Raw genomic sequence first — 118,806 nt, 5'->3', positions numbered from 1 at the left:
CTTTTTTCTTGTCAGGAAAGTGGACCCGCGTTTTGATCAGTCAGCACATCATTCTCGATACAGGTTCAACGTTCACAGGAAATTATAACCCGAGGAAATTAAAAAAAAAGCAGGCAACTCTAAGGTTGTGCTACCAAACTGAAAGGTTAATCCGCGTGGCTCTTGAGCTGCCCAACTCGTGTGTGTTCATATGCATTCCATAGAGCTGCTGCTTTCACACATCTAGTAATAGGTAAACTAATTATATATCCTAGTATTAATTCACGGCCCACGCGTATCCTCTATCCATTTCGCACCTCCAGCAGTCTGAAAAGAAATCTGACCCGGAACATACAGAGAACAGGATCGGATCAGCCGCGCCGTTTAAAAACGATCAGCTAGTCCAACGTTTCCTTGGATCTCAATCAATCAACAATCAGAAGAAGAAGCATCCGATAAGGTGCCCGCCCACGCGACGCGCCATGCAACCGTGCGCCCACGCGCGCGCGCGCGCATGCATGCACTTGGGAGCGCCCAGGGCAGGGCAGGTACTGTGCGGACGGTTCGTCCCGTCCAACGGCGGCGAATCCAGCGAAAGATTCCCGTGCGCAGGGCCGGAAAAGAAAAAGGAAGTCGCGTCGCGTCGCGCGCGCGCTCGCCGCGGCGGTCAAACCCCGGCCGGCCGGCCGCGCGCACGCACACCTGTGGAAGGGGGGAAAGAAGAGAAGAGCCGGAAGCGCCGGCCGATCTCTCTGACATGTCGTGGCGAGGCGAGCCGCGGCATGCGCGCCGGCCCGCGCGTGCGCCTCCGAGTTCCAACCCTCCCCGCCACTAATAGGGCACAAGGCTACGCGGGCAGCGGCGGCAGCCTAGGCCTGCCCGCTCTACAATATTCGGGCGGGGCCGTGGCTTTCGAGGTGAATCGCTGGATTGGACTGGTATGACCTGCTTGGACTGACGACCGGCCGGACCCCAAGTTTCGGAAATGGCGCGTCAGTTTCTGGTTTTGGCAGCGGTGTGCCCTTGTCTTGCCTCAAGCCACCAATGCCGGCGTAGTAGCTGAATGTTCTTGTGTTCTTGGACGAGGATCGGAGGACATCGATCGCTTGTGAGTGATAAGTTCATGCTTTTCTTGAGGACGAGTAGAGGTTTTCCAGGGTTAGCTTTTCTGCTAAAAATAAACAGGTTTCATGTTTCAGAGCGTATTCAGTGATGATAGACAAAGACTGAAGGATTCGATGGCTTTTACCTTTACGGCGTATCTCACTAACAGTTATATAAACGGTAGTATAGTACATGGCATATATGCCGGCCCTCCAGTGCGTAGACACGTCAAATCACCTACTTGCATCTCTCGCTATAATCTGAAAATGCAAGACTGGAACTGAAAGTGTCAGTGTAGTGTGAAGCTCACTCCCTCTGGTCATACGCATATTCTAATCCGTCCCACAGTTATCTTTTCTTGATCATTCCTTGGTACCATAATCAAATGATCCAAACCCACGGTCTTTCCCGCATCAGTCGGGCGGGCATCCACCCCTCCTCTCGCCTAATCTCTCTCTCTCTCTCTCTCCGTATCGAGAAGCGCCCATCCAGCCCCAAAGAGCGAGAAAGGTTAACCCTAAAGAAAGGTCACGGTGACTCGGAATAAAGTAGGCGCGCTGGGGTTGCAAGCTGTGCCCTCTACGAGGACACACACCCTTGTCTTCCGGGCACACTAGGGGAGAGGGGGATCGCAGCGTAGCAGTGCTTGCTGCACGCGCTGGAGGAGTGCCCTAAACGTCTCTGCGAACATGCCTAATGCTGCCCTCTGATCCCTCACGGGCCATGCATGTGCAGTAATCCAAGACCAAAACAGGATTGAATGCACGGGGAGGAAGAAATGAAAAACGCCAATGCAGTTAGGTAGCAGGTCGGTGACTAGGGTATAATAGTTTGTACCATGCATGCAGAGAGAGTGAGCTCCGTACTACTGCACATCCACAAGCCTTTGAGTCAAGGTGAAACAAACGCGAATACACCTGTGCATCATACATGTAGTGGATGCATCATGATGATAATCTTCGTAGTCTATTAGCCAAGTAGATCGCATCCAACCCATCATCGAGATACACAGCATTTTTAGTTTTTACTACTGCACAACAGTCGTCGGCACCCAGAACATGCATTGCTGGAAAACTTAACATTCGTTCCGAGACTCAGTACCAGTTGCATTTTGACCAGGTACTAATGTGATTAGTAACGAGCCTAACGGATAGTCCCCGAGGAGACCCCCATGACCCCCTTTAGTACCAGGTGAGAGTTCCACCCGGTACTAAAGGGCCCTAAGGCACGTTAATACCGGGTGGAGCCTCCACTCGGTACTAAAGGTCACCCCCACCCGGTACTAAAACTCCCATCCGCCACCTTATGCACCCCCCGCCTACCCGCACGGCAATCTTATCCCATCCCCCTCCTCTATCTCTCCCCCCTCTCTCTCATGACAATCTTCCTCCCCTCCTCTACCCGCATGGTAGTCTTCCTCTCCTCTTCTGCCTCCCTTCCCCCCTCCACTCGCCCCTCACCGGCAGTGAGGAGCAGCGGTGACGGCGGGCGGGCGGGGGCGGCGAGAGTGGTGGCCGCGGGAGGGAGGGGGCGACGGGAGGGCGGGAGCCGGCGGTGGCCGGGGGGGGGGGGGGAAGGGGGGAGGGAGGCCCTTGAGGGGAGGGGGCGGGCAGGCAGCAGGCAGAGGGTAAGGCTAAGCGGCGGGAGGGGGCGGGCGGTGGGAGCCGGCGGGGGGTTTCTTTTTTTTAATTTTTTAATACCCCTTTCGTACAGGTTGCCAGTACTAAAGGTCCCCCTCTAGTACCGAACTAGTAAGTACCGGTTGCGAAATCGGTACTAAAGGCCATTTCCCTAGCAGTGATGTGTTGCAATTTGCCAATAATCGTTTAGGAATCAGGTTGTACATCTCTTTCCGCGAACCCATGAGTGTAATGGTGTCTACATCTACACGCAAAAACACCTGCACCAAACATGCTTCCACATATATATCTACCCACCAGTGAGGCAGTGAGATTACATTGCAATCCAAATTAATATCCAATCCACCACATGCACACGATCGAGGAACAAGAACAGCTTGTCAGCCCTGGCCTACCCACTCCCGTTCGAAAATGTCGGTCCTCTTCAGCTAGTCTCTGCGCTGCGAGCACTGGCCAGTGCATCGTCCACATGTACACACACACAGGCAGGCAGGCAGCAGGCGGCAGCGTCGTTGGTGTTTTCCACGGTGCACGTGAGGCGCCGCGCGGCTTCCCCATGCACGCACACACATAGGCACGGCAACCACTAGTGACTAGTCTATGGTGTGCATGGGATCCTCCTCGGCCGCGCGCGCGCGCCAGCTCTCGACGCCGCAGTAGCCGTGGTGCAGTACAGAGCGGCCACGAGCGGCGTATTGGTCCTGGGGTAGAATATTGGCGTCCGGACCGGTCCTGCGCTCGGTTCCCGTGCTTCCTGCCCAGGCTTTGACCGTCAAAGCTAGCTACCTAGCCGAGCCGAGCCGCCCGGCCGGGCAGACTGCTTGCTGATCAAAAGGGGGGCGGTGTCGCGCGCGGTGAAAAAGTGAAACACATGCCGTTCAACGGGAGGGTAATCTGCAATCTCTGGCCGGTAGCCGCAGAGCAACGCACACGTTTAACCCCCTCGGGTGACGCCGTGCGTGTACGTACGGGGGTTAAACAATGCGGCCTGCGATCGCCGGCCGGTCAAAAATAGAGAACGGCCGGGGCGCTCCGTCCGTCCAGTCCAGCGGGGTGAGACAAAAAGGTAAAAAGGACCACCACCTCTGCAAGCCCTGTACGCCCTGCAGTGCCTCCTCCTGTTGCTACCGGTTTTCAACTAGTAGCATCTCCTACTAGTCCTAGCCTCTCCGCTCGTCCCCTGCGTAGACTTGCGCCGGCCGCTTCGCACTTGGAAACGCCCGTGCACGCTCGCGTTTCTTCGCGAGAGCCGCGCGTGCACACGTCGCACGTTGGGGTTACTATTTGGTCAGTGGCATGGTTAGTTTAATTGCTGCTGGGTTCGGCTCCGCTCGGCACACGGCAGGTGAATAATCTAGGAAGGCATGGGTGGTGCGGAGATTTGGGTTGAAAATGCGCGCGTCAGGGGGCTCGGAATCGCGATTAACTAATCGCGGGCGCAAACGCGTGTCAGGCGCGGCGAGACCGGCAGGCCGGGCTCCTGCCGGGGCCGCCCGTGCATGGGCTGCAGGTGGCCGCCGCCCCCCGGCCCTGCCGCCGCCGCCGGATGAATCTTTCTCCGGTGGTCGCGTCGTGTGTGCAGCCGATACTCGATAGTGAACGTGTTGCTGTTTTTTTTTCTCTTTCTGATGTTATACCAGTAGATTGATCTCAGAACGGATTACAAGCAAGCTGACACGTTACAACTTAGGGTACCTAGATCACACACACAAGGTTGTTCCACTTAGATCACTAATCACATAAGATTGTTCAACTTTGGGTAGCTAGATCATCACACGCAAGGTTTTCTTGTAAATTACTAAGACAAAACCCCATTAGCACCGACCATTAACATCTCACACTGCTGCAGTGCTGCTACCCTACCCGTCACGTCGATGACCGACACATTCGCGTACGTCCCCTTCTCCCTGCACTGCTTAACGATGTCCCTCTCAAGCTCAATTTGCGTCTGGACGAGGGCAGCGACGGTGGGATCCGCGGAGGGATTAGTAGGGTCCTCTCGAACAGATCGATGACCGCCGGGTGGAAGAACTTCATCTTCACCATCCTGGTCCTCTTGGGGGGCGACAGCGTCACCGTCTTCTTGGCCATGGAGATGCCCCCCTCCTTCGATCCGGCGGCCTCATCAGCCTTGACGCGCTTCTTTTATCAACGGGAGGCCGATGGTGCCGACGGTGCTCATCGCTTCATACGCCTGCGCCAGTGCCGACATGTCGGCATCGAAGGCCGCCAGCACCTTCTCGACCTCGAGGGCATCCATTTCCATCTCGGCGCCGCTCATGTCGACGCTGCCCATCCCTCCGCCGCCCACCGCCGTCTCGGCCACGGGCCTGGCGCGCTTGGTACTGCCGCCGCCGCCCACCGCCGTCTCGGCCACGGGCCTGGCGCGCCGGTTCTGCCGCCGCCGCCCACCGCCGTCTCGGCCACGGGCATGGCGCGCTTGGTACTGCCGCCGCCCGCGGCCGCGAGTTCTCCCTCCGTCAGCACCTGAGCGGGGCGCGTCTCCGTCGCGGCGACCTCGCTCTCCATATAGACCTGGAATTCTAGGTTGCGGCGGCCGTATTGGTGGTTTGGTGGCGGTGCGGATCGGCAACCTTCCTTTCTCTCTAAACATTCATGGGCCTCATTTGTTGACTGGGTTGGGTGGTCTAACCAGCGGTGGGCCGCCACACTAGCAGGTCCGTACAGGCCTTGCGTTTGGTGATGGGCCGCGCGCCTGCCTACCAGCCCGACAGCAGACACGCGTTGCCGACTCTTATCACCGCCGCGGGCAGAAGAGAAGGCGGCCGCCCGGTGGTTCACTGGACGCCGCAACACACCACACGAGACGCGAATTCCATTCCAACCCGACTTCTCTACCCAGGAAGGAACCCAAGCGAATCGAGAGAGACCTTACCTTGAAGCCCCCAATCCCCCATGGCGTCCGCGTGGTGCCTCTCGGCCCCGGCCGCCGCCCCGCCGGTGGCGCCGGCGCCCGGCGCCCTCGGCGTCCCCGCCTCCGCCTCCGGGGGCGCCGCCGCCCTCACGCGGGTGGCGGCCCCCGTCAGGAGGCGGCGCAGGTGGGCCGCGCTCGTCGTCTGCGCGGCCCCCGACGAGGAGAAGATTACGCGGCGGTCGCCCCTCGATTTCCCCATCGTAATTCTCCTGCCCCCGCCTTCTCTTCAGCTCGCTCGTTGTTTGTCGGCTTGTCCCTGTGGGATTGGAGGCTCTGGTTGGGGAAATTTTAGGTATGTTTAGTTGAGCAAGTATGGGACTAGGGGAGGTTAGGGATTGTGTGTAGAGGAAGGAAATCAGTAGAAATGATACATAGGTCGCGTGTTGTGAACAGGTTCTTCTGATTGGGTAGGATAGGATGATGCTCACTAGCTTCCGGCTGTGGATACTGAGGGCTGATTCGTCCTTCATCTATTTTTGAGGGGTTTGCCAGCTCTCATAGATCTCTGAAGAAGATGCCCCCTATAAACAATATGCTTTTAAGTTAACAGAAATGCTTTGTGACTGATTGTGTGTCAAAACTATCTTGGGTTATTTGGATTATGCAGATTATTTTGTAAATGGCCTCCCATACGCTGGAACAGTCCTAGGAATATAGGATAGCCTTTTTCTTGCCATAGACTTGCACAGATTGCTGTGCAGCTAGTAGCTTATTGTGCTAATAAGATTTATCTTCCGCTTCAAAAAAAATGATTTAGCTTCGAATACTAGGTTCATTCACTCCTAAATCCTGGATAGAAATAAGCCCTAATCTGAGAGTTTTCTTTTCTCAGCTATAGTTTCAGTGTCACGAGAATTCCGTGCTGCTGTTAGTTTAATCCATTTTGCCAATCTCGTACCTCGTGGCATCTTACTTGTTTCAAACATGGCATGCGTAGATTCGTTACATAGATACTAGGGTCCTTTGTTCTTCTGTCTTTAAAGTTGTGAAAAGCCGAAAAGTCTCCCATGACAAAAGTGATAGATTGTTGTGGCTTATGAGCAGTTATGAGGTGTCTTTGGTAAACTCTCTGCCTTAATTTTAAGGCCAGACCATGTTCATGGGTTCATGACATTGTCTGTTGCATGTTCTGATCTATGAGCATATTGAGCCTTTCTTGGTGATGTTTGAGTATAACCAAAGTAGTGTGTGCGGACCTCTTGCAATTTGTTCCCCAATGATTATTCTAGTTATTGGTGCGCCCGATATTTCTTCCCTAGCAAAACAATGTCAAGCATGACTGCAGTGATTTAGATATGATGTTCCATCCACCTTTTGCTTTGGTGCCAAGGTTAATGTCTATTGTCTTTTGAATGTTGCTAGGAATGGGAGAGACCAAAGCCTGGGAGGAGACCTGATATCTTCCCAAAGTTCAGCCCAATGAAGACACCATTGCCACATCCATTACCAGCTGATGACCCTCTGGATGATGACGAAGAAGAGGAAGAGGAAGAACAACCACCTCCGGAGGAACCACAGGAGGATGATCCGGACAAGGAAGAACCTGAGGAAGATGACCCGGACAAGCCAACTGAGTAATTTTGGATGGCGTGGGCCGTGGTAGATAGACACTGAGCAAAAATTCGCCGTACCTTTGGAGCACCTAAGGTTCAGTTTGAACTGATAGTTCCACCGGCTTATATAGGCTCTAGACGCATATGTTTGTAATGACCCACTTTGAGCTTTCTAAAAGCTATGAAAGTTTTGTTCGACAGATTACTTGTTACATACAATGCTATATTTATTATATGTATTCACCTCTTGGCTAAGTAGTATGTACATTACAATTATATCTTGCTAGTTAAGACTGCAACTATTATGCGATTGCAAAAGTTGTGTTCAGCAAAATCATCATTTTATTCTAGAGCGTGTTTGTTGGCTTTGTTTTCTGTTATGATGAAAACGAGCGACTGAACGCGTCCGGAGTAATGTAATCGATCACATCGTTATGTGCTATGTGCCTTCTATTTATATGTTCCCCTAAAAGTGGGTCATTATATATTTGTATTCGGCATGGTTATTCTAGATTAAACGAGAAACGATCATACAGCAGCAGTCAAATTATATATTTGTATTCCCCATGGTTACTCTAGCTTAAACGAGAAACGATCATACAGCAGAAGTCAAATCTCGGTATACTCTATTTTCTTGGTCATTCTTGTATTTGTGAATTGAGTTTATACATACAAGAAAACCTACAAAATTGCTCTCCCGTATGCAGGAGCAAACAGCTTGAACAACGCTACTTTGGTTAAAGCACACTGCCTATTTTCACCACCAATACCTACTTCCATTTGACCTCAGATGCCTATTTTCCTTTGATCTTGCAGTAGGCATACAATCCAGAGCCCAGAAAGCCTAGTCCTTGCCCAATAACATTAAGCTGCAATACGAAAAGTTGGGTTCAGTACTCAGGGGGGGAGGGGTTAAAGATTTAATGGCACACAAGAAACAAGCTCAAGACTTACCAGATCAAAAGGAAGCCCACCGAACAGTACCCAACCAATCCCAACAGTGAAGAAATCCTACAGAAATAGCGAATATGAACACCGCTAGAGAATTTTTCTTTTATGTTTGGTAGAGTGGGATGAGAGTAGACCAACCTTCAAGTTACCACACATTGACTGTGTGAGTGCAGAATTCAGGATTGTGTTCCAGAAGATGGTGTAGTTCAGTAGAAATGCTAGGATGCATGAAAATAGCAGCACAGCCTACAAGTTATTGGATTGTTAGTGGCATTCATAGCCTCACAGGACAGGCACTATATGACATGACAAATTACTTGACACTAAATATTTAGTAATAGAATCACACCCAAGATAATACTCAGATGTTATAGTAACATGCACAATCCAAGCTAATTTCTTGGTTTGAGTAATCTTAGAGATAGTGGAAAGAAACAGATCAATGTGTTGGAAGCTAAAATTCCAGGCATAACATGTGTCCAAAGTACTGGCTAGCGGCTGACAAATTGACATGATGTGTGTTTTTGAAGTTTGTGATGTGCATCCACAATCACTGCCTTTAGATGCCTACTAAACCTGATGACAAAAGGAGGGCTACAGATTATCTTTAAATCCATGGTGTTACCTGAAACCCAGGGGAATAAAGGTAGGGAAATTCTATGGCCCTCTTTAGGTCACCCTGAATATATGTCAAGAACAGTACTGAAGGTCCACAGACAAGTCCTGAAAAACAGACAAGACATGATATAAGATTTTAAGGCATATGAAGTTTGATCTGAAGTAAATGGCATCGGCATCCAAAATAATACCATTGCACCACATCAGGCCAAAGCTATTGAGACCACTAGATTTTCCTAGAAAAATAAAACAACATCTGATCAGAAAGATTATGTTAGGTGGAACAACATTATAAGTTGAAAAAGTAAAGTGCTCTACCTATACGGTTTATAGTAGCAAGATAAACAGCAGTTGTAATGTTGGCCACAAAGACAATGGCGTACCCACGGGCATCAAATGACAAGTCTCGAGCTCCAGCAATAAATGCTCCGAATACGATCAAAGCCACACTGATGAAGCCTTGGTTAGTTGGTTAACAACCAGATAATGTAACATTGCAGATTCAAGATGGTAAAAGGTTCTGAGAACGTTCAGCATAACAAAAGCAGAGTAGAGGTACAAGGGTAGGCACGGAAACCTATTACTACTGGATAGAATATACACAATTATATAAATCAAAAGCTTCTAAAAATGATAATGTGTTGAAATCTTGGCACTGCCAAGGACATTAATGCATTAAATGAAATGACACTTATACTAGCTAACTACTGCACAGTGTTCATTTTAGAACATGCTGTGTGCTGACAATGTTAGATTGAAGAAAACAAACAATAGTAATAGCTATACACTTACCTGCCTATTATAGGTGGGGTGTGCTTCTGCTTTGCCAAGAAATATTCCATGGTCATTGTAAATACTACTGTTGTGCGCCGTAGAGTTGTGTACATAGGAACGTTGACTCCACGGACAGATTCCATTGAAGCTAGCTTTTTTTTACCAAGGATGGCAAACACCAGTCAGAATTTAATGCGATCAAGCAGTGCATTTGTCTAACCATTATACAGTTCAATTTTATATGTAAGGGATTCAGCATACCATGTAGAGTAAATAAGCCAAAGAAAGAGGTGTGGTTCGCAACAATATCCTAAACGGCACAAAGAACAGTGAATCAGAAGGCACTGATGGATCACTATTTGTGAAGGAGATGATCTTTAACCGTCTCAGAACATAAAGAAGGCACGTTGAGCACACCATCTGCACAAGGTGAGTGTTATGTTAGGAAAGAAAGAAATACACAAATGATAGAGATGCAAACATATTTAGCCAGACATCTAAAGATACAGAAGGTTTTAGAAAGCTATGTTTCATCAGCAACTAAGATTTGGGAGCCACTATATTCAAAGCAAGATAAAAAGTGAAATTTGTTCAAAGCTTCTCAAACAAGACTTGGATCATTCTCTAAATAAAACTAAAGGGGACATTTGTCCCATCCGGTCCCCACCAGAATACTGCTCATCAGTTCAAATTTAGAACTATCTTGGTATCCAATGGGAACCAGTTATCAGTGGAAACTGAAAACATGGGGCAGACTACCACATAGACCAATATAACATTTAAAACTTGAAAATGATCACTATAAAATCCATCACATACAAGCATGAAAATTTCTGTGCTCTGTTGTGAACTTAAAATTCCTAGGTGAAATATCCATCCAGAAAAGCACAAAAAGTATATGCACCACAGAATTTTACCCAAACACATACAGACCTGAAGGAGGGTGATGACATTTGCGCAAGGGAAATTATATGAAGAAAGAGCTGCTTTGTTAAACATCACTAGCAACACTGCAAATTGAAGAGTCACCAAAATTAGTACAACAAGGTTTGAGGTCTGAAAACGGAAAAGAAACAAAAGCAAAAAATCATTTCTCTATGGACATTCATTATTTGGTTTGTCATGCTTTTGGAGCTAAAAAATTAGGCACCATAGAGTGAATCATTAAGGGACTAAAATGAATGTAATGCATATGTACTGATAACAGATAATTCATGTGGCGCACAATATATCATGAGGAGACCAAGTTTGCATTGGCACACTGCGCATGTTAAGGAGGATAAGAAATCAAATATTTGCTTTGCCATGCCACTGGAAATATTCAAGGTAGGGTAATTACATCTACTCGTACAGTTACAGCAAGCACTAAAACCAATTTATCTTCCCAATCAACAACTGTTGAACAGTCAGCGGCAGCAGCATACTTATTTTTCCATTTTTCCTTGCCCAACTGTGTTTGATGCAGACATGTAATCAATCTAAATCTAAATCTGAAGTAGGTTATACCAGTAAAACTGACTAACATGCATTTTGCACAACCACTTCAACAGGTATTATCAGCAAAAATATCTCATTTCGCCGCAGTTATTGCTTTGGATGAATGATTTTGAATGCAACAGTGGATTCAAGTGCAATTTTGGTCATGAATCCAAAAACGGAAGAATATTATCATGAATCATTCGAACATAACCGGCCCAGTAGCCCATTCACTGTTCTCCAACCTCCATCAAACACAGATAAATGGAAGTTTGGATGAATTGCGCAACTCAAAACCCATTCATCTCTTAACAGTGACTCATAAACCTTCCACACTCATTTTTTCTTAAAAGAGAAAATAGTTTGCTGATTTCTCTTAACAATGACAGATGGGCACCTTTCAGTTCAAAGGCTAGTTAGTTAGTCAGATGATGACAATGGTGTGTCTGTTCTATCAAATAGTTTGTTCTCATCCAATTGTACCACCACCCAAATAGGGTGTTCAAGCAATTTACATCCTATAATCAGCAGCGAATTAACTGGTATACCAGATCATTCTTCTTCCTGACATTCCCTCAGTCCGCTTCCTGTTTGACACAGGTGCCCCACCTAGATATCTCACTAACTTCGCTAAATGGCCAATTGCATTCTCAATTGTAGTCCAACAGGGTTCTACGTATATGTTACTCTACAATGGTGCCCAAGTATAACACGCTTAGACCCACTCATGCAGACAACGGGGGACAGTATTTCACAGATTCAGCATGATGACAGATCCAATTATCTGTATAAAATCATGCCAGTTCCTACTTTTAGAATTTCACAAACATGTACGGAGTATGTACTATTTACGTTGCGTATAAACCGAACTACGAAAAGCTCGGTCGTGTCGTCAAAAGCCCAAAGCACGAGTCAACCATCCTGCACGAACCCCAAAAGGCTAGTAGCTGAATTTAACAGGAGGCGTACGTGACGACTAGCACAAGCAATAAGTCGCCACACGTGATGCAGGTGCTCTCCAGTCTCCCGACCCCGAATTCGCCGAACACGACGAACGAACAAAGCAACCCGGCCCCCAACCGAGACCAGTCCAGGCGGCGGAGCCGAAGGGGAGCAACCAAACCGCGCGGATCGGGCGTGGTACGTACCGGAGCATGCCATGTAGGAGAGCGCGGCGAAGGCGCCGCGGCGGGTCATGGCGGAGCCCTTGAAGAGCGCGGCATCGTCGCCCGCCCCGCCCCCGCCGTTGCCCTTCCCGTCGTCCGCGGAGACCGGCAGCAGCTGCCCCCTCTCCCCGCCGCCCTTCGCCATCTTCCCCCTTCCGCCCGGGATCTCCGCTCCCCCCGATCCGCCGCCTCCCGCTCGCTCGCTCGCCCGCCCGCCGCGAGCACGCCGAAGAAGGACGAGGAGCAGGAGGATATTTCAGTTCTGTCCCCACCCCCACTTGGCCCTGGCCCGATGCAGCACGCGACGGCAGCGGAATAAAACTGGCCGTTTTGTTCGCCGCGCCGCGCTGCGCTGGGTAACAACGGGTGCCTTGCCTCGCTCTCGCCCCGGCGACCGGACCGGGCTCGGCGACGCGGTCACCGGTCAGCGAGTCGCCCTGCCTGCGGAAGCTTCTGCCCGACCGCGCCCGCGCCCGCGCCCGCGCCTGCCAGGCTTGCTTGGGCAGCCAGCGCGGCGGCCGCCTTTTATTGGAGGCGGACGGACCGGGGGTGCTCGCTTTGGCAAGTTGCCTGGGCCGGGGCCTGCCGCCGCCTCTCGCTGTCACGTTTGGTTACTTCGCGCGTGTTGGTCACATCGCGATCGCGTCGGGATCACAGCATCCGGCGCACAGGGGGGGCAGTGGATGGATGGACGAGATCGGGATAGGGGTAAGTGTGCGATGTCACCACAGGGCACTCACTAGCCGGGGGACCTTGATTAAACAAGCAAATCCTCGGGGAGGGGATGAGATCCAGCAATCCACCACCAGGGATACGGTGTTGCTGTGTGTCGTCGATCTGATGGGATCGCGCTAAAAGGAAGAGGGATTCTCGTGCTGCATGCCGCGGGCTGCTGCAGGTTCGACGGATCGAGGTCGAGGATCTAGATTGGCGATAGCGTTCTATCGTCACTCAAATCGGGAGTAATTGGAGGATACTGATATCATTTGCTAATTTTTTTCCACGATTATTGTGGATGGATACTGGGATTGCACATCCCCTGTGCCGTTGTTGTTTCCTAGTAATGCACAAGGATGCAGGCATGCAGCCCCTGATTGTCTCGGTGCGCTTTGTTTGCTGCTTAAAACAAGCATTGAAAATCAAAATCGAGGTTTAATTTCGCCAGTCAAGAAATTTATTCATTTCTTACTTAAAATAGGCACTCAAAAAGGAAAAAGCTGGAAGCAAAATCGAGGTTTAATTTTGCTGCTCAAGAAATTTATTTGTTACTTAAAGTAAGCACTGAAAAATCTTGAAGCAAAATCAAGATTTAATCCTGCCGTTAAAGAACTATATTTGTTGCTTAAAATAAGGACTTAAAATGTTGAAGCAAAATCAAGGTTCAATTTTGTCGCTGGAGAACTTATTTGTTGCTTAAGATAAGCACTAAAAATTCTTCATGAGAAAACATCAAAAGATTTTATTTGGGCAGAATGAAACCCCCCCCCCCCCCCCCCCCCCCCACACACACACACACACAACAATGAGTCACTTCATGTTGCATTTACCACCCTAGATTGCAGAATCCAATGACCCACAATTACGGAGGATGAAGAGACGAGCCTCTAAACCTGTTTCCTATGTGTTGCTGCGTATGAGTTCACTGGCTGTTGGGATGAGTGGAGAAGAAAGAATAGAAGAGCAAATGGGTATGCTGCTTGGTGGGTCTAATTGAATAAATGAATGGGCACATGAAAGAATAGGCCCAAAGTCTCAACATGCAGTGTCTACCCATCTATACAACTCTCGTTGGTTGCCTTTCAGCTTTTGCCCCCGTCAATAACCCGATACAAGAATATAAACCTAGAAGCTTTCAACTTCCAATGCTCCTCAGGGCCAATATCGGAGCAGCAAAATTGGCAAATCAGAGGCGAAGCTGAGCGCTTGTGCGGCTGCGACAAAGGTCAAAAGTGATTTTTCACATAAAAAAATTGGCACAATTTTATGACTATTTGTGCCACTAGGGAATTTAGAGAAGAAAATAGAATGTGTTTTTAGAACAACATACTGGGACGATGAAGACGGTCCAACGGTGGAGGGGGGGCAACCTTGAGCATGTTGTGTGTGATGAAGAAAAAGGAAGCAACGATGCGTATGTAACTCGCCCAACACCACAACGGCATTGGAAAATAGTATTCATGGACTCTTTACTTGCTCCACCAACGAAAGACTTGGTTCTCCGTTGAGTTGTTGTATGCAAATAGCTCCGGCAGAGAAGCTTCCTAAATCCAGCTGATACGAGCCATCTGACGGAGTAGGAGAAAAAAAAAAGTGACCCCCGCGGCTCCTCCCCATCCACTGGGCTAAAGTCCCAAGTTTTCCCCTTGAGTGGCCGGTGGATGGCAACGGCAACGCGGGCTAGGCGAGGGCGGAGGACGATGGCAGTACGGACAAGGCAGGGACACAAGACGATGGCGGCACGGGAAGGCAGAGCGTGACAAGATGCGAAGGACGCACGCGGCACAAGAATGGATGAGAGAGAGGTTATACCTAGCAACCTACCGAGGAGTATCCCGTGGTAATAGATTAGTTGGTCGGGGATCGTCGGACCTGGAACTTGATGGTAAAAGCAAGGACACAAGACACAAATTTATACAAATTCGGATCGCCAAAGTAGCGTAATACCCTACCTCCTGTTTTGGATGTTGTATATTGCACATTGCGCTTGGGTGTTGTTTAGTGTTGACGATTTGGTCATCTGTTGTAGTTGTATGAGGTCTTCACCTACCGATCTAGAAACACCTGCCCTCCTTTATATACTCCAGGGGCGGATTACTAGTCGGTTACAAGGAGTCCTAGTAGAATTACAAGGTATGAGTCCTAGTATTCTTCCTTCCTTGCGAGTATAGGGGATCTATCCCCGACAAGCCCTCGAGCGCTTCATAGTCGAATGCAGCAGTCTTTTAGTACTTTTCAGATCCTCGCTGAGTAGTAATAGTGCTCCTCGAGTACTTTGTCTAGCTGAATCTTCAAAGTTCTTCAAAGCTGCCATGAGGCTATGGTGTGCTCAAGCCCTTGATCATCTTGATTTTATTGTGGCGGATCCACTTCGGATCTACTTGGTTAAACATGATTTAGCCGCCTGATACGCGACACTCATGCCTAAGCCGAGTAAACACGAAATACCGTCGGATTTCCTCCGATTTAACCACTTAAACAGGATCATTTTAGCAGACCCACACGAAGGTGAGCGGTTCCAGAGAATACAACCAGTCCACCGGGTTAACAACTTAACCACTTATTTTGGTTAGAAAAAAAAATAAACATCAGAGTTTTACAATGGTTTCAAAGGGAAAACAACAGAAGGTAAAACTACTAGCGGAAGCAAGCGTCGGGGTCGGACATCCCTGGCGAGGCCAGCCGGGACCTCACTGATCCCTCTCCTCGCTGTCCGAGGAGGGATCCCACTCGACCGTCCAACCCGAGGGAACAGGAGCGGCCAAGTGCCAGCGGGAGAAGGGTCGGGAGCAATAACTTCACCTGAAAAACAGGAGCCACAACAAGGCTGAGCTACTAAGCTTAACAAGACTTAACCGACAGGAGTAAAGCTACTCCACAAAACTAGACATGCAAGGCTTTATGGCCGAGGGGTTTGTTTGCCAAAAGCACTAAGTAAAACCTTATCTTCAAGTTTTAGCTCCGGTTCTAAGTTCATTATCCGGTCTGAGTTTTGCAACCTATTCTAAGCAATCATAGAACCAACCAAAAGGGATATATAAACATCAACAAGACCATGTCATCATCAGATTCCTCATTTACTCAGGGTGACATAGCGATCAAGCAGTCTCAAACTGTGAGAGGCAGACGAATCGATTCGAGTTTCTTAACCATGCATGGCGAACCTAATCTCACGACATCCGCGCACCACACGACCGCTTCCTGTGTCGGCCATCCCCATCGATCCCCAGGCGCGTGTCAGGTCCAAACTTCCCTTGCCATGCAATGCTCCACAGTCCCGGCCTCTACCGTACTGTGACCGCACTTGCACCCACATGATGCACCATGGGAACCTTGTTCCAGGGACAGCAGGGGTATAAACCACACCCTAGTTCAATCAGATACTAGGCTTTCCCATCACATACTAGGTATGAGATTAGTACCTTCAAACACTTGATCACGAACACCACCACTATCGGGCCTTAACAAGTTTCATAGACAGACGGGGCGACCATCCATCCACCAAAGAGTTACCTCAACCCTGCCCCGTCCATCGTCCTTACAGTTATATCAGGAGGTAGACATCCAATTCCTACAACTCGCGAGTGACAGGAAATCACTCGGCTTTTACCGTTTTCCTATTTAAGCAAAGCATCTACTCGGTCCAACAGCTAGTGTTCAGATCATGGGAGCTAGCTCGTGTATCTAGGGTTCCAACCAACTCCTATACGTAAATGCACAAGCATGATTAAGGAGGGCATACGCAAGTTTGGTAAAACAACGCAGGGTTTTCATGCAACCGGGGCTTGCCTTCGAGCAAGGAGGGAGGGAACTGCTCGACTTCTGGAGCGGCTTCGGCTTCGGAGGGCAGGGGCTCAGCTACACCGTCATCTTCTGGCGCTGGGTGCAGCTCGTAGAAGCCGTCGGCGAGGCGCAGCTCTACACGAATGCAATGCATTGGTTAGTATAGACGGTTATTTCAACAGCAACACTTGCAAGTCTGAGCCCAGAAACTCGCGACAAAAAGCAGGAGGGTGGGAAGGTTCAAGGGAGTTGGTGGAGATCAAGAGGTAAGGGTCGGAGGAAAGGAACTTATGATCTGACCCTTAAACTAGAGGGTTGGGTGTGCTAGGGATCCTCAGACTCAATGTTGAAGGGTCCCCAAGTTTTACACATACACCCTTGGTTTGAAAAAAGATTCAGCCGAGCCCTCGGGCGAGGCGGAGAAGGGTCGGCGGAACAGACAGGGTCGGGTGAGACGGAACCGGGGTCGGGCGGATAAGAGGGGTCGGGCGAAGCGGACAGGGGTTGGACGAGGCGGACCAGGGGTCGGCAGCTTACCTTCTTCCTATAAGGAAAGCTTAGGGTCGGGAAGAAACAGGCTTGGGCGGAGGGGCTAAGGCTTTGAACAACGGCTAGGTCCGGCAGTACTCTGGCGGCGGCGGTGCTTCTTGTGGATCACAAGTAAGCTCTTACACGGCGCGGAGGAGCAAGCGGCTGGATGGCTTGGGGAAAACGGAGTGGAGCGGAGAGGAGAGTTCCTCAGGATCTTAATGTGTGGCGCTGGGAGCTCGAGCAGGGAGCAAGAGAAATGACGGAAAGGCAGCGATGGCGGAGGGAACTCCGGCGGGGCTCGCGCATTCCCTTTTATAGCCGCTGGGAAGAGAGAAGGGAAGCGGTGCGGGAGTGAGAAGGGGAGCGGCGCGAAGGCCGGGGAAGAAGCAATGGAGTGCTCTGCCTGGGCGGCGATTGAGCGACGAGGGCGGTGGTGCAGGACTTCAGGGATGACGCCAGCGGTCATTGGGCTCTGGTGTCAGGGCGGCGCAGGAGCGGGTATGCTGGTGGTTGAGATTTGGCGGAGGCGGGCGTCGTCGTGCGGTAGAGTTGATGGAAGTGACCGGTTTAACGGCGCTAGAATCGAGGGCGCACAGGTGAGAAGACAGGCGGCCGCGGGCGCGCGGGCGAGCGCGGAGCAACAGATTGTCGGGCGACTTCTGACAGGGCGGGGAAAGGAGCTGTCGCTGCCGTGGTCAGGGTTGGCGGAGGAGGAATCGTCGGTTAGCGAAGACCAGGCGGCGCGACTGTGTCGAAGTGACGGAAAAGACGGGCGACATCGGGCTCTGCGGTCGGGATCTGGCGATGTGATGATGGGCGCGGGAGACGAGGTGTTGCAGAAAGGTTGCAGAGGGGCTTCCGCTGCAATTGGGGAAGGGGGCGTGAGAATCCATTCGGTCGCGGGCCAGAGACGAGGCGGAGCGGCGGGCGTCGGAGAAGTTGAGCCACGCGGCGGGAAAACTCTGAAGCGGGCATGCAACTCGAGTGCGCCTGTCGCGGAAGATCTGGGGGAAAAGATCTCGGGGGTCCATCGGTCAGATAGAACGGACGTTTTGGGAAGGACTTAGAAGGATCCGACGGTGAGCTGGGGTTTGCGGGGTCAGAACTGGAGACAAGCGGGGAGGGGTCGGGTCTCAGGGGTCGGGACCGGTCGGAAGGTTGAGCACTTAGGCTTGGAAAGCTAAGACAGGTGATCAGGGGCTCGGATTAAGATTAACTTGAAAGATTTGGGGCCGGTCGTCACATTTATAATATTCATCTTTGCTGATATGGAGGGCGGCAAAAGTCACACTTCATATGGAGTAGCCCCCGAGCTTTAGGTTGAATCGAAAAATCAGGTTGGGGTCAATAAAATCTTGAATCTTCTTTTCTTTGTCTTGAAAAAAATAACTACTTGGTATAGCTAATCAGCTTCCGAGCCTTGGAACCATATTTCTCCCGAGTAGTTAGCCTATTACGTTTAGGCTCTCAGTCCCTATTTAGCCATTGCCACTACGTGTGAGATCTTTATCTTATGTACGCGTACTGGCACTGCTGCTACGGAGATCATTGTCTCGCGTCCTAGCGTTTAGGCATGACAGAAGATTCGAGGCTTTCACGGATTAAGGCATGTTCTGCTCGAGGAGATTAGTGACCGCTAAGAGAAGATATTTAAAATAAGTAGTCGGCATTGCGACAAAAAGACTCTGCGATGCGCGTAAAGTAGTCTTTGAGACTTCTTTGCCTTTTGACGAGGAGAGCGCGTATTTGCCGCACATAGGATTTGTGCCTTACTAGGGCGTAGCCGTTGTGAGCCTCCAACACTCGATGCAACAAACTTTGTGGCAGAGCCTCCTAATTCAGTGTACGAAGCTTGTGACGGAGCTTTCAAAACTCAGTGCACCAAACCAATAGCGATAGCCTCCGTAATTCGATATACCAAGCCCATCGCTGTCGGTCAACATGCCCAAGAATAGTCGGCAAAGTGTAGCTCTGGAGGGTAATTACCGTCAAGAGGTATACACAAATCACTGGTGGAAACGCGCCTTTAGTCCTAGTTGGATAGAGCCATAGATCCCAAAAATCCAACTGGGACTAAGTTTTCGAGACAAAAGGGGGTCCTTTAGTCTCGAGTGGTAAAACCGGTTGGTAAAACCAACCGGGACTAAAAAGGTTCAAAAAAATAAAAAAAAAGGACCACCTGCCGCCCTCCGCCGCTACCGCCCGCCTGCGCCCACCGCCGCCCGCTCGCTCGCTCCCGCCCGCCTGGAAGAGGAAGAGGAGGAGGAGGAGGAGGGAGAGGAGCGCGCTGCATGCCTGCGGTAGATAAGAAAGGGGAGAGAGAGATAAGAAAGGGGTGATAAAGAAGGTAAGGTGGAGGGAGACTGCGTGAAAAGGTTCCGGTTGGGCGTTTAGTCCCGGTTGGTGTTACCAACGGGGACTAAAGGCCCCCCTTTAGTCCCGGTTGGACTTACCAACCGGGGCTAAATCTTTAGTCCCGATTAGAATTACCAACCGGGGCTAAATCTTTAGTCCTGGTTGGTAGTTCCAACTGGGACTAGGGGGGTCTTTAGTCCCGGTTGGTGTTTTCAACCGGGACTAAACACCCCACCAGATTTCCTCCATTACAACCGGAACTAAAGGGGGCTCTTTGGTCCGGTTGATATTACCAATCGGGACTAAAGAGCCCATTGGAGGTGGCCTTCGGTGGCTCATTTTTGACCCGGGACTAAAGACGCTTTAGTTTTGGGTTCAAAGTCAACCGGGACAAAAGCTCCTATGAAAGATCAGTTCTCTACTAGTAAATAAGTACTCGACGCATTGGTCAATCATGCTGAAAACAAGCTAAAGAAAAAATTAATTATTAAAAAAGGGACTTAGCTTGATTTGTGGACGATTGTCGACGAAGCCGTGGCGTTCGTCGATGAAACCACGACTGTTGTTGATGAAGCCAACTAGTCGGAGTTGATTCCGACTAGTTTTCGACGGCATGAGGCCCTCCCTTGACTAGTTTTCTAGTTGAGACAAGTAGTTGAAGTAGTCGTTAGCGAGCCGGCGTAGACATCTTGCTCTTGCAGAAGTAGCCGATCGCATCGTTGGAGATTTGTTGGTGTTGCCACGCAAGCTGGTCCTTCTGGTAGCTTTTTTGATGTGCGCATAGCTGAATACACCATTGATTTTCAGCGCCAAAGAGAACTGCGGTAGCTGTTTCTTTATTTTGATGCTTGACGTGCTTTTTCATCTCCGATTAACAAAGCCGGTCTCCGCTTCTGACTCAACTAAGGAAATCGATTCCCTGTAGGATTCCGTCTTGACGCCGTCAAATTCTATTCCATCTCGATCTTGATGCTTGGAGACGATCAGCTGCAAGTGAATTGCTCCATTCCGCACTCTGTTTCGAATTCCAATTCAGCGAGAACAGATGCTAGCTCGAAATTAGCCTGTCCGGCGACTTCACCTTGGACTCCGACGCAGATGCACACCGAGTCATCGATTGGATGGGAGAACAACATTCTTGTCTTGTAGAGTAGATTGATCGTGATGAGGTCCTTCAAGCTCGCCCGATGATCTCGACGATCACCCATACCTAGCGCGCCAGATGTTGATGTTTTATACCCGACAACCTACCGAGGAGTAACCCGATGTAGTAGATTGGTTGGTGGGGGATCGCCGGACTTGGAACTTGATGGTAAAAGTGAGGACACAAGACACAAATTTATACAGGTTCGGACCGCCAGAGTAGCGTAATACCCTATGTCTTGCTTGGGGTGTTGTATATTGCACCCTACGCTTGGGTGTTGTTCGGTGTTGAGGATTTAGTCCTCTGTTGTAGTTCTATGAGGTCCTCGCCAACCGATCTAGGAACCCCTGCCCTTCTTTATATACTCTGGGGGCGGGATTACTAGTCAGTTACAAGAAGAAGTCCTAGTAGGATTACAAGATATGAGTCCTAGTACGATTACAGTGGAATCCTAGTGGAATCCGTCTTCTTCCTTCCTTGCGGGTACTGGGATCTATCTCCGACAAGGCGGGGGGAAGAATATGAAGAAAAAAATGAGGGAATTATGGATATTTCACATTTTTAATCTATTTTAAACAACTAAGAGAAGCTATTTTACTAAACATTTTTCCAATCAGACAAATGAAACAATAAAATAATAAAATGCTCCACTATAGATGCCATAACTAGAGCTACCTACCAAAGGAGCCATAAAATTGGAAAACAGTTGTATCCACTAGCGGGGATAGGTGGGTTGCTCGGTGTGCAGTGGCGGACCTAGAAATTTGTCAAGACTAGGGCCAAATTTCATTAGCAAAACTACCCCATATATCATATGTCAAATAGCAAAAGTAGAGAGAAGGGTTCATATTTGATAAGATGCTTGAAATTATAATTCCCAGCTCTATATGCCTATACCACAAGAAGATCCATTTCCGCCTCATACTAGTTCAAGGTGAATAATTTCTGTCACACAGCGACAAGCAGTACATACCAATAGGGCACGTGCACCGCAAGCGACTCATCGAACATTTGCAGCAAGCCATGATCTCTCGCACCGACCAGGAGAGCACGATGTTTCTCCAAATCGCTCTCCTCCGCCATCTCACGGTCGCGCGCGGTGCTCGTTCATCTCTCTCGCTGGCTCTTAACTCGCTCGCGCGTAGAGGAGCCGAGGAGGAACGAATCACCAAGCTGAACCGCCGATGGACGAGTGTGAGCAATCGACGAGGGCTCCGGGCATACGGCAAACGCGGCGCACCAGGCAGCTGCAGCGGCACCAGCAGGCAGCTGGTCGCGAATTGTCGTCGTGACACCGACCGAGGCAACTAGGCAAGGAAGTGTGTAAGCAGAAGCGTGTGGATTATCGACTTGCTGTGTCTTACTTGGTGGACTATGCCTATTATTTTTCTCCAAAACTAATGGCGATACCACATGTTCCTGCGCCACGACTAGGGCCATTGCCTGGGTGGCCCTAGGCGTGGGTCCGCCCCTGTCGGTGTGCACAGCAGCACAGGCACACCCAAACTTTGCAATTGTCATTAATCATTAGTTCTCGCATGTGAGCTAAATTATGCCATATTTATGCACGGAGTACTATTGATTCCCGAAGGCCGAAGCCCACATGACAGGTACTAGAGGCAGTGTAGCCTTACCCTCCTACAAGCACTTGAGCAATGAGCATAGCATTGTGCGAACCAATGAGCACTTGAGCATAGCATATTGCTGACCAATTTGGGATGCACACGTTAAATATTAATTTTTTTTCTTGCCAATATGTGAGTACATAGTATAGAATTCGTTCTGATGACACACGTTAGATATATACAGCAGTCTTCTAATTAGTGACTCCAAAGAATGCGGTATTGGGAGAGGCCAAATACCATTCTTAAAATTATTAGAAAATGTGAAGTAGCAGTAACACATAATACATCCAGCCCAATGACAAAAGTAGGGAGGGATTGAGATGGGCTACTGGGGGAGGAGGCTGGTTTTGGCTGAAATGTGAAGAGGTGCGGCGCCGGACGGTCGACACGTCGCCCCGACAGGTACGGTACGTGCGGCAGTCCCCCAACCTGGCCGCCGCAGCGCGCGAGAGATACCGCATGGCACTGTGCCACTGTGCCACTGTGTGCCTCCGCCCCCTCCTGCCGCCCGTCGTCCGATTTGGCGCCGGAAAGGTCAGCATCCGCGCAGCGGGGGCACGCCACGGCGCCCGGCGCCTGGCGAGCCGGCAGCACCTCGCGGCGCGCGCCGCGCGTAGGCCTACACGCGCACGTACGCTGGGCCCCTCGTCCCCGCGTGGTGTGCCTGCCTGGCTGCATGCCCCTGCGGTACACAGTATCCGCTCCGCCTCCGCTCGGGCGAGGCGGGACACGGGCTCTACGCGTAGGCGTAGGCCTGCGGCCCCCTGCCGGCCGATGTGACAACACGTCGCCTGGGGATCCCCAACGAGGTTCGCTGCTGATGCTAGCGCCAGTGCCGCTGCCGCATGCATGGAGGATCTGAGGTGACATGCACGTAGCCCTCGGCATTCATTCGGGCGTAGCCGTTCCTCGCAATCAATGCCTGTCGCGGGATTTCCATCGATGGCGTCATCGGTGAGCACGGGCTGGGCCGTGCCGCCTGTCAGACGACAGGGCTGGGGAGGAGGAAGCAGACGTGCACGCCGTGGGCGCAGGGAAACTACTAGAGCTGTACAGCACTCGGAAAAAAAAAACATAGTTCTCCACGTAGCGGTGGAAAATTTTGTTTCCCTTGACGTTTAATTTTTTTGTTTTTTTCCTTGATACTTCCGTGGCATCTGTTAGATCATTTCGTTAAAATACACCGTTGAACACGTTTTATGGATCAAAGTACCCCTAACCTCCCATGACGTCCCGAGGCGACGGGCACGCCGTGCCCGAGGCCAGCGTAGGGGCAGGGGCAGCCTTGCCTCTGGGTACCCTAGGTTCCTGCCTGCAGCTTTGATTTGATTTCCTATTGTGGTCGGTCTGTTCTTCAGCTCCCGTTCATTTTCTTATGGCTCTTCCATGAGAGGTATCCTACATACTGCTTTTCTCCTTGGTGTATGGATACCTTAGGTGTTTGCAAGATAAGCTTTTATTATCTCCAATATGCGCTGACACTGGTGTATGGATACCCTGTATGCGTGGACGCCGGTGAGGACGATGCTGTGAAAACTTGGCAAACATGCCCAGCACTCTGCTCCATATCCTATTATTATCTCCTTGATGAAACTAGCATATGCATATGAACACAGGTTTTTGAGTTTGTTTTGTTTGATTTCATAAAATTTGTTTCAGTATTTGAGTTCAAAATCACGAGCAAAGTGTCACATTGCACCCCTCTGCCAATACTGCTTCAGTTAGATACCCATATAGTCATTCTTTTAGTCCTCAAACATTAGATTACTCCAATTGTGTTTTGTTCAGTCGATGATCTCATGTAGAGAGCCTAGGTGCATGGATACCCTAGGTGTTTGCAAGACAAGCTTTTTACATTCACACAATTAAATTTGTTCCAATTTTGTATGTTCACTATTTAATTTCTTATCGCTCGTGTAGAGGGCCACCAAAGAAGAAGAGAAAGACCACCAAATCATCTGAGACAAGCATTGTGCCTTTTCAAGGTGATGAACTACTAGCATCATCCATGTATTTTCCACCTAGGTTAGTAGTGATGAACACTTATGCTCATGCTTACATAATAACCCGCCATGAATTATTCTAAGTACCTTCTCATTGTAGCCAAAGCCTGGAATCTGCAACTGTGAGAAAGGGAAAATCTGCCAACTCAGCATCTATAGGCTCCAAAAGGTAATGTCCAGCTGTTTTTATTACTGAATTTTTAGTGCCACTGTTATTTCTGAATATTATTTCTGCATGTTTGTAGGTCAAGAAGTGGCTCAAATCAGCTTGAGCCCATTCCTGTGTCTAGTGAGCAAACATCTCAGCAAACAATTGCACCTGTGAAGGCAAAGGCCAAAAGGAAAAGTAAGCAACCAACTAAAAAACAAGGAAAGAATCTGGTGCTATCATTTGACAGTCCAGCAATGTGCACAAGACCCGGCTAGTCCTACAATGGGCACAAGAAGTAAACGAAGGCTTAGCTTATGATTTGCATATGCCTTTCTTTTGAATCAAATGTGGTGCATGTGAACCTATTGTAATGTTGGCTTGGTTATGTGTGTATGTGAACTTGATTGTAAGGTATGCATGTGAACCTTTCTGTAGGTTTGAATTGCTCATGTGAACCTAATGTATTGTTTGAAATTATCACCTTTTGTGCATTGTTGATGTTGGATTTTGGAATGAGAGGATCAACTTTTTATTTCTATTTAATATTTATGGATGGTTCATGTTCAAATCTAAGAAAAATTAAACAAGAAAATTATGTGCACATGTATACTTACTAGAACTTAATGCGGCTGCTTGATGAGCAAAAATGTCTTTTTAGGTTAGAATGTGCAACTGTATGGATCATATTTTACTAGAAAAGATGAGGGGCAAAAATATCTTTTTAGGTTAGACTTAACAGCAGATCTGATGGAAGTGCTATGAAAGGAACGAAAGAAAAATTTAGATGTCAAATAAGGACGACAAAATTTTTCAGTGCCACAGGGAACTCGATTTTTTTCGAGTGGAACAAGTAGAGAGTACTATCGATTGAAAATCCTGCTCAGTGCTCACGGATGAGGGATCACCGGATCAGCCAGCCATTTTAGCGAAATTCTGTCACTAGCTTACGAGTTCAGATATACGAATCGTTAGAGGACGAAACCTGCGGACAGACTCTGGCCCCTAACTGAGCCACGTCATCAGTTTCTCCTAACCGTTGGATCTCAAGCATCCTTTAGACCAACCGGTTATATACGTCAGGCAGAGGCGCTAGGTCTGGATCCTTCGCGTGGGCTCGATGTGCTTCCTTCACGCGAGCAAACACATGAACCGCGCGTTGGCCGCCCCATTCCCACCATTACCCCGTGCGAGCGCTTTCGCGGCCGATGCAGCACACCCTCGGGTGCGGCAGATTCGCACTGGCGGCGCCCGCGCCGTCTTATGCACATGATATTGTGGAACCTTTGGACCACTAACGGGCGACGGGGCCGGGAAGGGTCTCCGGCACGATTCTTCCGAGTTGGCACGCCATGGCTGCACTGCCTGTGGTCACATCACCACGGCGGTCGTGCCGGTGCCTTCCCGTGCAGGGCGCCCACGGCCACGACCGTATCATCAGCCCTTGCCGAAGTCGTGATCGCCGGTGAAACCTTGCCAGAGGCGAGGAAGAAAACACGGAACCGAACGCTTTGAACACAAGCAATAGGTGCCGCTCAAAACCGCAGCATTTTGTGACTCGATATTGCAATACAAAGGAACTCAACAAACTTGGCCGTGGGCCATGATCACCACGACGGCGCGCACGCCACGCACCCGAAATAGCAGCGTCATCCCACGACTCGGATATGTCGGCACTGCCGCGCCCTCCATCCCCATCAAAGCGCATGCCTCGCCCGCCATGCACAGCCAGCGCAACTATGACGACCTGCAGGCGCTATAGCAGCCTCTTTGGGCGGAGCAGGAGGTCCGAGGCACCAGCTGATAGAGGAAACCACCATTCACTACATCAGCTACGGCCGAGAATGAACACGGGTTCGTGACCATCAAGTGGTTCTCAAGATGCTCACCGTGTTGTTGTAGCCTTGTAGGTGAGAATAAAAGTTGGCAATACGGGTCGACGGTGAGGTCCAATCGTCCGAGGCGGCGGCAATGGAGGATGCTCTCCGAGTTTCCTTTGCTATTTCCACGAAGAACAAGAGAGAGAAAGAGCAACAGAGATGAACGGAGAGCTCGAGCTTAAGCCGAGGCCCAGGTACTCGACAGGAGTTTATTGTGTGTCTACGAGAGAGAGGATTGGCACTCTGCAGGTCGATGCCGGCTCCTGCCTACGTGTCGCCACCGTCCGAAGCGGTGCACTAAGGCCCCCGTTGGTACGGCTACAGCAACACGCATTATTTAGCACTCTGCGTTACTGTAGCACGAACTCGGAACGGATACTGAGGTCTTAAAATAAACTGGGAAGGAGGTGAAGCTCAAAAAAGTGACTCCCCGCAGCTTCGGCTCCACCTGTTACAGTACTGCTACAGTTGCGAAGTCGAAGCCCCATAAACCATACCAAACGAGCCTGAGAACGAAACAGAGAAGACACTTAAAGCGACAAAATAGAGCTCGACCACCTGTCCTAATTAAGTCTGGAAATTTCAGATCAACTAGCTATTTACGTACTGTTAATTTAATTAGTAGATGGTCACTATTTTCTCTTAAATTCTGTCAGTACATAGAAGAATATGTATATACTACTTGGTAATCATATGCAGATATGCCCTTCAGGTGTCTTAGTAGCATTTGTTTATGGAACTTCAAACTATACTATGACTGTCACACTGTAAAACATTGTGTTCACTTAGATATTTTGGGGAAAGATTAAAATAAGAAAATGACATCTTTTTGGGTTAAAACTTGGCAAACCTATTCAATGCTGTATGCCTGTATACACATCCAAATGATTCTGAACATATTTTAAAATCTGTTTGAGAAATTAAGCATATTAGGAGGTTGTTTTAAAATAAGTTAATAACAAATGAAGTCCAAAAATAGTTGAAACTTTGGATGTGTAGCAACCAATGTAGAAATCTCCCGTTTCAACTCTAAACTATTTGCTTTCTAAATGAGGTCACGTATTATCAATGATACATCATCAATTTTCCCTGTCCGATCTGAAACATCGTTTAGATCAACCGTTTACACCAGGGCACAATACTATGATGATGTTTTGCAGGAAAAGGCATTTCAATTATCATTATGGACCGAAGAGTTTTTTGAATTAAACTAGCAAAATGCCCGTGCGTTGCTAGGTAAAAGATTAATTGTGTTTTTCAAACTAATGATATTTTTTATTTTCATCACTAAACTTTTATTCCACTTATTGGATGTCTACACATATAATAGAAAACCACTTCCTTCAACTCAAATACCCATTAAATTAAAATATTTTTTTATTCAAGCGTTAAATCAGCCTCCGATGGCCACCGACGGGGGCTCTTTAGTCCCATTGGGTAATATCAATCGGGACTAAAGAATCCCTTTAGTCCCGTTTGTAAAGGCCAATCACCCTCGGGAATCTGATGGGGTATTTTGTCCCAGTTACAACTACCAACCGGGACTAAAGGGGGTCTTTATTCCCAATTGGTGTTTCCAACCTGGACAAAATGCCCCCCACCCCCCATCACCACACACTGTGCGCGCCCCACTTTCTCTCCTCCCTCTCCTTAATTCCAGCACCCAGGCTTCCTCTTCTTAATTCCAACACCCGCATGCCTCCTCTCCTCCTCCCTCCAGCCCCCACCTCCTCTCCTCCCTCTCCTTCTCCTCCGCCGGATCTGACCAGCCCCCACTCCCTCTCCCCCGGCTCCTCCTCCCTCTCCCCCAGCCGACTCCTCCGCCGGATCTGACCAGCCCCCACTCCCTCACCCCCGGCTGAGGCAGGCGGCACGAGCGAACGGGGCCGGGGAGGCGGCTCTGGCACCGTCAAGGCGGCTTAGGCGCGGCAGCGTGGCGGGCGGATGGCCGGGGCCGAGGCTGGGACACCTTGCAACTAAAGCCCTCGGGCGGACGAAAAAGAGGAAGAAGCCTTACTTGCTTTAATATTTTGAATTGAATTGATAGAGAATAGTACGTATAATTCATCATAAAAATAGTGTACTAATACTATGCACAAGTTGTCCAGGCCAGGCCAGCTCAAGTTGGCGCGGCAACGCCGCGCCCCCATGTTTTCTAGTAACAAGCTAACGGTAACAGGTTCCTAGACGTTAACCATGCTGTCATGCTGCCGAAGTTCTTCTCTGAAGCTCCATCTATATCCTGATTGCTGACATTTTCAAATTAAAACCGCACAATTCAACAACAATGGAACAGCAGCAACCTTGTTTCAGCTAATAACAATGTTCCCGGAAGAACTACAAGCGCCATTACTCTGAAAAAAAAACTACTCAACCTACAAGACTACACTCTCAACACTCTAACCTCTCCCCTTGCCAAGACTTAGCAGCTAGTCTTAGTAATGTACCGCATAGTTGTCGATGCCCGTCCACCTCTCAATTGCAGCAGCAAGGAATGAACACACCAGCATTCCTGGAAAACAAGAGGTGAAGGAAATGAGCACATGCGGTGAACCGGCTACGCTTAAGAACACACAGAAACGAATGTAGCCAAGCACTTATGAATAGGATAGCATGCCGGAAGGTTACAAGCACTGAGGGAGCAAGACAATATCGCTCACCTGACCATCACTTCTTATTTATCAGATTCACGGGACTCCACCAGTACATAGACAGGCTTTCCATTGAGCTTGTAGAAATTCTGCAGGGAAGTTGCTACCTCGGTTAACCAGTTTGAATCCGCTTTCTAGATCAATGAGTTTGAAATTTGAAGCAACAAAAATGCATGTTCTATTGCAAATTACTAATGTCGCCAGTTACTGAAATAGAATTAGATCAACTGACAAGCAGAAGTGAGTGGCTGCTGCTGCTAGCCTGCTACTCGTTGCAAATGTCTCAGCTTTTATTTATCCTGAAACCCTACAGGATCGCTATCCTGAAACCATGGTACAAGATGCAGGATTGCAGGCAGTAATAGCATCCTTCACCCACAACTTGTACCACAACAGAGGGGTGTGCCCCCATGCTATAAACCTATAACAAAGTAATATGGCCGAATGAAACGGGTGCAATGCAAGTAGTACCTTCTACAGTTTTTATTTAGACAATCACAGACAATGCACATCCAAATCTTAACTAGTCATGTCTATGGTATATGGATGCCCTGCTGGTACAGATATTGAGTATCTTAGATGTCAGGAACAGAGCAGAAATGGTCATGTTGATCGTACTTATATAACAGTTAATAACAAGGCAAGTTGTTCCTGGACGCTGGACATAACAAAACCATTGGCTGCACAATCTATAAAGCTACAATAACACTTAACAGCTAGTAGTATCAAGCCTATGCTGCAAACAGTATCTAAATAGTGTACTGCTCCCTTCATCCCAAATTACTTTCATTTTGACTTAGATACATATCTAGGTGCATAATAAAGGCTACGCATCTAGAAAACCCAAAACGAATAGTAATTTGGGTCGGAGGGAATACATTACAGTGCCACTGACTGAAACGTTTCATAAGCAAAATACTGCAGTAAACAGGTGATTTTGCCTGTCTGTACTCCAGATAGTTGTGAGTCCAACAATAATACCTTAAATTTTGGAAGCCCAATGAGACATGCGCACTCGACCACCTCAGCTCCAGCACGTTCTGGAAAGCAAATTGTGTTAACGCTGAGAATTATAAGCTAAAATGTAGATTTTCTTTTTTTGCCTCAAGATGTAAGCTATACAGAAAAGTAAACCTACGCCAGTCTTGTACAAGATAAAATCGATCTATATAAAATGTCATGAGAAAGCACGTTTGATGGCAAGACTAAAACAACATAACTAACTACAGATAGTTATCAGCTGGGTGTAGTTGATTCTGTGAATAGGACAATAGGAGTAGTCATACATGTATTGTCAAAATTCAATTTCTGACTGGAAATGTACTACCAAAATAAAATGTTTGTAATGATTCAGATATAAAGAATGTCTTAAAAAACATTTTTCAATATTAAAGGCTAAAAGTAAAAGAAACAAATCTTAAATGCTCTACCCTTATCCCTAGTTGGTGCAGGCTACTGACATTAGCACATTAAAAGCCCAGCATTACTAAGTCACGGTACTGACATTGGCAAAGTTCGAAGACAAGCAGTACTGGATAATTTGATGCTGTGCGGAACTGACATGCACTGATGCTGTGATTCAGAAGAGGCTGCTATGATGTCACAGGTGCATGATGCACAATTGAAAAGCTTAACTGTTACAACTGGACCATGAATAATGTGACGTGAATGAGCAAACAGAAACATACAATTTAAGTTTCAGACAAAAAAATGTATTAATTGCAAGATATAGGAGTACTTTACTATGGATTTCTTACATTACTCTATACTCTGTAACTTCTATTGGCTACTAATTAACCATCATGTATACTTTGCATGCATGGAAGCATTGGTCAAAAAATGTTCCAATGCATAAATTGGATTTCTTACATTACTCTATACTCTATAACCTCTATTGGCTACTAATTAACCATCATGTATACTTTGCAATTTTGCATGCAAGCATTGGTCAAAAAAGTTGTTTCAATGCATAAACTTGAGTTAGTAGATTAGATACGTACCAAGAAGCCTAATCGCGGCACACAGTGTCCCACCGGTAGCAACCAAGTCATCAACGATGATCACATGCTCTGCAGGTTCGATGGCTCCAACGTGCATCTCTAAACAATCAGTCCCGTACTCAAGCACATATTTCTCGGATATCACCTCGCCTTCCATGTTTGCAAAAGCGAATGTCAGCACATGTTGATTACTGTATAACAAACTTTGTTTAACTAGCAAGCCATTTAGAACCACACTTTGGGTAAGTAGTGGCTCTGCGCAGCATCTCTTGGAGTAATAGAACATGTGAAAAGAGCAGAAAGATCTCGTTTAAAAGTCCGATGCATTTTTAATACCCTATCATGGGCTGCATGCACAAAAGGAGCAGGCGAGAGCAACAACTTTGGTGTCAGAGATTATGGGCAACTGCCGTACTTTTACTGCCTGCTAACCAAATCTGCAAACTAAACTTACTTAACTAGGGTGTCACCACCACAAGCTAGCCATTATAAAAGCAACAACTGGCTATAAAGTATGAAAAATGAATCCAGAAAGCAGGATCTTCAAGAAATCTCACCTGGGAGCTTCCTAGGCTTGCGCAGCGGTATGAACTTGGCGCCTATGGCCAACGCAATTGCCGGGCCAAATATGAAGCCCCTGGCCTCAATCCCTGGGGGATGCAAAGTAAACATGCACAACACCATGTCAGAAAGAAAGAGTGCAAAACCTGAATGCGAGCATGAATGGCCAGACACTGCCAAGTAATTTGACTGACAAAGACAGGAGCAAAAGATGGTGTGCCACATAAGCAGCAGCAGCACCACATTAATCCATAAAAGTGTAGCATACTTTTAATATTTTTTAGTGTGTAAAAAGGAAAAAGAAAGGCCGGAAGGAAACAAAATGAAATTCAGGGAAACAAAGGCCGCAGAAGCGGCCAGAGTATCCAACAAGCAACAGAGCGAAATCCCACAAGCAGTACTTTGCAGCGAAAACGACAGCGGATCGAGCACATGCCGCGTGACATCAGGGCGCGCCACCACCAGCAGAGCCAATGACGGGTCGTACCCCACGCCCTCCGCGCCCCCACCACCGCCCGATCCCGTGCCCCGGCGCCCGCGCCCGTCCGATTCACCGCGGTCCCCTCACCCCCGGGGCCGCGCCACACCCGGCCCGGCCGGACGCTGCCGCCCCGCTTGGCCATGGCCCCTGCCGCGAGACGTGATCCGGCCGTGGCAGGCGAGAGGCAGGCAGGGGGCCTGGCTGGCCTCCTCGTCCTCGGCTCCGCCTACGTGCCGTGCGCCACCCCCGATACGCTATTGAATGCGGCAGATTCCGGGCAAGGCCGCGCGGCGGAAAAGCCTGGAAAGGCGCGCCCGCGTCATGTGCCCGGCCCGGGGACGGGCGGGGAGTACGCTGCATGCCTGCGCCAAACATTCTGCCACGCACGCCCGCCGCGCGGACTCGACTACTCGCCGGCTCAGGCCTCCTCCAATGGTAGGAGGAGCACCTAGCTCACGCATCATCCTCACGTATTCCTGAAGTACGTTAGATCAAGATAGCTATTCTCTCCTATTAAAATATATTTTTTTTATGAGCTAGCAAGACAGGAGGATGCCTCATGCATGCACGCTGGCTGGCAGCGCCAAGCGTACACTCAACCTACTCCACCACTACACCGGCAAGCAAGTAGTCAAGAAGAGGAGGTGCTCCACGACCATGGCCCATGCACGCGCGAAGGGCCGGCATGGCAGGGACAGGGCACGGCGATCTCCCTCGCTCGCACGCGCACGGCCGTGTGGAGGAGACAGGGGCACAGCGCGGCACATTTATTATCGGGTTCCGGCTTTAGCAGTGGAGCTTTGCACCTGACCTTGACGGACGGATGGATAATTACCGGCAGCCGAGCTGGTCGCGACGCAAATCCAGCGAAACAGTAGCGTGGGGGGAGGATTATTGCGGGCGATTATGATATTGTTATCGTCTCGAGGAAAGCCGAGTTGCGACGGGCTTGTGAGCGAGAAAAAGGCGCAGCAGGGAGCAGGCGCGAGGGGGCGCCAGACGGACCCGGTGGCGGGTGAGGTTGCGGGTTCGCGCGGCGACAAAAGCGCGGGGGAGCAAAAGGACCAGGGGAGATCTCCCCCCGAGATTTTACGGAATCTCAGAACTCTGCCCACAGCTCAGCTCCCCGCCCGCCCGCGGCTGCACCTGCACGCGCGCAGGACAGCGACGTGCCGACTCCACCCTGGCCTGGCGCGGCCGCCGGAGACTAGTCGACGCCGATGTCGGCAGAGTCGCAGAGAGGAGGGGAGGGGGGTATCGTGGATTACCGGCGACGGCGTCGATGCCCATCCCGCGGTAGCGCTCGACGAAGAGGTCGACGGCGTCCTTGAACACGCCGGGGCGCAGCAGCAGCGTGGTGATGTCGTTGAACATGATGCCTGCACCACACGGCGCATGCATGCACGCAGAAGAGGGAGCAGATGGATCAGCGTTGCAAGCAAGCAAGGAGCGGAATTTATCGGCCGGGGGAGGAGGCGAAGCAGAGGAACGGGCGCGGACCTTCCTTGGGGAAGTGGGGCACGACGCGGATGGCGTCGGAGATACCCTGCAGCCGGGGGTCGGCCGCCGCCTCGGCCACAGGCGCCGTCGCCTCGGCCGCGACGGCGGCGGCAGCGGCGCGGCCGTTCTCCTTGGGCTGCTGCGGCTGCGGCTTGGCGTTGGTGGCGGCCTCCATCACGCTGACGGTGTTGCAGCTGGCCTCCTCACCCATTAGTTCCTCTCCCTCTCGCTCGGCCCTCCTCTCTCGCTGGCTCTCAGCTCGTTCGGTCCAACCAAGCAGCTCCTCCCCCTCCTCCTCCTCGACCCAGCCTTTATTGTTGCTCGCTGGACTGGTGCGCCCGCGTGTATATATATCCCGAGCAGAGCAGAGCAGAGCAGCCGAGCAGGGGAGGCGAGTGGCGGGCGGGGCGAAGTGAGCTGGGCAGCGTTTATTATCCTTGGAAACAAGCGCCGGGGGGCTCTCCTTTCTCGCTCGCTCGCCTCGGCCTCGCCTACCCTCCTCTGTTTATAAAGAGGGCGGAGCCGGAGGGCAGCGCTGCCACGCCAGGCTACTGCGCCACGCTCGTGTAGGTCTCTACTGCGTGACTAGCGCCACAGGCGCACACGATCTCTCACACCCTCTCTGTGTGCCCCGCCCTACTCGCACAGTTGTACGCGACAACGTGAGCGAGGCCAGCCGGGGGAGCGTCCCCTCTTTCTCTTTTGGTGAAAAGCTGCCCCTCCTAGCCCTGCCTTTCGCTCCTGTAGATGACAGAGCCTAGCCGTTTCGAGCGAGGAAAGGGAAAGAAAACGGGGCGCGCGCGGCCGTATAGCCCGTAGCGCTAGCCAAGTGGCGTAGGCGCTGCTCCACTTGGCAGGCATGCTAGCCACCTCGCTAGGCGCTAGCCACCGGACCGCACCGCGCTCCGGATTTCGCTTGTGGGTACAGTGGGCACGGCACGGAACAGCATCCATCCTTTTTTTTTTTTTACCCTCGCCCACGCCCACGCTTCCGGCGTCCGTTTCCTCCGGGATTTCGCTGGCGGGTACAGGTCCGGCCAGCCGGCCACCGCGCCGCGTCGGAACTCGCGGCGGCAGAGCCGGGGTGAGGATCCGATGCCTCTGCCTGCCTGCCTGCTGGCTGGCTGCCGCTGCCGTGCCGCGCGGCGGTGGTGACCGTACTGCGGCGTCGCTTGGCTGCTGCACTAATGGCACCCACCCCCCGCGCGTTGCTCCGTCCAGGTCTCCGGGCATCACCGTACCGGTTGTTGGTTGGGATGCTGGCGCCGCGCGGCCTACGCGCTCACGGCTCACGCTGATCACAAGCGATCAGCACCGTCTTGGCACTACGCCAAGTCGCCAACACAGGTTACGCCAAGGCGAGGAGGTCGATTGGTCGATCGCCGTGTCCGCCGCTCGTTGGCCGCGTAGTAACGTCTCTGACTCGGGCTTCTCCCGTCCCATCCTAGCGGGTGCGGGAAATATTTGCGATTCCGACGGAGCAAGACGCGCCGGGGGGAAAGATGATCCGTCGTCGCAGCCAAACTGGTCCCGATTTGGACATGGGCTTGTTTCGAACAGAATCCCCGGATCGAATCGTTTAAGAAATTTACTTGTTACGCAGAGTCACGGTTATGGCCGCGGCGTAAAAGGTCACGCTTCTTAGAGCGACGGACGGGAGTGATTTTACGGGCGCCGGAGATCTTACCGGGGAGTAACAGCCAGGCACCGGATACATGCCACCGTACTGCATTTCTGTCGTGGTACTCTGTCGATCTCTACCGTGTAACTGTAGCGGGCAATGTGTGTGTGCCAGATCGAGTCAGTACCAAGCGGTGACTGCGAGCGGCAGCTACAGTATCAATGGAGGTAGACGCTAGCCAGGGGGCCGGCCGGGGACGGGGAGCGCCAGAGCGGGGGTGCGGCGGACCCAGTGTGGTCGCAGCGCCGCTGCCACGGGGATTGCACGAGGACAGGATCGCGTCAGCGATTCAGGAGAGCAGCCCGGTTTGTACGTCTCCAATTCCACATGGTTTCAGCGTCCTTCGATGAAAAGACCTGTAGTGTAGCGGTTGGTACTGCTCCGGACTCTTAATGCATGTAAATGTTAAATATTGAGATGGGTTAGTCAACATGAAACGGAAAAAGTTCATTTTACTCCCTCCAGCCTATTTACTTTGTCCACCTCACCCCTTAACCTATATGTTGGCTCAATTATCTCTTCACCTATTAATTCTGGATCAAATTACCCCCTAAGCAATATTTCCATCATAATTTGCCTATGTGGCATTGTTATGATCGAGTCAATTCACGTCTGAGGTCACTAAGCAGTATGATAAGGACCGCAAGAGCTGAGTCACCGGATTAAGCCGATCTATCAGTCGTGTCCTAAGCTATAGCCACCCGGACGACCGCGACGCCCTTCCTGGCAGCGCAGCCTTGCCACACGAGCGTGCGGAGGTTGCCGGCCATGGCCTCCACCTCATCCTTTGATATCCTCTGGAACGACAGCGTCGGGAGGGGTACGAACTGGCGATCCTTGAGCTGCTCGTGTCGCTGCTGAAGGTAGCCTGCTTTGCTCACCCTGTCCATCACCACTTCACCACCACCTCTGCAGCGGCGGCGCTCTCGACGACGACAACCATGCACCGCTTGCTCTCGCTCGCCCTGCAGTCCAGCACGCGCATGGCGCTGTCGGCGGTGTTGGCTGCGTTGATCGGAATCTAGTGGAGAGCTCGTCACCACGTGGCTGGGCATCTTTTTTGGATGATGTGCCGGCGACGATGGCCTTCTTAACGTTTGGCTTGACTTGGGAGCTAGAGAAGCTGGTCTCGAACGCGGCTGACGCTGGGGTCATCTGAGGATGGAAATGATGAGTTGCTCGATCTCGACCTTGGCAGCGGCGGCGAGCTCCGACTGCGACTGCGGCAATGGTTGGCCGCCTTCGAGGGCGCCCCGGCACTAGTGCACCTGCGCTCGCTTGAACATGGCGACAAGAGCGTTGGACAGCACGGGCACTGTCTAAAACATACGGTGGCATTTTATCTGTGCAAACTGAACTGATGAAACAAAACATCAGCAACGTTTTGGAAGATCGGTTTCAGGCTCTAGTGGGCGATGGACTTTGCGGCTTGGCGTGCGCTAAGGTGGGCGCGGACGGATAGGCGTCAGTGCGTACTTCATTTGAAGACATGCAGCTCGGCTCATTTTTTCTGGCTCGATGGCGTTGCACTTGTCCATGTCAGACTGTTTAGTTTGGTCTCAAACGTGAATTGACTCGGTCAAAACCATGCCACATAAGTTGCTTATGATGAAAATCCTTCTTAGGGAATTTGATCCAATATTAATAGGTGAAGGGATTAAATTGAGCCAATATATAGGTTAGGGGATGGGGTGGACAAAGTAAATAGGTGGAGGGAGTAAAATGGATTTTTTTCCAAACAAAACCTCTCCAGAACACATCAAAACGTGAACAAAACAAAGGTGCAATTGCTTTAGCCTATGTTTCCGTTGTATGACGACAGCTCTCTTTGGTGCAACCATTGCTACATTTCGTACAGCTGTTATTGCACGGGTTGACAGGCACAACATCTCCAAAGATCCGAAGAACATGTTAGAGAGAGTAAGAGCTCGTTTGGTGGGGCTCCAGCTCCGGCTCCAATCGCGACTTCTGCTGGAGCCCTACCAAAGGGCAGCATCACAAACGGCTCCGCGAGTGGAGCACCCACGGAGCCGGAGCCCTTTTTGTACTGCCGAGGAGGAGCCAAAAATAGTGGCTCCTCCTCCTCTTCCTTGGGGAGAGCCTACAGGAAGAGCCGTTTTGCCAAACATTTTTTTAAAAGGAGGAGCCAGAGCTGAAGAAACCGCTCCACTGGAGGAAGCAAAGCCGGAGCCGTTTTCAGAGGAGCCGGAGCCCTACCAAACTAGCCCTAAAGCTAGCGCTGTTCATGGATGGAGCACGTACGCACACGATCACCACCGTCGTCCTGGCCGCGCGCAAACCTCATCCATGCATCTGCACCCGCCTTTCCCGATCCACGGACGTGAACGGCGCCGAATCGCCCCGACACCCCGTGCAAATCTTTTGCGGCAGATGCGTATGTGTTCATCGGCAACTAGTAAGAAAAGCGCCGGCGTCACTTTTCCGGAGAGGGCCAGGGTCATAGCATGGACATGGAAAAAAGCTGCAGCCAGGCCCCGTTTCTGCTATGGATCGCTACAGTGCAAGGTTATGCTCGTCGTCGTCGAAAGTGAGCGGTAGAGGAATCGTGTTGTCTTTGTACATGTGCACCGTGTACGCACCGGGACGTAAGTGACATGTGGAATGTGTGACGACTGACGAGTCTTTGTTGGCATCGTCTCCCCGCCGCTCCGATCCGTCACTGGCACGGGACGGATGCTAGTTGATTTTGTTGAGATAAAATGGAAGAGTGAATTCTGCTTTTTATCTGGTAGCCTAATCACACATGCATGAGTGAGGGGGGTTTGCTCTAGACGCTTACAGTACGTTTTGTGAACCACAAATAAATGCTGTAAATCACACCAAGGCCTATGTAGTCTAACTTGATTTTGTGACATGTTACGTGTACTTACATCCGCTGCCAAGCCATGCGAATGCATACACGCCTCGTGGTTTGCGAGTGAGAACGAATCTTTGTGTCGATCCCGGTTGGGTGCGTGGGTCGATCTCGTCATCTAGATGACATGAGTGTGTCTTTAGACCCCAGAAGAAACCGCACCGGGGATCTCATCCGCCACTTCCAACCTAATCGCGGATAACATGCATGCCCTCTAGACCGCATGGTGCGTGAGGCCAACGGCCTAGCCGGCCGCCTAGATACAACTCGAGAACGTCAGGCTCACCGGATCCGAAACGGCTTTCAACGCCGCCATCGAGCGCGCCGGATTTGAACGACGACGACGCCCGCGCTCCGTGTCGTCGTCCCCACGATGACGCGCCATGCCGCCAGAGACGACGACGCTTCCCGGGCTCGTCTAGGCGCGGGCCAGAAGAGGCAGCCGGGGCGCAGCTAGCCCGGCCGTGCACGACGGGCACGAGCACGAGGCCGTCCAGGGATCCGCCGCAATCGCTCGGCCCCGCGCGGATCGCCGTGTTCGGAGACCGCGAAAGGAGGCGCCGGGTCCTTTAGCAGGTCTCCGTCTCGCCACGCGACAACTTGACGCTGCGTGACGCGCAAAAAGGGCGTTCAGCTTCAACAATGGAGAGGATTGCTTGCGCCTGTAGAATGGGCCGCTCGGACAACGGCGACGGGGAGGAAAACTGAAAAAAGGTTCGTCAGGGGGCTCTTTTCTTTCCTTGAGTATCTTCCGCGATCCTGGATCACCTCTGTGTGGCGGGAGGGCCTGCTGGTGACTTGCTGCTAGCTCCGATCCGAAGTGGGCATCATTGCCAACTTTTTGTAGTATCATAGATGCAGCTTTTGACCGCGCTGGGCACTGGATTTCGCGGCGTCGTAGATCCTATCCTAGAGACTAGTACCGAGTGGCAAAAGTGGCAACTCTCCGGGGAAATGAGAATAACAAATGGAGGCGAATGATGGCCCCTAAGTATTTCCACATGATCACGTCTATGAGATTATCTCTGCTTCGTGGTGGAGCCAGAGAATCGTTCGTTCACAAATCGGCAATGTGCTACCAGTTCTAGCCAAAGCTCCTCTGGAGATGGGAGGTGCTCGAGAATCTACCGGTCTAGTTGGGCAGCCTTTCAACCCAAAAAAGGGCGGAGCTTTTCGTTAGGCCATTTTTTTCTCCGTCTCGGCAACTGCTTAACAGCACGAGAGAGAGGGAGGGACGAGAGAGAGAGAGCCAGAGAGGGAGGGAGAGAGAGAGAGGGGGAGAGGGAGGGAGGGAGAGGGAGAGGGAGAGAGCGAGACACTGAACAGTGTACACCTGACTTTTCTCAAGGACCCCTTTCACGCTTTCAGTCCCTCTGCTCACAAAAGTGAATCCTCATACCACTGTTACAATCGCGACCAGGCGTACGATCGCAAACAATGCTGAGCTTTCCAGTGGGATAGTCCTCGGATGCCGGCTATGTTCACAATCGATACATGTGTTTTCTAGCACTGTTCCGCCACTCGCGACCATTCAAACCCGTCACGCAGGCACAGACGCACAGTGCACGTCTTCCTTTTCCCCAGCGACTGCTGACGAGAAAATTACTGAGATGGACGTGCGAGCGCTCTTTACCCAGCGGACAAGCTTTTCACCATCACCGGCTCGCCGCCCCGGCCCGCATCGTCAAAAGCAGACGATCTCGTCGGTGTCAATCTTCTCGCGATCCTACCCGCCCGCCAGGTCAGACTCCAGCTTCCGTCTGCAAAAGAGCCTCTGCCGCCGCCGCCGCCGCCCGCTCGATCGCCATTGTGGAGTTACTCCCACTGCGGTCTACTCCCGAGATTTGGAGGACCGAATCGCCCGCGATGCTTCTGCTGTCAGGTGGTGGTGTTCCACGGCCACCTTGACGAGGGGTCTTTTCCGGTGATCCTGGCATGGAAAACGCTAAGATCTTGTTGTGACAACATGCCTCTCCCCGGGTCGCCCCGCGCGGCCTATCTTCCCCGCCCGTCAAAAGCCAGCATCATTTGCTCGATCGGCGAGGGACAAGACGAGGTGTCGCCCTCGGGTTTCAGCTGGCGTCAGTCACAGTCGGTGGTGGCAAGTAGCATCTGTGAAAATCCCAGCGGCAGACCCTTTCGGAGAGCTTCTGCTCGGCTGCTTTCATACCGACGTCAGTGGAGGCGAGTTTTGGCGCTTGTGCTGGAGCATGTGAATTTCGTTGGAGCTCAGTGTCGTTTTTGTTTTCAAGCCACACACCATTCTAGAGAGCTTTGAACCCAAGAAAGATGAGATGAAGTACAAGTGAATTGTGCTCACCTTACCGGACGGCTTAGGTATTTGGGTTCAGAGTTTCTTTTTTCATCATAAGATAATATGATCATGGATGATAGGGAACTGATCCTTGGATCTTCTATTCTTTATTCCAGGCATCTCATGAAGAAAGAATCTCGTCCGTACCGAGTAGCATCACTAATTGACATTCCGAAAACACATATTTTGTTCAAAAGAAATCCAGGTGCTGCAACTTGCAAACCCGGACTTTTTTTAATGAAAAATCCGCTTTGAGAAGTGGTAATAAAATTTAAAACGCACCGAATGTGCCAATCTATCGCGAGTATTTTCTTCCGATGCTATTAAATCCCCTGACGTGACCCGCTAATCTAGCCATTGGCGAGGTAGTGCCCGTACTTATCGCGGGAGATAACGATCTCCCCGATCTCCCCCCGACAGTAGCGATATCCCACCCGCACAGACGCCCCCAACACCCCATGCTTCGCCGAACTGCGACTTGGATTCTGATGGGATCGGAGCTTGACGTCCCCCCGCCCCTCTTTCTCGTGACGCCATGTTTTGTCACCCGTCACACGAATCTTCCACGGCCCCGCTTTGCATCCGCCTCACCCAATCCTGAGCTGCAACCCAGCCCTGCCCGTGCCGGAGTGATCTCACCCCAGCATCTCAAAGGAGATCAGCCGGTGATCTCGTCACAGCATCTCAAAGGCGAGGCCACTCGCTACTGTTCCCTTTTCTTTGCTCAATGGATGAGATGAGCCTGAACTGAACTTTTTGGCTGCTCCCATGTTTCTCTTCCGGATCAGGAATGGTGGTGGCTCGTGAGGTGGCGATGTGGTTGGGACTGGGTTCTGATGTGCCTGGCGAACGTGATGTGTTGCCGCCCTCAAATCCCCAGTGAAATCTCGCCGGGGATCCGGTGCCGATCTGATAAGCTAGCCCGGGCTGCCCGCGGATTGAGCGAGATCGGCCGCGCCCAGGACAGGTCGGCCAAGCGCATTACTGTCGCACGGCGCACCTGTCGATGGGTGGTTGATGGGCTCGGCGAGTACGGCCGCACGGTTGCCGGGGTTGGGAGAGCAGTTCGATCGCTGCCGCAAGAAGTGCAGGCTCACATCCTGAACAGGCTCCACGTCCGTGTGCGGTAAGAGCAGTCTCAGTGGAGGTAACACGTCATAATATTATTATGAGAAAAGAGGTGAGGGAATTTCATCATATGTAAAAGGAATTTCATCGTCATAAAACATAACAGGTAGAGTTACTGGGCCTAAGTGGCAGTGTGAATCGGCGAGATCTCGACGTTGGTGCAGAGATTGTAAAAGCTGTGCAAGTGACTAATGGAGGTTTTAATTACAAGTGATCTTATCTGCCGTGCGGAAATTATTCGACTGGCAGCTGAAATTGATGGCACGACGCAGGGCTGCAAGGCGCCACCGCCACCATTTCTGCCGTAGATATATCATGCTGACGTGAATAGTCCACAGTGGGCAAGGTTCACAGGGCTGGGAGGGTTTCAGCGAGACCACAGTCCAGACTGAAATAGACATTTCAACGGACTTGGTGTGAGAGCAACATTGGTCTGCGTATAATGCATTTTTGGGTATATCAGTCCTTGTCCTGGACAAAGGAGAAGAGCTAAAATATAAGAATTGTTGTGTACAATGCTCTACATTAAATATATCCGAGGGAAAAAATGTCTAGAGCGACATTGTTTTGGTATAGTGGAATACAGAATTTCAGCATATATCGGTCTGTGACTAACAAGCTTGGCTATGCAAAAAAAGAAAAAAAGGTGCCATCACAATTCACAACAGGTCTTCACCGGAGTGTATGCTACAGGTATTTCCTTGCAAGAGCCCTGACCTTGGTATCAAAATGGGAGGACGCTATACGAGAACCTGGCAAGTAGAGCGGGTTGAGGAATATCTGCACACAAAAACATTTACAAAAGAGAACTCCATTATAGCACAAGGACGAGATGAAGAATACTGGATTGCAAAAAAAGTTTTCGAATGATGCAGCTGGAAAAAAATGTGATATTTATAATCTGCACATTCATCAAAATGTTGATTCTGAAAAAGATGCCACTAGATAATCAAAGCTAATGAAAACATAATAACAAATAACTGTGAATATAACTAACTGATTGTTTACCTTGATGTAAAGTTCATGAACCTCCTGAAAGAAACTTTTTATTCCATCATCGCTCCGTGAGTCATGAAGCAACATAAATCTAGTATGTGCCACAATGTTCGTCAAGGAAGCAAAAAACACATCGAAAGAAAGATTGAAATGGATGTCACCATGGTCACGCACTGACTATAAATAAAGTATGAGAGGCAAATGTTCCCTGCTCTGCCAGTATTCAATGATTTGCAACAAGGGGTAATGTTGATTTTGATCGCAACTGTGCAAATAGAATAACTGCTATCTAACTTGGGTTGCTAGTTTGTTTTATGAATTTTAATTGATAAGGTTTCTATTAAACAGATGTATGGTACTGGAAGGATATGACCAGCAGTTACATAAACAGACACAACAAGGTCATTGAATCTATCAACTGACTTCAGAAACCTGAAAAGGTGCACAAAATGAATATCAGGTGAAGACAAAAACAAAGAAGAACCGTAAAAGTAACCCAATGGCAGACCAAGACCATCTACCACTCACATTGCATTGGTAGTCCATGCAAGGTCCTGAACAACATCCAGCGCAGCATGCAAAATGAACTGATGATGATAAGCTAAATCTTCTTTCTGCAAGAGGGATGTAAACTAAGCAGTAAGCAAGCATCTCAAATAATGTTTACAATTATCATAGCAAACATGACAAGAATAACTAAATGTAAAAGTGAATGGGATAAAGGCACGCCTGTCCTCTCATACACAGCACTCACAGTAGATTTTTTTTCTCTAAGAAAAACAATGATTCAATAGAGTTCCAGTGTATGGCTAGAGATAAATAATAACATCATATAAAGGAATCTCAACAGATATGAAACTAATAGTAGAGGGAATGAATTGAAAGAACCATACTTTTGGAGCAGATCCAACTTCAGCCTCATATATTGGGATGTCATTCTTACTAACAATCACGAAGCATGCTGTGCTTGCCATTTCAACTAATGCTCTGAAAGTGGTTTTAAAGACTTGTGAACAATAAAATTGCAACCGAGCAGGACAAAATCACTGTAGAAAAATTGAAACTTACTTAAATATAAGGCACAGGGGACAGAATCTAAAATGATAGCATGATATATTAGCATGCATTTTTTTTTAAAAAAAACATAAACATAAGGCAAAAGGGACAGAACCTAACAAGTTAGCATCATATTCTAACGTGTTGCACCTACATGACAGAACCCAACAAGATAACACCATATTTTAACGTGTTGAACCTACATGCACCTTCTGCACAAGGAAGCGTTGTACTTGTATGTAACTTGTCATCCATATTAAAGATGATGGACATAAATAACCAATCCATATGGTTACACAGATGATTCTAGTTTGTAATCTTGTTCACTTATCAATGGTGGTCGTAAACATTTTCTCCAACCTCAAAACAGCAACGCCCAATGGCTCATGACTGCAAACATAATTCACAACACGCAAAATGAAGGAACAGATGAGGCCATCCACTACAGGCTAGCAAGCTTAATTGACAGGACCATGAAAACATACTCTAAAGGTCCTTGGTCTAAGATTAACATAATTCATGGATACACTTGTTTGAGATATCTAAGTGCTGTCATCAAAACGAAGAACATTCACTCAACTGAATGTTTGTTAGAAATCTTGAAAATGATTTAACCACACAGGAAACCAAACACTAGTGCTAAAGTTAGACAATGACATTGCCAGGTAGGACTATTTTCCAGGACCTCATATAGGCTTTCCGACCAGATGCTGAGATTCCATTGGAGCGTGATATTTCCAACCACATCACTCCACAAAGGTCCTCGGTACCTTTCAGAGTCTATTATGCCATCAAAATAAGACCGCTGCTACAGCTTTTTATCTAAATGCTGATACACCAAGCCCTCAAGCATGGTCCTTCAAAGTGTATGACTACATCTTTATTCACAATTCTCGGAGGCGGATTTTAACGTGGGGGCATGGCTGAAGAAGAACCCGGTCGAATTAGGATGGACTGGACTGAATTCGATTGGTTAATAACAGGGAACCACGCAAGACTCAGATCCACGCAGGACACCAACAAAAGATTCGATAGGGAACAAGCAAACCATTAAAACAATCCCTCCAAGTAAGTAGGTTCTTACCAGCAAATCAAGAAATCAACCTAGTGGGATCTCCACCCGACGTCAGTCCAGCGCCAGGGGTTGGGCGGGTGGCGATGAGATCCCGACGGCGACGAAATCGGGCTGCCGCGGGAAGAAGGGGAGGGACGAGGGAGAGAGCGGGCCAGGCAGAGGGCAGTGTCCCTTCATTCTGCGGGTCCTGGACAAAAACCTCCGAACGGTTTACGTCTTCCTGGCGGAATTACGGGTTCCCACAAAACGCCTGGTGGAGGCGGGTTTTGTTTAATGTTTCGTCTGAATTTCTGAACCCCGAAATGCCTAGGCAATTCAGGTTTGTTCCGGTTCAGTTACTCTTGCACTATTTTACTCTATGTTTCATAGCATGTTACTTCCCGCTTGTTGATTCAATCATCTTCGTCAAAGTTTTGTGAGCCACTTGCTCAATACTTTTTTTATTTTTTTTAACAAATTTTTTTTAAAAAAATCGAACATAATTCTTTTTTATTGGTGGACAAATAGTAGTTTCGTACGTCCAATGTGTAAACGAAGGAAAAAAATTCGAACAAAATATTTTATTATTGGTGTACAAATAGTAGTTTAGTTTCATACGTGCAACGCGTAAAATGAAGGAAAAAAATTCATTTTAGTTTGTTCCTTTGGTTCTCTTAGCAAAGTTTTGCTTCGGTTTACTCCTGAGACTATTTCAATTGATCCACTCTACCTTCTAATACCTTCTTTTCATTTCTCCATATATATATGTTGAATTTGAAGTTTAGTTTGTGTGAAGTGATAAATGACATGCTGTTCCAATGTTAGAAAAATAGGATTTTACCATTATTTTTTCACGCAGATTTGTATATCCAAAGTTAATTTAATATTAGATGCTCTAACTGACAAAACTAATTATAAAAAATCCTTAATGTGTTTATATTGTCCACTAAAGTTGGACTTAAAAACTCAATTGGTACATTGAGATAGTAAAGGACAATTCTCATTAGAAGGTAGATTGAGTCCATTGAAATATCTTAGAGAAGTAGATTGAGTTAAAAATTTGTCTAGTAGAGGACTAACTAGAAAAACTGGATTGTTGGATGTATTAAATGGACTTCTTCCCGAAAGAAATGATATGTGACTATTTAAGCTATTTTTCATCAAGAAAAAAGTATTTGATATATGTTCATTTGGTAATTTCTCTCAATTTAAAAGCACATCGACAAATAACTGTCAGATATTTTTCCTCTCTCCAGCTTTATGATCCTGATTTTATTCTTCATTGTCTCCATCTTTGGTGACTAAATCATGGCTATGTTCATTCCCATAGTAGGGTTTTAGCTTCTTGTATTTTCGTCTTTTGCTTTGGAAAGGGCATGTCAAAAGTTATGTGCCTATATGGCCTAATAAGATTTTAAAGATTCACGATATATGACATGATTGCATAATGTGCACTAGTTGCTTATATTTTATTACACTCAAATAAATTATAAACCCAAAGCTCATATTATTTTTTCAACTTGGCATTTATTCCTTAGACTTGGACTAAGTTGGTATACACAAGTGTGTCTTCAATGTGGATAATGCATCGCTCCTAGATTCATCGAATATCATGGCAATGTATTACTTACCTTAGAAAACAATTATTGACAAAAAGAATATTAATTGGTTGGTTTTCGAACCCGTAATAACCCTATCACAAAGACAAGCCATCACTGTAACCATTTATCCTAACAAAGACCCTAATTGCGACTGGACTGACTTATGGGCATGGAAATTACTAGAGCTTGTTTGTTTTGATTTCTACCAAATTCTTCTCGCTTCCTAGCACAATAGAAAGCAATTGAAGAAGGCTATTTCAAAACTAGTAGCTTAGTTACTAGCCTAAACAAATATAATCTTGGTTCAGGATAGTTTAGTATCACTCTAGGCTACTCGATACACTTTCCTGTTCTTTTTTTTTACTACCTAGTGATCCTTTTTTTTCCTATAGCGACACATATTGTTGGCTTTTCTACGATGACGTTCTGGATTTATTTGGGGCAGCCACGTGCTTTTAGATATTTAAAAAACACATGGCAAAACAAAATTGTTGACAGTGTGACATATGGCTGTTGGTTAGAAGTTTTTTTTCCATATGGAGTGCCATGTGAAGTGAATTGAATGCATGCAATATCTAACTTCAAAAATTGTTTATCAATCGGTTTGTTGTTTTTCATTTGTATGATGCATAGGTGCCAAATTTACTTATAGTCTGGGATTAAAAATTGCTCATCAAATTATATTGAAATTTTTATTATGAAAATTTATAATATTTAGATATGTTATATTAAAAATGCAAAACCATTCGTCCTAGTAAATCATAAATATGAACTATTAACATAGACATTTAGAAAAAGAGGCTTGACCCGCACTCGCCACTTTGCCAGACTTGTGTCACCGTAGTTTTAACTTATAGACATCAAAGTAAACTAATCTTGTAAGTTCTCCAAATATATTTCAACTTGCAGCTAAAAGCATTGCTATGTTATTAATATTCATATAAAAGGTAAGGAGGAAAAAATGTGAAAAGTGAATTCCAGTAAACAAGACATTCCATCCACAGGTGGCATTTTGTTGATTAACAAGAATAAAGAAATGGAAGGGATGGAAATGAAAAGAAAATAAATAATAAACCGCACGCCAACCCTCTTCGCCTCCCCAACCAAGCCTTGCTCCTGCCTGCCCAAGACCAAGGAAAAAAGGGGGAGAAAACCCACCCCTGAAAACAAACCAAAAATCCCCAATCCATGAAGCCCACCACTTCCGCCGCCGCCGCCGCCGCCGCGGCGGTCACCACCGATGACCCATCCCCTTCTCCGTCTGATTCCACGTCCGCGACTTTCACCGTCGACCGCCGCGGGGATGCCTCCGCCTCCTGCCGGTGGACCCTCCCGGACTTCCCCCGCACCCGCGCCCGCACCTTCTACAGCCGCTACTTCGAGGTCGGCGGCTTCGACTGCCGCCTCCTCCTCTACCCGCGCGGCGACTCGCAGGCGCTGCCGGGGTACCTTTCCCTCTACCTCCAGGTCCTCGACCCCAAAACCCCGGTGTCGTCGTCGTCCTCCACCACGACCACCACCTCCTCCAAATGGGATTGCTTCCTTAGCTATCGCCTCTCCGTCGTCCATCCCTCCGATCCCGCCAAGTCGTTGGGGCGCGATTCCTGGCACCGATTCTCCTCCAAGAAGCGCTCCCACGGCTGGTGCGACTTTGCGCCCTCCTCGGCCGCCGCCTTCCTCTTCCAGCCCCATGACGCGCTCGTCATTACCGCCGACATATCGGTCCTCTCCGAGACGGCCTCCTTTGCCGATGCTGACGGCCGGTTCACCTGGAAGGTACTCAATTTCAGCATCTTCCGGGAGATGATCCGCACGCAGAAGATCATGAGCCCTGCATTCTTCCCTGCCGCTGCCTCCGCTGGTGGGAGTGACTGCGGGCTCCGGATTAGTATCTACCAGAGCAATGTCTCTGGCGCAGACCATTTGTCAGTTTGTCTGGAAAGCAAGGAGCCTGTTGTGCAGGTTGCATCTGGGTCATCGGCATCGGCATTGCCACAAAGTGGTGCAGGGAGTGGCGTGCCAGATGGTGATCGTGGCTGCTGGTGTCTTTTCCGCATTTCGATCCTTAATCAGAAGTCTGGTGGGAGCCATATCCACAAGGATTCATATGGTCGGTTCGGGGCGGACAATGCCAGCCTTGGGTGGGGTGATTACATCAAAATGGATGAGTTTTTGGCTGCTGATAGTGGATACCTGGTTGATGGAGCTGTGGTGTTCAGTGCCTCAGTGCACGTGATAAAGGAGTCAAACTCATTCACTCGTAGCTTGCCGTTGGTTCTGGGAATGGGTGGTGCTGGTGGTGGGCGTGCTGGAGCTAGGAAGTCAGATGGACACTTTGGGAAGTTTGTGTGGAGGATTGAGAGTTTCACAAGACTGAAGGAGCTTCTCAAGAAGCGCAAGGTCACAGGTCTTTGTATCAAAAGCAGACGGTTTCAAGTTGGGAATCGAGATTGCCGTCTTATTGTTTATCCACGGGGTAAGCACTAGCACATACGCTTCTCCGGATTCATATGGTAGCTTTGAAGTCAATTTTATGGATTTTATTCTGACATACACTGAACTGCGTACAAAGTAAACTTGGTAAACTGGCATAGACAACTAGGCATGTGTACACCTGAATGGTTTGCACAAAACTTCTAGATATACTTAAATGATTGAAAAATTGTGAATCATTTGTCAGATGTGCTTGATTAAATTGGGACTTGAATTGTAAGGGTGAAATCCAGACACATACACCTGTAGTTTTGCCATTTGTTGGAATTTACGGAATTTCACCATAAAAATAAATACTTGTAGTTTATACCAAGAAACAATAGCTAATAGTTAGTGTACCAATCAGGCAATCAATGGATACATCGGCAATAACTTCATCCAATCCTTTTGACAAGGAAATCCTCTGATATAAACACCACATTACAGATTATCCTTTTTATTCTACAAATTGTTATCCCCTTAGATACCAACGATTACATTGGCAAGAATTTGTCATGCCATTCTAGAATAAAAAAAAATCCATTGTAATATTACAGCTATCTTCTTTCTTCTTGCACAGATTCTGTCAATTCTCCACCTTAGTTGTCCTCAAAATCTGGCCGTCTGTACTTGTGGATGACAGACACACTTTTTATCCTTGTAGCTGTGGCCTCTTCCAAAACAATATATCATGTCCATTTCTCATTTTGTCCATCCTCTATCCCTGTTAATAAAGTCTTATTCATGTGGCCTAAAACCAATGGATGTCACTAACTAGTGTCATTCACATTTTCCCTCATGTAGCTGTAGCCATAGTCCATAGAGCACTGAAGTGAATGTTGTTTTTTCCTTTTGTTTTCTTAAATCCCCTACTTTGCTCAAGATTGTAAAACTCATGATTACACTATACTAAACTAGCAAATTGATCTTAAATTCGTCTTTTCAAGTAGAGTTACAGTTTTCAAATGCAGCCGCAACTTAAACTTCCTGGCGCTCCTTCCCTCCATATTGAAATTACTGTTGTAGACATAGTATGTAATTTTGTTTGGGGATGTTAACTGCTACTGCTGACACATTTCTATGGCAGCCCCAATTTTTTCAGTCCATTTGAAGTTTGAATTTGGTTTCGCTACAAATTGCGGCCATTCTTTTTAGTAGCCTTTGAATATGTTTACTTGTTAACGTTTCATATGTGGGCATTCTTATAATTTGGGTACTGATTCTTTCAGTTGGTTTTGTTTATGTTGCTGCAACCAGGGCAGTCTCAACCACCATGCCACCTATCAGTATTTCTGGAAGTGACAGATCCCCGAAATACAACTACTGAATGGAGCTGCTTTGTGAGCCATCGTCTCTCTGTCATCAACCAGAAAGTGGAGGAGAAGTCGATCATGAAAGAGTCTCAGAATCGTTACTCTAAGTCAGCAAAGGATTGGGGCTGGCGCGAATTTGTGACACTAACTAGCCTCTTTGATCAGGATGCAGGTTTTCTTGTACAGGATACCGTTGTGTTTTCAGCAGAGGTTCTCATTCTGAAGGAAACAGCAACTATGCAAGAGCTAATTGATGAAGATTCTGAAATATGCAATTCAACTTCTGGATGTCAGATTGAAGCTTTACCAAAGCGGCCATCATTTACATGGAAAGTGGAAAATTTCTTGTCCTTTAAGGAGATTATGGAGACCAGAAAGATTTTTAGCAAGTTTTTTCAGGCTGGGGGTTGTGAGCTGCGGATAGGTAAAGTAGATTTAGTTACTTTCATAACTTACAGCTGTACCAAACCCATACTTTGTGTTTACCTCGTCGCAACTTGCAGGTGTATATGAGTCGTTTGATACGATATGCATATACTTGGAGAGTGACCAGTCATCTGGGTATGATCCTGATAAGAACTTCTGGGTGCACTATAAGATGGCTATAGTTAACCAGAAGAATTCTGCAAAAACTGTGTGCAAGGAATCTTCAATCTGCACGAAAACATGGAACAATTCAGTTCTCCAGTTTATGAAGATTTCAGACATGCTTGATACTGATGCTGGCTTCCTTGTTCGGGACACTGTTATTTTTACTTGTGAAATCATAGATTGTTGCCCATGGTTTGATTTCTCTGATCTTGAGGTGAGATTTCATTTACTTTTTCTTCGCGTCTTGTCTATTTTCTCTTGTTAATGCATCGATGGAGGGAAGTTTAGTGAAGCAGTTGATTAAGAATTTTATTGGTTCTATACATCATATGCCAATGAAAATAGTTTGAGCATTGTAACTGTACATTGGTCAGATTGCAGTTTAAGATATCATGTTCACCGTTGTTAAGAGTCCTATGAACCCATCAAATTTTTTTAATCATGGGAATGAATGAACTGCATTGTTTAATGAGATTCCTGTGGACAGCAGCCATCTATGTTGAAACATGCATCCCTTGGCCCTTTTGTTAGTGTTTTAGTTACACATTTTGTGCTTGTTGCTACTGAGGGCTACGCTGGCCTAGCTATGGCCGATAGGTAACATTTCTGGTTGATTATTGCAATGATGCCTGCATTTATCTGGTAGTTCACTGAAAGCGATGGTATGTCCTATGACCCTTTCTTTCGAACGGATGCCCTAGGGTTTTCTTCAGAAGATGACCATATGTGCAGGATTAGTTAATTATTGTTGAGTAAATAGACTTTATCTTCTGACCGTTGAAGGATTTATGGTTGATAGCATGATATTTGTATGTAAGTTGTAGCTGTTCATGAGTTATAGTCCTTACTATGTGACACGTTGACAGCGAAATCATTTTTGTTCATGGCACATTTTTGGAAGTGATATGGTGATGTGCTCATATGGTAGACAGTGCTCTTTTTTATTGGGCTTATAATTAACTTGTCTAGCAGGTTTGGGCTTCAGATGACGATCAGGATGAATTGTCGACAGATCCTGATGAACTCATTGATTCTGAAGATAGCGAAGATATGAGTGGTGATGAGGAAGATATGTTCCGGAACCTCCTCTTAAGAGCTGGATTTTCTCTTACATACGGAGATAACTATACTCAACCGCAGGTTACTTTAAAGGAGAAAATTCTAACAGATGCTAGTGCGATTGCTGGGTTCCTTACTGGCCTGCGTGTTTATCTGGATAACCCAGCAAAAGTTAAGCGTATGCTTCTTCCGACCAAAGTATCCACCAAGAATGGTGGAAAGAAAGATGCTTCGAAGTGTGATTCAAGCTCCACAAGTCTCATTAGTCTGCTGATGGGGGTTAGTGCCTTGAAGCAGGCTATCATAGATTTGCTTCTAGATATAATGGTTGAGTGTTGCCAGCCTTCAGAAGAAAGTGGTTCATCAGCAAGCTCTCCACCAGAGCTTAGTGTTGAAGGTGAACTAACAGAAAGTGCATGTAGTAATGTCTGTGCGATTACGGAACCTAATAGTGATAATATTCGAGATAGTCCTACAGTACGAGATGCAGATTTGGCTACAAATGAGATTACTGCAAATAATCAAGAACATTCTTGTTTTCCTCCGGAAACATCCGCTACAGATTTGCCAGCAGATGAAGGCCCCGAGCAGGCTTCCAGGGTAAGATTTAAGGTTTCTTATTTTTAACCTTATCATCACATTTCCTTTAATTAATGTACTATCCTTCCAAAAAAATTTCTCAGTCAAAATGGCCAGAGCAATCAGAGGAACTTTTAGGGTTGATTGTTAATTCATTGAGGGCATTGGACAACGCGGTACCACATGGATGCCCTGAACCACGAAGGCGGCCTCAAGCTGTCCAGAAGATTGCACTTGTCCTAGAGAAAGCTCCAAAACAGCTCCAGCAAGACTTGATTGCCCTTGTACCAAAGTTGGTGGATGGTTCAGAACACTCCCTTGCAGCTTGTGCACTGTTAGATCATCTTCAAAAGTCAGATGCGGAGCCTTCATTGAGATTACCAGTAAGTTTGCCTCGTAAGATTTGAGTGGGTGTCTCTCTGTAAGGGTTTCGTACCCTTTTCTTCTTTTTTAATATAATGATACACAGCTCATCTGGTGTTACGAGAAAAAAAAAAGACTTGCTATAAGAGCAGCTCCAGCGTACATGTCTAAGGGGGTCCTACGAGATGCCAGGGAAAGATTCCCTAGTGCTTCATGCTGGAGGGGGGGGGGGGGGGGGGCGGGGCTGGGAAGCACCATCTTAACTTTGAACCTTGTTTTGGCACCCAGTGCTTCGAAAAGTAGTATTTATTTATCCATTGATCATGGCAATCCCTGCAGGAAGGAAACAGCAGGGGGCAAGGAAAGTTAGGTAGGAATGATCGCTTTTTGTGGGTTAGGACTCAACTTGCTTGCTATATGCTGGAGTGTTTTGTTCCACGTGTTCACCTTCACAGATTTTGGGAAGAGTATACGCTGGAGCTCCTCTAATGCTTCTACCTCCTTATCAAGATGTAGGGTATGGTTTGACCTGAGGTGGTCTCCAAGTCTACACTTTGACCGTTGACATCTCTTATGTAGTTATGTTAAACTGTTAATGACCATGAAATTGACATTGTTTGAAAGCCCTTTCAAATATATCCAATGATACTAAATTTATGTGGTATAATTTACAAAACATTAGAGTAATCCTCCAAAATAAATTGTTTCCACTATTTTTGGAATGAGTAGCTGATGTATATACATTTATTCCACTGTATCGTGAGCTTGTGACTTAAATATGATTGTATTGGTGGATAGCTATCATGCCCGTTAGCTTATGTAAAATACATGCGAACAACTCATCCCTGATATGATTATGTTTTATTTTAATTATTGCAGGTTTTTGGTGCCCTTTCTGAGTTAGAATTCGAAAGTGATATCTGGAAACAAGCATCTGTTCATGCACTTGAATTATTGTCTGACTCTAACGATGAGCCTCTTGTAACTGCCATTACTTATGTTCTTAAGGCGGCATCACATTGTCAGCATCTTTCTCTAGCGGTATGTTTAGCAGTCATGCTTCATGACTTTCTGTTTCTTCAGCATCTTCTTCTTACTTTTCATATTAGTAACTTCTTTGTTTTTATTTTCCTAAGGTTAGAGCTGTTCGATGGAGATTGAAAGATCTGGGAACTGAAGTTCCAGATTGTGTGCTTGACTTTTTGTCTAAAACAATTCAAAGCCAACCAGATGTAGCTGAAGCTATATTGAAAGATATCGATTCTGATCGTGAGCCTGAAAACAATTGTCTATCATCAACATCATCGTGTAGTACTTGTTCTACAGATGGGCTTTCAGCTGAAGGGATGTATTCTTGGCAAGAGCAAGCTGTGCATGGAAGAAATCATCTATCAGATGTTTTTGCATTGATAGAAATGTTATCAATACCTGGATTATTTGTTGAAGTCGCACAGGTTTTTGAGAGGGCTTTATTGCGAGGGGCCTTTGGCCTACAATTAGTAGCCATGGTGCTGGAAAGAAGACACTCTTACAGATCAAGTTCAAAGTCTGGGTCTGTTGTGAATGATTCACAGAACAAACAAGTTCTGTTAGATGGGCAGTTTGAACCTTTGTCTGTCCAAGAAAATGATTTCACTTCAGTCCTTGCGCTTGGTGAGGTATTATCTCTATCTACAGAAACGAAGGTTCAAGACTTTGTGCGGATGCTTTACGCTATCATATTTAAGATCTATTCTGAGGATCATTATAGATATAGAATTCTTAAGGGCCTTGTTGAACGAGCAACAAATACATCAGATAACTGCCGAGCAGTTGACATCGATATGGATGTCTTGGTATTTCTTGTTAAAGAGGAGTATGGGATTGCAAGACCTGTTTTGAACATGTTGCGTGAAGTTGCTGAAGTTGCTCAGGCTGACCGTTCAAATCTTTGGCACCAAATATGTACTACTGAAGATGAAAATATTCGTCTTCGTGAGGACATGGAAATGGAGCAAACAAATTTCACCAATGAAAAGATTGCACTAAACCAACGGCTAACTGAATCGGAGGCAACTATTGGCCATCTAAGGGTATTTATCTGGTGTGATCCAATTGTTAATCCTGTTGTTCGTGTTTGTTTGTTAGCCTAACAATTATTGATTTCCTCATTTGCTGTAGTCTGAGCTAAAAGCTGAGAGGGATCGTTTCACTCGCGAGAAGAAGACGCTGTCCGATCAGATGCGAGAGATTGAGAGTCAATTGGAATGGGTGCGATCAGAGAAAGATGAGCAAATTGCTAAGCTCTCTGCTGAAAAGAAGAATCTTCAAGTTCGTCTTAATGATGCAGAGTCACAACTCTCCATGGTGAAAGCACAGAAACGTGAAGAATTAAAGGTAGAAGTTCTAGTAACCCTAAGCAATATTTGTGTGCCAAAATGTGTTTATGCTGATCAAAACAAACTGTTTGTCTGTGGTGTTTATTGTCATTAATTGATAGGTTGATTATGATACAAATTCTCGAAATAAATGCTTTTAATCGCCTCCTTGCCGTAAGTACGTCTTATGTTGTTGCTTAATGCCTTTTCTCTTTGGGCTTTGGTTACCATTGTAGTTTGATACTGTAGATATGTGCTATTCAGTTATGCTAATATGTCTGTACACCTCGACCTGGAGTCTTGTATCTAATATGCGAAGCTTTTACCAAGGTCAAGATGTAGGATAAAAGTGCACTCGCTGTTTTAAGAAAATGTAGAAGTACATCTGTACCTTTTTGTTGGTTACTTACCATCTGCTTTCTGAGTTTCCAGAAGCAATGTTGGAAAGTCACCCTTAGCTGGTTGATATGCAGCTATCCTGGGTAGGAACTTGCGCACTTTAGCTCTCGATTTTCAGAATAAAGCTATTTTCAATGGAAATTCATTGCTGAGTGTTGTGGAAAAATGATAAACGAAAGAAAATGCTTGTTTGTTGGTTTTGGGTTGGGATTTAGGGGTGGGGTAGTGTGTGCGCGCGCGCGAGCATGCGTGTGTGAGCGAGTGTGCGTGTGCGCGCGAGGTGGTTTTGGAATTTATCACTCCTACATAAATTGTTGCATGTATGTGTCCGATATCATAAAGATGCATATCTTGATAATGATACATTATTTGCCTTGAGGAGCTCCTTTTTGGTCACATTGGTCATCTGTTGCGCAAAGATAATTGAGGTGATTGTGTTTATATAACTATCAATGGAATTGTGAATAATGCATGATGTGTTGTAGCAAGCCATTTGGTAGTAGTTCTTCCTTTCATATTCGCTCCTCTTCGATCTTGGTTCATGTTGAGAGGACCAATGACAATTTGGTTCAATATCCATATATCATGTTGCATATGCTAACGCTGAGGCATTGTTTGCTGGAGTAATTGGTTTTCTACTCTCTTTCAAGTATCCTAAAATGTGTGCCATGGAATCTATCTGTATTGATGTTTACTTCAGACTTGCCCTGTGATCTTCTAGACCTATGATGGTTAGTGGTTGTACTCTGCTCGACTGCGGATTTTTGCCGTTCTTAAAGAAGAATTACAATTTTGTGTTAAGTCAACTTCTATGTGTTGGTGTCTGTACATAATTTGGTACAAGCTGTTTTACTGATTTATTCTAGAGGTTTATTGCAGATTCTTTATGTTGCTAAAAGCTAATCATGACGATTATAGATATTTTATGGATTTATCATTTATGAGAAGCATTTTTTTACTTTCTTTCCTATTATATATTATAGCTATCATTACCTTCATGTAATTGTTTACATTTCAAATGATACCAATATTATTTGCTACACATTTCCAAACAACTAATGTGTTATGTGCTCCAGAAAGTGACAAAGGAGAAAATCACATTAGCAGAACGGCTGAAGAATGCTGAAGCTTCAAGGAAAAGGTTTGACGATGAATTAAAACGTTATGCAGCTGAAACACAGACTCGTGAAGAGATTCGGAAATCACTTGAGAATGAAGTGAGAAGGCTGACACAGACAGTTGGGCAAACTGAGGGAGAAAAAAAGGAAAAAGAAGAGCAAATTAGTCGATGTGAAGCTTACATTGATGGGATGCAGTCGAAACTGGAAGTTTGCCACGTTTTCCACCTTGCTATTTTCTAATGTTTGCACAATTGTTTGTTCTATACTTATATCTACATTGACTATTGTCTCAAATGCCTTGTTAAAAAATGGAGATTATTTCCTTAGGATATTTTGTTGTCACAAAAGATGTAGTCAACGGCATCATACATTTGGGGGACTTGTCCACCAACTATTTGATATACATGGAATGGTGTTACCTGTATTCAGCACATTGATTTTTAGATATGTACGCCAAATAGTATGCCAGTTGTTTTTGAAAATGAATCTTGCATTGTTTTAATTGATGTAATTAAATACTCAGCAGAACTCAGTGGACATAACTGACCACAACATTGTTGACCTGTAATTTTGTGGTGGTTTTGAAATCTCTGACCTGTTTTGGTATCTATGTCATAGACACATGTTCCTTCCGCCACTATGTGCTACTTACAAAACTTGGAAACTCTGTAAGGGTCCATGCTATGCATTGTGATGAACAAATTCATCATATTTTTCTTGTTTTTTTCCTTAATACTACTGCTGCTGCACCATGTTTACTGATCTGTCACCATTTTTTTCAGCAATACATTCGGACACTTGAAACTTCACTCCAAGAAGAGATGGCTCGGCATGCTCCACTCTACGGTGTTGGTGTCGAATCATTGTCATTCGATGAGCTCGAGGCGCTCGCAAACATCCACGAGCATAGTTTAAGACAGATCAAAGCGATCCAGCAAAGGAAAGGTGGCAGCCATCTCTTGGGTGGCCCCTCTCTCTCGCACATCCCTGGCTTATTCTCCTCGCCCCCGCCTCCTTCAATGGCAGTTGGCCTGCCGTCCCCGCGCATCCCCGCATCCCCGATCGCACCCAACGGTGCAGGAATCCACGGGAATGGGCACGCGAACGGTGCCGGGGGCCGCTGGTTCAATCCGACCTGAGCGAGAAGCAGACTCGGTTGGAAGTGGGAAAAGGTGTCCATTTTGTGCATTTGATCCAACGGGCCACATTTGCCTGGGCGTATTTTGCAGCCGCTGAGCAAGCCAACGCGATAGCCTTTTTGTTCCTGGCCTTCCGTCAGGCTCTCTCCTTGTACTTACTTGGTAGTGCCGTCGGCTTGATGTCGCATGAGCGTAAAGGGCGTCAGCATGAAATAATGTATGTAATAATCAAGGAAACCGATGGAAATATCAGGTGCAAGTGGAGAGCTATGGGAATGGTTGTGCTTGCTCACTACTAAAGGCTTTTGTCCTTTTCCTCTCAAGTAAAGGTGCGATAGATAATGCCGTTCGAGGTTTATTTTCCGTCATTAAGTTCTGCCCACTTTCGTCCTCCACTCTTCTGATTTGTTGCCTAACTTTTTCTGGTAGCGCACTCCTGAGTTGCTGGTGTTCAGGTACGAAAAATCCTTTTGTTTTTACAGTGCAATGATGTGTTGAACTACGGAGCGGACGGATGGAAGCCTGGAAAAGTTTTTATGTTCAAAGGAAATCATATGAAAAAGTTACTTTTTTTTTCTAATACATACTGTGCTAGCGATCAGATAAGTCACCCATTCTCCAGCACAACATATTTTAAAAAACTCATAAGTTTTTTATATGACTTTGTATAGAGATAAAATTATATTAAAATTTAAGGACTAGATATAATCTACAACTTTATTTTTCAAAATGTTTTTATTTGAATCCATTTTTGTGCCCAAATAATCAATACAATGTTCGTATCTAAATTTTAGATCTGAATAATGTATCTATTATTTGGGCATCAAGATGGCTCCAAATGAAAAAGGTTTTGACTATTAAGTTATAGATCTCGTCAAGCTCTATAGTTTTCGTATAAAGTTTATCTTCGTCCGAATTAATATGGAAAATCTATGATTTTTTTTAAAAGATGCGTCGTGTGTCTATGCAGAGAATGGACATAATGCCAATTGAATTATCTGTAAGGTGACGGTTGTAGGTGGGAGTTAGCACGCTAATTTGTGAACGACAAGTGTATGAATTAATTGTAGCTTTTTTCTTAGAGTATTCCATTCAAGATTTATCAATCCGTGGATTGATAGTGAACTAGCTAAGGTTCTGTCTAATGTAGTCCATAAATTGGATATGTAGGGAAACATCAGTATGAGATAAATATAATAATCATATATATTCCCATGACATGAGATAACGGGCGTGCTTGGTTGCTCGCCACCAAAAGCCACGCCAGCCCTGTAGTGTGGTGGTTTGGCTGGGAACCAAGCACACCAACACAACCAAATATAACATGAGTCTAACGACTTCTATTTGCAGTTCAGCCAAATCAGTAACCAATCCATCTACACCTTGATAAAGAGTCATCAACATTATGCAATCTTTAGGCCTTTTTCTTTCCGCATGCTGTCACCACACAAGGGTATTAACACCGATTTCCTTTGCATCACAACGATGCATCCGCAAGACATAGACTAATCACTACAATTAGATCTAATCCTACTAAGAACATATGCTAGCTAAACATATGAATGAATTAACATGTATCGAAGTAGATCAATGTGGATATCATAATAGATTGCTATCACCATTGAATAAACATATGCCTTGATCAATCCAAGGTTTGGCTGTGGAATTCCACCATGGCTTCACTATGGAGGGACGATCATGACGGCTAGGGTCTAGCCTAAGCCATCTCCTAGGCAACCTCGATGACCTGTAGCAATCCTCAGCTTCCTATAGTGCATGTCCCTCTATTTCCTCGACTTCTTATGAATGGATTTCACATGCGGATAAAGAATGGGGGCATTTATAGCCCAAGGGTACCGTGGGATGAAAGGCACGTCGAATGGAGAGGAAAGGGCCAGGCCAATCGTCGTGCGTGATTTCTCCACCTTGCCGACCTCAAACGCCCAAACCTTCCATACGAAAATTGTAGATCTTTTTGAGCCATGTAGTTTAGATACTAAATTGGCCCCAATAGGAGTGCGGATGACGAAGATATAACCTATACAAGATCTGCTGCTTCTACGGGATATTCCAATCTTGAGCTTCCTTTTCTTAACCATGAGATTAACTTGCAAAATCATAACGTGCTTTGCCCTTAAGTCATTTGTAATGATGGATCATCAAGTGTGGATGCATTTGGGCACAAAAATAGCCTAAGACAATCGGCGTAGGGTTCTTGCGCCGATCAGGCCATGAGGTCTTTAGACCCTCTGGTGCTCTTCTTTCTCGTGCGGGTTCCTTGTATCATCCAAACTCCAGATCCAAACTAAGCTCATGCAAAAAACACCTATTTATTTCGCATTTCTTGCCATTTTGCCATATAGTTCAAAACACAACACATGTGAATATGAGGTTATTTCAGGTGCCAAGTGACAGGTTAGTATAAAAATTAGTTCAATAATACCACTAAAACGGTATTGAAAATGTCTCATTAACGAGCACAACATCGGCAAGGGACATTCTGTTAGTTAAAATGGCTATAGCCATTTTAAATATCTATATAGGTGTAGATTGACAATTTTTCAAATATATTTGCAAAACACAAATATTAAAATATATTAATTAAAAAGTTGTTGTGGGCTCTTGAGAGCACCTATGCAGGTTGGGCCACCGATGCAGGGTCGGGTTGCCCATGTTAATTCAGCCCAGAGTACCTATTCGGGCCGCGCGCCATGCTCCCACGACATTCCTCTTCCTTTTAGCACGAGAAAGAGCTTTGCGGGTTAGACAAAGTTATCTTTCAGACACAGACTACTATGATAGTTAGAAGAACATTTGCACTACTTCTTTCCTCTTGGCACCAAGTGGGATGAGTGCAAGACGATCTCTTTAGTCTCTTCAATGCAATTTTTATCAGCAGGAATCTAGGTTTTGTTTTCAAGAAGTTTATGATTGCTGCATTTATCTCAAAAGAAAGATGTAATTCTATGACAATATGTGAGGTTGCATGTAGGTTGGCTCCAATCTTTTATTTGATCACTATTTCACACTCTTAAAATGTTTTTTTTGAGGGTCACACTCTTAAAATGTTGACTAAGTGTTCTTGAGATTGATTCTTCTTGTAATTGTAACTCTTTCAGTATGAATGTTTTTTCTATTAGACTACCATTACTCCATGCCAATATCAGTATAATCAACTCTGAATCTGATGACGGTAGTGTTATCCCTAATCTCACAAATTCTAATGCCAATTTGCAAGGACAAAAATATGAAACTGACAAATTAGAATTTCTCAATCTAACAACAGAACCATTTGAAGTAAAACAATCTCATTGATGCATTTTTCATTGAATTGCATATGCAGACAATTTTAATGTCTAAATTTTCTACGCGAGAAGAATTTATTTGGCTATATTTTGTCCCTTCCTCCCTCGGTGCGACCAGATGTTGGCTCCAACAACCTTGCCATCCTCGGTCTTGGTGGCATTGGTCAACCCAGCCTCATCCATAACACGTACATTGGTCTCCTCGGTGCTAGTGCTGCCGCTTCATACTTCATCAGCACGATTTCAACTGGATAATGATCTCCTCGTCGAGGGTGCAGGGGTTCACGAAGTTCACCAGCTTGTCGTAGATGTCAGAGTACTTTTCTGCTTGTTGATTCTGGGCTTGCTGGAGTTGTTGCCATTTTCCGGTCCCGGGCATTCTTCATCACCAACGCCTGCTTCGGTTGCAAAAAGCATGGCATAGTAACTATATATGTTCACTCCCTTGTCATGGATAGGGATGAAGGTATAGTAAAAATAATCAACCACCTCATCACAGAAATAGCAACATATACAATTTTCAAGACATATTATATAAAATATTTATATCTAGTAATAATTTTTAATTATCAACAAAATATAAATATAAAATATAATCAATGATGCACATATATATATATATATATATATATATATTATGTAGTTCAACCTAAATGAAATATCATACTAGTAATATTATGTAGTTATTTGTCATTGGCATTATCATTTGTCATTTGTAAAACCGCAATATTCCATCACTAACCCCATAATAGTAAATATAAATAAAATCATTAATGATCCCTTAATTAAAAGTTATTTGGACATAATTAGTAATGCAATGACTACTATCCTTTTACATCGACAAATAAGTTTTTTAACAACAAAGTTATCCAATGTTTATATTGTCGAATTTATTTGAGGAATAGTTTAATTTATGTATGGATATTACCAATCATCTAAAGGTATAGCAAATATATTTGGGAACTAGCTTCAAATTGAGCTTTGGGACCCTAAGTTTGTATTGGGGACAAGCACTTAATGTTAGGTTTTTTTTGGCTCATCACAAAAGCTTTATTGAATAGGTAGACTTAGAATTTCAATCTTTGTTGATTTCACTTAGCCACTCAGGAGTATAATCAACCAAGGTACACACACTTAATGTTGGGCTATTTGATAATGTATAAATATAATGATATTTTCTTATAAGGCAATAACACACTCATATATGCATGTCATCTTATGAATGGCTTCGATTCTAGATCTGTCATACATGTGGATATTTATTAATAACTTTTGTGATTTTACTTTTAGTGAACCTTTTGCTATTTGTTGGCATTCTATAGCCATTGACTGAGAACTACAACAATGAATGGATCACTGCATGCCACTATTCTTTCATTTCTTTTTAAACGAGTATCTACAGTAAGTACGCATTGAACGAGTATCTACAATCTTAATTGAAATTTACAGAAAAATTCAAGCTCCTAAAACTTTTCCTACTCAAAATAACAGACCTAAACAAAAAGCACTAGGCATATACAAATCAAATTTCCTACTCAGTAACTACGGCGACATAAGGTAATTCTACTGAGCCCATATGCAGCTTGCCACCTTCCATCTCCATCACCTCGGTCGGCCTTACGCTCTTTGGTCCTCTCATCACTTGGACTATCTTCCCGTCGGCGTTGATCCTCACGGCTAGCATGTGACTGTCCGGACCAAAAGGTAGTTTCCATCTTCTCCCGATGTAGTGCCACCCAAAATCCACCTTTACCATCGGCTCTTACGTTGTCAGGATAGCCCGGTAGATCGGCAAGCGGCTCAGACATGCCCGCCTTGGGACCCTTGATCCAGTATCTGAGCAACTTACACGGTCCAGTCAATGCGACCACGAGGTGCGTCCGATCGGGGCTGATGGCGAGGCCATTGGGGTAAGTGATCCCAGATTGCAACACGGTTCGTCTTCGGGTCATACTTCAAGAGGCGGCCCGTCGAGTCTCCGGTGGCCGTGACTCTCTCGTGCTGCGAACGCGGGTAGTTCATGCTATACTATCTGTAAAGAAAACTTCTCCCGTGACCTGATCGACATCGACTCCATTGGTGAAGCGGAGCGGCACGCCGTCGGCCTTCGTGGCCTCGCCGCCGCCCGGCCCGACGCGCATCAGCCCCTTGTAAGCGTCGGCGATGTAGAGGTTCCCGGACCCGTAGTGGAAGCGCAGGCCCAACGGCCGGCCGCACATTCTCTCCGTGACCTCCGCCGGCCGAGTCCTGGACGCGGTGCAGGCCTTGGCGTTGTAACCCGGGCCGTACGCGCGCTTGCCCGTTCCACTTGAGGACGCGGCCGTCGGAGACGCCGCTGTAGGGACCCGCGCCGTTGCCGTCGAACGCGCGACGCTCTACGGGCCACGCAGCAGCGGCCCGCCGCGAAGCGGGAGGTGCTGGCTCCGGCTGCCGTCGATGGTAGCCGTTCCGGAAATAACGGGGCCAGGGCGTGCGGCGGCGCACGGCAGGAGCAGCAGCAGGGCGGCGAGCAGCTTGATCGCCAGCGTCAGAAGCTTCTTCCCCGTGATGATCCCCATGATTGGCTTCACGCGCGCTGCCTTGCAGACACGACAGGGTTCGTGGACGTGGACCTTGCGTTGGTTTGGTTGGCTGAATGTTTGGCCTTTGCAAACGCAGTTCTGGTTTGGTTGACAGAAGCGCAGGGTGCGCCTCTGCCTTTTTTGGCGGCGTGGCGTAGCCGGCTCCGGCTACTAGCTTTCCGAGCAGGTGGTGGTGGTGGGATCTCAGCATTGGACTCGGCGGACTCCGTGGTTTTTCAGAGTTCAGACCTTCCGGATTCCGGTTCAGACGGACTAGGAGGACACACTCGCTCGACACTGCCTCGCGCCTGATGTGGATGGCGGTCGGCGGTGGCCTCCGCGGCTCCGCCTCCGAGTAAACGGGCCAAGGCTAACGTTGCTTGGGCCTCCGGTGCTGAGCCGGGTTGTCCGCCCAGAATTTACAAGTTAATTCAGCCCAGAGCAAGCAACCCATTCTTCACTTTTAGCATGAAGATGGGTCGGCCTCTCGTGATCAAGATTCAAGAGCATGGAGGACCCTACTACACGACACGGTGTGCTTGTCTGCTACGTACAACACCCCAGGGATTCAGGAACTCAAGTTGAAGCGTGGGACTTTCAGCCATTCTCCTTTCGCCATGTGAACAACTCCTACGTGGATGTTGATGCTCATAATCTTGGTATACATGCTTATTATACAGTTTGTACTACTGACTTCTTGAGGTAGACGCCATGCTTGGGTGATGTCAACCCCGGGAGTCGCTGATGCAGACCCGAAAATCGTTACCCCTGCTTTCTCTGGAGGAAAGAAAGAGCAAATGAACCAGGTGGTGGACAGCAGCGTGGGCAGGGACGATGAGTCATCGATCCGTCCCCAACACGTGTCCAGAAACACGCTAAACTAATCAGCACGCACGCACGCGTGTCCCTGAGTCATCATCTCGGCGACGCGTCGAAGACAACAACGAGCGATGGCTACAGCCTTACGGATGGATCAGTCAGGACTCGCGAGAATTCAGTCAAGATCGCGGAGAGCAAGACCGATTCACCGAGCGCAGCCCACACACCCCACGCACCCGCGCCGGTCGTCCTCGCGCCCGCCGTCCTTCCCTGCTGGGCGATGCCGTGCGTCATGGCCCAAACCAACATGCGTCCAGCCAGCGTCCCTTCCGTCCAACCGGAGAAAAACCTCGATTCGTATCGTATCATATCACATATATGCATCTATAGCGTCCCTTGCCAAGCTCACCGACGGCCGGCCGTGTCGTGTCCTCCGCCCAAGCCAAAGGCATCTGTGATGGCGCGCTACAGCGAAAGCAGATGCGAGAACGACCGGTTCCACGCACCGGACGAGTGACACTTGCTCCAGCGCTCCAACGAAAAAGGTGGAAACGAATGGTTCCGTTCGGAGCACAAAGGGTCGACGAGACCCTTGGATTTTGGACGGCTTGGCCGGACGGCAAGCGCATCGGGCAAAAAGGTCGGGAAAGCAGTTAAACCGCCGGTCCGCTTTCGCATCATCTCGTCGCTCGCCGAAAATGCGATCGGTGATCGATGAGAGAATCCCGCCGTCCCTTTCGGGGCAAGCATGGGTCATGGGTGGCGCGCCGCGCTTTGCTGCTCCGGCCAAAGCGCGACCCCGTGCCGTGCCGGCCTCCTCTTGGCCGGATCGAAGCTTCTAAAACGCTCCGACGACTCGCGGGCGCCAGAGCCGGGGGCACGAACGGCAGCGTTTCATCCGTGACGCCACGAGGCCCATTACTAGTATAGTACAGTACTAGTAGTAGTAGATGGCTAGATCCAGATGCTTCCTTCGACAGGCGTCCGTGGCCGTGTGTGTGACCTGTTTTATTCCAGTGTGTGCCGTCCGTACAGGCTGCGTACTACTGTGTCGCGTGTCGATGGTCCTCTGGGCAGGGATCTTCTGCGACCGCGTAGGCGCGGCTCCACTAGTGTCAGTGGAGTGGACGGGTTGCGCACTTGCGCTCACTGTTCACCCCGGCGCCGGGTCAAGGTGCACCGCCAATTGCAGAAGCATCTGCCGGGTGGGTCGCGCCAACAACGGAAAAGGGAAGCTTGCGGCCGAATATACATAACTAGTTTTCCAGCTATAAACAACAGCAATTGTTAAATATTACTCCTTCGCAAATTGTTGTTAAATATTCCTCCATCCGTTCTAAATTGTACGTTGTTTTAATTTTATAATATTCATAGATATTATTTATGCACCTAGACATACACTATATTGGAAAAAAAGAAAAAAATTAAAATAAACCTGCAATTTGAAATATTTTCTAATGTCAATAAACAAAGTTTCATTCCACGCTCAAACCATATTTTCATGCTACTTTGCCCCGTAGAAGAAATTAGAAAACATTGATAACAAAAAGAATCACTGTGGAACCCACATGTCCTTCGATGCCCGGCCAACAGTAAAAGGACCACACATCCGGCCGCACAATCAGCGGGCTAGCAGCGCCGCGCGGCCGATCGCTTGCGTGCCCCCGCATTCGCCTTATCCCCTCCGCTCCACGGGCCCACCCCCACACCCCTTCCCCGACCCACAAGCCGCTCTCGGCCTCCCGCACCAGGCCCACCCATCAGCGGAACCGATCCGTCGGCCCGCGGGACACGTGGAGCTCACACGCTGCGCCGGCTCGGCTCTCCTGCGTAACAGTTTCTCCCCCACTGGCATTTCCTCCCACCCTTTTTCCTTTCGCCTTCCCCCTCCGCTCCTCCGCGAGAACTCGTCAGATATTTATCAGCGCAGCAGCGGGCTAACCATCCCTCTCCGCTCTCGTGCTCGTGCTCGCAGTCGCAAGCGGTGGAGCTGAGCCGTGCGGGGGGATAAACCCAAGCCGGGGGCGCGGCCGGGTTGGTTGGCTTCGGCGGCGGCGGCACGCTGGTCTCCGGTTAGGTGAGAATTCGGCGACTGGTGTGACTGTGTGGTGCTGACTCTGATGTTTGTGCGGGACTTGCTGGGTGAGGGGGTGGTTGGGCACTGTGACTTTCCCCTCAATTAGGTTCTAACCTTTTGCACTTTTGGTGTGACTATCCATCCTCGGATTGTTTGGGATTTTTTTTCTTTTTACCTCCGAAGGACTGACCGATTGATCGTGATCGGTGAGGTTTCGGGAGGTTCCTTCCATCCGATCTCTGTTCGGTGGGATTTGAGCAGGATTGCTTCGGTGTTTTGTTTTATGTCTTCAGGTTTTCTGGTGATGCTACTCGGCCGGGGCTTCTGTATTTGGGGGTGTGCGGGAGCAGGACTGTTCGATCCGTAGACGATAGTTGCCAATATATACTATCGTAAAATCGTGATGTTTTTTTTTGGGTAATTTCTCCCTGTTTCGATTTGTTTGTGGCTGTCTGTTTTGGTCTGTTAGGATAAGGTTGCATGCTTGGCCGACAAATTTTTATCTACTCGTTTGGTTAGTGTTATCTGGAAGCAGAGCACTCAAAGTTAAAAACAGCACAGCACTGAAATGTTAATGTTGCGTCTGGTGGGAGGTGGGTTTTGAGCCACCGTTGATTCCTCTAATGATGCTCATGTTGCAGAATGGAGTGGGAGGTGACGGAGGCTGGCTTTGAATATACCATAATTGGGTGATAAGATAGTGGCGGTGCAGCTACCAGTTTCTTATAGAACCAAAATTGTTGATACCAAGAGAAGTGACTGGATTTGGTTCGATTTTGTGCCTCAATCATGGGTGGCGTCTGCTCTAGGAAGAGAAGCCAATTGGTGGATGAGGGAGACTCTTTGCAGACATCCCCAAGGTTCTCAAAAACCAGCAGCTTGAAATGGTTGCTGCTCTCGCTGCCCCGGACCAATTCTGATGTCTCCCGCAAGGGGCAAGGGGAAGGTCCTGGGCGATGCCCATCCCTCATGGATCTTTGTGTGGCTAGAGTCTGCAAGGTAGTACTGTGGCTAAATGTGTTTGAATTCTGAAGTGGAATGTCTTCCCCCTTTTTTTAACCCAGCAATATTTGCAGGATATAGACAAGTATTCTACTTTCACGATGCTGCCGAGGGATCTCAGCCAGCAGATTTTCAATAAGCTAGTAGAATCAAACTGTCTTACGGAGGCATCGCTTCAAACTTTTAGGGATTGTGCGCTGCAGGTAATGTTTCTGTTCTGATATGTATAGCATTCCAGTAGGAGCATGCTCGTACTGTTTACCACAAAAATACATAATGTTTGGCTTGCTAGCAAGTATAGCACATAGCTTGGTCCCGTAAGATACATGCCAAACTTTGAAGGTGGTATTTAATAATAAGAATAAGCAAGTACTGTTTAGCAAGTGGCAAGTGTAACTGTTTCCATGAAAGTCAGATTTATGTTCTATTAAGTTGCTTAAATGCTCTTTCCTCATTTGGAAATCACGTAAATAATTAAGCACACATAATAGATAATAACTTGGTATTGAGAATTTCACCTGAAACTAGGTTGCTGTTGACAATGTATATTTCCAGAACAATACTTGTAGCATATGAAAATATGAGGACAGTTCACATGTGTGCTAATTGTTCTTTTTTATGTCTCACTATTAGGACATTTGCTTAGGGGAGTACCCTGGAGTGAAGGATGCTTGGATGGAAGTAGTGGCATCTCAAAGAAAATCATTGTTGTCGGTTGATGTTTCTTGCTCTGAAGTAACTGATAGTGGGATAGATCTTCTTAGAGATTGCTCAAGCATACAAAGCTTGGCATGTAATTACTGTGATCAAATCTCTGAACATAGCCTGGGAATGTTGTCAGGTCAGTCACACATTTCTTACTGTTTTTTTTATTTATTGAATGACATAAAACTGTTGTTTAAGCAGCCATTTCCCGGAACGATGGGATCGGGAACGTGGAACATGGAACGTGGTACCGCACTTATTAAAGCCTTTTACACTAACGGTTCCAGTTCCCGGAACATAATAGTTCCTGGAACGACGTTCGCGGAACGAGGAACATGGCCATGTTCCACGTTCCCAGCTGCTAACTTTATTCTGCAAGATTAGTGCACTACTGTCAAGTTGGTTCTTTGAACGGCTTGTTATCTTTTTTTTTCCTCGAATACAAATGGCTTGTTATCAAACTCAATTATGCTGACCTTGACTCATTGGTGCACTTCCAATACAAAGCTCTTTTTATTAAGTTTGTGTTATAACCTATTAGGCAATTAACTTGCTATCTGCCAGAACTTGTGTTTTGTTACGCTAAATCTTAATGCCTCTATGCCTGCAGGACTTTCAAACCTGACTTCTTTAAGTTTCAAGAGAAGTAACGGTGTTACTGCTGAAGGAATGAGAGCCTTCACAAATTTAATTAACTTAGTAAAACTCGACCTTGAAGGTTGCCTAAAGATTCATGGTGGCCTTATTCATCTAAAAGGTCTCCTCTGGTCCTCATGAACTTCCACTACTTTCTGAGTTGTTGGCTTGAAATGTCAGTTCAATTGTCTTCTTTTCAGATCTGACAAAGCTGGAGTCACTGAATTTGAGGTATTGCAATTATATTGCGGATTCAGATATCAAATATTTAACAGGTACCAGCATATTTGTTTGTTTGTGTCTTTTCTTCAGATATAGCATATGATATGAGTCTGTCAGACACAAACGGATTGCTGTAACAGAAATTAATCTATTTTCATTTGCGACTTAGTAAATTTTATAAGATGTTCTATCCAGTTCCCCCATCTTTGCAAAGCTGACAATCATCTTTACTTTGTAGATCTTACCAATTTGAAGGACCTTCAATTGTCATGTTGTAGGATCACAGATCTGGGTGTATCTTATCTTAGAGGTAAACAGGATCTCAAATTTCTTTATTAACTTGGAGGTGGATCATTTTTGCTGTTGAGTGCATGTACCGATGTATGTTCCAAGCCTTATTTACCTTTGTACTGTATATTGATAACATGTGTTTAACTGTTTCTGCAAGTGCATATTTAAGTGTTTTATCTGTAAGTCGGTCCATATAACTGTGTATCTTTAACCGATCAAAAGCTTCATAAGTTTTATTTTTACCATTTCTTTCCTGTAGGCTTGTCGAAGCTCACCCACTTGAACCTAGAGGGCTGCACAGTGACTGCTGCTTGTTTGGAAGCTATTTCAGGTCTTGCATCTTTCCTAAGTATCTCGTGTTGTGCCACCTAGTCTTCATTGTGTTTGACCTCAAGTTCCATATATTTTTCTGGTGCTTGCTTGGTTCATCTGTGGTTAGACTTTACGGAATTATAATCTACTGATTTACTATGAATATCTTTGTCTTTTCCCAAATTATGTGCAATAAAGTGTCCTGAAGAAACTCTTGATTTACTGTAAAAGAGCGCTCAATCATTGGATAAATGTTGATAAGAAAATGACAAGTTCTCAGAACAATGGTAGATCAGGCATTTCTCACATATGTAGGAAATATAGTTAGCTTGCCGTTTAAGTATGTTTATTTTAAATGAGCTCTCATGATAGTGCAGATTTAAATAGTTTTCCTCAGGAGTTAGGACTCCGCTCTTGCAGATGAGGCCTGACTACTGCTTGATTATATACTCTTTTGCACTTATCACTGTTCACTGATTTATATGTGTCATGTATCCAGTATTCCTGTACATTTTTCAATCTTGTGTTTCTTTTCTTGGATGGGAGTTGTAGGTGTTAAATGCATCTTCAAAGCAGTTGCTGATTTTGTTCATTTTGGAAGATTTCTTAACTTCATGGTCGCTTTTGTAGGATTGGCTTCATTGATATCATTGAATTTGAATCGTTGTGGTATATATGATGATGGATGTGAAAACTTTGAAGGTAAATGTAATGCTTCTTGCTGACTCAAAAAAAAAATGCTTCTGTTTCCAACTCAGAAAAGTATTATAGAAGGTTTTACCTGCTTTTATGCACAGTAGATGATAGATGCATTGCTGTGTTGAATCAAGCTTGCTTAGTTAGCCGCTGAGCATGTGTTGCCATGATAGCTACTCTAAACAATTCTTCTGCATGTTTATGTCATGCTTAGCAATCTAATTCATTGCTTACCACTGCTTTCCAGGTCTTAGAAAATTGAAGGTTCTAAACTTGGGATTTAACTGTATTACAGATGCTTGTTTGGTGCATCTCAAAGGTAGGACTACCTCTGTAATGTGGTTGAAAAATCTTGTCTTAATTTTTTAGATTGGAGTTATACATGAAAGTCACAAATAATGCATATATCAAATTCACATGTTCTTGATTATTTCAATAGTTTCTATTTGTTTTGAGGTCTTGATTTTGCATATGGTATCACCTCATTAGATTATCCTAGTGATTGTTTCTTCAAGAATTTAAAAGAACAGGTTCTTTCAAGGGATTGGCTAGATACTATTCACTGATAAAATGGCCTGGTGACTTTTTTTATTTCCTTTTCCTTGGTGCTCAGATAACCAAGAAACATGAATTGTGGCACTAAATATAGTTGATCATAAAATAGTGCAAATAACAAAATATATTCATCAGACATAAAAAAATATGTCAAAACCAAAATTTTAAAATTAAGGAATGTGATTTCCTCTGGGTGCTAATGCATTTTTATATGCCATGCACATGCTTATTTCTGCCAAATGATGATCCCCCTCTCATGCTTTATTTCTTTGAAAGATATTTAAAAACAAAAATAATTGTAGAGCAGAACTTCAATTTGGTAAAGTTAAATTCTTGTGTTCCTTTGTTGCTTCTAGAATTAATCAATTTGGAGTCCTTGAACTTGGATTCGTGCAAGATTGGAGATGAAGGTCTACAGTATCTGAAAGGTGAGTTGCATATTTACCTGTCTTTGAGTATCATCTCTGAAATTTGTTTATCCATTCCATTCCCTGCTTATATCCTGGAGGTTTAGCATCAACCATGTGTAAAAAAACTCTAATTATTTGACTAGGATTTCATGCAGCTTGTATGTGTGAATAATTGTTCCTTCTTTACACTCAAGAGCTTTTAAGAATATTTGTATTTGTGACAGTATGGGTCTATGTTAATGCAGGCCTTGTGCTACTACAAAGCTTGGAGCTTTCTGATACTGAAGTTGGAAACAATGGACTCCATCATCTATCTGGTTTGTCAGAAACTTTTTAGTTCTCATCATTTTTAGCAGCTAATCTAATCAAACCCTATACATAGTAGAACTCTTGATAAAATTTTTAGACAATGGTGCTTGCAGTTATTAAATCTTTTTAATGAAGTTAAAACCTGAGAAACATGCTGATTAGGGGTTTCTGTTATTCCGTTCCTGCAGGCCTTCGTAATCTGCAGAATATCAATATCTCATTTACTTTGGTTACGGACATTGGTATGAAGAAGATCTCCATGTTGAGTTCCCTGAAGGCGGTTAATCTTGACAACCGCCAAATTACTGATGTTGGCTTGGCAGCACTTACGAGTATGTATCATACTGGGATTGTTTCTGCATGGTCCTTATTTTATTCAATTTGTGGTGTACAGCTATTTCCAAAACTATTAGCTCGGATAAAAGTTTACCACATTCTGAGTTTTGCGTTGCCTGTTCTTGTTATTTATTAATTTTGTGAAATCTTGCTGCATGTTCTCTTCTGGGCTAAAATTTGGATCATTGGTTGTTGCCTCAACTATGAGTTATCATACGACACTGTTATGTAATATGACCAATATTTGGCTTGATCAATTTGCGTGGTTGCAAATTAGGTGCTCTGAGTTGTCACGACCTAGATTTCAGACTTTCAGTACCACTTGGTATTAACCGAAATTTGATGCATGTGGTTGATAACGCAGGTCTCACTGGGCTGACTCATCTTGACCTTTTTGGAGCTCGCATAACTGACTATGGCGCAAACTGCTTCAGATGTAAGAGCATACTTCAGAATATATTTAAGCTAGAATTTTTTTCATGTGTTCTATCTAGACCTACCAATCATAGCTAATTTCAACTCTTCAGTTTGTCCGGAAGCTTACACAAGTGCGGTAATATAATATGTGGGAAAACCAGCCTTATTTGTGAAGCCAGTTTCATGAAATGATACACTATCACACAGCACACACAACACAAATTGGATAATTTTGTCAATTAACACAGGCACTTTTAACAAACACGTTTGTCTGCTATAACTTGGTTGAGGTCATATATATAGAAAGACTGAGCTATTGCACTGTACAGCAATAGCTTTTGCTGGGTCCTGTTGTGTTAGCCAATTTGTTTGGTGTCATTTAGGCATCCCCATTTCCAATTTAAAGATCATTTTGGAGAGACATGTTTGAAGCTGGTGACCTCATCTGTAGTTAAGCACTACATCACTTGACATAATTTACACTACTGCAGGTTTTAAGAATCTTAAGTCTCTTGAGGTCTGTGGCGGGTTCATCACTGATGCTGGAGTGAAGAACATCAAGGATCTGAAAGCTCTGACGCAGCTGAACCTTTCTCAAAACATTAACCTGACGGACAAAACCTTGGAGCTGATTTCTGGTACTGCTCTTACATATGGAAATAAATTCCTTGCTTTTATTTCTTCGCGGGCGCTTGCCTGCATATATGCTCCCAGTCCCAGCTCCCTTTGATACCACTGAAATCTCATGGCCATCCGTGTGTTACAGGCTTGACCGCTTTGGTCAACTTGAACGTCTCAAACTCCCGGGTGTCCAACGCCGGTCTCAAACACCTGAAGGACATGCAGAACCTGCGCTCGCTATCCCTGGATTCCACCAGGGTCACGGCAAATGAGATGAAGAAGCTCCGGGCCACGACGCTGCCTAATCTGATCAGCATGCGGCCTGAGTAGCTTGCCAGTTGCCATCCGATGCCTGCTGTAAATAATCACCAGGCTGTAGCAGGCTGTTCTGTAGATAGGTATAGTCTTGGAAGAGCCTGAGGTGAAGGCAGGCATATAAGTTAATAATACTGTTAGTGTGTGGCAAATCTAGTGCTCGGTGTCAGCGTGCTCCGTGCTCGTCTTTTTCGGGACGCTGTAGAACTGGGTACTTGCTTTGCACCGTGCGTGCACCCTCCAAGGCGCGACGGGAAGAAACAGAATTGTAAATAGCCCGCTTCCTCGCCATCTGAGATGCTTGTGTGGAGTATGTGCGATTATGTGTCGAACATGTTGTTTCCGTGTTAATCGGAGCTGAACGTTTTGTGGTTATGCTCCGTTGATTTCTGAATGCTTTGTTTCCCGGTTTTTTTACATCCCTTAGAGCAACTCCAAGAGTATCCTAAAAAATTCTTCCCCAAAACTATGTATTGGGGATTCTCCTAAAAAAAATTTCCCTCAAAAACATATCAGTCCACAGCAGATCGCTAATAAATAGCCCCTAATATTTCAAACACAGGCCAAGTTATCATATTGGGCCCATCGGAAGGGACGCGCGGGCGTGCGGGAATCAGGATTGGGGGAGGAACGCCAACGCTAAAATATACACGGTGGCAGGCTGTTTTTTAGCGTCGCTAAAAAATTGGGGAAGGTTTAGGTGGATTGTTGGAGTTCATTTTTTCTCTCTTTTTTCCTAAAAAAAGTATTGGGGGTAAGATTAGCAGTCTCTTGGAGTTGCTCTTATTATTTTGCCCGGTTGCCCTCACTGTCTGGTGTCTACATAATCTTTTTGAACTGAATGCCATACTAGCTTCCAAGTTCCTGCAGGGTTTCTTGAAAGAATGCAGAGTTTCCGTTGGCAGTTTAGTCGCTCCCAGCCCTGATTTGCTAATGTTAACATGATCGACCCACCTGATCCGGCTCAACGGCATCCGCGCAACACGAAGGACGCCAAGCTTGTTTCGTGCTAGCGGTGTCCTATGCGGGGACTCTTCTTCTCGATAAAATGGCGAACCTTCCGTTGGCAGTTTAGTCGCTACCAAATCCTGAGTTGCCAAACATGATCAATCCACCTGATCCGGATCAACGGCATCTAAGCAGCACGGTGCTGAGCACGCCAAACTTTTTCCCGTGCCAACAAGCAGAGTTTTGCACGTACGTACATGTCGCGTGCCTCAACCCAACTTCAACCAAACTTGCCAAACCAAACCTCACCTGCCGTGGCACACGGTGTCGCGGCCCCGCGGGTGCACACGCCACACGCCCTCGTCGTTGGGCGCGCTGCCGGCCGGTTCGAGCGCGGCCGGGGCAGCAGCTCCTCTCTCTTCTCTTGCGCCCAGGTGACACGGTGCGGTGCAGCAGGAGATCTCGAGCTCCTGATCGCCCTGTTGTGCCGAGAAAAACGGCCGCCGCCGTTGCAACGAACTCGATTACTCGATAAACTTCCCTTTCGGATCGCAACACAAGACGGCAGGTTTGTTCGGGCTGTCAGTTCGGGAGTCAACAAGAGAGGGTGCAACATGCGCGGGCGGTCGTTGGAGCAGTAGCCGATTCGGCGAGCGGGGAGCGACCGCCGCGGAGCAGCTCAGGGCCGGCACGCACGCCCGGTTCCTGCAATGGAGAACGGCGGCGGCGGCGGCCATCGCGTGGCTGCGATCGCCGTGCCGCTACTGGCCTTCGCGCTCCTCGCCGCCGCCTTCCTGGGCGGCGGCGGCGGCGCCGCCGAGTCGCCCGCCAGCCGTGAGCGCCGCCGCGAGCACTTCCTGCGGCACGTCCCGCATGAGCCCCAGAAGGCGTCGGAGGCGTCGCGGACGATGTCGGCGGGCACGCAGCACGCAGCCGGGAAGGTACGTACGTGACACGCGCGCCGCCCATGCTCCAATGCGCCATGCATGTGCCGCGACTCTGCGGAAATCCGCGTCGTGTTTGATTGATCATCAGCGGCGTGCGTGTCTCTTTAGGTGAGCGTCGGGCCGATCGAGGAATCCCTGGCCTGGTCTCGGGCGGCCATCCGCCGCGCCGCTCGCGAGGCCCCGGCGACGGCGGCCGACAGCGCCCGGCGGAGTTTCAAGGACGTCGGCGATGCCTTCGTGCCGCGCGGCGCCATCTACCGGAACCCCAGGGCTTTCCACAGGTACTGTGATCATCACGCACGTCTCTGTAGCTCTCCCGGATCTTGGACACTTTTTTCATCATGGAAAGAATGTCGTGCACAAATGGAGTAACTCGATCTTGAAACGGGATGATCAACAGGAGCTACCTGGAGATGGAGAGGAAGTTCAAGATATGGACGTACAGGGAGGGCGAGCCGCCTCTGGCGCACCTCGGCCCGAGCGCCGACATCTACTCCATCGAGGGCCAGTTCCTGGAGGAGATGGAGGACCCCCGGAACCCCTTCGCCGCGCGCCACCCCGGCGAGGCCCACGCCTTCCTGCTCCCCGTCAGCGTCTGCAACCTCGTGCGGTACATCTACAGGCTCAACACCACGGCCTACGTCGCGCCCATGCGCCGCATGCTCGCCGACTACATCGACGTCGTCGCCGACAGGTACCCCTACTGGAACAGGTCCCGCGGCGCCGACCACGTCATCGTCTCGTGCCACGACTGGGCACCGCTGGTCTCCGAAGGTAACCGGGAGCTCTACACCAACGCGATCCGGGTTCTGTGCAACGCCAACACCTCGGAGGGGTTCATCCCGCGCAAGGACGCCACGCTGCCGGAGGTGAACCTTGCCGACGGCATCCTCCGGGGCCCCACCTTCGGGCTCCCGCCGGAGAACCGCACCACGCTCGCCTTCTTCGCCGGCGGGATGCACGGGCACATCCGCAAGGCCCTGCTGGGGTACTGGCTCGGGAAAAAGGACCCGGACATGGACGTCCACGAGTACCTCCCCGCGGGGCAGGACTACCACGCGCTCATGGCCAGGGCAAGGTTCTGCCTCTGCCCCAGCGGCTTCGAGGTGGCGAGCCCGAGGGTGGTGGAGTCCGTGTTCTCCGGCTGCGTGCCCGTGATCATCTCGGACGGCTACCCGCCGCCGTTCGGCGACGTGCTGGACTGGAGCAAGATGTCGGTGGCCGTGCCGTCGGCGAGGATACCGGAGCTCAAGGACATCCTCAGGGGAGTGTCGGAGCGGAGGTACCGGGTGCTGCGCGCCAGGGTGCTGCAGGCGCAGCGCCACTTCGTGATGCACCGGCCGGCGAGGAGGTTTGACATGATCCACATGGTGCTGCACTCGATCTGGCTCAGGAGGCTTAACGTTAGGCTCCCGTACTGATGCAGCTTCCGGTCAGGTCCATGGGCTCCTGTTTAATTGTACAATGTATGTGTTCGGTTTAATGTAGGATGGGTAGAGTATGGTATTGATGATAGAGCAGTAGATTTTTTTTCCCCTCGTGTCAACAAGGAATGTAAGGATTAACGATGAGGGTTGAAGATCGTACAATTTCAACTATGTATTTTATTGAGATCATGGAGTAGCACATTCACATGCCAAAGTTGTTTTTTTGTCTGCCCATCGGGGCCTTTTCTCTATATTAAAATATAGCTGCAGCTCTTATGCAGGTTCGTTTTAAAAAAAAATTTTGTTTTTTTCCCACTCCTTACATGCAAGTTACAACTGATTGTTGGGGACATTTACTTTTGCAATCTTTACTATGGTGATGATCACTCGCATCGGCCTGTGTGTTGATGTCAACACGACAAGTCTCACCAGTGTTTTTATTTTCCGATCCCTCCGTTTTATTTATAAGGCGCACACGCATATCAAGATTCAAACTTTGCAATCTTTGATCAATAATTTGGCAATTAATTTTTTATTTTTATAATATAAATTTTATATGGTTGTATTCGTAATCAAATATACTCTCCCATGATTATAAGTTCATAATCATAAGTAATATAATATAAGATAAATGAATAGTCGAGGTGTTATTTGGAAGATCGTGCCAAGTCATACTATATTTTATAAAAATAGATATGGAGGGAGTATTCTCCAATCATATTGGATCCAACGAAAGGTTGCTTTTCACATGCCCAAACAAAAACCTTATAGTCAATCACAAAGGAATACTTCATAAATTGGAACGGTGAAAAAAGTTATTATATGCAATTTAACCTGAAATCAAAAGGTTGAATTGAAATCTCGCTATTTCGCTACAGGTTTGAGAATTTATGGTGGACTGGTGGATGTCATACTGTGCATTCAACATGATAGAGCTTGAAGTTTATAATTTCAGAAATTGCAAATTCAAACTACAAAATCTACTTGCTCCAGCCTGAAATATAAATTTGAGGAAGTATATATCAACTTGGTTGAGCTCCTTTGTAGTTTTATTTATAGCGCTCGTGTTGATATTTACTTCCTTACCAAAGATATGAAAGAAATCCTCTGGCATCAAGATGATCAAATTATCAATCGAGTACAGGACAAGATAAGTGAATAGCTGTTTTGCCATCCAAATATCATTTATACCGAGATACAAAGCCTCTAGTTCACCACCAGAAATTAGAATAGCCTCAATAGCCATGAATCCTCGTGATTTGTAAGTTAGAATTCCAATAGTAATGTGCATTATCCTGATATATTTGCAAAACCATCACTGTAATACAAATTATCTTGAAGTATTTGCACAATTATCATAATAATTTTAACTATTATGACTTAGGCACGTCTATCATCATTAAAAAATTTAGCTTCGGGATAAAATGAGTTCACAAATCCTTACAAAATTATTTTATGACAATATTTTACGTGGTGCCTTCAAAATTTTAGCTACTTCCGTTCCCACAAATAGATCTTATTAAATCATATTCACTTTTCAGGTCTGTTTGTTGTTAATTAGTTTCAATGGCAAATCCATAGTAGTTGCTCGTCCATCCGAATATATAGTTGCTACATTGCTCAACTCTACCAACTATTGTATGATAGATAATTTTAAACTAATTCATAATAACATGTGTCTAGAAAGAGGAGGGGGGCACATGCCCCCTTATTCTCATCTAATTCTATACCACACATTCAGCAAATATAAATATTGCAACCAACCAAATAAAATGAGATCCAATATATTTCTTATATTTTTCCTATACTATTAATCTATTTATAATGTTAGTGCAAAATTATATGTGTTCACACATATTCTACTACAAAATACATCATTGAAAATGTAGGCAGATCGAAGTTCCTACTGGCACCCAAACACCAAATCCCCAACTTCAAGCACCAAATCCCACCAGTAGCCACAAACACTAGCTGCCACATCACATGCTCTTTTCTTCTTCATAGCAAGCACAACATCACCACAATCTTCTTCGAGTAACAGTTGTACGACCAATTTGGCAAACATATAGCAACACCACTTTTAATTTAGAAAATATCTAGATATACCTGAGCATTGTTCCTTCCACACTCAATTTTTTTTACCGTTAGATATAAGATGAATGGGTCCTTATCTTCTTCCTACCTACACCTCTTTTCTCCCTCACACCCACAACTTCCACGTGCTTAAAGCACTCCTCCATGTGTCATCGCTCTCGCAGCTGACCCCTCTCCCTCCCTCCTCTATCTACACCCACAGTTCAAGCTCCCTCCGTCGTTTGCCACCGCCTCCGTCGGTGTTCAGCCATCACCACTATCTCAACTACCCTTCCATGCGCAGTTGTTGTCATTGATGGTTGCACTCACCCCTCTGCAGCCCAACGGGAGATCCAGCATCCTACCATTATCTCGACCGCCGCCACCACCCGCTACCCTGCCGCTCGGGAGTTTCCTCTAGGTCCGCTGGACACCGGTAACCCAAAACCGCGAATGCCGAAAAGCTTGCTCGGGAGTTTCTCCTCGCTCACGCGCTCACTCTCTGTCTCTCTCTGTTCTGTTCTCTTCTGCGGAGCAAAACAGAGCAGGCACAAAGCGCCTTCTCCCATCGCTTCCCGAGTGCCATAGCGCTGCACAGCAGACCGCGGACGAGGCTACGGATTCGGTGGCGCTGCAGCGCAGACAGTAGACGCCATGCCGCAGCCCGCAGGGGGCGAACAGTTGGAGCTCCTCGTGCGACATCTCCTCATGTTCTGCTCCCCTGCACGCGGAGTCCGGTCGCGCGCGGTCGGAGTGCGTTCCGAGTAGGGCGGGGTCTAGCCGCCTCGTGCTGTCGGCCGCGGTCCGAGTCCGGGGGCTGGCAGCGGTGCCCGGGCGGCGGCGGAGGCAGCGTGGGCGTGCGGAGAAAAACTGGTGCTCCGCTCCGGCAGTACCACCGTACAACGCCCTCAGCCCAGTCATGTCCGTGGGCACTGGCTGGCTTCATCAAAAGCTCAAAAGGTCATACCCATACGCCATACACAGTGATGATACACCTTCGTGGACCAGTTGCTGAGCTGGTTACCTCCACCTAAATGTTTTTTTACGCGAACTTATACAATCAGGTCGTTCAGGGCATTGTACAGAAAACCGTAGATATTATTACGTCACAATCTTTCTTCCATGATATTACTGCAAACTAATTCTTCCAACGGATCATCATTATCAGTCACTTACAGAAGAAAACATCGACTAGCTATGAGATTATGACAAGTGTGATTGTCCACCCACAGAACATTAGCATCGAGGATATAGAACTAAAAACAAGATAGGTAGCAAAGATCCCAGGGAAGTCGATGGTTGTTTTTAACGTCAGTGGAGACGAGAGACGTCATCTGAGCCCTTGGGCGAGAACGGAAGGTATATATTCCTCACAGCTGCCACGTAGTATGTGTATGACCAACTCTGATTATCATCGCGCAGGGTAGTATTTACAACAAAATCGTGTCCTCGCACGGTCACACTTCCCAACTCTACTGGTCATCGATCAGGTTCTCCAGCTCCTGCACAGAACCAAAGAAAGACGTTAGCGAGTAGTCTAGGTGAAATTATATGAAAACTGAATGATGCAACTAAAGCAAATAACTTCATACAGGGAGATTTTGGCATACCTAGATTAAACATAGAGCAACCAAGGGCAACGGATTTCTAGTATCGCGAGCATCGAAATAATCTACTGCGGCAGCATCTGTTGAAGAGAGCACTTTGTGCAGTTCAGCCAGCAGGCAACCACCCCTAGGAAACCTGAAGTTGTTGGCTGGCGAATGTCACTCTCTCGTCTTTGTAATGACCTCAGGAACTCCTCTGAGCTTAGGTTACCATCTCGGTCAGCATCAAACACATGGAAAATTATGTCCACTACATTGTCAGTCAAGTCCACTCCACAAACCTATAAGGCAAAGATTAGGAAATCAATCAGAAAATAGATCACTTGTGAATAACTGTAGCATGCCAGCAATAAACCAACTGTCCAGCTAGCAGCCTAGGGCAGAGCACTACATAATGAGAGAAATGGTGAGGTCCTGTGCTTCTTCTAAGGAATTTTGGAAGAATATACTTCCATTGGTAATAGATAATTCGAACAACTAGACATGGCATGTGTAGAAAACCTTACATGTGATGCAGCCCGTTTTAGATCTTGCTTCGTCAACAAACCGTTTATTTTACCATAGCTGAAGATAGCCATTGCAAATGGTTCCAACCTTCGCCGAAGATCAGCAAATGCCTTGAACTCCTAAAATTCCAGATAATAATTTGAAAAAGGATTAGATGGTGGAGCCAAGAATTATGATGAAGAGGGTCTCTGGATAGCTAACAGTCCAACCTCAAAGGTAATGCGCAGATCCTTGAGATCAGCATTGTCGTCCAAATCATCAACTCTGTCCAGGAGCTTGTTTATGTGATTCATGTCAGCAGAAGCAACCATGGACAATGCAAAGTCTTTCACAGGTATTGTCTGGGATGATTTCACATCATAGTGACTGAACTCCAAGCGAACAATCTGGAGATGATTCAGGGGGAAAACACCATGAGTTAGAAAGTTCTCTCAGCATGGACTGGAGATAGTAAGAGGGGAAAAGGAATTGATATGGCACTAAGGAAATTTTTCATGCTTTCACTGAATCCTTAGTGTTGATTCTATGATGAAGCATATTTTAGTACCCTAAAGGATCCAAACGCTACTTAAAAGCTAGGATACAATGGAAATAATCACTGGACTGATGCTCTTTTACAGTAAAAAATTGAAACGTTGGCCTTATCAAAGTTTAATGTTTCCAAGACAAACACATTATACAGCCTGAAAACAAGGAAATTCAGGATAAGTTGTGTGTGTTCATAATCTGGAATTTATTAGAAACAGGCTGGCAGCTTCTCCTTTTTCTACGTTTTGGAATTTGCAGCCTCTCCGTGTACATTAATTTGTTCCTATTCTCCACAATATGCTTGTTTATAGAAACTTTATAAATCGAATAAACTCTACATGAATTAATCAGTAAACATATATATATAGCATAGTCATGTTCATCAATACTTTCTAGAACATCTAACTTGTTTCTGTGACACGCACAATATCCATTTCATGAAACAATGGATTATTTGCAGCTGTGCAGAAACACCAGAAGCAAACACACAAAATGGAGTTGATTGATACACAATGCTGACTTGTTTGGCTTTTCATGTCTCTCAAGTATTATATCAAGTTATCAACAGAACATTATCTAGAATCATACTCAAATTAATGAATGAAGAATCACCTCATCATGCAACTGCTTCAAAAAGCTAGAGAACTTGTCATAGTGTAAATGTTCATTCCCATCCTTGCCGAAGAAGTACTCAACCAGTCCACCATTTTCCACCGGCTGGCCAACTTTACGTCCAAAGCGTAAACCATCCCTGTGGGCAGCTCCTTGCCTATTATAGGACCGCATCAGTGTCATCACTTTCTTAAACTCATCTTTGTCAATTTCCCTGAAGACATAGTAGAAAATGATAATGAGGAGAAAATAGATAAAGAGCTTGCCGAATTAATACCCTTACTAACAATGCACATAAAGCCGGTCTTTTCTGAATGACAAATTCAACTGTACGTGAATTGCCAAATGTAAACAATAATGTAACACAAACAAATGTATTCAAAGGCATCCTTTTGTAAAGATCACATCAAAGTTTAGAACAATGCAAAAGACAAACAACTAGTGATGTTGGATATTTCTTTTGCTCTATCTGATTTTCTTCCAAATAAACTCTAAAGCATGGGCAGCTTTGACATTCACAGTTATTAATTCATATACTCACTGTGTAAAGGCTTGCATTGGCTAAACTGTTCTAATGATTATATTTGTTTGCAAGACTGTTAGACCTATAATATACTCTGAGGAGAAAAAGGAAATGATACTTTAACCAGAAAGCAATAATAATTCACATATAACCTGGATTTCTTAATAAAAATGGATGTTAGATTCACTATGCACATGTTGCAATAAAAAAATTTCGGTGAGGTGGGGGTGGAGAGCTATGGTGGTTTGTTGAGATCTGATGTTTGCTTTGAATTCCAGCTTAAAACATGTAGATGCAGTTGTTTTCCAGTGTAGCACATCAGAAATTCTATACAACAAAGTGTGATCAAGTGCCCTCAAAAGAAGAAAAGCGTGGATTTACATTTCTCTCAGATATCATTTGCTATGGACGTACATATAACCATAATCATCTGACACCAGTATTTCCAAACAAGATATAACTATTCAAACATATTTCAAAATAATATTTGTAAGTAAGCATGTTTATAATAATTAAAATGATTAAGAGCTCATTAATATAACATACCCATTGTGGTCAAGGTCAAACATCTTGAAAGCCACATTGAAGCTTGATTCAGGGATGCTGAGTAATGTTACAAAGAAGATATACCTGCGTGGATGGCAACATTACAATTATGTATGTCATACGGCTTACAGAAGTACATAAGTACAGCAAGGCACGCAACACTAATACCATAGTGACACATACTTAGCAAGATGCCTCGATGTTTCATCTCTAAGCATGCAAAGTTTAGAGGACGTTATAACAGCGCCTATATGTGATAATATACCCCTTACAGTAGCTTCTTTTAACTATCTTATTGCATAAAAATAACTAGATAGAACACAAAGAATTGCCAACACGTGAATATTAGATACCAAAGCAAACCGCAAACAGATGTTTTGGCTGAAGTGACAACCCACTTACTCAGAAAAGGAGATGACTCCATCACCATTTGTATCGAATAGCATAAAAAACTCAGACAGAGCACAATGTAGCTCGCCCGGGTGGCGTTCCCCCCTCAACCTCCCTTCTCTTACAATTTTCGACTCGGATGGAGGGAAAACAGGAACAACCGCCCTCATCAAATCGGTAGGTAGCATGTACATCTCACCCTCTGGGCTGTGGACAGACGCAAAGTACTCAAAGATCTAGCAGCAGAAACACAAGAATTAGAATGACAATAATTTATCAGCCCATATGACGCAGAGTGGTTATTCTGAATGTGACATGCCACAGTTACCTTCTCTGGAGGGCTGCGCGTCCTAATCCTCTTCTCGTAGTTGAAGAACACCCTCCTGCGATACGAGTCTACAAACGAGGATCGTAACCAGATTATTAATTTACTATTCCGTTTCTACCAACCATGACAGAATTAACTTGACTAACATACGGCTACAGTCCTACATATTTCCGTGAAATCATAAGAACGCAAATGACGGGAAACTAATAAAACCGTTCGTGCAATGATAATATGATAACCACGAGCCTCAAACAGAAACGGAACAGCCATCCACATGATCCGAGACATCACAATAAATCAATGCCCCTAGTCAAAATAACGCATACAGTATAGCGCCACGTGTCGAGCCAGGGGTGCTCACCTCCAACCAGGAACCTGCGATCCTCCTCCCGCTCCCCCGCGGCTCCGACACCGCCGAAAAACGCGGAGAAGGCCCCCTTGCCTCCGCCGGCTTCGGCGGCGGCGTCCGCCACCTGGCCGGAGTCCGCGAGCGGCTGCGGGCTCGAGGGCAGCAGCCAGATCCCCAGCCCCGACCCGGCGGCCACCGCCGCCGCGGCGAAAGCCCTAGAGTCGCGGCGCGGGCCCGCGGCCTCGGCCTCGGCCTCGGCGGCTGCTGCGGAGAAGGCGCGTGCGCGGGACGGCCCGAGCCGCCCGACGGCGGATCGGAGGCGGGTCAGCGCGGCGGCCATGGCGGTCGCGGGGCTAGCGGCTTCGATTCGCCGAGGACGGAAGGAACAAGGAAGGAAGCGACGACGCGGGGGCGCACGGGCGTTGGGCGAGGCTGCCGGAATGCGAGGGAAGGAATAGGCGAAAGCTGGCCGCGGCTTGGTTGGGCTTCCTTTTTTTGTGGCCGTGAGACAAGGCAACCGGACGAGAGGCCCTGCCCGGTTTTGGAGGCCACGCATGCGAAATAAATGTTTTTCTTCAATTTTCTTTTCACGGAAAGGGAATAATGTGCAAAATATGCTCGATTATGGTTCATATATATGGCAGTCTTATAGAATTTATTGGGTCACGTGACCTTGGTAACCTACTAACCTTTGGTAAAAATAAAAAAAGCCCTACTGACTCTTCCTTATTTACCATAACGGAAATGATTACGCGGTTTACCCCTTGGACTTCTAGATTCACATACGAGATTATAGTGAAAAGGTATTTCAATAATATCTTGAAAAAAATCTAATTTAACTCTTTGATGTTTGTGAGTAGCTATGCTTAAGGTCTTATACTTGGTACCTCCATCGTTTCAAATTATAAATCGTTTGGCATTTTTAGATGCAGATATACGGTATGTCTACATAGAAAAGTAAAAACGAACTACAATTTGGGATTGAGTGAATGCATGGTAGCTAGTTCGCCACCATATGTCGTTAAGGGAACAACAAATTGGTAGAACGGCACAGCTAGCGCCCGGACGTCTGTTGCAACATCAAAATAAAACATCTGCAACATCAAAAATCTATAGTTGCAATATTGAAAAATATGCAAAAAAAATGACTACATCGTTTGACTCCAGGATAGAAAATTTCCGTTGCAACATGAACACTATGTTTCATGCAGCATTCACTGTGAAACATGCGGAAATAATGATTGCAACATCAATGTTTTATTATTGGAACATATGTAGCGTTTGATTTTTTTAGATTTCGGACATCTGTTCTGTAGCATTAGCATTACCGTTGATAGAAAGCTCCTCATTCCGATGCTATATTACGCTATACAATTCTTCTATCATTGTCTGGTGAAGCAACAATTTCATATAAAAATATAGATTTTGGTATTATTTGTGCACTTATTATTTGTCATTGCTAGTCTTCACAAACAAACGGCTCGTTGTAATTACCAATTCACCTTAACCATTTTTCTTTTAATTAATTTTAATATAATCGGAGGACGGCCATAGAGCTGATTGCTGCTACGGGCTTGATTAATCTGACTATTCCAAGCCCATTAAGCCGACGACCTAACCTAGCCCAACATGAAACCAGCAGGCCACAAAAAGGAAAAGCCCATCTGACCTCTCAAAAGAAAAGAAGAAAAGCCCACCTAGCTCTCATACATATAGCCAGCGGGACGGGTAGGGTTTTGGCTTCGGGCACGCCTTCTATCCTCGCGCCGCCGCCGCCGCCATCTACGCCGAGCGCCGCTTCCCCGTCAGTCTCTTGGAGCATCAACCATGGCGGAGCAGGTGAGTTGCGTCCGGTCGTCCACTGCATGGTCTATCCACTTGTTGTATTTCGATAAATTTCAAGCAGGAGGTACAATTACTCCTCTCGCAGCGTTCTGTTGGCCCAAGTTGCTAAGGTGCCTTGCTCGTTTGTCTGGCTGACCCCTTCGGATCTAGTCCTGTATTCTTATTCTGGTAGAGATCGTTGCCTCTTATATAGAAGTGTAATATCTAGAGCAATGGGTGCTCTTAGTAATATTGTTATTTCGTTTAAGTGGCATGGTTTGATTCAATTGCTTCATTGGCACTTAGTGATTAATTCATTATGCTCTGAACTGGATGTAGCCATGTAGCTCAATATTCGAGCACCCGCGTCTGTGGATCAGTCTAACTCTGATTTGCCACAAATGGATTGGTGGCTTTGTAATTAACTTGTCATCATTCTATCCGAAGATGGCCTTGGACTCTCTTGAGCAGTACAATTTAAACATTTTTCTGGTTTTGCAGACTGAGAAGGCTTTTCTTAAGCAGCCGAAGGTGTTCCTCTGGTAAGAGAAAGTGGTGCTATTCTCTGTGACTTGGTTCGTGGTATTCGTTTGGTAACAAACAGCAAACCATGTTTCATTTGTATAATTGCAGCCCGAAGAAGGCCGCCAAGGGGAACAAGCCCGGCAAGGGGGGCAACAGGTTCTGGAAGAGCATTGGCCTTGGTTTCAAGACTCCCAGGGAGGCCATTGAAGGTTTGCCCTATATCCTGTCCAACAGATACTAGCTTAGATGTATTATCTATCTTGCCATTTTGGAACTTATCAGCATGATACAACTATATTTACTCATGGTGCTCGTTCATTGCTTCCTAATGTTGCTGATTTTATTTGAATGGTAAGGAACTAGCATATAGCCTACAACTGAATCAGACTCTCTGAAAATTTGTCTGTTACAAATGTGCCCTATATCGAGCTCACAATTACTTGGTATGTGGTAGAGCAACTATGGATGGTTAAGCTGTCAGCCTGTCATCACTTGACTGTTTGATCTTTTCTACAACATTAGGGGTGAATTAAAATATAAACCCTTAGCACACATGTTGCAAGGTTGTTTATATTTTTTTGCATGCAATTTTGTTTATCACATATAGCAAGGACTGCCTGGTTCACCTATGCCCATTGAGTACAACATTACTATCCTCTGTATCTGACCTGGGTGTGCATGGTAGAATTGATGCGAATGGCTTGACAGTTTGTCTTCCAATTCTTCCTTTGTTTTCTTTATGCACTTGCTTCTTTACATTCCTGGTTCGTTATGAATTGTCTGTTCCCTTAAATTAGTTCTTTGTTATGGAGATTACTTTTTATTTCATCATTCACTTATGGTTGGTTAGCTTCTTCATTATTCATTTTGGAAATTCATTACATGTAAATACTTGAAACCTGATGACCGTTTGTCTGTTCTGTTGTTGCCATTGCATCATAACTCAGTATTGCTTGTGTTTGTGCCATACCCTGTGCGGTGCAGAAAAATTGTAGTTTGTAAAATCTGAGATTTGCCTTGTATTTGCAGGAACATACATTGATAAGAAATGCCCGTTCACTGGCACTGTGTCAATTAGAGGTCGCATCATTGCTGGAACATGCCATAGTGCTAAAATGAACAGGACTATCATTGTTCGCAGGAACTACCTTCACTTTGTCAAGAAATACCAGAGGCAAGTGACATTATTTTACACTTTACAAACTTTTACCGATTTCATTGTACTGACTATTATACTTGTAAATACAGGTATGAGAAGAGGCACTCTAACATCCCTGCCCACATCTCCCCCTGCTTCCGTGTGAAGGAAGGAGACCACGTGATCATTGGCCAGTGCAGGTAAAAGCAGTTGTGATGTTTCCTTGTCAAACTCAGCTTTTCCATGTGGAACTTTATCTTAACACGCGCACAACATTTCCCCAATACCATTACGGCATTCAAACATTTGCTGTGCGTGCCAATGGAGTTGTTAGATGCTGCTTGGAACTATCTAAAACTTGCTGCTGTGCCACACAGGCCACTGTCCAAGACCGTGAGGTTCAATGTGCTGAAGGTGATCCCTGCCGGGTCAAAGAGTGGTGCTGTGAAGAAGGCATTCACTGCTGCCTGAGGAATACATCAAAGATTCTGAAAGCTATGAGATTTTGATGTCCCATTCTGTATTGCAATTCCATCTGTCCTAGGATTTTTACTGAGAAAATATCGTCTGAAGTTAAAGTCAAAGAGCGCTGAAGTTAAGACAAAAAAGGTTAAATGATGCTTTGTTTCAGTCAGTATCATTTTGTTGCTGGCTGTGATTATGCGGGTTTTCAGTTTGGTTTTTTGTATATGCTTGATGCATACAGTCAAAACTATGCACCTGTTTTGCATATACTCGAAACTAGGCACTGTTATGGACACCTTCTTCGGTGCTAAGTTCCATCGCAGGAACGAGAAGCCGGCGTCAGGCTAGTTGGTTAGGGAAATAAGTTAGTTCGGTTTAGATATTCTTTTGCTAGAGTTTGTTAGTTAGCATGTTGCTAATATAAAGCACGGCAGAGTCCTTGTAATCCTCAAGTAGAAAGTAGTTGGACTCAAGTAAAAAGTAGTTGGAACTTCTCAGAGCCTAAAGTAGTTGGACTCAAGTAGAAAGTAGTTGGAACTTCTCAGAGCCTATAGAGGGTGACATCCTATCCACCTGTACTCTCCGTTACCTAGCAATATAGCCATATCATCTTTGGTATTAGCTGGGATCTTCCTTGGAATCGCCTTCCTCCACGCCTGCATCTGCGATCGTTGCCGCTAAACCCACCGCACCTCACGCATCCGCAATCATCATCATCGGTGGCGAGTTCATCACCAAGGATTCCTTCGATGCAGCAATCGATCGGATGGTTAAGGCCATCATTGATCTTGGCTCCAAGCTTGAGTGCGAGGTTGCATTGGTCCGCACGGAGACTGGAACTATGAACACCTCTATCAACAACCTGCACACGCAGATCTTGACGAACAAGGGTCGTTACGACGCTGCCTCCTCCGAAAACAGCTTCGTGTTGCCGCCACACGCCATCCACAAGCTTCGTTTCCCAAGTACGACAGTGTCGAGGACCTGTTGGGCTGGTTGCACAAGTGCGATCGATTCTGTCGCTTGCAAGGACGCTGGAGGATCAGAAAATTTGGATGGCTTCGTTCTACATGGAGGGCGCGGCGCAGCAGTGGTACTACCGCCTGGAGAAGAACACAAGCGTACTGTCTTGGGCCAAGTTTGTGGAGGGTATCAACAAGCGCTTTGGACTGTCGATTCACAGCAATCCACTTGGCAAGTTGACTCATCTCCGGCGCACGGGCTCCGTCGACGAATATCAAGATCAATTCTTGAAGCTATTGACCCATTGTGATGGCGTCACCGAGCAGCAGCAGATGGACATCTTCACGGCTAGCCTGGGCAACCCAATGCGCACCGACGTGGAGATGCTCAAGCCGTAGACGTTCGAGGATGCAATGTCCTTGGCGTAGGAATACGAGCGACGGCTTAAGGTGGAGGACGACGCGTGGCACGGCGAGCGCGACGCCACGGTCGCTGGTGCGTTTCCCTACCTCACCAGCCATACCTAAGCCCTCACCTGCGGCAAGCGCCACCAGCTCTACACCGTCAACGCTAGCAACACCAGTTAAGGTGGTGCCTCACAATCCGCACTTCACGCACTTGTCGCCTGAGGAGATGGCACAGCGGCGGCTCAAGGGCCGTTACTTCAATTGCCCGGAAAAGTTCACCCCCAACCACGACAAGTCGTGCTCAATGCGCGGCATCTATTTGCCGGAGCTTGCCGAGGATGACCCCACGGACGAATTCGACCTCGACAACCTGTGCATCTCCATCCACGCGCTCACCGGCATCGCGATAGGGGATACGATCTAGCTGCACACAGAGAATGCGTGCAGCACCCTCTCCGTCCTCGTGGACTACGGGTCCACTCATTGCTTCGTGTTGACGGCAACTGTGGCATGATTGGGGCTGACTCCAACGCCACGGCCCGGGCTGACCGTGGGTGTCGCCAACGGTAAAAGAGTGCCATCGTCAGGGGTGTGCGGTGCCATCCCGATCCTGATCGGCCAGGAGCGCTTCTACGTGGACATCTTCATGATTGCCCTCAATGGCTACGAGATGGTCTTAGGCTGCCAATGGCTACGCACCCTAGGACCTATCCTCTGGGACTTCACTGTCAAATCCGTGTCCTTCTAGCGTTTTGATCACCGCGTCAAGTGGTTTTGCGTGGGTGCGTCCACAACGTCGAGGCTTTCCCTCATCGCTGCTCGTGACTTGCTGTCCCTGCTCTTAGATGAATTCTGCGACATCTTCGAGCCTCCGACGGGACTATCGCCGTCTCGCCATCTGGATCACAGCATTCACCTCCTGCCTAACACGCCGCCAGTGGTAGTGCGGCCGTACTGCTACCCCCAATTCCTAAAGGATGAAATTAAGCGCCAGTGCGAAGAGATGTTACGCAGATCATTTGACCAAGCATGTCGGCATTCTCCTCCCCGGTGCTGTTGGTGCGTAAGAAGGATGGTTCCTGGCATTTTTGTGTGGACTACCGTGCCCTTAACTCCAAGACAGAGCGGGACGTGTTCCCGATTCCCGTCATCGACAAGCTACTAGATGAACTCCGTGGCGCCAAGTTCTTCACCAAACTCGATTTGCAAAGTGGTTACCATCAAGTCCGAATGCATTCCGATGATATTGCCCAAGACCATGTTCCGCACACACCATGGCCACTTTGAATTCCTAGTGATACCCTTTGGCCTCACCAACGCGTTGTCGACGTTCCAAGGCATTGATGAACGAGGTGCTTCAGCCGTACCTACGTCGGTTTGTGCTCATCTTCTTCGACGACATCCTGATCTACAGCTCCACCTAGGCGGAACACCTCCAGCACATTCGTGCTGTTCTAACCACCCTGCGCGCATGAGATGTTCCTCAAGCAGTTGAAGTGTGTCTTCGGAGACCACTCTGTAGCCTACCTCATCCACGTGATGGGTGAAGACGGGGTGGCCATGGATCAGGAGAATATTACTGTTGCATAGGCGTAAGTTCATTCACAATTACGGTCTTATTGCTGCTCCCCTCATAGCCTTGCTCAAGAAAGAGGCGTTCCATTGGACGGACGCTGCTACAGAGGCGTTCAACGCCTTAAAGACAGCACTCACCATAGCACCGATTCTTCAGTTGCCGGATTTTGATCGGGAATTTGTGGTTGATTGTGATGCGTCTGGTTCGGGATTTGGTGTTGTTCTTCATCAGGGTTAGGGCCATGTAGCCTTATGTCGGTGTTTTATACCCGGCAATCTACCGAGGGGTATCATGAGGTAGTAGATTGGTTGGTGGGGAATCGTCGGACCTGGAACATGAAGGTAAAAGTGAGGACAAGATACGGATTTATACAGGTTCGAGCCGCCGGAGTAGCGTAATACCCTACGTCCTGTTTGGGGTGTTGTATATTGCGTCCTGCGCTTGAGTGTTGTTTGGTGTGATGGTTTGGTCCTCTGTTGTAGTTCTATGAGATCTTCGCTTACCGATTTAAGAACCCTTACCCTCTTTTATTTACTCCATGGGACACCTTCTTCGGTGCTAAGTTCCATCGCGGCGTCAGGCTAGTTGGTTAGGGAAATAAGTTAGTTCGGTTTAGATATTGTTTTTGCTAGAGTTTGTTAGTTAGCCGGCTGCTAATATAAAGCACGGTAGAGTCCTTGTAATCCTTAAGTAGAAAGTAATTGGGACTTCTTAGAGCCTCCGGAAAGAGGGTGAGATCCCATCTACCCTGTACTCTCCGTTACCCAGCAATATAGCTATATCATGCACCGGTTTTGCTTGTTGGAGCTTTGGGTGTCAAGATCTGTGAACGTACAAGAAACCTTTTTCAGCCAAGATGAATACGCTCAAACACTGATGCGCACTTCATTTTTTTCAAAATTATAGATCGTTTTAGCTTTTATAGATTCATAGTATTTTCTATGTATATAGATATAAGCATATGTCTAGGTGCATAGTTAAAACTATACACCTAGAAAAATCAAAACAACCAATAAATTAGGAGAATTGATTTGTATCCAATAGTAACGGAAGCATCTTATTGCCTGTATGCTGCTCTCATGACTTGGTAGTATTGTTCCTTGTCTTTGGCATCGTCAAGAGCCTTTAGCATCTTTTGAGAGAATATATAAGCGTTTAGAATGCTGTAACAGCTTAGAAACGTGCTATAGGTGCTGAGGCCAGTTGCAAGCCATCGCACCAACTCAATTTTAAGGGAAAAAACTAGATCCCGTTTGTTTGAGATTATAATCCATCCATTTATTTGATATTATAATCCATCCAGATTATATAAGTTAGATTATGGATCAAAGGTACTATAGTAAAAGATCATATTGGAATCACAAATAATCTGAAATAAGCTATATCTCATGATGATCTCTTACCCTACTACCTTGGATCATAATCTACCCTGTTTGTTTGAGATTATAATCCACCTAGATTATATAAGCTGAATTATGGATCATGTGTATTATGTTAAAAAATCACCTTATGATCATTTTAGGATTACAAATAATTTGAAATAAGCTAGATGATGATCTTTTATTCTATTCTAGTATCCTTAAACTATAATCCAGCTGGGAAGCCTTATCAGCCGGCACTTGAAGTGTCCTGGGACGCAACTCGTGTGCCGTGACATTGACACAGCAGCACCCGGCGTCGCTGACAGCTACCATGTGAACCCCTCCTCGCAACTGCTGAACTGCATCAGCTCTTCGGCGTCCAGAAGGCCTGAATGCACAAGATACGTGAACTTGCAAGAAACAACCCAGCAAAGATGAATGCGTGACCACACTAGTAAAAAACTTTTTATTCCAGTTGGTAGGAATCAAATCTCCCGAAAAACTATCCGAGATAAAGGATTTTGCAAAAAAAAATATTATAAATTTCCGGGAAGCCCTACACGCGCATATCGCAAGTCATGCGATTCTTCACATGGAATATGCGCGTGCGTGGTGCGTGAATTCGAACCCACAACCTCAAACCTCGCGCGTAGTTTTCTTGCCATCCCACCTACACAACACATCTAACTATATAGAGAATGCAATCCTTTTGTATTAACTCGTGGGGAATCCTTTATTCTTGATTTATGTTACTAACCGGGACTAAATATCCCCTTTAGTCCCGGTTGGTAACACAAATCGAGACTAAAGGGTCCACGAACTTTAGTCTTTTTCAGCCACCCGCGGGGACCCGTTTATTCTGATTGGAAACACCAACCAGGACAGATGACTCCCCTTTTATCCTGGTTGGTGTTACCAACCAAGATTAAGTATGTGTTTGGATGGGAGACAATGTAGGACGGGACGGTTCCGTCCCAGTTTTCCGGGATGGGATGATCCCATTTCATGTTTGGTTGAATGGGATGGGTCTGTCCCAATTTTTTGTTTGGTTGGAGAGATTGCAATAGACGGGACGAGCACAGTTTCCTCCTTCCGTCAAACACTGTTTGTGGGGCCCACCTGTCATACTAAGTATCTTCTTCCTCCTCCTCCTGAGCCACGCCACCCCGCCGCCCCCCGATCCACACGCCGCCGCCCTTGCTCGCCCCACACCGTCCATGGGACCGCCCCTGCTCCACCCACCGCGCCGCCCCTCTCCACCCCGCTGCCGCCCCTGATCCACCCCACCACCGCCCCTGCTCCAACCCCGGCCGCCCGATCCCCCCGCCGCCGCCCCTGCTCACCCCCGCCGGCCATGGAGGGTCGCGGCGGAGGTCCAGCTCGCCCGTGCGCCCGCGGCGGAGCTCGCCCACGCCGGCCATGGAGGGCCGCGGCAGAGCTCGCCCGCTCGCTGTTGCTCCCTCTCGCGTGTCAGACGGGGGACGACGGCGTTGAAGTGGGATGACCCCGTCCGCTCGTTTTTTGCGGACGGGAGCGTCCCGGATATTTGCGATATATTCCCTACTAAGGATGACTCCATCCCGTATGTTTCCCAACCAAACACTAGCAAAAATGAGATCGTCCCATCCCGTTCCGTCCTCGGAACCAAACGCACCCTAAAGGGTCGAGAGCCTTTTATTCCGGTTGGTAACACCAATCGGGATAAAAGAGAGATTTTTTTTCCACTAGCCTTTGCAACCAGGATAAAAATATCCCAGTTGATGAGCCCCCGCCAGTGGCCGAGTTTTAATACCGGTTGGTGAGTCTTTAATCCCAGATCAAATATTAATTGCGACAAAAGGGGTGGAGATGAGTTTTCTACCGGTGCCGAATCGTCCACGGCCCAGGTACCGTCAACAGTGACGCACTTTTGGCCTGGGTTTACGGTGCGCACGTGAAGTCTGAACTCTGAGGTCTGTTCCCTCCATGGACAAGGACATTGCCGGAAAGCTCCCAACGCCAGCAGCACTAGAGTGCAGTGATGTCGCGGTCTCGCCTCCCGGATCAGTTTCTTCGTTTTCTCATTGCGGTCTAGAGTCTCAGCCTTGGAGAACAAGCAAGAAGCAAGAATCTCGCAGGGCCATCGAGTAGTGACATGGATATTCTGGAGTACTCCGGAGTGCTCCAATCATGTGAACCCATCTTCTGGGTCGATCAGCACTGTTTTTTTTAGATCAAATTATTCGGCCTTGTGCTGATCCTATGTGGCCAGACAAGAACGCTCGCTGCACTACTTTCGGCCGCCTGCGGCTGCAGCCGCAGCAGCCCAAACGCTTACTGCCGCTGCTGCAACTAGCACTACCGAACAGGAAAGTAAGAGGAGGACGCTGGAATTCTTGGTGTTTGGAACAGTAGAAGATGCGTTTTCGGAACGAGAACCAAACCAAAAACACAGCCTTTTGTTAACAGAAATGTCTGCATTTCTGTTGTAGACTTGTAGTCCTGGAAGCACGGCAATCCGGCACTACCGCTCGCGCCGCTGATTCCTCGACGAAATCGACCAAAACAACGTGCCAGCGAACGGAAAGCTCAGCTGTCTGGGCGTGCGATGCGAGCACGCGACACGGTGCTAGTGCTGCACGGTGGATGGAGAGATGCACAGTAAAAAGCAGTTACCTTCGCGTACAAGTCTCCACGTACCCTGACCTCCCTGAGCAACGAGACAAACACTTGTTAAGCGTTCCAGAGCCCTCCACGTCGTTCCCCTCGCACCAGCACCTTATCCTGATCTCTTGCTCCCCTCCCCTCTCCGTCCCAGCAAACCACCCCCAAAACCCCTCTCCGATCCTCTTCTATATATCATCCATCATCGGAAGCTCACCGCATCACCTGCAACAACAAAGCGAAATCACCAGATTGTCCCAGGCGAGGAGCACACAGTAACTAGCCCATCGATCGGCAGCAGCAGCAACAATGGCGGCGGCGAAGAAGAGCGGCGGCGGCGAGATGACGGTGGTGCGTGGGCTGGACGTGGCGCGGTACATGGGGCGGTGGTACGAGATCGCGTCGTTCCCATCCTTCTTCCAGCCCCGGGACGGCCGGGACACGCGCGCCACCTACAAGCTGCTGGAGGACGGCGCGACGGTGCACGTGCTGAACGAGACGTGGAGCAAGGGCAAGCGCGACTACATCGAGGGCACGGCGTACAAGGCCGACCCCAGCAGCGACGAGGCCAAGCTCAAGGTCAAGTTCTACCTCCCGCCCTTCCTCCCCATCATCCCCGTCGTCGGCGACTACTGGGTGCTCTACGTCGACGACGACTACCAGTACGCGCTCGTCGGCGAGCCCCGCCGCAAGAACCTCTGGGTAAGCCGATTGTTCTACATACACAAGTACAAGAGCATGCCACACAGTATTCTAGTTTCAATTCCACCGTGTGTTCTCATCGGTCTTTGGGCGTGCAGATCCTGTGCAGGAAGACGAGCATCGAGGAGGAGGTGTACAACCAGCTGGTGGAGAGGGCCAAGGAGGAAGGCTACGACGTGAGCAAGCTGCACAGGACGCCGCAGCAGGACCCGCCGCCGGAGAGCGACGCCGCGCCCACCGACACCAAGGGGGTCTGGTGGTTCAAGTCGCTCTTCGGCAAATGATCCATCTATCATTCACTACACATGCTACGGTGCTTTGCTGCTAGTACTAGTGTTATCTGCTAAGCATAATCTGTGCCGCGTGCGGCGAATAAAATGAATTATTGCCGTAGAAATTAGAATTTGTATCTGCCTGCTGTTACTGTTAGTGTACCTATACGTTCGTGTTGTGTTGTTGTACATGTGCTTGGATGAATCAGTGGAGTTAAGATGTAGTGCTTGATTTTATTTTATGGTGATGCAGTGCTGGGGACATTGTGTCAAGTACTATCATGTAGCTTTGTCGGATGTTAGCTCTGACTCTTAAAATAACTGTCGGGCTTGTGGGAAGCAAAAGCATGTCAAAGACGGTCGAGCTTGTGAAAGGCACCCGGGTAGAACCGACCTGGGACGCTGCGAGGCATTTCGTTTCATGTGGGTTTTCTACTCGAATTGATTCGCTGTTTCCAAAAAAAAGGGCTCCATTTTTTAAAAGTTCACTTGTTCTTAATATTTTAGCTGGTTCATTGCATCTCCAAACTAAAATGTGCAGCTGGCTTTTCAGGGTTTTTTTTTATTATAAAGGCTTTTCAGATTGAACATTTACTGGTAGTATATGCAAATCAATTGTTAGTTTAGGGACATAACATTGCTCATACTGAGAACGCGCGCGCATGTCCTCTTTACTTTGTCCTCTTTGGTCGTGAATCCCAACCTCGTACTAGATTAACCTCGCTCACTTATGCCAAAATGAGTTTAACATTTATCTAAAGAAGAAGCAGATCTTGAAGGCTTCGTTTGGAGCGCTGAAATTATTCCCAATTCCCATGTCAAACTGAACCATCTCCTCTGAAATTCACAGGAGATTTATGCATTTCAATACACTTTTTCCTTCGAACTATTGCCTGCCATTTCAAACGCTAGATCGAAACAAACCCACTGGGCCACATTTTACGGGCCACATCTAGCAGCAACTTGGTGATGGACCAGCCCAGTCTTCGATATCTTCTCATTTTCCGGATGACCACGTCATTCATAATGATGGGCCGCTTGTTTCCTCCATGCTTCCATTTTTTTTAGCCCATTTACTTTCTTTCTTCTTTCTTGTGCTGGCTCTGCTTGCTCACTCGCTAGCAACCGTCGCCGCTTTACACTATCACCGCCACCACCATGTCATCTCCTCTTCAGGCTTCCAGGGTTGACCTTCAAGCTGTCCCGTGCCTCTTTACCACAAGTAGTGATCCATCTGAGTATGAGATCAGCTTTCCCTTCTTTTTTTCGGTGAATGAAGGAGAAGTCGAGGATGAGCCAAAAGATGGAACAATCCATCTTCATGCTTGGAAAATCCATCTTCAAGCTCGGAATAATATTTCATATTGCTAGGATATTTTATTCCTCTGTAAGGATGAGTTTGGGGTCTAGACCATTTTCTTTTTTCATTTACAACTATTTTTCTAGGGATATAAGAATTTTATTTTATTTCAAACAATTTTATATGCTGGTGCATCCTTCTTGATGATGTCTCTAACTTTAAGGTGTGAGGCGCTAAGGAGTACAGGTAAGATAGAAGGTGATCCAGAAGATGGAACAATCAATCTTCAAGCTTGGAATAATATTTCATATAGCTAGGATATTTTCTTCCTCGGTAAGGAAGAGTTTGGGGTATAGAATATTTTCTTCTTTCATTTACAACTTTTTTATAGGGATATAATTATTTTATTTTATTTCATAACTCAATAAGGGAGAAAATTAAATATACAGATATCTTTGTTACGATGCAAAGATCAAATAATGTTGTTCTTTATGGCTCGCTATATTATACCGTGTTAGATAAACATGCAGCTAATTTTTAAACTTACAATTTGAAAATCAGCCACGATGAAAAAGTTTAAATATAAGACTGCCGCAACATGCATTCTATAGTACCAAGTGGCACGACGTTTTCACTCAGGAAGCATAGTAAGACCGAAGCCAAACTTAAGGTATGGACATGAGTTTATTGCGAGGTATTTGAAAGATTTTAACACTTTCTTATGCAAAAGACTTGAAAACTCAAATTATAGCCGTGCAGCCTACATAAGTGTGTAATTTACACCGTTGACACATGATGGTAAAAAAGGAATACTCATTGGATGCTACCTCAGTTAAAAAAGATAGTTTTATTTATTACATGTTCACACAATACGACGCTATGTACTACATGTGCATTGTCGTCATGTTTTAACTTTTCGCGGAGTAACGCATATCCGTTGGATTCCACTAATTTGATGGTCCGTTAGCACCCCCGCCTGTATATATACCCCTTCGTCGGACGGTCTTCTCCTACCTCTCGACGTATCGCCTCAAATCGGTACGCGGTTTATATTGTTCGTCTTCTCCGACGCCGGCGACATGTCTACTTGCCGTCTCCGCTTCAAAGACCACCATCGCAACCACTATTTCATACCAGAAGCACGGTCGTCGCCGCCTCGCCACACTGCAGACATCTTTGACCAGGTAAGCAAAGTCAAAATTCCTTTCTCATCTTACCTCTCCCTCCCTACGCTCACAGCACGAGATCTGCCTGCCGAGATACGTAGAGGGCGTACACAGCCGAAAACCAGCGCGCCGAACTGCCGTTTCTGCCGCAGCGAGCGAGCGAGCCGTGGCAGCCATCGGCCGCGCGGCCCAGGCGAGCGACGGCCGAGATCGCGCGGGGTGAGGTGGCGGTGGCCAGCCAAGCCACAGCAGGCCGCGCCCGCGGGCGGACGCGAGGCCGGCCAGGTGAAGGGGATTCCATGGCCGCCCGACGCGTCCGTCCGTTGGGGCCTGCGGCGTGTGCAATTTTGGCAGGCCGCGCGAAAGCGCGCAGTCCAAACCACCAGCCGCCCGCGCCCGCCCCTCTTCCCCCATAAATCGCCTGCCGATTCTTCCAAGCCTCGCCTCGCCCTCGCCTCGCCTCTCACGCACGCACAGCCCAACCCCACAGGCCACAGCCAGAAGGAGCCATAAGACACACACCAGCCAGGCAGCCCCCGCACCGAAACCTCGTCGCGTCGCGCGGAAGGGAGGGAGGAGAGGGGTGCGCGCGGGTGGGAAGGGAATACAGCTGCGGAATCCTCTCGTCATCCGCCACCGCTCCACCGCGCTAGCTAAACCCTCTCTCCTCCGCGGGCGGCGCGCCGGGCTCCGGCGCCGCCTGCTTCCTTCCCGGCCCCCGCGACACTCCCGCCGCGAGGGGGAAACCCTAGCAGCGGCAGATCTCGCGCGGGCGCTCTCGATCCGGCCGATTCGGCCGGGGAAATGGCGGACGACGGGGCGCCGGACGCGGAGGAGCGGCCGCAGCAGCTGCAGGACCGGCTCAGGGAGGTTGGGGAACGCCTGCAGGCGCCGCCCGACGAAGCGGAGGACCTGCTCAAGCTCCTCATAGTGAGACTACTCTCCTTTCCCAGCGCCTTTACTTGTCTTGTCTGATTATTGCGCATCTGTTAGGGACGCTGTTCTGTGATTTGTCGTGGTTGGCCCTGTGGTTTCGGCTCGGTTTGTCGTAGTATGAGTGGAAACGCGGCTGGATTTTGCGCTCGTACCTGTTTGGATCGTGGATGGAATGCTACTCGGGCTTGTGATTTGCTCTAGGGTTGTTTAGTCTTTGGTGCTCTGGAATTCGTGATTTTTTTTTCCGTTAAGGCTTAGACAGGAAGTGTAGTTTACTGCAGAGTGATGGATTGTTGTTTTACAGAGTTAACCTGGCATAGTTTCGTTGAATGTCAGGAGCTATCATACGACCTGCCTTTCTAGGCTTGGTTTGCTCCTTCGATTCTATCTGGGGGCTTAGCTTACTCCTTCGATTCTATCTGTTAGGGTTCCACTTGTTGGACATGTTGAATTTTAATTTGTATTTTTTTTTTTGGCTGTTTGGTATGGTTGAAAAGCTGGAGGTGTTGGCCCCTTAATTCTTTACTTCTCGGCGAGTATTATTGGATTGGGGATTTGAGGATGGGATTGTATATAAGATTGGAGTTTAACATCAGCCCACTTTAATCTCTACTGCTCCCAAGTTCGTCTTTTTTTTGTCTTATTGCAGAGAGTACTTTTGGGGCTCTGAAATATTTTTTGTCCTGAATAATTTCTGTGAGATTTAGCATATTTTTCGTTTACTGGGTATGACCGTTTGGATCGTGGATGAACTGCTACTAGGGCTGGTGATTTGCTCTAGGGTTGTTTAGTCTTCGGTGCTCTGGAATTCGTAAATCTTTTTTGTTGTGGCTAACATGAAGTGTTTTCAGTTTTCTATGTAGAGTGCTGGATTGTTGTTATACAGAGTTACCCCCTCATGGTTTGGTTGGAATGATTTTTACCTTTTTAGAAATCTGAGTGAATGTCAGGAGCTATCATGCAATCTTCCTTCTAGGCTTGGCTTGCTCCTTTTATTCTTTCTGTTGGGGTTCTACTTATTGCATATGCCAAATTTTATTTTGTATTTTCTATTTGGCTGTTTGGTATGGTTGAAAAGCTGGAGGTGTTGGCCTCTTATTACTTTACTTCTTGGCGATTATTGGTTGGATTGAGGTTGGGATGTGTGTATCAGATTGGAGCTTAACATCAGCCTAATTTATTCTCTACTGCTCCAAAGTTTGTCCTTTTTTTCCCTTGCAGAAAGAGTGCTTTTAATGGTCTGAAATATTTTCTATTAGGAATGATTTCTGTAGGGACATAGCATAGTTTAGTTTACTGGGAAGGCCTATAAATGTTAAGAGTCTGATCATGGCATCTGCCTACCCAGGCTTGCTCCTCTAATTGTATGAAGACATCAAGTTGGTTGTTTGTTTGTTCATGCAGGAAGTTGAGGAGTGTTTACTTAAAGTAGAGCAATCACCTCCTGAAAGCACATCAAATGCTATGCGAGCAGCAACTGAAGCGCTGGTCAAGAAAGAGCTGGTGGGCCATACTGACCCAGATGTCAGGCTTGCTGTGGCATCATGTATCTCTGAGATCACAAGAATCACGGCACCTGATGCTCCATATGATGATGATGCAATGAGGGTATAGTTTGTCCTGAACATAATGATTTCTGTTACATTGTGTGTACTCACTAATCACATATGTTTTTACTTGGTTTCAGGATGTATTCTCTTTGATTGTGGGTGCCTTCCAGAATCTCGATGACACAGAAAGCCCCTTGTTTGCAAGGAGATTGTCAATTCTTGATACTGTTGCAAAAGTCCGGTCCTGTGTGGTGATGCTAGATCTTGAATGTGATGATTTGATAAACGATATGTTCCATCACTTCTTGAGGACTGTTTCGTAAGAAACCTCTTCATTTGTCTTGGCTTCATCTATTTCTTCTCTTTCTTATTTCTTGCTGTGCTAAAACATGTTTTCTAAGCTATACCCTGGATGTATGTTCAAGTTTCTGTAAATTTGTCCATCATTTTTTTTTGAGACGAGGTTCGATCCCATTTCCATTACTTATAACGGAATTATAGATTTGTCTAAGATACTTTGTACCTGTAAGATTTGCTAAGGAACAAGAGCTAGCTACTTTTTTTATCTGTTTTAATTTGATTTCCTCCTTAGATACTTCAACATTATATTTGTCAGCATTGCCAAACTGCTAATGTTGATTCTAAACTCATTGATCTGTTTCTCTGGCTGGGAGTTACACATTCACACACTGATTATTTATAAATGAAGCTTCTATATTTTGATATTAGCTTAACCCTATTCTGCTACTACATTTTGTTCACTTGATCAGCATTCATGGTTTCAGAAGTATGTGTTGTATTCTGCATACGAGTTTTCAACTTTTCTACGTCTTATTTCAGTTCTGAACATTCAAATGCTGTCATCTCCTGCATGGAAACAATAATGAGATTGGTAATTGAGGAGAGTGAGGATGTCCAACCACAGATTGCATCTTGCTTACTCCAAAATGTTAGAAAAGAGGACAAGGTATTTCTGTCTGAACTTTCCTCACATCAGCAACATAGATTTACATTCATAGCCTGAGAAAAGGGTTGACATGATCTAATCATTTTGATTTTATTTCCAGGAATCTTCTTCGCCTTCTTTTGAACTTGCTGAGAAGGTTATAGGCGCGTGCCGGGAAAAACTAAAGCCAGTCTTTCTGCAATCACTAAAAGGCACTTCCTTGAGTGAATACAGCCAAATCGTTGCATTAGTTTGTGAAGAGGGTTCAGATGACAGGGAAGAAAATAATGCTGATCCTTCTGGGAAGGACACGGTTAGTTAAATTACAAGCTTGCTACGATTAATTTTGGAAGATGTTTGCATTGTTGTTTGCTTAAACTGTTACGCCATTCTTACAGGTGGTAGAGTAGGCAATCTTGTTTTTTTTTTCTTCGTTGTTTGGTTTGAGATGGTGTTATGCATAAATGTTATCACTTTGCTAGATTAAAGAGGATGGCTTGGGAGATGAAATTGTGATTGGTTTTAGCCTGTAGAATCAAATCAACAAATGTAGGAAGAGGGTGTTCTAGTTGATTCACCTGTCTTTACTTTTGATGTCTTAATAGGTGGATGATGGCAAACTATCTGAAAGAACTATTTCTGATGAATTACCACAGGTATGACCTGCATCTTCTATATCTATTGAAATGGCTGATATAATACCAGCTTGTTTTTTTGGGCAGGAATCTTCGAAGGCGGAGCAAGATATTAGCCGTCCTGAACAAGATGGTACTTCTATGAATGGTAATACGGCTGCTGCTATTAGCAGTGATGCAACTCCAGCTGACACAGGTGAGTCTAATCAAGTACTACCTTCCACAAAAGAGAAGTTTGAACAACCTTGCTATGCTGAAAACATAGTGGATGCTGATCAGTTGAATTCTGGCAACCATGAAGGTGCAGATTCCATTGCTGCAGAACCCAAAAAGAAGTCGTCCCTTGATTCAGACAAAAGTATTAAGCCCAATCCATCGGATAAATCTGAAGCAACTGAACATTCTGGTTCTGATACTAAAAAAGAAGATATTGTAGCATCTGGAGAGGAGGGGACCAACGGAGCAGCTGATGATACATCAAAGCCTGCTGATATTACACCTGTTAAGCCAAGACGAGGCCGACCTCCTGGGCCAAAGTCATTGGAGAAGAAGGCTGCTGGAAAGAACAAACCTTCAAGATTTTCTAGTGATTCAGCAGGGAAGTTAACAAAAAGATCAGCTAAGGATGAGGTCAAGTCTTCTGTAAAAAAGGCTGGTGAGGCAGAGTCATCTAAGAAGCCTCAAAAGAGCAGTTCGAAGCAGCAGAAGGATGAAACTCTTTCTGAGGAAGATCCTGCCAAGGATCTGAGCTTAAAGGTTATTCTCTTAACACCTAGCAGGTTCTGTTCTTAGTTATTAATATTACCTGCTTTTGACAGTTCTACCTCTTATGTGTAGAACATTGCCCCTAATGTTTGCTAGGTTGTATTAGATCCCTAATATAGTTTTCTTTGTATTTCTATTTTGATGCACTGTATGATATTTGTGTAACTTTACTCTTTACTGTTGCTAGTTAATAAGTCTTCGCTACTTTAGTTTCATACAATTACCTGTATTTGGAATATTCTATTATTTGTACCTTTGTTATTCCGTGCTTGCTATTCGGTTGGTGGTTTGAGTCTAGCTTTGCTGGAATTCGTGATTAGAGACTTAATTGCACATATCCATTGAAACTTAAAAAGTAGATGTGCCATCGTGCTATTCACTTTTCTAACACAGTGATCTGGTGTACTGACTGTTTGACCACAATGCAGGAAATGATCTCACCGAAGTCTTCGACCAAGGGGCCAGGTAGAACCAAAGGACAAAGCACAGAGAATAGCACACCTAAGAGGAAGCAGGAACAAGAGACTGAAGAGGTAAGAGTCATGGTTGTTCAGAGTTTACGTCTTTACGATTTTGATTCAGGGCCTCGATTCTATGATTCTATGTGATATAATCTATGTTTCTATGATTTATATATTCAAATCTCATGATTTATATATTCAATCTCATATGATTCCGATCTTACCCGAGGACCACTGATTTGATCTAGAATCTACAATTTTGGCAACCTTGGGTAGAGTGCATGCTGGATTAAGTTATTGCAATACAGCGTTTTTAGATGCCTGAGGTTGAAAATGTTTGATCAAGTTGGTCTTTTGTGCGGTGAAGATTTTTCATCATGCTGATAACTAACCAGTTTTCCATGGTTTATATATATCCTCTTATTATTTGAATAACCTGGTCTGAGCAGTACAGGTGTGCTTATAGTGCTGCATTATTCGTTTATAGTTACTTAATCTGATTCTTGAGTTTCTTTTGACAGCTTCCTCGTTCAAGGAAAAACAAAGGCCTTGATGGAAGCCTAGTTGGTGCAAGGATCAAAGTTTGGTGGCCAGATGATAAGATGTAAGTAGAATGAACAATTTGTGATTCTGAATTGTTGCCTCATGTTGAAATGGTTAATTTCTTCGCTATTTAATATTAAAAGATGTAGCCATTATTACATGTTTTATCATTGAGGTACCAAAATGAAGCAATTGTAAGATATGACTTCACATGGTTCATGGTTGTCTACCCATTTTTTCTACTTATTTACTATGTCTTGTTATTTTTGAATAGTTACAATTCTGCAGTGTAGTTATTTCAATTTTCTTTCTGATTGTTACTCGGAAATGAATACTCTGTTTGGATCTAGCAAAGCCTGTTGCTCTGTACATTTTGTCAGCTTTCTGTGTATTATTGTCCAGATTTTAAGCCTTTTTTATTGTTTTGCAGGTTCTACAATGGTGTTGTGGAGTCATTTGATTCTGGTTCTAAAAGGCACAAGGTTTGTCTTTGTGCACTACTATAACCTGCACTGGCTATTTACCTTACATGGAAACTACTGTTGATTGAAGTATCTTTTTTTTTTCTTTCCATCATGGTTCTTTCATTTTTGGAGCGTAGGTTGCATATGATGATGGGGATGTAGAGGTACTACTTCTCAGGGATGAAAAGTGGGACTTTATCAGTGAGGTATGCACATCTCACCTCGTGATGATGATTATGTTTGTTTCCTGGTTTCTGATTAATTTTTACTCTGGCAGGACAAAGGAGCTTCTGTGGCATCTCAAACGTAAGCAAACTCGTCTTTGCGCCATTTTTGTATCTGCAACGTCAAAATTACATCTCTATTTTTGCCTTTAGTTACAGTTTCAAATTTGGATATTGGTTCATGTATTGATAGGCAGTAGGACTGGTTTCCCATATTTATATTTAGAATGCACTTGCACCCTACATACTTAATTGGCTACCTCAAATCAGAACAGGGCCACTGTTTACTTGCATGACAATGGAGTCAGTGACTCATTGTTCAATGCGTTGATGTCAATGTGTTTGCTCACCCGCATGGGTGCGCACTCGAAACTAGATCTTTAGCTAAAGCTTTGGGCTATGGTGAAGTAGTGTGATTCTGTGCTTTCAGTGTGATGTATGTCTACTTTTTCTCCTGTTTTCTTATTTTTGAAGTGCCTGGCTTACCTTTGTGCAAGTGTCAATCAGTATGCTTGGTTGTGGTCTCATGGTTGATCAGTCCTTTGGCTTTGCTGTGGTCTCATGGTTTGCTATGATCACTCCACTGCTATTGGGGTTGCCAGGGTAGACTAGCATAGTGTTAGTCAAGCTCCACATCCCCTAATCTGGAAATTGTTTGTTCTCTGAAAGAATTTCAAGGGAAATGTTTGTTGTAAACTAGTTTGTGAACACCGGCAAACTGTGTAGGTCCCTGCTGGCAACTGATAATTGGATATTTATCCAAATTCCAAGCATGTTAATATGTCCCATACTTGTCACCTCACCCCTACTGGACATAAGCAGTATTGTTTGTTAAGTTTGTGTTATTGGTTGTTTTGAACAGTCCACGAGGCCGAAAAAGGAAAGGGGATGCAGTGAAGGAAGAAAATACAGAGACACCTAAAAGGTAAGTAATTGATACAAAGAAGTTGCGATGACTTGTGCCTGTAGCTTTTCTGAGGCTACTGTTTTCTGCATGGTGGCAGCGATGCTGTGGATCCTCCAAAGAAAAGGGGACGTCCCAAAGGTGTGCGATCCACCAATGGGGCACCGAATGACAACAGCTCTGCTACTCCAAGCACAAAGGGGAAAGCGGCAAGCAAAGATGTGAAAGATACGCCTGAAACTGGCCCCAACCTCAAAAATGAAGTTGAGAAGACCTCCAAGGACAAAGCCAGTGGATCAACCGAGAAGACAAAGGATGAATTGCCTAAAGATGCTGATGACAAGAGTGCAAGCAAATCTAAGGAGGCTAGCAGCAAAGGCAAGGATTCCAAAGATGAAGGGAAGTCCACTGAAGGAAAAGGCAGGCCAGGTCGCAAACCAAAAAATACTCCTGCAGTGAGTGAAGTTGACAAAGAGAAACGGAAGGAGAAAGATGGCAAGACAGCTGAAACAGAGCAAGAGGCATCAGCAAATGCTTCTACAGGAAAGAAGCGCAGAAGGAAGGCTTGAAGTTGGTGGCTATGATTCTCTTGTAAATGGATCTGCTCCCTAGGTTTGCTCCGTTAGTCAGAGAGGGGTCGGCACTGCACCATGTATTATGGATTGTAACTCCTGGTTCGGTTGCCTTTTAAACTGTCATCTGATTGGGTCTCTAGTGTTTAGGAGTGGTAGCAACATTTGCTATAGTTTTAATGTTAGAAGTAACTTGTTCGTTGTGGTCGGATGCGTGGTGCGGAGCCTTAACCGGAATGAATCCCATGCTCGCTGTGAGGCCCATGGCATCGTGTTGTCAGGATGGTGTTGTAGCTTCATGGTGTGATATTTATTGATAGGCAATTTATTCAGTGGATTTTGTAGCAGATGCGCCTTCGAAAAAGATGGTGGGCAAGTTGGCTTTGTTTCTTTGTTGCATGCTTACTGATTTCTCGGATGGCATTTGCAGTTTACCTCTGGATCTTGGCTCTGCCGTTATAGCTTGCGCATTGTTGTATCTACTTACATTTATGTAGGGGAGGACGAGCCAAGGGCGGCATCCAAACTGATGGCTTATCTCTTCGAAATGTAAGTTCATCGCAGAATCTGAAATTCATTTGCCTAAGCCTTGTCTGTCTGTCTGCTCAGTTCTATATCTGCAACCTTTATCCTGAAAGAAAGTTTCATGTCGGTATCCTGAAAGCGTATGCTCATTATCATCCTGAGTTTCTGCAGAGACGCTCAGGGCTGCCGTTCAACATTTCTACAGCTCTACTTGACCGGTGATGGAAATCTACAGCAACAGAAACTTTCAGGAATCCAGGAAGATACAGAAAGCAACCGAGCAACCTTGCATTTGCATGGTGGGTGGTTGTGTTACAGCAGTAGGGATTACTGCCGTTCGCTTTCATCCACTGAGGAATGAGGGTCTGCAGGTCCTCTATATATTTGCAGGCTACACGGCTCCTCGTAACTTGAGGATGCAAAGTTGCAAACACAACTATTCAAGCGCAAGCGTGGCAAGGTGATGGTTCTGCAGTCTGCAGCAAGCCCCGTTACACAGCTGACAGCTCTTTATTCTTTTCACTTTTAACCCGGTCGGTCAGCAACGATCAACTACCACCGACCAGGTCCTCTTCAAAAACAAGAAGAAAAAAATTGCCTCAACTTGGTCACCGCACGGCACAATACATGGAATCGTCAGGGACAGTGACCAGTTCCACAAGTCCATACACATCCAAGTGACCGATTCGGTGGCGTCACGTCCTGGTGGTCAACTAAACCACAGCCATGCATCCTTCTAGCGCTCGGACTCCTCTTTGGGACTTTGTTAAAATCTGGTCAGCGGAACACATAGGCTAAGGTTTAAGCTGTACTAGACGGTAGCTGTTGAGCAGGCGGGATTCCGGGGGGCGCGTGCAAAGACACCGTCAGTCTATGATACTGTCCCGTAGTGGTCGTCTCGATCAACGCTTGCAAAGAAAGGAGAGTCAACGCTATGAGATTACTGGAGGAAGGAGGATTAGGAAGTGGGATTAGGCCGGTGTCCTTTTAATTCCGCACCATGCACTGCCGCCAATTTTTCTACTGGGTCCTGGCGGCGCGCGTTTGCACTGGTCAAAACGATAAGAACGCGTGCGTTTTCTTTCTTCAAAGGAAGAAATGACGCGAAAATTATCCCGAGCCAGGCAGGGGGCACTAGAGCCAGCCGACCAAGATAAGACCTGAATGCTCTGCTAGGTCAGCTCGATCGCCATCCGCTTGCGGCTTCGCCCGGCCCGTCGCTTTCCTTGCAGAATTTCTCGCCTCCCTCTTGTCACTTGTTTGAACATCTCACTTGGATTCACGGGGGAGAACGCAAGCGACTAGTACATTTTCGAGTGCCATTTTAATTCCGCTGCCTTTTTTTTTCTATCCGAAGATAAGGATATGACGACGATTAAGCAAACGTAGCGTGATCATTTCTTTGCCATCACACACACACACACACACACACACAGAGAGAGAGAGAGAGAGAGAGAGAGAGAGAGAGAGAGAGAGAGAGCTCGTAGCATATAATTGCGCTACATGGCTACACGATCCGGTGACGGTGCTTTTGCATTTCCACTCTTTAAGCTCAATCCAGCGCCCTAAAAAGGCGCTCTTACCTGCCGCGGTTAAGTTGTCATGACTACGAGCATTCAGTATACTGAACGAGGCTGCAGCTGCCACTTTTGGTTTTGGAGCTAGTGAGCTAGCCCCAGCGTCGTGCTGCTCGAGAGCGAGTGGTGGTTCACTGGTTCGGGATCCTCGCCGCAACCCAAGTACGAGCGGCCGCTTTTGGGGCGTGCGACGCGACGCCTCCCTGTCCGACCCAACCCATCCAGAGAAACTTTCTGTTCCACTACCAGTACACTTGCTTTCAGTTCCCAGCCCCCAAACCTCGCGCGCGCGAACCCCGCGGGCATCGCGACATCAGCCGAAACCCCGTTAGATTTGCGTTGCCACGCCACGCATCGCACTCGAGGAGGAGGTGGACAAACGCCCTCGCGCACCGCACCCAACCGAAACCCACTCCCGCGATCGCCGCCCCACCAAACCCGTCGCCCCCGCCCCGGACGCCACTCCCTGCCCCCACTCGCTCCCGCCAGTCGTCTCGCGTCAACGAAACAACCGCCGGCCGGGGTGTGGACGTGGGCTGGGGGGTTGACGTCTCGCGCGGGACGACCAAATCCTCGGTTCGGTTCCATCGCGCGCGCACCTGGTGCTGGTGTACCTGTCCGACCTGCCGCAGCGCCGCGCCTCCTTCTCTCCGTCCCAGCCGACCAGCCGGCGCGGCACGAGGCCGCCCGCCCGCCGCGCCGTTATATATGCCAGCTGCCCGACCCGGGTCCTCCCGCCCGCCTCGGCCTCATCCCCGGATAGGCCAATACCCAACAAAACGGCCGTGCCTCCAGCGCTCCGCATGATCCAGCATAACCTGTGACGCTTCCAGCTCGCGATCGGCCATGTGCACCCCCGCCGCGGCGGGCCGCGGCCGCGTGCGGCTGAACGTGGGCGGGCGGGTGTTCGAGACGACGGCCGCCACGCTCGCCACCGCCGGGCGGGACACCATGCTCGGTGCCATGCTCGACGCCTCCTGGAACGCCGGCCACGACGCGGACGGCGGCGCGGCCGAGTACTTCATCGACCGCGACCCGGCCTGCTTCGCGGTGCTGCTGGACCTGCTCCGCACGGGCGGGCTCCACGTGCCCCCGGGCGTCCCGGAGGCGGCGCTCCACCGCGAGGCGCTCTACTACGGCCTCCTCGACCGCGTCCGCGCCGCGCGCTTCGGGGACTTCGACGGCGACCGCCTCCGCCTGGCCGCGTCCGTCCCCGGCCGCGCACCCGGGGACGGGACCGCCGTCCGGGCGGCCCCCGACGGCGGGTGCTGCGTCGCGCACGGCGGCGCGGTGCGCGTGTACAACTGGATGCTGGAGGAGCGCCGGCCCGTCTACTGCCCCGGCCACGCGCCGGTCAACGACGCGGCGTACCTGGACGCGGCCACGCTCCTCGTCGCCGCGCGGGAGCGGCCCGGCACCGGCCGCCGCGGCGATGACGGCGGCGGCGGCGGCGGCGGCGGCGGCGTGGCGGCCTTCTCCGCGCTCACGGGCGAGCCGCGCCACCGCTTCCGCGTCGCGCACGGCCGCCAGCCAAGGTCCTTCACCGCCGGCGCGCTGGCCTTCGACGACGGCGAAGGGTGCCGCGTCTTCGCGAGCTGCAAGGGCCGGCTCAACGAGTACGGCGTCGCCGTCTGGGACGTGAACACGGGCGAGCAGGCCGGCTTCTTCTACGAGCCGCCTGGCTGCGCGCTGGGAGATGCCGACAGGCTCCAGTGGCTCGACGGCACCGGCACGCTCATGGCGGCCACGATGTTCCCGCGTGCCGACTCGTCCTTCATCAGCCTGCTCGACTTCCGGGACAAGAGCGTCGTCTGGTCGTGGTCCGACGCCGGCACGCCTGCGTCGCTCGAGGACAAGCACGCGGTGCACGCCGTCGCGATGGAGGACGGCAGGTCGGTGTGCGTGATCAACCAGTACCACGACCTGGGCTTCCTCGACCTCCGGAAAAATGCGGCCGGCGTGCGCTGGAGGTCGCGGAGCAAGCTGACGGCGAGCGGGAAGACGAAGACGTGGGGCGAGGAGACCTGCTACCCGAAGCTCGCCACTCACGGCGGCCAGCTGTTCGCGTCGACGGGCGACGCCATCTCGGTGTTCAGCGGGCCCGACCACGTGCTGACGTCGACGCTGCGCGGCGGCAACGGCGGCGCCATCTGCGACCTCTCCATCGGCGGCGACCGCCTCTTCGCCCTCCACAGCGAGGAGAACGTGTTCGACGTCTGGGAGACGCCGCCGCCGGCGATCATCTGACTGTCACGTGATTAGTCTCGTTACCATCGGATCACTAGAAAAGGAATTACTGACACGGGTTTCGACAGAGGAAAAAAACACACACTGTAACTTGCTCATCATTGGGAGTTGTGGCAACACTCGTTCTGTTTCTAGAAAGGAATATGAATGAAAGTCAGTGGAGCACTGTCATTCTCTACAAACACCTTTCTTTTGCTTTTCTGTTCCTTCTGATGTTCATTACCCCCCAGCAAAGATCGTTGCTGCTGATCCCGAACACATCAGCAGGCAAATCATGGGTTGCCTTCTGTCGAGATCATTGCGTGCGTACGTTCCCGATGTTTCCGTGCCGCGATTCGTAAAGATATCAGTGCGAAAGACCTCCGATGCACTGATTAGGAGGTCCCATGAGCCCCTAATCATAGTACATTATTACCATGATGATCTTAACACTCAACATGTCTCAGAAAAATAGGAGCAGAAATTGGCTCCCCAAGTGCCTTTGTCACACCTCCGCAAAGGAAAGAAACAAAAAGGGAGAGAAGCAGCAGCTCATGTTCAGACATGTCCCCTTTGCTCAGCAGGACCTCATCCGGTTCTGTACTTTGTCAAGCACTCGAGCTTTTCCCTAAACAAGTCGGGCTGCATCCACATGAACAAAAAATTCGCCTCCTGTACGGTGTTTATGCTTTTGATGATGCAACCTTAACCGTCTTTTTGAAAGGGAAAAGCAGAGGCACACCCGTAACCGTTAAGCAGCTACCCCAGGACTACACAGGAAACAGGAGTCAGGAGTCGAGCTCGCCGCCACTGAACGTCTGAACCTCACCAGTGTTCAGCTGCAGCTGCAAGCCTTCAGCTGGCCACTCACCGCAGCAGCAGCAGCCGGCGGGTGAGCATTTGGCTTCAGGGTTGGTACGTCACACCACACCCGTCTTCCTGACACGGATCCTGAGGGCATGCTTTCGCTTGAAACGTAAGGCACCCGGACACCCGGTGTCGCCGGCCGGCGCTACCTACTGATGAAGGAATCACCCGCCCCGATACACCGACGGATATGTCTTGTAAATGGTCTGCGTCGCCGTCGCCTGCGTGGAAGTTGTTTGCACATAACAATCTCTGTCCCGTCGTGCGTGGACGTACGGCCTCACCCTCACGAGATTGGGTAACTAACTCAAGAAAAGAGAGCGGTGAGACAGAGATTGATGTGTGCAAACAATGGGTGACGGTCAGGACGTGCCCCATTGGGTTGGGGGTAAGGAGCCTTGCAAGCAATCGTTTCGTCTGCTCCGGTGGTGCTCGTGAGTGTGCAGAAGTGGTTCGGAATTCAGGGCCGGAAGCAAGCAACTCTGGTGAAGCGTTTGTTGCCCATTGGACACTGTTAGCTCAGGCCTCAAGAGCGCGGCGCGATATTGTTACATTCTAGAGAGAGGCTGCTGCACGCCAGCCTGCCAGTGCCAGGCTACTAGAAAAGTAGAAATGGATCATTTGGACTCCGTAGCTAGTACTCTGGTTCTGGCAGAGTCCAAGCATCACCGGATTTTCAATCATCGGTTCAGTGGATAAAGCCATCGAGCATGGAGGACAACATGCAGGGCCTTGTCTTGGCGAATAAACATAGGATCACAAAGGGGGCACCTGCATCTTTGCCACTTGCCAGTACCAAAACAAAATTGTTGCCCAGATTCACCACGCCACCGGATGATTCCGACGAACGACATGCCCTCGGTGCCCGCCTGCCCGGTAGTCCAGTACGTGCACGCCTTGTGTCATACACACACGGCCAAGAAAACGAAAGCCGAGAGGCAACGACGCGTCGAAGCACATGCTGGAGCCTTGAGGGCCCTTGGAGAGTGGACGAAATCGTTGGGGTATCGCCGCTTCAGGCCTGCCGCGCGCCGACGCCGCCCCGGCCGTCGTCTCGCTCGCCTCTGCGGTTGCGCGTGGCTCCCCGTGCCGTCGACACGCGACGGGGCTTTGCGTGATGTGGTCGTGGGCCGCGATGTTGTGTGCCGCCGGGCTTGGCTTTGTGGGTCTGCTGCGGGCCGGGCCGCGAAGCGGCTTCGTGGCTAATCCCGTGGGTGGGTGGGTGGGTGGGCTCGTCTCCTTGACAACAGGGTTTTGAGAGAATAGGGCGGCGGCCTCAAAACTGTCTGGGCTGGGTTACAAATCAGCTAGTGTACATATATGGGCCAGGACCTCCCAGCCCTTTTTCTCCTTTGTCTGATGATTTAGCGGCCTAGTGCAAGGTTGGTTGGTGCCCACACACGTCTGCATTGACTTTAGAAAAGAATGGAGTCTTTTTGCTCACCAGTGAACCAAAGAGGGGGCTACTATTTTCGAATCTAGATGACAAAACACCTTTTTCCCACCTCCCTCTAGAATGAGGTCACGAGATGAGGAAACATTTGGGTGGGTGGCGATAATGAGAGCACCAAACGCACATCAGGTTCCCTCCACTGAGGCAGGAATTTATGCTTATTGGCCCTGCTACTCGCAACTGGCGCGGACAAAGACACCAGCGAAAGACATCGACTACAAGACGGGGCTTCGTTTGAGGCTGACTTCTTTTAATTTTGGCCGTAGATAACAAAAATTATCGTGTAAATGGGTGGTGGTGGACAGTGATATGGAACTTCTTTCTTTAAAAAAAGAAGGTATGAAACACAACAGCATCTAGCAGTACATTGTAGTGTGATACAATAGTAAAGCAGTGGTCACATACTACACTATGAGCTAGTTTGGCAGGGCTTCAGCTCGAGCTTCTCTTGCAATTTCAGTTGAAGCTTTACCAAATAGTTTAGTCAAAAATGGCTCCACCCTTGGAGGAATAGAGGAGCTGGAGCCGTTTTACGTGGAGAAGCTGGAGGAAAAAAAGTGACTCCTCCGGCTTCAGCTCCTCCTAAGAGGAGCTGGAGCTCTACCAAATTGACCTTATATCATCTAGCTTATTGAGCTCTACCAAACTGACCCTGTATCATCTAGCTTACTAGCTAACATGTTTGTGGTTTGACCTCAGCTAGTTCGATCAGGTGGAACAGGCGATGCCAGTACTCATCTGTCAATAGGATATGGACGCTCCGGCAAGGCTTTTTTGCTACCTTTTCCTCTGTCCCAACTGTTCGTCAACAGTTAGTAGATTGCAACCAAACAAGACGGCAGCGCACTGGCTGGGGGTGGCCGGTGGCCCTGCCCTCCAGTGTCCCGGCCGGGGCACGCAGGGTTAGATCACAATCACACATGCATATATGCATGCGCGCGCGGATGATTGATGCAGACGCAGTGCAGGCATGGGTGCGGTGCCGGCTGCCTGTTGGCTAGCAGCCAGCCGCTGAATCTTTCAGATGCACCAGCTAGCGAGCTATTCGCATCCATGGGGGCCAGCCGCGCCACACCACACCTACTCGCAACTTGCATGGGAGTAGATAGATATATAGATAGCAAACATGATCGGCGCTGTACTGTGCTGTCCGCGTCTGTCCCAGCTCCTGCCAAGTCGCGGCACTGATCGGCCGTCCGCGCCGCGTGCGGCCAGAAACGCCACCGGCACCGGCACCGGCACCATGGGTGCGGTACGGCGGTGGCCTGTGCCAGCTGAGTGATGGGGCTGCCCGCAGCGTGCGTACGGCGTGTCGTGCATGGGAGACTCACCTGATCTGGTCAGATCAGGTCTCTCGGGCGGGGCGGCTAATCGGAGCCGCGGCAGGCATGCAGGTGACGCCGTGACAGCTAGAGCGGTCCGGGCCATGCGCTGCGCTGCCTAGTGTGGCGCCCACACTGGTGTTCGTACCCGCGGCCGGCCAATCACGCGCGGGATTAAAGTAAAGTCTACCCATGGTACACCTGTCGAGTACTCGCCGTGGAAGCGTATAGCACAAGTGCTTATACACACACATACATAGGAGTATGCATACATGTGTCTGCCTTTGAAAGGAATCAGCCGAGAGAGAATTAAAGAGCTAGCCTTTGTTGAAGATGAGAACCCGCGGCTCGAAAGACGGGAAAGATAGCTAGCTCTCGATGGACCACGCTAGCTAATAATCCATTTCATTTGCTGTAGTTTTGAGGAGTAGCTACGGAGAGGACCACCAAACCCATGATACAGCGGGCATCCCGTATGTGTATGCAGTTTTGTATTCGTAGGACGAATCCGACTCCGAGCAAGATGTCTTGGTTAGATACCTCAGGCATGCATTAACTTTTACCAGAGATAATAATGTAAAAGGAATTAGATATATATTTCGATCAAAACAGCAAATTCTATGACGACACCTGTATGTATGTATGTGAGGCTGTATCCAGAGGAATCCACGCACAGGTTCTGTGTAAGAAAACAATGCAGGAAACAGAGCCCTGTTGGCAAGGCAACCAACCCCATCTAACCGTACCCCTGCTAGCCAATAGCTGCAGTAGTCATGTTAAGGCCTACAGCTCAGATTTGTTAGATCTACTACTACTACGTCAGTTTTGTTTTACTCGTCGTTTTGGATATCAACACGACCTCCGATGGATGTTGGCGCAAATTCCAACACACGAAAGCATGAGGGCGTGCGGGTCGCGAACAGACCGACTAGGAAAGATGCTGCACAGGCCGGTCGGACCGGTCAGCAACCTGATCAGACCGGTTTCCTAGGATTTAGCCTAAATCGATCGTTCAAGAGGATAACTACCACGTTTATGTGATGGAGGACAGCTAGGTTTACGAGCAAACCAGCAAAGGAATAACCAACGCACTTACGTGGTAAAGAACAACTAGATTACGAGCAAACTAGCAAAGGCCGTCGATGCTCTTACCCGGGAGGGACCCCATCAAGGCGTGGACGTCGCTGGCATTCCCTAGGTCGACCAGCAAACCTAGGACGCCATCTCTGGTTGTGGAGATCAATAGATGAACATCATGGGGTTGGGAAAGGAGTTTAGGAGATAAAAAGTAAATGCATAGTAGATTGATTCGATTGGGATGCCCTCAATCGGCCCTGGTCCTTTATATTTATAGGTCAGGTCTTGCCCCAGTAGGAGTCGAAGATTATACAAAGCCCATGTCAAAATACAACTCCTAACTCGGATTAGGCTGGTCAAACTGGTCAGGCTGCCCATCCCAATTGGTCTGACTGGTCAGCACAGGGCTGAATCTGCCAGAGAGCCATAACTCTCTCATTCGGACTCCAAATTAGACGTTCTACATATGCATTTTGATCATCTCGATGAGATCTACACAATGGTGAGGTCCAATCATAGATTTGACAATGTTTGTAGAACCAGTCTGACCGGTTTTAGACCAGTTTGCCTAGATTCAAACATCAAACTCCTATGATGCTAATTTTGATCTCGAACCATTTGACCATTAATTTTCTATGCGTCTAGGCAAATCAGTAAAAATATAGTCATTGGAAAGTACTCCCTCTCTCCACAAATCTAAGGTCCACTGCGCGGCCCTCAGAAATTTCAATCTTCGTAACATCTGATCAACAACTAGGCTAACTACATTATGGGATTAATGATACAAAAGTGATATCACTCATTTTTGTTTACGTTCAAAATATCATGATTCTTGTACTAGCAATAGTACATTACAAGAGAAACTTATTGTGTCAAAGTTCAACTTACAGCATCGTATTCGTATCACATATATCAAATACACCTTATATTTCCACTACAAGGGTGACAATCTTCCCCAACAGTTTTGTTTTAAATGCCAACAATTTGTGTGTTCTTATGTTATATTGATTATGTACCAACGTACTGTTTGTAATATGTTTGCTAGGAATGATGTTGTTGCATTGGCAATTTTAGGTAAAGCTATTAAGAAAGACAACAAAATATACTTAAAAAACTACTGGCGACTCAACAAAATTACTGATGACTACTAAAACTGTTGTCCATGCACAAAAAAGTTAACTATTGGGATACGAAGTCATATTGCTTCCATTTTACAAGTCCCAAATTTTTCATGTACATTCGTGGTGAACGTTTATAGAGTTCGAGATCGAATCACTTCCTAAAAAACCATTTTGAGAACAGAGAGAGTAGAGTATACTCTGGTTTAATTAATTCCCCAAATATGCACAAATAGACGCATCCAGTTTGAGATTAATTGCTGGGTTTGGGTTCTCAATCTCTGGTTTCCCATGGAGGGCAAAGAAACGGCTGGGGTACTATTAGCTCCGACCCAGAGCTAGCACAGCCATCCAAATCGCTCGGCTAGCTGTACCAGCGCAGCATTTTGACCCACAAATGATTGAAGCCCTATCTTGTGCACGTTACCTCACCAATATTTTTCTATTCAAAAGTGGTCGTGTTAGTTCGTCCTACCTTAAACAACACGATCATCGTAGGATCGCTCAAGCTCGATCGGCAGCTCGCTCTCATGTGCTCGTGAGCGTGATGTTACAAAAAAGCTTCGAAAGAAAATTAAAGTAGCTAGGAAACATTAGTACATACCAGTAGCACTACTTTATCTATCCCAAATTCCTGATCGACGAATTTTAAATCCACAATGGCAAGTTCTGCTCCAATGATGGCTTAAACAAACGATTAAACCGTAAATTATGGCAATGTCGCCGGATTAAACTAGTAATTTTTGCGAGGCTCGACCAGTCCCTGGTCGACAGCTAGCTCTCCTGGTTTTTTCCGTGTTCTTTCCTCGATGCCCCCCGGGGCTTATCTTTTAGGCAGTGCAACATGTGTAGGACTGTAGTAGTACAAAGACTGCAGCAGCGTACAGTATGGCAGTGTCCTTTTTATTGTGTGCTCCATATATGCAGGCATGTGATACCCGATCGCCATTAGGAACAAACCAAAATAGGAAAGCCTAAAGGAAGCAGACGGGTGGGCTTACCTATTAAAGGCTAGCTACTCGAGAAATGTGCTCTTGGAAAATTCTGGAGCTACTTGCTCGCTGTACCAAAACAGCGTGGATCAAACAGTAGACCATAGTGTGGATATATAGTAGCTCATAATTGGAACAAATTGTTGGTTAATTAAACAGTCCCTCCACTTAAAATTGTAGTGACAATTTTGTTTCATTAGCAAATCTTTAATCAACAATATAATTTCAAATGGTGAAAGTAGTAGTAGTATTCCCTTCTTCACTCACAAATAACTATTCATATACAAAATATAGCAAGGTTATAATATTTTAAAAAATAATTATTTTTAATATTTTGACAACTTGCATTTGAAGACAAATCTAGCTATCATTTTTCAAAATTTAAATCAAAATATTAAAAGAGATATTGGCAGTTACATTTTAAATTTATTATTTAATATAAAATTATGGTTATTTTTTATGGAGGGAGTAAAAAGAATACTCCTAGCAAAATTTTAAAAAAACTTCAAGCACACCTATATAAGGAACAAATTATGAAACCAAGATAATTTAAGACCACTTCCAAGAGAAATCACATAGATGGAGTTTAAATTCCTACTAAGTTTAATAATTTTGGATTTAAAACATGTTTTTCCAAACATGCAAAATCCTAATATTACTGAAAAAATGATATTGTTCTATGGAACATCAATGTGTATCTTATGAAATTTATATAAATGTATTGTTTTTTAATATATAGAGAAAATCTGTCATTATAAAAAGTTCCATCTAGCCATTCCTTGTTTTTGTTTTCGAGAAGAAAGCAATATATATATATATATATATATATATATATATATATATATATATATATATGCAATATCTAGAAACCTGATCAATTTAGTAGTAAATATAGCACGTGCATGGCATGCCTTAGATTGGGGGTTACTTAATAGATACATTGAATGATCATCCTTGACATCATCGATAGAGCGAAATGAAGTTTTGTCATAATGAAATGAACTACAACTTGAAAAAAACGTTAGTACAATTCGTGCAAAAAAGGACTAAAAATGCTGCAACAAACAATTCCTTTCAAATACAACGACAGCTGACAGTTGATTAATAGACTAAATTTAGTCATTGAGATGGTGATGATTGAAGTGAAAAATGTGAAAAATCTTTCGAAAAAAGCAACTGAAGTGAAAAATGTTAAATAAAACCTCGCATTATGGCCAGCCAGGGATCGGAGTACAATCCCACATGTACTAGTACGGACCA

The 118,806-nt window shown here is 47.0% G+C and overlaps 12 protein-coding genes across 16 annotated transcripts; 8 read left to right on the top strand and 4 right to left on the bottom strand.

The window, feature by feature from the left end:
- The first annotated feature begins 5,507 nt into the window (after window positions 1-5,507).
- On the top strand, window positions 5,508-7,487 carry LOC101755722 (atherin). The gene is made up of 2 exons (XM_004953042.2): window positions 5,508-5,858; window positions 7,021-7,487. The coding sequence occupies exons 1-2, from the start codon at window positions 5,640-5,642 to the stop codon at window positions 7,234-7,236; spliced, it is 435 nt and encodes a 144-aa protein (XP_004953099.1). The 5' UTR covers window positions 5,508-5,639; the 3' UTR covers window positions 7,237-7,487.
- Window positions 7,488-7,781: 294 nt separating this feature from the next.
- Window positions 7,782-12,688, bottom strand: LOC101755312 (nucleotide-sugar uncharacterized transporter 3). Its single transcript, XM_004953041.3, has 10 exons — window positions 12,179-12,688; window positions 10,488-10,564; window positions 9,816-9,974; window positions 9,573-9,706; window positions 9,099-9,229; window positions 8,972-9,016; window positions 8,788-8,885; window positions 8,301-8,408; window positions 8,166-8,222; window positions 7,782-8,080 (listed from the first exon to the last, which is right to left on the bottom strand). Exons 1-10 carry the CDS (start codon window positions 12,339-12,341, stop codon window positions 8,006-8,008), a joined length of 1,047 nt encoding a protein of 348 aa, XP_004953098.1. The 5' UTR covers window positions 12,342-12,688; the 3' UTR covers window positions 7,782-8,005.
- A 15,757-nt stretch (window positions 12,689-28,445) lies between these two features.
- On the bottom strand, window positions 28,446-34,061 carry LOC101754909 (adenine phosphoribosyltransferase 4). The gene is made up of 7 exons (XM_004953040.3): window positions 33,576-34,061; window positions 33,344-33,454; window positions 31,591-31,683; window positions 31,034-31,183; window positions 30,015-30,073; window positions 29,043-29,122; window positions 28,446-28,894 (listed from the first exon to the last, which is right to left on the bottom strand). The coding sequence occupies exons 1-6, from the start codon at window positions 33,784-33,786 to the stop codon at window positions 29,057-29,059; spliced, it is 690 nt and encodes a 229-aa protein (XP_004953097.1). The 5' UTR covers window positions 33,787-34,061; the 3' UTR covers window positions 28,446-28,894; window positions 29,043-29,056.
- Window positions 34,062-42,007: 7,946 nt separating this feature from the next.
- On the bottom strand, window positions 42,008-44,891 carry LOC101754238 (trafficking protein particle complex subunit 2). Of its 2 annotated transcripts, none has more exons than XM_004953039.3 (6): window positions 44,710-44,891; window positions 43,463-43,615; window positions 43,098-43,183; window positions 42,940-43,001; window positions 42,582-42,667; window positions 42,008-42,353 (listed from the first exon to the last, which is right to left on the bottom strand). In XM_004953039.3, exons 2-6 carry the CDS (start codon window positions 43,541-43,543, stop codon window positions 42,261-42,263), a joined length of 408 nt encoding a protein of 135 aa, XP_004953096.1. In that variant the 5' UTR covers window positions 43,544-43,615; window positions 44,710-44,891; the 3' UTR covers window positions 42,008-42,260. The 2 variants fall into 2 exon arrangements, with proteins under 2 accessions (XP_004953096.1, XP_004953095.1); XM_004953038.3 differs by having other exon boundaries at window positions 43,463-43,556; window positions 44,710-44,889.
- A 2,499-nt stretch (window positions 44,892-47,390) lies between these two features.
- On the top strand, window positions 47,391-58,035 carry LOC101753552. Its single transcript, XM_004953037.2, has 10 exons — window positions 47,391-48,756; window positions 50,010-50,489; window positions 50,569-50,870; window positions 51,629-52,315; window positions 52,399-52,677; window positions 53,537-53,698; window positions 53,794-54,729; window positions 54,818-55,033; window positions 56,490-56,750; window positions 57,317-58,035. Exons 1-10 carry the CDS (start codon window positions 47,469-47,471, stop codon window positions 57,671-57,673), a joined length of 4,968 nt encoding a protein of 1,655 aa, XP_004953094.1. The 5' UTR covers window positions 47,391-47,468; the 3' UTR covers window positions 57,674-58,035.
- An 8,195-nt stretch (window positions 58,036-66,230) lies between these two features.
- On the top strand, window positions 66,231-73,656 carry LOC101752888 (putative adenylate cyclase regulatory protein). 2 transcript variants are annotated; one of them, XM_004953034.4, is made up of 16 exons: window positions 66,231-66,435; window positions 67,077-67,434; window positions 67,512-67,640; window positions 68,071-68,278; window positions 68,753-68,899; window positions 68,979-69,053; window positions 69,239-69,310; window positions 69,551-69,622; window positions 70,234-70,305; window positions 70,547-70,618; window positions 71,211-71,282; window positions 71,510-71,581; window positions 71,762-71,905; window positions 72,274-72,345; window positions 72,818-72,964; window positions 73,093-73,656. In XM_004953034.4, the coding sequence occupies exons 2-16, from the start codon at window positions 67,225-67,227 to the stop codon at window positions 73,275-73,277; spliced, it is 1,749 nt and encodes a 582-aa protein (XP_004953091.1). In that variant the 5' UTR covers window positions 66,231-66,435; window positions 67,077-67,224; the 3' UTR covers window positions 73,278-73,656. The 2 variants fall into 2 exon arrangements, with proteins under 2 accessions (XP_004953091.1, XP_004953092.1); XM_004953035.4 differs by lacking the exon at window positions 66,231-66,435 and adding an exon at window positions 66,581-66,852.
- A 1,462-nt stretch (window positions 73,657-75,118) lies between these two features.
- Window positions 75,119-76,578, top strand: LOC101752478 (probable glycosyltransferase At5g20260). The gene is made up of 3 exons (XM_004953033.2): window positions 75,119-75,151; window positions 75,266-75,438; window positions 75,558-76,578. Exons 1-3 carry the CDS (start codon window positions 75,119-75,121, stop codon window positions 76,576-76,578), a joined length of 1,227 nt encoding a protein of 408 aa, XP_004953090.2.
- Window positions 76,579-79,734: 3,156 nt separating this feature from the next.
- LOC101786624 (calcium uptake protein, mitochondrial) lies at window positions 79,735-84,548 on the bottom strand. The gene is made up of 9 exons (XM_004953032.2): window positions 84,060-84,548; window positions 83,699-83,766; window positions 83,383-83,606; window positions 82,981-83,064; window positions 81,912-82,125; window positions 80,981-81,157; window positions 80,771-80,890; window positions 80,268-80,545; window positions 79,735-80,159 (listed from the first exon to the last, which is right to left on the bottom strand). Exons 1-8 carry the CDS (start codon window positions 84,385-84,387, stop codon window positions 80,330-80,332), a joined length of 1,431 nt encoding a protein of 476 aa, XP_004953089.1. The 5' UTR covers window positions 84,388-84,548; the 3' UTR covers window positions 79,735-80,159; window positions 80,268-80,329.
- Window positions 84,549-85,774: 1,226 nt separating this feature from the next.
- On the top strand, window positions 85,775-88,207 carry LOC101785963 (40S ribosomal protein S11). The gene is made up of 6 exons (XM_004953031.3): window positions 85,775-85,886; window positions 86,373-86,413; window positions 86,505-86,605; window positions 87,426-87,570; window positions 87,645-87,734; window positions 87,912-88,207. The coding sequence occupies exons 1-6, from the start codon at window positions 85,875-85,877 to the stop codon at window positions 88,003-88,005; spliced, it is 483 nt and encodes a 160-aa protein (XP_004953088.1). The 5' UTR covers window positions 85,775-85,874; the 3' UTR covers window positions 88,006-88,207.
- Window positions 88,208-95,046: 6,839 nt separating this feature from the next.
- LOC101785556 (temperature-induced lipocalin-1) lies at window positions 95,047-96,225 on the top strand. Its single transcript, XM_004953029.4, has 2 exons — window positions 95,047-95,651; window positions 95,750-96,225. The coding sequence occupies exons 1-2, from the start codon at window positions 95,259-95,261 to the stop codon at window positions 95,933-95,935; spliced, it is 579 nt and encodes a 192-aa protein (XP_004953086.1). The 5' UTR covers window positions 95,047-95,258; the 3' UTR covers window positions 95,936-96,225.
- A 2,610-nt stretch (window positions 96,226-98,835) lies between these two features.
- LOC101784615 (sister chromatid cohesion protein PDS5 homolog B) lies at window positions 98,836-106,774 on the top strand. 3 transcript variants are annotated; one of them, XM_004953028.4, is made up of 15 exons: window positions 98,837-99,319; window positions 100,730-100,933; window positions 101,013-101,194; window positions 101,716-101,842; window positions 101,943-102,134; window positions 102,427-102,477; window positions 102,544-102,652; window positions 102,764-103,212; window positions 103,650-103,754; window positions 104,204-104,286; window positions 104,656-104,707; window positions 104,827-104,895; window positions 104,967-104,995; window positions 105,776-105,838; window positions 105,918-106,774. In XM_004953028.4, exons 1-15 carry the CDS (start codon window positions 99,194-99,196, stop codon window positions 106,384-106,386), a joined length of 2,310 nt encoding a protein of 769 aa, XP_004953085.1. In that variant the 5' UTR covers window positions 98,837-99,193; the 3' UTR covers window positions 106,387-106,774. The 3 variants fall into 3 exon arrangements, with proteins under 3 accessions (XP_004953083.1, XP_004953085.1, XP_004953084.1); XM_004953027.4 differs by having other exon boundaries at window positions 102,758-103,212; XM_004953026.4 differs by having other exon boundaries at window positions 98,836-99,319; window positions 102,544-103,212.
- A 2,299-nt stretch (window positions 106,775-109,073) lies between these two features.
- On the top strand, window positions 109,074-110,920 carry LOC101784220 (BTB/POZ domain-containing protein At2g24240). Its single transcript, XM_004953025.4, has one exon. The coding sequence runs from the start codon at window positions 109,338-109,340 to the stop codon at window positions 110,736-110,738; it is 1,401 nt and encodes a 466-aa protein (XP_004953082.1). The 5' UTR covers window positions 109,074-109,337; the 3' UTR covers window positions 110,739-110,920.
- The last annotated feature ends 7,886 nt before the right edge of the window (window positions 110,921-118,806 follow it).

The sequence above is a fragment of the Setaria italica genome, chromosome I (genome assembly GCF_000263155.2).
Source record: "Setaria italica strain Yugu1 chromosome I, Setaria_italica_v2.0, whole genome shotgun sequence".
Classification (NCBI taxonomy): Eukaryota; Viridiplantae; Streptophyta; class Magnoliopsida; order Poales; family Poaceae; genus Setaria; species Setaria italica.
Note: the sequence above shows the minus strand (reverse complement) of the source record. Positions and strands in the feature narration are given on the sequence as shown.

Coding starts and splice junctions, on each gene's coding strand:
- LOC101752888 (XM_004953034.4), top strand. CDS start 67,225: ATGGGTGGCGTCTGCTCTAGGAAGAGAAGCCAATTGGTGGATGAGGGA. Junction 68,900..68,978: donor TGGCCTTATTCATCTAAAAG/GTCTCCTCTGGT, acceptor TCTTCTTTTCAG/ATCTGACAAAGCTGGAGTCA. Junction 71,283..71,509: donor AGGTCTACAGTATCTGAAAG/GTGAGTTGCATA, acceptor ATGTTAATGCAG/GCCTTGTGCTACTACAAAGC.
- LOC101784615 (XM_004953026.4), top strand. CDS start 99,194: ATGGCGGACGACGGGGCGCCGGACGCGGAGGAGCGGCCGCAGCAGCTG. Junction 100,934..101,012: donor ATGATGATGATGCAATGAGG/GTATAGTTTGTC, acceptor ACTTGGTTTCAG/GATGTATTCTCTTTGATTGT. Junction 102,135..102,426: donor ATCCTTCTGGGAAGGACACG/GTTAGTTAAATT, acceptor ATGTCTTAATAG/GTGGATGATGGCAAACTATC.
- LOC101785556 (XM_004953029.4), top strand. CDS start 95,259: ATGGCGGCGGCGAAGAAGAGCGGCGGCGGCGAGATGACGGTGGTGCGT. Junction 95,652..95,749: donor CCCGCCGCAAGAACCTCTGG/GTAAGCCGATTG, acceptor TTGGGCGTGCAG/ATCCTGTGCAGGAAGACGAG.
- LOC101752478 (XM_004953033.2), top strand. CDS start 75,119: ATGTCGGCGGGCACGCAGCACGCAGCCGGGAAG. Junction 75,152..75,265: donor CGCAGCACGCAGCCGGGAAG/GTACGTACGTGA, acceptor GTGTCTCTTTAG/GTGAGCGTCGGGCCGATCGA. Junction 75,439..75,557: donor AACCCCAGGGCTTTCCACAG/GTACTGTGATCA, acceptor GATGATCAACAG/GAGCTACCTGGAGATGGAGA.
- LOC101785963 (XM_004953031.3), top strand. Junction 86,606..87,425: donor TCCCAGGGAGGCCATTGAAG/GTTTGCCCTATA, acceptor TTGTATTTGCAG/GAACATACATTGATAAGAAA. Junction 87,735..87,911: donor GTGATCATTGGCCAGTGCAG/GTAAAAGCAGTT, acceptor TGTGCCACACAG/GCCACTGTCCAAGACCGTGA.
- LOC101754909 (XM_004953040.3), bottom strand. CDS start 33,786: ATGGGTGAGGAGGCCAGCTGCAACACCGTCAGCGTGATGGAGGCCGCC. Junction 31,184..31,590: donor CAAGCCTAGGAAGCTCCCAG/GTGAGATTTCTT, acceptor CAAACATGGAAG/GCGAGGTGATATCCGAGAAA. Junction 30,074..31,033: donor TGCCGCGATTAGGCTTCTTG/GTACGTATCTAA, acceptor TTTGCTTTCCAG/AACGTGCTGGAGCTGAGGTG.
- LOC101755722 (XM_004953042.2), top strand. CDS start 5,640: ATGGCGTCCGCGTGGTGCCTCTCGGCCCCGGCCGCCGCCCCGCCGGTG. Junction 5,859..7,020: donor CGCCCCTCGATTTCCCCATC/GTAATTCTCCTG, acceptor GAATGTTGCTAG/GAATGGGAGAGACCAAAGCC.
- LOC101753552 (XM_004953037.2), top strand. CDS start 47,469: ATGAAGCCCACCACTTCCGCCGCCGCCGCCGCCGCCGCGGCGGTCACC. Junction 52,678..53,536: donor AGCCTTCATTGAGATTACCA/GTAAGTTTGCCT, acceptor TAATTATTGCAG/GTTTTTGGTGCCCTTTCTGA. Junction 54,730..54,817: donor CAACTATTGGCCATCTAAGG/GTATTTATCTGG, acceptor CATTTGCTGTAG/TCTGAGCTAAAAGCTGAGAG.
- LOC101786624 (XM_004953032.2), bottom strand. CDS start 84,387: ATGGCCGCCGCGCTGACCCGCCTCCGATCCGCCGTCGGGCGGCTCGGG. Junction 81,158..81,911: donor TGAAGCAGTTGCATGATGAG/GTGATTCTTCAT, acceptor AATCATCTCCAG/ATTGTTCGCTTGGAGTTCAG. Junction 80,891..80,980: donor ATCTGCGCATTACCTTTGAG/GTTGGACTGTTA, acceptor CTGGAATTTTAG/GAGTTCAAGGCATTTGCTGA.
- LOC101754238 (XM_004953039.3), bottom strand. CDS start 43,543: ATGGCAAGCACAGCATGCTTCGTGATTGTTAGTAAGAATGACATCCCA. Junction 43,184..43,462: donor AAGTTGGATCTGCTCCAAAA/GTATGGTTCTTT, acceptor TCCCTCTTGCAG/AAAGAAGATTTAGCTTATCA. Junction 43,002..43,097: donor GCATGGACTACCAATGCAAT/GTGAGTGGTAGA, acceptor GCACCTTTTCAG/GTTTCTGAAGTCAGTTGATA.
- LOC101755312 (XM_004953041.3), bottom strand. CDS start 12,341: ATGGCGAAGGGCGGCGGGGAGAGGGGGCAGCTGCTGCCGGTCTCCGCG. Junction 9,017..9,098: donor TGCTACTATAAACCGTATAG/GTAGAGCACTTT, acceptor TTATTTTTCTAG/GAAAATCTAGTGGTCTCAAT. Junction 8,409..8,787: donor TTTATTCCCCTGGGTTTCAG/GTAACACCATGG, acceptor AATAACTTGTAG/GCTGTGCTGCTATTTTCATG.
- LOC101784220 (XM_004953025.4), top strand. CDS start 109,338: ATGTGCACCCCCGCCGCGGCGGGCCGCGGCCGCGTGCGGCTGAACGTG.